General features: G+C 36.1%; 3 protein-coding genes across 4 annotated transcripts; 2 read left to right on the forward strand and 1 right to left on the reverse strand.

Moving 5' to 3' along the window:
* Positions 1–4,503: 4,503 nt before the first annotated feature.
* LOC140147527 (chymotrypsinogen A-like) lies at positions 4,504–9,657 on the forward strand. Its single transcript, XM_072169309.1, is given in 6 exon segments — positions 4,504–5,011; positions 6,191–6,248; positions 6,908–7,047; positions 7,050–7,117; positions 8,020–8,333; positions 9,063–9,657. Coding segments are annotated over 6 exon segments (1,068 nt in total). The 5' UTR covers positions 4,504–4,894; the 3' UTR covers positions 9,434–9,657.
* Positions 9,658–37,072: 27,415 nt separating this feature from the next.
* On the reverse strand, positions 37,073–82,560 carry LOC140147528 (uncharacterized). Its single transcript, XM_072169310.1, is given in 34 exon segments — positions 37,073–37,765; positions 38,198–38,304; positions 38,870–38,939; positions 42,023–42,348; positions 42,797–42,997; positions 43,047–43,142; positions 43,192–43,287; positions 43,337–43,376; positions 43,477–43,577; positions 45,668–45,796; positions 50,843–50,950; positions 51,482–51,721; positions 52,203–52,491; positions 53,095–53,249; positions 53,434–53,572; positions 53,770–53,964; positions 54,488–54,582; positions 54,998–55,052; positions 55,481–55,641; positions 56,730–56,912; positions 57,300–57,396; positions 57,740–57,939; positions 59,001–59,178; positions 59,464–59,849; positions 60,475–60,558; positions 60,561–60,725; positions 61,402–61,529; positions 62,074–62,227; positions 66,981–67,106; positions 74,789–74,856; positions 75,744–75,924; positions 76,524–76,591; positions 79,444–79,658; positions 82,243–82,560. Coding segments are annotated over 33 exon segments (5,451 nt in total). The 5' UTR covers positions 79,625–79,658; positions 82,243–82,560; the 3' UTR covers positions 37,073–37,116.
* Positions 82,561–94,482: 11,922 nt separating this feature from the next.
* On the forward strand, positions 94,483–126,348 carry LOC140149232 (uncharacterized). 2 transcript variants are annotated; one of them, XM_072171457.1, is made up of 2 exons: positions 94,483–94,858; positions 123,068–126,348. In XM_072171457.1, exon 2 carries the CDS (start codon positions 123,202–123,204, stop codon positions 125,284–125,286), a length of 2,085 nt encoding a protein of 694 aa, XP_072027558.1. In that variant the 5' UTR covers positions 94,483–94,858; positions 123,068–123,201; the 3' UTR covers positions 125,287–126,348. The 2 variants fall into 2 exon arrangements, with proteins under 2 accessions (XP_072027558.1, XP_072027559.1); XM_072171458.1 differs by lacking the exon at positions 94,483–94,858 and adding an exon at positions 103,895–104,172.
* The last annotated feature ends 17,831 nt before the right edge of the window (positions 126,349–144,179 follow it).

A 144,179-nucleotide genomic window follows, 5' to 3' on the forward strand; every position in this document is an offset into this window, starting at 1 on the left:
CGAATGACTTGCACATATAAATGCTGAAAAACACAGGTAACTCGAGAAGATCTATAGATATTATGCAATTTACATGTTTACTTGATTCTGATAAGGATAATGAACTGAGTGCAATGCATTCGTCAAGATAATCGCACGCGCCGTGGAGTTATTGCATTTAGCTTGAGAGCCGATAGGCTCGAAAGCTAAATGCAATAACTCCATGGCAAGTGCAATTATCTTGACGAATGCATTTGCACGAGTACATTATCCGTCATACACTTTGAGTGTAGGCCTATTAAAACAATAGGCAATATTAATTGCTGCATTCATTATATTAGTTTTAATATTAGGAAAATATCTTACATTTTAAAAACACCGTCAGGACATTGACCAGCTACGTAGCATTTAACTGGTAAAGAAAATCAATCCCTGTAATCAATGGTATCGATTGCGCCATACGTCATACTTAGGTAACTTATTCACGCATGGTTTAATTGACTTGACTTTATGTTGTGATCATTTAATATCGTGGTTTCGAACACAGAGAGCACTGAACCAGTTGGAAACGATCGATAATAGATGTCAGACTAGTACTACGGTGAATATCAACTGGACTTTATAGCTCTATAATTTGAACTACTTATATTAAAACACACGACATTGGGATTTAACAATTTGTTCAGTATTATCATAGGCCTTCAAACACATGTGTTTGAAGGCCTATGGTATTATAAAAGCATGATCATGATATTATGCGCTAGTGTGTGTTTCCTGGCCCGGCTATGTTATTTTAGATATAGGCCTACATGTATTTCATTTGTAAAATGCTGAATATTTTGCAATGGTGTCATCTTGTATAATTATGATCCACCTGTTTTTGGCCCTTTTTAATTAATAGAAGCTCGATTATTCTCATTTGATGTTTGATTTATTTGAGGTCATTAATCATAATTTATGACAATGATATTTGCAAGGGTGCAACTCTACTAGTCTTATTACAAGACTGCCCTATCCCAACCCTAAACCCTAATCCTAAACTCCGTAAACGAGGACTGGACTCAAGTCTAGCGAGTTGCACCTTATTCGGTAATTGTACACTATTATAGAACACCGTTTGTAACTATACCATTTTAACACCACAGAATGTATATTCGTACTTTTTTGTTGGTATATATATCGAACAGACAATTATATAGTTATGTGATCTCTGTGTCTAAAGCGCCACCTAACTCTACTTTATGGTTATGTGAAAGTAGTATTAGGGGTGGGCAAATGACAAAAAATTTTTAAGACAAGTGGATTCTATGGCCATTTTGGCTGCTGAAACCGAATCCGGAAAGCTTGTTTGCATAAAATGTATATCTATGTTGGTTCAGTGGACTTTTTCAAAATGGCCGCCAAAACCCCATTTTTTTCGACATTTCGCCCCCAAAATGCCAAAATTTGAACAACCATAGCTTGTAATAAGTCTTTTTATAGGTTTTTGAGGTCACTGAATTCAAATATAAACTAACCAGAGTGTTTTAAGCATTTGAATTGCCAGTAATCTACAAAAAATTCAAAATGGCCGCCAAAAACCACCTTTTTTCCGACATTTCGCCATAAAATTACCCCCAAAATAACAAATATAACATGTAATGTGTCATTTTATATGTTTTTGAGGTCTGTGAATTCAAATATAAATAATTTAGCCTGATTGGGGGCTCTGGTCTGCTGTTAGCTGCAATATATCGCCAAATAATAAGTAAAAATGCCAAAAAAATGAATAATAAATGTTAAAAATACACAGGATTGAAAATCATAAATGTTCAAAACATCATACAACAATAAATTCAAGAAGTTTTTAATTTGCAGATCAGCAAACCATTCATGATGATGCATGCATGGCAGTAATAGGGCCTAATGGAATGAATCAAGCTACAGTGGAACCGTTTACCTCTGATGTTTGAATTTATTGCAATAATGCGATACTTACAAGATGCCTCATATCTAAATTTGGAGTATGTTGCACAACAAATCCTTAACAAAGGAGACAATATTGTAACTGTTGGACTTGATGATACGACAAAGGCGGCAGGACATCATCTTTATGATGTAAAAGCAGACCATATCACTATTGCAGGACCTTCAGGCCAAAGAAAGTCGCTGACAACATGGTATGTGGACAAAGTAAGTCATACTGGTGAGGATGGAGCTAAAGCCTATTAGTTTAAACTAAACTGTTTAGCTATACTGCAAACTCAACTGTTGATGAACTGAAATCTGAAATAGACTTCTGGATGTCCGACCGTGCTGGAGACTGTGAAGTGCTCATGAGGAATCTCGGTATAGACCCAAGTAAGATACTGAAATGTTGTGCCCATATAATCCTTGGAGTAGATCATGCGATTGATAAAGTATTTAAGAATACAGAGCAGAAAATAGGTGTACACAGCCTACTTGAAGTCACAGCAGGGGAAAGAATCTTTACATCTCCGCGCTCTTCTATTCACACCCTGGGCTTGATTGCCATTGCTAAGCTGTTATCTCCTAGTCATGCACAACATTCTGCGTCATTGTATAATGACTTCAAGTCCTGGATGGCAAATAACGGGCTCAAAGCTGATGGCTTTAGAGGATTCGTGGCTAACAGATTTGGGTGAATAGCAGAACTAGCCCAGGAGTATTTGACCTGGCATGGGTCAATTCAAGCCTTCTTTAATGCAGTTGTAGAAATCAATAGGAACAAGCTTGTACTTGCTGTGTCTACATTTATCTAAAATGACTGGTTAACATGCTGTTCAGATATCTACTCAAAGATGGGTGAGCTGATGATATTTCCGATAATGGAGATACTAGGATTTGACAAGAGGGGTGACGAAAGAAATGCAGATAGAACATGGGCAGGAGTGAAAGGTTTCTTTGACAGCAACCTGGTGGACTTAAATGAGTTGATGGTTGAATGAAAAGAACATCCAAGATCAGAGAAAGATAGGCTTGAAGGTGCTGTAATTGAAGAAGTCATTGTTGCAGTGAAAAAAAAGTTGGATTTTCTAGCAACAGTACGTTCGGCGAAGAAGTTAGCGCTGCGCAAGAAGGAGAATCTAAAGAAGAGAGCAAGCAAAACTTTGGCTGTTCTGGAAAATGCAAAACGCATGGTGGTCCCATGACTCCCAACAACTTGGAAGCATTAGCTGAGCTGAATGAGAATCAGCTATTAGCTGAAATTTCTTATCTGCGACTGACAATTGCCCAAGACATTCGACAGATGAGACGTGTGAAAGCAGATGACAAGTTCAAAATGGAGAAGTTTAGTATGGATGAGCTGCGAGCTTCAATAAGAAATGCCCTGAGACCAGAGGATAATGCTTCCACTGACATTGACACTCTCTTGATGAATGCATTGTAACTGCTGTGATTTTCATTACACTGTACACTACATACTGTATATTGCCTTGTAGGTAAAAACACTTACCAAAAGAGCTTCTTAAATGCTAATTCCATTATGTGGCTCATGTAGGTCATCATTGTTCTTTTGGTAAATGTTTGCGAAAACCCTTGCTCATATTATTATATTCTGTTTATGTACATGCATATCAATGCTTTCTAAGTACGATTTTGAAGATTTTATTTTTAACGTTTTGCAGATTACTGGCAATTCAAATGCTTGCAACACTCTGGTTAGTTTATATTTGAATTCAGTGACCTCAAAAACCTATAAAAAGACTTATTACAAGCTATGGTTGTTCATATTTTGGTATTTTTGGGGCGAAATGTCGAAAAAAATGGGTTTTTGGCGGCCATTTTGAATTTTTTTGCAGATTACTGGAAATTTGAATGTTTGAAACACTCTGGTTAGTTAATATTTGAATTCAGTGACCTCAAAAACCTATAAAAAGACTTATTACAAGCTATGGTTGTTCATATTTTGGCATTTTTGGGGCGAAATGTCAAAAAAAATGGGGTTTTGGCGGCCATTTTGAAAAAGTCCACTGAACCAACATAGATATACATTTTACGCAAAAAAGCTTTCCGGATTCGGTTTCAGCAGCCAAAATGGCCATAGAATCCACTCGTCTTATAAAAGATTTCCACAAAATGTTCTCATTTGCCCACCCCTAGTAGTATTTCTGGTATTTGAGCGTGCACGTATTATCTAGAATCTATTGTTTAGCGTGCAGGTTTTAGATAATGCATTGTTTAGCGTGCAGGTTTATATAATTTGGGCTGTGAAGGGTAGTTCGCGAAAATAATGCACGGGAGAAGAATACATAACGATGAATAGAAACGGGCACTAGAAGTGTATGTATTGAAGAAAACAACACGAAGTCGCGCCTTGCGGAAATTATTCTCATCATGAACCTATTAACGGTGACCACTAACATGACAGTGAGATTTGTTGAACAAGTGAATAAATATGTTTTTGGTTTTTAGGATTTTTTTGTTCATTATTTTACAAATAAAGATTTTGTTATAATTTTAAATCACTTTCTTGTAATTTTGAACATAGCATCTCATCTGATCTAATAAACATACAATGTATTTTGTTCTTCGCTGAAGGGCGACAATAGCCTACTCATGACCTGCAATTCATTGGAAGAAACTGGCGATAGGCCAATGGTTTCACACTTTCTCTGTGCACCCGCAGTAGCAAAGGAAGGGTTCAAACAGTGGCAAATTAATACACACAAATAGCTTACAAAATGCCTCCGTAATGACACATTATTTTGATGCTGAAACCACAATATTTTGATAGGAGGATTATATTATAATTGACAGGTCATGATAAGTAATCACTTTGTGAACAATATAAGAAAAAAACACATTTTAGGTATCAAATTCGGCAAGTTACCATTGTTAATTGTTTTGTAGTGAACTTGTAAATTCATACCCCATTAATGCAAACTGTGGCACCAAGGATAACGCATTAACAATGGATACTAACCAATTTACTGTGATGTCTTTCTGTGGATTTTTATTACATCTTTATACCTGTTATTTGTATTTATTTGTGATGGTTGATTCTAATTTATTTACTGATCAATTAAAGGTAAGTAAGTGCAGATTAGTTTAATACATAAATCGTAGCTAAATAAAATTTTTTTTAAAGTATAGATGCCGTTGTGGATAGGGTAATAAATAAGGCCTAGTGTTTCATTTTTGTTCAAATAATTTTTGTTTAATTGGTAATAATTGGCTGGTCGAAATGGATTCATTGCATATAGAATAAATATGCATGATCTATTACTTTTGGCATAAATCATCTTAATTTTCCGTATGATGTCAAAACAATTTATAAAGTTTTATTCATTAATGTTTTTGAAGATTCCAGAATAATTTCCGCTATAATTTCAACTTGAAGCTACTTGATAGCGGTTGTTCGCATTTTAACGATACCGATATCTAACACATGCACATATCACAAAATTGAGATTTCATTAAAGCGCTCATGGAGCAAATATAGGGTCGCGGTAAGGGTTCCATGAGCGCTATGTGTTGATGATATCTCAATATTTTTAATTTTATTTTAATTTTCTATAGCAATTTTTTATGTTCATTTTAGATTAAAATAGTATGAAATTGATTTTTTTTCGCACGCTTCTCGCGCATATTAATTGTAAATTTTGAACAATATATGCTCGTCTTCATCTAAATTCAATTTAATTTTTCCGCCGCCCAAATCTTGGCCACTTGACATGCTTGAGTGCACAATTTGCACATATGCCTTCCTCATGGTGACTTTGGGGCTCCAAATTTTGGCCTGGCCCAACAGGGCCCCCAAAAAGGTAAATCAAGCCCTGATATTCATTCTTGTCAAGGAGGTTTTCTGACCAATAATGCCAATAAAATGAAAGAAAACCACTTACCCGCGCGTTAACTGTAGTGGGATCCCCCCGGTTTTGTTATGAAAACTCTACATTTTACTGTAAGCACTTCAGGCTTAGTCTTTTCACATGGCATTTTAGTAGGCCTACATCATTGGGCATTACAAATTCTGTACAAAAAAAGTAGAAATTCAAGAAAAATTGAGGGCGTCGCCGATGGCTTTAGGGACCGTTCACAAACACTTGTAAGGGGGGGCCTGATGCAAAAGAAAAATTGTGGTCATTTTTTCAGGCCCCCCTTAGGAGGGTGAAAAATTTCAGGGCCCCCTTTTGCATCAGGCCCCCCCTTACAAGTGTTTGTGAACGGTCCCTTAATTCCAAGTTTGTTTTCATTGCATTATCAGGTTGGTGATTACGATGAAATAAGAAATGAAACTACGGACATTCTGCTGGAAAACCTTCGTAAGTTTCATATTTAAAATATTATAATATAGGCCTAGGGAAACTTTCCTGACATGGCCGTCCGTAGTATCATATAAACAGGACCGGATTCACCACAGGGCCAGATGAGTACGAGTCCAGGGCCTAAGAGAACAGAAATGGAAAATGCTGTGAAGCATTGGTTTATATGATGAGGATGAGGTGGGGTGGGGTCAGACGAGGAACCGAATGACTATAATGCCCCATAATTTTATCCTGGTCCAGGCCCTGAAAAATTCGGGGCCTCATGTGTTAAAGTTTACCCGCATGTGATGTCCAATGCTGTCCTATGAATCCCCGTTTTAGTATTTTTACCCATAAGCTTGTTATGACATCAATTTTTTTAAATATATCGCAATAAGAACTTTCTGTATCAGGTACATTATTTTAGAAGTAAACAACAAACAAACAAAAAGTCATGCATTTTCGCACCGGCACAACACAAAATATGATGATACAACAAACTACTATTGAGCCGGGTATTGAGCCCGCTATTGCGTACCTATTTTTATCAAAATCGTTGCAGGAGATCTATAGATGCTGAGTAATACAACATGAACGTTTATTTTTAAACGTGCGTGGGGTTATTTTTTATTTTCTTTCTTTATTATTATTTTTTTTACATTATTTATTTATAACAGATAATGAAAGCATCTTAACGGAACTGGGCTCTTTGGGAGAGCAGGAAGCCAAAAAAAGAGTGGTCAGGGTGGTCGGAGGCGTGCAGAGCGCCAACACACGCTGGCCATGGTTAGTGGAATTACTTCTGACCAATAAAAGCACCGACACATCTGTGGTGGAACATTAATTGGTCCAAATTATGTGCTTACCGCTGCTCATTGCTTTGACAGGTAAGCTTTCCTCCACGTGGTATATAGGCAAAATGTGGTGTTTGGGTAGTTTGGAAAACTTTATTCTGGTTTAGAATGAAGAACAGTGTAATTATCAGGGGGTACAATTTCCACAAAAGAGGTAAAAACATTTGATATAGGCCAATAACCATGATAACCTATATATTATGTCTAAACCTTATTGTGAGATTTCACAACAAAATGTTTTTCATGCAATAGCTTAATTCAGCAACTTTTAGGTAAAAATTCATCACATTCATGGTTTTATTATAAAGTTCCGGACTCGGACTGTATTCCACAACAATACAGCTCAATAGCAGATCACGATGACCGTATAAAACGCTGCGCTAACACTGTGTCTCTTATTTTTAATTATTATGTTTTTGTCTTAAATGGCTGCTCGGTAGGCTGTTTGAGGCCATGTTTTCTTATTATATTTGTTCAGTTGCGAAACCTCTCAGAGTCCCTTCAAGTTATATCCTGCTTAAATTTTTTGGATGCCTGATATTAAAAGAATGAACACCATTGACACATTTAAACAGTGTTCAAGGTGGTGTTCCAAATATGAACGGTAGTGTTCAAGGTGGTGTTCCAAATATGAAGGGCAGTGTTCAATGTGGTGTTCTAATAGGTTTGTTCCACTATTGAACACTGGATGTTCAGAACATAATAATTCCTTGAACACTACCTGCCGTTCATATTTGGAACACCACATTGAACACTGTCGTTCATATTTGGAACACCAGTGTTAGAATATATGGAACATATTATGGTGTTCAAGAACTGTTACAAAAAAAGGTGTTTAAATGTGTGTAAATGGTGTTCATTCTTTTAACATCAGTCGTCCAAACATTTTACAGTATACCATATCTATATATTTTTTCCTCATTCCATCATTACAGATATAATACTTCAGAAGTAACAGTGAGACTTGGTGAATACGATCGCTCACGGTTTGAAGGATCAGAAATGGACTACAGAATCCAAGTACTCACAGTCCACCACCGCTACAACTCTCTCAAGTATGTTGGTGGCATTGGAAAAACATTTCGCTCTTTAGATCACGACATCGCCTTGCTTAAAATTACTCCGCTGGAGACAAATCAAAATGAAGTTGGAATTATAGCTCGTGATATTTGCCCGCTTCGTTTACCGGGACGATTGGATAAATTTCCTGATGGATTCAAATGTTATGTCATTGGATGGGGCTATACTCGTAAGTTGAACCGACATTACACATACTGTTAATTGATTGTTTAAAAAACTCACCGTGCTGTTTGTGAACCTAGCCACTGCTGTTACAAAAATCACACAACTGAAAGTTTACAATCTTACTCAACCAACATTTTATTTTTAGCAAACATTGAAAAGGATAGGACAAATTTGTAACAAGCTGTGCACCTTTTTAAACAACAGTTATCATGGTTCATAGGTTCATAACATACCTGTTTGGAGGTGTTTTTTTTAAACAACTGATAAATATTATAATTGTGCGTGTACTTAAGCTTATTCTTTTGGAACTTTTAGGATTAATTGATAGTGCCCCAAAATCGGCATGATTTTCACCGTCTCATATCACTGCACTACTGGCACTTAGCGGATATTTTTGACTCGAATCGTTCTAGCACTGACCCTGTAGTGTGGAAGGTTAACCATTTTTGATCAAATCCTTCCTCTAATATTGAAATATTATGATAGATGTTTTAAGTATCAATTTCACACAATGAATGTCATGTTCATTTGATCAAAATGATATATCGACGACATCACATGCTTCGCCGCGTTTCCATTGGCCAATGAACTTTGGTATGTTGCACCGTTTGTTTACACTTTGGTAGCGTTACTCCAGTAATGCATTATAGGACATGCCTGGCTATTATAGTGGCCACATAATACTATAACTTGATATTAAATCAAACAAAAATGTCCACTCTACTTGTTTCAGATTATAGTAACTTACTAAGTGATCTTCTCATGCCGGACGATTTACGACCGGGTCTCCCAAACATCGTACACGAAGCACAAATAGAACTTTTATCACGAAAAACGTGCAGAAAACACTACTACAAACGTTTCACGTCGAGGATGCTGTGTGCAGGACAGGAGAATGGAGGACGGGACACTTGTGATGGAGATAGTGGAGGACCATTGGTGTGCAGAAACAGTCTAAGAGATGGAAAGTGGACGCTGTGGGGTATAACATCATGGGGTGATAATAATTTATGCAACCCAGAGTCAGATAAACCAGGAGTGTATGTTAAAGTATCCAAATACGTGAGATGGGTTGAGAAAATGATATGGAAACTCGGTACTTGAATATAAATGGTCATATAAAATACGTGCACTTTTATGGCCAAGCGCGCGTATATCGCTGCCCGATTCGTTGTGGCTCGCTTTTTATGCGAAGTGTTCAGGTCCTAAATTGACCATTTCAAGATTTTTGAAATGAAAATCTCAAGGATAAAGAAAACTGGTCGACGTCCGCTTAACGTAGTCCGACGAATAGGACCTGGTTTTTTTCTCAGTTACCAACTATCACTGCTCAGGCTTTGATTGCTCAAGAAGATTGATCGCGAAAGTCCAGTGACCACGCCGCCCGTTCGGGCGGCGATGGTCACTGGACTTTCGCGATTCGTCTTTCTTGCGCCATAGATATGAGATAGTGGTCATAGTCTGAGGTGAATATTGTCTGGGAAATAAGAAAAAAAGGTCCTACACGTCGGACTAGCTTAACGTGAACTTAATTGATACGAAGATCTGATCCTAGCTGTGTTATCTTCTCGTGCTTCAGGATAATAGCATACTATGGAGTCAGTTTATCACGTGGGCTAATCATGTTGATGTAGAACTGGCTGATGTGTGAGTGCGGAGCCCAGGAGCCATTTTAACGTGCCTCCTGGCACGTTCGTGCAGTGAGAATAAAAATCCGTGCAGTGAGAATTAAAAATCCGTGCTTAAAATATTTCTTTATTGTTCAAGTTTTCAGCCACACTAAAGCAGTATTCAGACTTTTTATTGTACGTAAAATATTGTATGCAACATATCTACGTTGTTTAATCAATTGCCATTCTATTTCCAGTAATGTTTAAGTTCTAACGAATGTTTGATGACGTAAAATCGATAATATATTTCTACTAGATATTATATGTAACATATTATCGATTTTTCGTCATCAAACATTCGTTAGAACTTTTAAAAACATTACTGGAAATAGAATGGTAATAGATTAAATAACGTAGATATGTTGCATACAATACAATACTCGGAGTCTGTGGAGCGCTTTATGACCAGGAAATTCTTCCACAAAGTAAGACTGGTTGAGTCAAAAAAATCCTGTGCAAAAAGGTATAGTTTGTGGTAATCACATTCTCATCTCCTTTCTCCTCAATTTTTCGATCACTCGTACAGCCTCAGGATGAGCGGATGCGCAACAGGCGTGACTAAATTATATTGACATGAACCAAATGTGTACTTTCATCAAGCTGTAAAAACATACCCTTCTAAATAACTCTAAAAATGTTCTTTTCTGATTAAAATTTACAGAGATTTTAATTTTATGAAATTGTAGACACCTGTGTGCATGTTGTGCAACTTTGCAGACGTTTTATGCTTGTTGCATTCTGATTAACATTTTTTAAACATAATTAAAACTTTAATTTGACATTAGAGCCAGGTGTGTTTTAACCAAGCTATAGCTATGTAAAAATAATGACAAGTCAACTAAAAGGATTTACATTTTAAATGAAAACCTACCCTTCTAAATAACATTTCTTTTCTGATTAAAATTTTACAGATATTGTAATTTGAAAGTGTAGGCACCCTTTCGGAGTAATGAACCTTCGTAATGATCTTCGGAATAACGAACCTTTGGAACCTTTGCAATAAGGACCTTTCAGAATAACGGAATAACGGTCCTTTGGATTCGGGGTCGTGCCTTTTAATGAGCATCAGAGAGCACTGAGTCAAGTGCTAGCCAATATGTAAATCACCGTTGAAACAAATCTTACAAATTGCACAAAAAAAATCCCCACACGTCCCCGTATCAAAGTTTAGCTCAGTTCAGGACACATACCACTAAAACCTCGATAAAACTAGCTTGCAAATAAATTTTATAATGGGGAAGGTGCGGGAGAAGGGGTGAATAGCTCGATTTCTGAAGAGGTTTGTAAGATCATTTTCTGCATGAAGAAGATAAATACTTCAATGCATATTTTCATGACAAAATAGTTCTGATTTGTAACCAATTTGCAATAACCTATATGTTGTCAGCAACTCATATTATTGACCTGCATTTAAGGGATCTAGAATGAGCGTTTGGACAGTATTTTTTGTGGGACATGAGAGAACCTCAGACCTATCGAATTGCATTCTGAATACGAAGCATGTCTTTCTGATATCAAATAATTTTCATTTTTTGAAAATCACAATATAATACAAATTTTATGACAAATTATAAAAATTTGATATTTTTCAAATTTTTGATATATAACAGTCCTCGAAGTAAATTATATAAATCTAATGATATATTCTTAAAGTGTATGTAGCAGGAGGAAAAGCCGACGGGTCAATTGAAAATTTTGACCTTTCATATTGAAGATATGGATTTTTTTCCCAAAAGGACCAATTTTTTTTTTGGTGTTTTGGGAAAAAATCCATATCTTCAATACGAAAGGTCAAAATTTTCAATTGATCGTCGGCTTTTCATCCCACCTACATACACTTTTAAGTATAAATCATCAGATTTATAAAGTTTACTTCAAGTACTGTTAAATATCAAAATATCAATTTTAATGATTTGCCATAAAATGTGTATTAAATTGCGAATTTCAAAAAAATCACAATTATTTGATATCAGAATGACATTCTTCGTATTCAGAATGCAATTCGATATGTCTGATGTGCTCTAATGTCCCAAAATAAATACTGTCTAAACGTTCATACCCCAGCCCTTAATTGTATATCAGAAAGTTAATATGTTCATGCATGCTGGGATAAAATTAGTCAGACATTGTCTGTATAAAATGATTACAGTCAAGACGAAATTGTGATAGATATTACAAGTTTATATAGATTATGATGCTTTTGTATTGTTCACTGAATGTTAATTGTGTTAAATTAAATATTTCCCGACAGCTGGCCTTTCCCAAAACATATTTGTTATGTTGCCTATTTTATGTGTTGTGATGTATATCAAATTATTATCTCAAATTAAAATCTTGATAATAACTGTTTTTGATCCCTGCATCGTTCGTAGAATTTGATATTTCAAATCAACATGTTGTTTGATTGAGTTCAGTTTTCATAATTTATAATAATATTATACTAATCAGGGATTAAGGGATCTGGAATGAGCGTTTTAGCGTTTCGACAGTATTTTTTGAAAGTCACGATATAATACAAATTTTATGACAGATTATTAAAATTTGATATTTTTCAAATTTTTGATATATAACAGTCCTCGAAGTAAATTTTATAAATCTAATGATATATTCTTAAAGTGTATGTAGCTGGGAGGAAAAGCCGACGATCAATTGAAAATTTTGACCTTTCATATTGAAGATATGGATTTTTTTCCCAAAAGACCCATTTTTTTGGTGTTTTGGGAAAAAATCCATATCTTCAATACGAAAGGTCAAAATTTTCAATTGATCGTCGGCTTTTCATCCCACCTACGTACACTTTAAGTATAAATCATCAGATTTATAAAGTTTACTTCAGGTACTGTTAAATATCAAAAATATCAATTTTTAATGATTTGCCATAAAATGTGTATTACATTGTGTTAAATTATTTGATATCAGAAGGACATTCTTCGTATTCAGAATGCAATTCGATATGTCTGATGTGCTCTAATGTCCCACAATAAATACTGTCCAAACGTTCATACCCCAACCCTTAAGGGCAAATGACTGAGATTCTTTCAGTGCTGAAGCGGGACTGTGCAACGATGAGCTTGTAGGCCTACACTTATCTATTACGTCTGGTGAAATGTCGATCAATAATGCCCCATAAGTTACAGAATCACTCATCTTTGCAGAAATTAAATATAGGCATAGCATTTAGCATTCAGGGCACGCGATCTTAAAGATTAGTTTCAGTTTAAAGATAATAAGCCGGCTCGTAACCATGCAGCTTTAATTTCGCTATCTTCTGAAGATAGCTCGACAAGTATACCACTGACGCACACGTACTACACACCCCACACACCTAGTTGATTTATAAATAGCACCACAGCTATGGAATGTTATAGCACCTTGCAGCTCTCATTTGTGTCCATTAATATTTTCAGTCTGTAGGCATGGGTTAATAATTCAATTGTGATTTAATCAGCAACATGTAGACCTGTTATATTGGAAAACATAGACCTATATACTTTGAATGTCGCTCTCAAATAAGTAATATACTAGTAATAGGAGAAGGTTTTGCAAAAGATGTCTCCATTAATTTGACTATATGCATTAATACTTCGCGGGGAAGTTTCTGGTTGAATTTGCCTTACCACAGGAAATAATGCGATAATGCAATTAATTGTATAAAATTAACTCTTGTGTGCTTGTCATGATTTACATACAGTGTACCGGTATACAGCTAAAATATCATTTTCATAATATTTCATAATATTCAAACGAGCAAAATCACCATAAAGATGTATGTGAGATGTTAAGATGCAATGGTTCATTATTAATATAATGCGTATTTTATGTGGATGTACTCCAAAACAGGCAGTTGGTATTAAGTTACAGCCTATTTATATCACGCACAAAAACGGAAATCACAGAGGAAATGTTTAAACAGCCCTGGTATATTGGTATCACACCATCGTAAAGCCATCGGTGAACGAACTATCAATGTCTTTTGGTTATACGAAAAAGGAGAGCAGTATTCAGTATTTGTTCAGTATTTTTGTGGGAGCTGAAAGTACATCAGACATATCGAATTTAATTCTGAATACGAGGAATGTCCTTCTGATATCAAATAAATTTGATTTTTTTTTTAATTTTGAAATTCGCGATATAATATAAATTTTATGACAAATATTATCAAAATTTGATTAAAAATCAAAATAAAGTACCAATATTTCAGTTGAAAACCCCAAGGTAAATAAGAAATGAATGCAAACCAGCCCTTCAATCAAAATTCTGCAACATGTATTTCCATAAAATGGGCTGACACCAATTTTTTCAGAAATTTCTTGTTTGATCTAATTATGCATATTTTCATTGGTGTGAATATGTAATGGTAATCTGTGTGTACAAGAAGTCGCTGACGCACATTTTCGCTCTGTTAAGGGATCTAAAATGAGCGTTAATTGCGTTTCGACAGTATTTTTTGTGGGACATGAGAGCACCTCAGACCTATCGAATTGCATTCTGAATACGAAGCATGTCTTTCTGATATCAAATAATTTTCATTTTTGAAAATCACAATATAATATAAATTTTATGACAAATTATAAAAATTGATATTTTCAAATTTTTGATATATAACAGTCCTCGAAGTAAATTATATAAATCTAATGACATATTCTTAAAGTGTATGTAGCAGGGAGGAAAAGCCGACGGTCAATTGAAAATTTTGACCTTTCATATTGAAGATATGGATTTTTTTCCCAAAAAGACCTAATTTTTTGGGTGTTTTGGGAAAAAATCCATATCTTCAATACGAAAGGTCAAAATTTTCAATTGATCGTCGGCTTTTTATCCCACCTACATACACTTTTAAGTATAAATCATCAGATTTATAAAGTTTACTTCAAGTACTGTTAAATATCAAAATATCAATTTTTAATGATTTGCCATAAAATGTGTATTAAATTGCGAATTTCAAAAAATCAAAATTATTTGATATCAGAATGACATTTTTTTCGTATTCAGAATGCAATTCGATATGTCTGATGTGCTCTAATGTCCCACAATAAATACTGTCCAAACGTTCATACCCCAGCCCTTAATACATCAGCAGCGGGTTTATTCACTCATTTGTCACAAAGTGGTTTATCTTAAATGTCATCTTTCAAGTAATAAAAATTCCTTTAAAAAAGGAATGGGGCGCCCAAATTATGTGAGCTTGGACGTGATATGGTGAATTCCATGGCATGGTGTTTAGATTTGGTCCCGGGGATTTGGTATCATAATGATTTTTCTAGGGAAGAGTAGAAGATGATCAAATGCAAGACAAATGTGTTTGATTGGGGAAGGTGTATCACAGGACCGTTTTGGATGAAATAAATTGAATTGGAATGAAGCTGTCGTGTCAATTTGCGATTATGTGGGGTGGGGGAGTTCAATTTTGGGGCATATTGTAGTGATGATATTGCTTTGGATATTGAATATTGTTGAATTTCGTTATGCAGGGGGGGTATATGATGGATAGTATAGAAGAGGATCTACCCCTATGTTGACCAAAAGAAAAGTTTTTATGAATGTATAACGTCTGTGATACATATACATCATAACGTCTGTGATACATATACATCATCTACTTGCTAATACACTGAAAATCTAATAGAGATGAAGGATAAAAGACAATTACAGAACATTCATTCTTCAAAAGTAGCTATATGGGTATACAATGTTTACAAGATAAGAACGTTAATGTTTTGTACATGAACGTAACATCTTTGATACATAGTTGTTAACACACTGAAAATCTGACTAGAGATTTACAATTTGATGATATCCAAAAGAATACTTACTAACTTAGCATTGAAGAATTAAAATAATTACAGAACTTTCATTTGTTAACATACACGTAGCAATGATTAACAATGTTGAAAATACAAACGTAACGTTTTGTTCATAAACATAACATCCTCGACACATCTAGGATCCGCATAATTTGTTGATTAATGTCATAAACAGTCACAAAAGATTTATGGTCTGATCATTTTATCATTTTAAGGGGCACCCGATATTGCATTTGGAAGAACCAGGCTTTTCAATTACTATCAAAACTGCTGGGTACCAAACTTTTTGATACAGCTTGTATAGTAATTTGTTCTAATTTCCATGCAAAAGGAGCCAGTTGTTTCATCCTTAAAACAAATAGGCTACACCATAATTTCCAATTACCCCATGCAGATAGATAAGACCTTGGTAAGATAAGCGTGTTAATTGTTATGTCACTATCACTATCTTGATCTTGATAAGATGCCTGACTTTGAAACTTTGGGTACAAAAACTCATACTCTGCAAGTTAGGTCAAATTTTGCACTATGATTGTTTATTTGAGCTTATTGGACTATGCCATTCAGATTAGGCTATTGTAATCCATAGTGTTGGTCACCGTCTATCGGGTTCTAAGAGGCGGTAAACTGGTTACAAAGGTCAAAGTGGTTACAAAGGTCAAAGGTCTCGATTTATTTGGTGTTTTTACAAATCCATTAATTTTGTCTTTTAAACAAAGAATATACGCACACCATTTTATCCTGTGCATAACAGAAAACAATAATAAAATCAAATCCAAGCATATTGTGGATTTATTTCTGAGCAAGGGCATAATTTTAGCAAAATAGCACAACAATTGCGGAGTAAATCTAGTAAGACTGAAATTAGAAGCTACTCACAAGTACATGCCAATATTGTGGGACGCCTCCGTAGAGGGCGCCCCAAAAATAGAGTTTATCTTAATTTTATCTTAATGTCACCATCGCATTTTTCGTATAATACCCTATCTTAATTAAAACATGTTGTTTCATCGTCACTAATAACAAAGGAGACACGCCGGGCAATTGTATTTCCAATATTTATTAATTGTTGTACAAATGCAGTAACCACGGTAACACAACATAAAACAATCATAATTCCCATACATAAATAAAGCAAATTTTATGAAACACATCATTACAATTCAAATATAAATTTACCAGTTGGACATTAACCTTCAGTCCATTGGTATTCAGTATTCATATTAATTTAGCCATGCCTTTAAAGTGTCACGTAATTGTACGATTCTTGTCAATATAGTGTAAAGAAACGTACCCCACGCCATCCCGAACTGAACTTGAGGCTTGCATTTTACAATCTAACTGTGACTATATCCTGTAATAATTTATACAATACAACGAGCCACGGATATCCTGCTGTAAGAATATGTGTGGAGGTAGTTCAGAGTAGATTTGTTTGATCAGTTTTAAAAACTGTGTACCGTAATAATAATATGCCCTGCAAATGACGTGGCACCCTTACTAAACATGCCAAAGCCTTGTTCAGTAAAAAAATATTGCAATGATGAAATCAAGAGAGTTTGTCCACCATTTTTGCTAAACTGGGAAAATGGTCGGGAAAATTATCAGCACTTTGTCACAAGGTGTATAGAAAATCTTTATGATAAACTACCTTTTGGATCATCTCGGGCTTACAAGCTCTTACAGAACGGACAAGAGTTTCTCAGCTCGGTTTCTCAGGAACTTGTTTCTATTTCATCATGTTCATTGACACGAGAAATAAAAAGCATTGTGCCAAGCTCAGCTCTGGGCGTTATTTTTGCATATATACGCCCTATTTGCAACTGAATCTCCAGTTCGATGCGAAGTGCATTTGTGAGGAAATAAATTTAATTAATGCTGCGCAATTAAGTATGGGTATTTTAGTACTCAAATCAGCTGCCAAATACAAATATGCACTGCATTTTTAATAATATTATGCAGCAATGCTGACATTGAAAGCAGCTGTATTGAATTCGTCAGTTTTATTTAGGCCTACATTAAAACTCTACGTTTAATTCGTATCATTTTAGCAGGATCAAAATTATTTAAACATGTAGGACTTAGACGATAATACAGTACTTATTTGGTATTTTCGTATCAAATTAAAAATAGGTATAATAACATAAGGTCACAAAAAACAACGACATATATAATATGATCGCTATAAATTATATAAACTTATTTATAAGGAGACGCAGAGCCCCAGAGGCAGAGACCGATAAGAAATACGTGATAGATCATAATTTAGTATACATTACAATATAATACAAATTAAAGCAAAAACATTACATTATTTGGTACCAGTAACACGGTCAGCATGGTCAGTAGCATCTTAATAATAAGTTTTAGGGATCGTTCACATTTTTGCCATTTCCCCATAATACAAAACGTACATCCGTATGGGGGAGGAGGGAGGGGTAAAAACATATCTGGTGTATGTACGTATAAAATTGACGGATTTTTTTGGTGATGGAAACAATTAAAGCATGTTTTAACAAAAGCTACAAAAACGAACACATATATATAATAACAAATATTGTCAGAACTATCATCAACAAAATGAAAGATTTATGTGTTCATATTATAAGACTATGAGAACGTTTTATTTCATTCCAGTTTCCAGTTAACAATTATATTAACCAATTGTAACAAGCTTGAGAAGGTGATAAAGTACATCCCATAATAATGTATAGTGTCCTTTGAATACGTTGTAATTTATTTGATTAAATCAAATTGAAATCATATTTACAGTTCGTTTGACAAGTTTGAAACTTGCGTTATGTAAATATTCAAATATTTTTGATTGATCGAAATGTTTGATTACTCACGATACTTTCGAGTTAACTTAGAACTTGTAGCAATAATCATACGCTATTTAAAGGCCCATTCCAGAGATTTGCTCATCCGGACGATCGTAAAAATCATCAAAATTCAGATTTTGGTACCTTTGTCATTGTCATAGATGTTCTAACATAGCCTGCGAGTGGTTCAGCCGAAAGCTGTGTATTTAAGACAAAATAAGACATATTACACGAATCTGTAATTTAGATACTGACAGTATCTAAATTAGCTACATATATTTGAATGGGGCTTCAACTTCGTCAGGACTGCTGCTTTCTTTGTTTTTTGCCAAATTTGTCATTTCAAAAATACCAAATGACAATATGAATGACTTACCCTTCACTTTTAAGCAATTTATAAACAATTTTATCTGTTTACACTTGCGCTGGGATCACTGAATGGGTCTTTAACTCGAGGAAAGGGGGATGCCGGGAGTGAAAAGATAACGGACTAGTATTATGGCGACCCCTTCCTTACGTGGGTTATTCCAGTTGAAATCCATACATCCCCTATAAGACACAGGGAGTGTGAATTTCAAATGGGGTTACCTGAATAGATGACTTCATTTGAAATATACACCCCTATGAAAAACATGACCTTTAAAATCTCCCACACAGGAGGGAGTGTAGATTTCAAATGAATTTCAACTGGAGCAGCCCATTCACTCTGACCAAAGGACGACAAAACTCTTACATCTCATGAAAATTTAAATGCTGGGAATGTTACAATTTGTCCACATTAGGAAATGAATTTGGAGAAAACCTTTTGACAATAAAATACTATGCTGAGCCATCAGCCTGGGTGGCTCACGCTCCAGTAATTTCAGATGATTGAGCTCAGTAACACATCAAAGAATGTCTTCCAATTCATGAAAACAAATATATAATCAGCTTATCGGATTAAAAGCTTAGTCTTGCTGCTCAGCAAATTCAGAAGGTTCTCCAAATTCATTCTCTAATGAGAATAATTGTTGCTTGGCCTTTCAAATATAAATTGGCATTGGCGTGTACCGTCTATAGTGATCACGCTAAAACCAAAACACCTTCAAACATTAATTTATACACATGAAGTCACTTCGGTGTTTGTAACTCATCGAAATTTATAATTGCACTTCATTCAATAAAAGGCAATAATGCTATATATCATATAGTGCAACAAAATTTGACTACTTTTTGTAATTAGTAATTGTAGTATCTCCCCAATCATGCCAATGATTTGCTATTTGACAAGTGGTGTCTTTTATCATGTTTATATCCAAAAGAACCACCAGATGTGTAATGAATTCGTTAGTTATCGATCTTTAAATATATACTTGTTTTATAACAAATTTCAAAGTATTCACCCATTGCACGGTTCCGCCATATGCGAGGAGAGCCTCCATCTGGCAGCATGCATGAATGGGAATTGAACCCTTGATTGAACCAGTCATAACATTGCAAAAGTTAGGCAATACTTCCTTTCATGTCTATTGCCAGTTCGAGGCTCTCCTCGCATATGGCGGAACCGTGCAATAGGCGAATAGACCTTTGGAAAGGCAACCGTTACTCTAAGTTTCACGGCATACCCCCGGGGGCATACCCTCACTTTCAATCATTGGGTACCCGATCATCAGACGGATGTTTTTATATAATGTGGTATATAATAAATAACCCATTCTGTAGCCCATTTCTATATACTAATTAATACATCAGTAAATCAGCTACAAGCAAATGAGGTATTCAGAAATTGAATTGAATTTCTATCATTTGTTTCATTACACATGATGAGCAGACGTAGGCAATATACTGGCTCCTACACTTCAGTTTCTCTATCTTCAGGTATTATTCTCTTCTGATAGAGCTGATCGTAATACGGCTGACATATCTTTACCGCTTCCAAAACTTCATCAGGAAGATCAGAAACGTCTTCTTTCTTCTCAGCTTTCTCTTTATGAAAACTCGTACTTGTTAAAGCCCTGTCATAAATCCCGCCTAGAAATTGAAGAAGGCGTAACGTTCTAGACCAAGACTTTGTCAAATTTACACACGAGTCCCAGTCGAGCATTTCCAATTGAAACGGAATTCCAACAGCATCGCAATATCTGCGTATCATCTGTTCTGGGTATCGAACTAAATCATCAGCATCAATGATGGTCACATTCTGACCAAGTTTAGTCCGAACGTGAACTTCAAGATCGTAAAGGTCTTTGTAGGCTAAACCATCTGGTAAGATTGTGTGAATTGACCAGCTAAGGAGTTTGGGCTTATTGGCAATGCGATGAAAGGAAGACATTGTTTTCACGGGGTCCCGAATCAAGATAGTATGTGTGAATCCAGTTGCCATCATTTCATACCTTCCACCGAGAGAAAAGGCGTGGTCTTTACAGAAGATGATATTCTTTCCTGGATAATCCTCCTCTAGACGTGTCTTGACATTCTGGTACGAGTAATCATACTCAGTTGGTAGAAATGGTGCCAAGGAACGGTTATTGCTATCTGGACCAAAGAAATAGGCAGTGCAATAGGTTCGTGCTCTACATGAGCGTTATTCAAACCAACGAAACATCGCTCAAATGCTGTTGATATACTTCGTGGTATTGTCCAAAGATATATTCTTTTCGATTCAGGTGGTTTCGTATGGTTGGTTTTCCCGTTCGCCATCATTTTGCTAATTAATGATGTTCTATCAGACAGAACACGTTGTATCCGTAGATTATCTGCGAAGAAAAATGTGATATATGTCAAAAACGATGTTTTTAATAATTGCAGTATTCGCATCCAGTGCTTGCAACAGATACTAAATGAATATGCAGGTATTGATTTAATGGTTGTTTCGTCTTGCACGTGTGGTGTACTATTAATATTCTCAATATACTATATACATGCGTCAGAATAAATATACCGGGAAATATGCAAGGTCAATTTGACTTTCTACAAACGTATCATGCAAATATTTCTTGACATGCAAACAAACAAAGACAATGTTAAAGTTACAAAAATTAGGATCTTTCAAAAGTTTAGAATGGCATTTTCAGTAAAATAATAATTATCAAAATAATGAAATGTTGGCCCCGATGTTGACCCATTTTTTGAAGACAACAAATCACTGAATAATATAATTACGAGTAATGTATATAAGGTGTTCAAGTTCAATTAAAAGTATCATTCGTTTATAAAACGACATATTATTGAGAATGAATATTAATCACTGGTCATGTCGTTTTGATTTAGATAAGTGGTAATTGCCCGGGGTAATTGATAAGCAATTAGATTTTAACGCGTTAATTAAACTATACAAACGGTCAGCCATCGTGCAAAACGCGAATCAGTTAATCATGCCATCTTTAATAAATATATTTAAATTTTATTGTAATGCAAAAAAAGACCGCAAAAAAGGGAAGTCGAGTGTTTTAAACATGTTAAAGGTATAGTGTATATAGCCATGCCAGTACCAGGAGTTCGCACAAATTTGCTACACACACACGAGAGATGATAATGCGTGTGAAGATACAGATACATGAGATGATGCGTTAAGAAATGGTAGATGATGATGGGTATGGAACGAATCTTACAAATGAGGTCAGCCTCTGTAATTTGGTCATCATACTAAATCACGAGTGTTTCATGGCTGCACAGTCACATATACGATCAGTAGTATGGAGTATTACAACTCTTTATCAGCAATACGATTTGTTGCTAACCCCGATATTATTTAAAATAAGTAAGCCAATATGGGCCAATGTAAGATAACAGTCAATAATAAAATTCGATTACAATTTAGTATTCTTAAAAACAGACATACCTCTTCCTTGACGTCCCACTGCATCGGCAACCAGATACACCACATTGATCGGCTACGGTATATTCAAAGCAAATGGAGAAATGTGTTGCTAATGATGATGCTGTAACTGTCGTTCAAATAAATCTAGAAATGTGAGAATATCATGTATGGACCATCTCAGTTCGTGTGTGGTAGAGTCTTTGTCACTGCAACAAGGCAATAATTGTGCTAGGTTAATTAGACTGTCGAATCTGTAGTGAAAGCAATGCAGAGTGGTCAGTTAAGATGATATTCTTGATGACACGCACACATCCAGTGACCCTTAATAAATATATAGTTCGTGATAGCATCCGCCAATCGATGCTTAACAACAAGCTCCTGCTTGCTGATTTCTGAAAATGCAGTATTGACTTAAAATTATTTGATAAAAATATATATAAAAAATTGCCGCGTGAAAATTTATGTTGCCACTTGCCAGTGGAAAATGGCTATTAAGTTGGTGCGTTTCTATTGGTTGTCGTCTGTTCGCTTATTCATGCATCACCATCATACGACTCTCATCACATGATGCAGTCAGTGCCGGCAAACTCATTGACTCTCATCACATGATGCAGTCAGTGCCGGCAAACTCATTGATAAATATACTTACACATTTTAAAGAATTGTGATGTCAGATCTAAAAAAAATGGCCAAATATCGTAATTGAAATATATCTTTGAAAAGTAGTTTGTTACGTTCGACATTAAGGAATTATGTGTGGCAAAGGTGAAAATGCAATTCAATACATTAGAAACCTTAAGGAATTATGTGTGGCAAAGTTGAACATTCAATTCAATACATTAGAAACCTGGTGACAAATTTGTTTTGTTTCATACAAATAATACAATATATGTGATATAACACTGCATGTACCGCTCAAGTGAGCAATTCACCCATATAAATTCCTGTGATCAGCGAAACGTGTATTATATATATATATCATAGTTCAAAAATTTTCGAGTGTTTTCCACAAAAACGGGTTTGATTTTTGAACTTTGACTGATATATATTTTCCAGTGTTGAAGATTCATTTACCTTGAACATTATATATATATATAAAACTGAGAGTTTTGTCATTAAAAAATATATATAAACACGCTGTACTCTCTAAATTAACACCGATTGGAAAGAGTGGGAAAAAAGAGTGAAAGAGTGAAATGGAGGACAACCCCTTTTTGAGTGGAAAAATTTTACTCTAAAAGGATTGAAATGAGTGAATATTGCCTAAAGAAAATGTACTTTCTTTCATTTTCGAGTGTTTTCCACTCAAAACGGGTTGTCCTTCGTTTAACTCTTAGAGAGTAGCTATTTTCTATTCATCTATAATATTCCGTGAAACTATTAGTAACGGTTACCTTACCAGAGGTCTATACTTTAAATTTGCATCTATAATATATAAATAGAATGTAATGGTCTATATAGGCCTACGTCTTCCTTTAATATAGTGAAATTTATCAAATTTACCTAACAATGAAACGGTATTGATAACTCGATATAGCATCAATTTATGGATCGATCTGAGGAATATCTACTCCAGTTTATGTTTAGCAACATGTCTATACTATTTTTTGTATCTTATTTGAGGTTATGTTTTCCTGTCGTTTGAAGATCGTTTGAAGAAAAAAATGTCTGTTATGTTAAGGGGGTACTACACCCCTGGCCAATTTTGTGCCTATTTTTGCATTTTTCTCAAAAATTATAGCGCATTGGTGACAAGTAAGATATGTATATGATAGGGGCAACGACTACAACTACTGTACTGAAAATTCAGCAACTCAAGGCATGTAGTTATTGATTTATTGATCAAATATTGGGTTTCCCTCATTTTTGACTGTAACTCCACAACTGTTGTCTGTGCTGAAATAAAATTTCCAGTGCAGTAATTGTAGTCCTTGCCCCTATGATATACATATACTTGTCACCGATGCGCTATAATTGGTGAAAAAAATGCAAAAATAGGCACAAAATTGGGCAGGGGTATAGTACCCCCTTAAGCTATAGGCATAATCTTGAAAAGATAAGAATGAATTCAATTAGAAAGTTAAATTTTTATTTTTTCATTTTTACAGCAACAATAAAATTAAAGCAAAAACACTGCACCAGAATTTCCATTTAATGCAACCCTATATCAACAGGAAAACGTGGTTCAGTCGTCGATTTACAACTTTGGTCTGTTGAAAAGTAAACATGGTCTACCAACTGAAAAATGCCATAGGTCAGTATACAACTTCTGCAAACCATTATGTTCTTTATTTACAATCTGGTAAGAATTGTGTGCCAAATAGTGAAAAATCAATATTTTGAAATTCTTGCACATAATATGATTATGATTATGAATATGCGTTTAAATATGAATTTCAAAATTAATTGTTTTTGTCAAATTGAAACTCGTCATGACAAATTCCGCAAATTTGATGAACCTCTAGTCAGTAAACAAGTAGGCCCACTTCATTTAATATGTTTACACAACTAGCCCCATATCTAAACATTCACGACATCTTTCCATCTCTTTCCCTACTTAGGGACCGTTCACAAACACGTGTTAGGGAGGGGCCTGATGCAATAAATTTCATCGCGAATATTTTTCAGGGCCCCCTTTATAGATCTCAAAATTTCAGCCCCTCCCCCTTTTTGACATGACAATTATGGGTCAACTGATAGAAAGGCCTATAAACTCGATTTTCCCAGGAAAATTTGTGGTCGTTTTTTCAGCCCCCCTTAGGAGGGTCAAAAATTTCAGCCCACCCCTTTGCATCAGGCCCCCTAACAAGTGTTTGTGAACTGTCCCTTATGCTGTCGTTTGATCAACAAACAATTAATATCCCGTATGTCGAAATCGGAAGGTCCTAAGGATAAGTCTGATTATTCATTGAGACGAATCAGACAATCGAAGATCCGTCTCTACTAACGACAAGCATGTATATAGAGAGGCTATGCAGCCAAGGGACAAATGTGTTCAGAAATCTGGAGAATCTTTTCGGCTATGTTATCAAATTTGTAATTCGCGCATTTTATTTAGTTTCCATGGCAACGGTCACGCTATTTAAGGAAGTTTTTTCTCTTTTATTACGCCAAAATGTCACATTTTAAACTAGCCAATATATTTCTTTGAAACTAGACATGCTAAGTAGAAACTTCATATTTCGTGGGGGTGCAGAACACTTGACACATGAATATATGAACAAAATCATCACTTCATTCAATAGGCCTATATTTGATTTTTGGCTCAATACATTAATAAATATACTTTTCATGACTCATAAATCATTTGCATTGTTTTGTTAAAACTGGATTACTAAAAATGACATTTCCATGCACCCTTGAAAGAAATAGCTATAGTTAAAATGTGACATTTAACTAGTAGGGCCTACGCGAAACTGAGCGTCTATTTTTCTAACGGCATTTTGGCTGAAAGGTGTAGGCCTATTGAAGTAGGCATATTTCGTTGAATATAATCGACTTATCGCAAAGAAACCATTCGTTCGAATATAAAAATGACTTGAAACAGGTTGAATAACGAATGTCATTTTTGTTGCATCACATATTCGATGTTGAATTAAACATGAATCCGGCATAACGGAGCCTGATTTATCTCATTCATAGCGAAATGTGTGCGGCTGATTAATGGATCTGGCATAAAGAAGTTTACTATCACATTTGATGACGACCCCGCTAAAACTTTATAAACATGCCCTTTAATGTGAGATTTGTAAATGAAATTAATCACTCGCAGTTTAGTGCAAGGATATCGACATCTTCTTGTGGTCGAGATGCGAACAATAATGATATAATACTGAATAATAACACTAACAACAACAATAACAATAATATTTTATTGTTATCTTTAGCCCATTTTTGACCATTTCCGTCAAAGTTTGCCCTGAAAATTTGCCTTGTCCCCACCCCTTTCTGAAAACGTCCTGGCTACGCCACTGTATTCGAGACAGTTGAATGAAGAGAGCAACATAGAAATGATTGATACGGTCACATAGGTGTTTCGGAAAGTGGTAAAACTACATTGTACAGTAACTTGCTTGGGCCTCGCCTCGCTCGACCTATACACCATTGATCCTTACTTACAGATGTTTCTGCAAAGCCATGGCCTCATGCAACTGAACACTTTTAATTCAAAATTTGCATTAGTTCCAGACAGAGTATATAGCACTGAATAAAGATAGACCGAATGTCTCATAAGACTAGTATTTGTTGGCAAAATATATAATTTATCATTTGCTGTTATTGTTGTTATATTTCCTTTTCTAACTTTAAAAAAAACTTATCTCATTATAGATAAACAGTGTAGCAGCTTATCGGGACGAACAAAGTCAACCGACATGGTGATTAAAAAGAAAACAAATAGTAACATGAAAACGTTTATCAAAATTTTCTGCATATTTGCAACTTATTTATTTTGGACAATTGCTTTGTAAGTGCAATCTGAAATAAAGTAATTATTCTAAAATCAAATTTAATTTGGAAATAACTATCATTTTTTTTCATTGACAAAACATCTCGAGCTTATCCATAAAACATTTAAAGCAGGGAGTTAAATAATGGGTAAACCCAGTAAATTATATATATTATGCCTCCCAAAAAATGGGCACCCTGGTATATACCGCCCAACCCTATAATTAACATAATAATGATGTCTAAAATACATCTCGAATTTTTCTAACAAAGTTACAGAGCTTAAAACCAAGAAATCAACAAAAAAGCTATAACTGAGACGTCCGAACATTGGGATTATGTGCAATCATGACAATGGGTCTTTTCAAGTTCCTGGTGTTCGTTTTGGTTTTGGGCTCGTGGTTTTCACAGTGAACTAGTGAAACAAAAAAAACCTGAAATCGCACATAAAATGGATTAAACAGCCCCGATACGGACTGGAAATAAATAAAAGTATAGAAATATGGCCTTGAAAAGCCTGAATTCAGGCCAAAGCCAATAGGTCAATGGTCTCCTAATTTTCTGTATATATCTCTCCTTTAATTCACAGGAAAATAGGCTAGAAAATTATCATAACATGCCTTTGATAACCATCGGACCATAGACCCTATGATCGGACTATGAGGAAGGAGAAGATTAAAATAATGTGCAGCATTAAATCAACTAGTTCACTGACAGAAGGAATTCTGATAATCTCACTTAGAAACAAAAAGAGTCTTTCAAAAAGACACAGTTCACGAATCAGGGGTATAGTCATTTGTTGTAACTTTCCATTTTCATATCTAACCTGCACTGATCTTACAATAAATTAGTGATTTGAGGCATAATGATACCTACATCCTGACTCTTGACTTATATACTTATATAACTCTCCAGCAAACAAACTTTCCAAGTCAATTATACCATGCAAATAATAACCTTGGCCCACTAGAGCTCTAATTAAGCCCAGGGGGGGGGGGGCACTGGTCATTGACAAGGGGGTATCATGCGTGGCCACGAAGTTTCAAATAGCACCCTAAACAAGTATTTACGAGGTCTGAAAATGCACCCAAACAAGTATGACAAGTGCAATTTCATACCCTAAATAAGTATTGACATTATTTTTGCCCCCATTAGAAGCAAGTAAATCAGTCATATTTTGACTCTAAAACCCTTCATGATATTTGGGAAAACACAAATTCAAAAGTTCATAACTTTTAACCTTTATTACATACTACATTTGTCTCAAAGGACCCTAAACACTGATTTATTGTACAAGGTATACCCTTTTTCTCAAATTTCCTTGTTTTAGATACCCTATTCACGATACGTAAGTACAGTGCCTGATCATGAAAAAAGACCCTTTTTACTTGAATCTTTGGCCACGCATGATACCCCCTGGTCAATGACCAGTGGCCCCCCTGGGTAATTAAGATAAGCAAACATTACTGGGTAGATAACAGGAACTTAATTTCGTCAGTTGGAAGTATATAATTGAGTAAATCGCCTGTATCAAAATAGCAGTGTATTTTACATATACTGCGCCAATAAAGTATCCTTACATTTGGAAAAATAATCACAATTTCAAAACTGGACAATATTGGGTTAAATTTGTTTTTTTTAATAGATGCACTATCTAATCCTGCACATTATGACACCACATTGAATCCAATGTGACCTCAAGAAGTAAAGTTACAAGCAATTGAATAGACGAAGGTCCAGTTTTAAAAGTGACAAACTGGCCTATCCAAGGCGCAAAAAGATTCCAACAAGTGAAACAAAGAGACAACACAGTTTCTTCAATGAAGCGTTATTTAAAGCAGTTTTTATTTCTCTGTACTTTTCATAACTTTTATTTTATTTGTCAGTTCATTTGTTTCAGTTTTCTTTTGTTCCTTTTGTTTTAAATTAAAGCCAAACGCATAAATTAGCCATTCACCACTCTCAAACCAGATGTCTAGTCTGTGGAGTTTTGAATAGGCCAGTTTGTCACTTTCAAAACTGGACCTTCGTCTAATCAAATGCTTGTAACTTTGTTCTTGAAGTCACATTGATTCAATGTGGTGTCATAATGTGCAGGATTAGCTAGTGCATCTATTAAAAAAACAAATTTACCCCAATATTGTTCAGTTTGGGAATTCAGCATCGAAGTGGTTACGTAATTCTCTTGGTTACCGGATCACGCTACTTTGGTATGCCTTCGAGTGCCATATACTTTATGTGGTGATCATTTCGATCGTGGTTCATTACTCTAGCGCGTGATCCCGTTGACATAGTAACATTACGTAACTTCGATACTGAATTGTGATTATTTTTCCAAGTGTAAGGATACTTTATTGGCGCAGTATATATGCAGTAATATGCTCAGCCTTATCACAAAATAAACAATAGCATTGACCTTACCCACCAATCAGTAAAGCCTAAATCATGTGATGGCTCAATCCAATAGTAAACATGCTTAGAAAAGAGGCAAAATAATAGTCCTGTCTGCCATTGTCTCAATACAAGATAAGATGTGCTAAAAAGTCCATGTCATGTGGGGCAGGATTAAATAAAGGGATACAAACCTAGGTATGAGACATTAGAAATTATTTCCTAGCCTCTTAACCATAGGGTTGATAGGCTACAATATCTATTCATGACACAGTGTATGTAAGAGATAAACTGTGCATTATGAGATATGGGTTCAAGTGGGGAAATGTTCACTCCATGAACAAAAAACATTCCTGAAATAATATTATATTTGATCATTACTTACAATACATACACCCCCTGATAAATTTTGTGACTAATTTTGCATTTTCTCAAAAAATAACTACACACTGGTAACTTTTTCTCAAAAAATAACTACACACTGGTAACAAATGTTAAGTATATTATAGGGGCAAGGAATCCAATTACTTCCCTGAAATTTCAGTAATTCAAGACAAGTGGTTCATTATAATATGTTAAGAAATGAGGTACATTCTAGTGGTACCTCTTTTCTTATCATAGATAATGTACCGTTTGTCTTGAGTCACTGAAATTCCAGTAGTAACTGGATTCCTTGCCCCTATAATATACATAACTTTTGTTACCAGTGTGTTATTATTTTTTGAGAAAATGCAAAAATAGTCACAAATTTATCAAGGCGTGTACTACCACCTTAAGTCAATATTATCATTTTTCAATTTCATGTATGACATTCAGATTCCTTTTCCTCATTTGTCAAACAAAATCAATACACTCAAATTCACAACAAGATACTGGTTACAAACCGAGGTTTGATTCTTGGATATTTATTGACACATTGCACAATTAAACTTGGTCTCTTAAATATAATCTTGATATAAATCAACTGTTAAACAGAATCTCAAACATAAAATATAGAACTTCTTTCCACATACAAACTGGTATCATATAAATTATACTCCTAATATGACATTCTAAATGTTAATTATATAACACCATCTCAGTATTAAGCACCACACATTCAGATCACAGTCTACAACCAACGTCCTCTCCTTGCATGTGTCATGTAGTCCGTTCATTGGGCTATTCCATTTAAAATCCACACCACCCCTGTGGAAAATTTTGGAAATATCTGCCACAGAAGGAGTATGAATTTCAAATGGAATGAGCACATTAGCCAGCTCCATTTGAATTTCATACACCCTCTGAGAAAGATTCAGCCTGAATCTTCCCCTAAGGGAGGGCAACTTTCAAATGGAGCTGCTGATGTGTTAATTTCAAATTTATACTCCCTCTGTGGAAAATCTCCCACAGGGGTGGTGTGGATTTCAAATGGAATAGCCCATTATACTTTGTTCCACTTATAAATGGAAACATTCAGGTTTTCGCTGCGCCATGTGTCAGTAAAGTCTCAACTTACTCTTGCTCAATTCATCAGCCATTACGCAAAGTGATACTAGTGCAGGTGCTACGACCACTACAAGCACACCATTCTATACCAATGCCATTTATAAATCATAAATCAACCAAAGTACATCCCTGTCTCTCTGAAATGAATATCTAACAAGTAAAATAGCGCAAAAACTCAATAGTTGGCATATGTGCTTACTATCGAGCACTTTTGAAAACAAGAAATTGTGCCAAAGTCTGGCACTGCACTTTACCAACTGAGCTAATGGGGTTGAGACACACATTTGCAGGTTTACTTGTTCATATATAACTGTGTATTGATAATTTGCTCAAAACCTTTTACACTTTTGTGTATGGGGCTCTTCATGTTTGCATGTTTTAAAAGCGCTCAGTAAGCACATATGCTAATTATCGAGTTTTTACAGTAGCTCCAAACATAAACAATTCTTTACAGAAAGATATTCTCTGTAAATAACAATCCTATGAACTTTCAACTGTTTGATATTTCCCCCAGATGTCCCCAGCCTTTGTTTCTCGTTCACTGGTAATTGGCTTAATATTAGCAACCACATTGTGCCATATGCAAATATCACTTTATTGCTGCATTTGCATCTAGCATCCCATCAACCTAACATAGTATATATCATTTTAAGAGTGCATCAATCTAAGAACTTGTTTTTCCTGTTATTTCACTATAATTTATGGGTGTGCCATGAATAATGTTCTCTTAGTGATATTTTATGGCAAACAGCTTGAATTGTGAACAACTTGCTGCTGACCTATTAGATAGCACAGCGCCTTTAACATACATTTCCTTTAAATTCCAGGTCAGATGAACACCTTCACCCTTAATTGAGTTTCAAACCATGCTATTAAGCCATAATTCAGCCAAAAATAAATCAAGGTTTAGCATAAATACAAATAAAAATGTGTATCATTTTTACTGAGTATTTACATATTCTACTCAAAGATTACCACCCAAATATTTCACCATACGTAATGCTATGGTAAATCCATCAAGTAATAGATTTGGTCTTGAATAATTTCTTGGTCATTTGAGACAAACGGTCTCCTGTGTCAACTGAAGCTGATTGGGGAGAGATCAAAAACTGCAACATTTGCCTGTGTCAACTGTAGCTAATTGGGGAGAGATCAAATACTGCAACCATTACTATCATTGCTATATGAGATGTATGCTGTGATCTTTCTAGAGATATACCAAATAGGTGAATCCCAGGTTTCTCCATCGTAAGCCAGTTTTACCAAAATTCCTTCCCACAATACAATATGCAGGGTGCTAATAGCGTGTCCATTAACACCCTGCACCTTTTTTGGCCACTAGCCAGTCAGGCAGGTAACTCATAAATGTGAAAGTTACCAGCCCCCGGTACCAGCCGGATAGAAATGTTGCCAGCCCAAACATTTGCCCGAGTCTGAATATATTTAAAAGTATTGCATTTACATCACACACACACACAGAGGTACATGTTGTGCATGTGCATAATGCATCAAGTATTAGGCCGTCTGGCCAATGTCATGGAACTTGGTATTTGGAAACTCAATTCATTACACTGATTTGGGGATTTCCGTTTTTTCCCTGAGGCAACGGAGTGACAGAAAAGTTCAAATATCAAATCCCAGAGTTAGCTCGGGCTGCTCAGCTCAGGGTTGCGATATTACCAGTCGTCATCTTCAATTTCTTATCCACCAGGCGGGTGGGAACTTTTGAAATTTTACCTGCCTGACAGCAAAGTCACTCACCCCTGGCATTCGGGCGGGTGTTAAAGTACCTCCCTGCCCTGCACACCCAATCAGCAGAGCATACAGTGCAATGCATGTTACAAGTTGTTCCAGGATACACAATGACTGGGTAATTTGTGTCAAACTGACTTCCGGTAGAGAAACCCAGCACCACGTGTTGATCCCCATCCTGACAAACACAAATTGTTGCTAATGAATAACAATAACATGGTCAGTACAACATCTTTACAAGAGTCCATGCAGCTATGATCAAATCACTTGTTAAGCATAGAAAAATATATATCTTTATATCATTACTTCACATAATACACACAGATATGTAGGTGACATTGGACCTTATATATATAATACTTTTACGTCAAAACATGACAAATACACAATACATCATACATATCATGCACAAAATGGATTGGAAGAAGTTGTTATACAAGTAACTTCAAATTGTGTTTATACTGTGCTTTGCTTCAAGTTCGGTAGTGACATAGGTGCGTGTTTTGCTGGTCGCAGTCTTGATTTGTGCACGTAAATGTAATCATACAGAGGGTACACACAATGTACAAGTGCAGTTGGTTGGCATGCATACGGCGCAACCACAAAACTAATGTTGTGAAAATGAATTTATAATTGAGGCTACAGGTTAAATAAATTATCCATATCAGATCTTTGGAGTTCTTTAAAAAGTCTTGATTGTTCCGACAATTTGCATTTTCTTTTATTTACAGTTTTAAACAGCTACACATTAAAGCCAGTCGTCAAAAATATTTTTGCAGGCTTTTAAAATTCACTGTTCTAATATTAACTCTGAGAAATGAGAAATTAGAAACGTCACACAAATTTCACTCTATACCCTATTTTGAATGCGGTATGTTTGACATGTATGTCTTAAATTATTATCTTACCAACATTTGGAAAATTGCAAAATGTCTATGAGATCTAGGCTGGTAGTGGAGTTGTAAGATGCAACATTTGCCATCTAGGAAACAAATTACTGTAACAACTTCCTTACAAATTCAATCCAATATGAGTATAATCTGATATTGATAAATCTGACAAGATCCAATTACTGTAAAATAAGCATTTTAAGCTTAGAGACATGTTGGTTTTGAATAATAGTGAATACTGACACATATGCTTTGATCAGCTCGTAATCGGCGGGAATTGTTAGGCTTTTACTTCTATGCCAAAAAGTAGACCCACTTTAAGAGTGATATAGTTGACCTGTTTGGTCTATATTGTGTGTGTTAAATAAAGTACACAAAGTATAGGACTTCCAATTAATAATTTGTGATACTTCTGGTGAGATGTCACAAGACAATTCTCAAAATGAAATATATTGATATTAATCTGATGTTATATAAGGCCCCAATTACCAACTGATCAAAGTATAGTCTTCCTTTATAGGACACTTTTCATGGACATTACTTCCTATCACATTTACACAATCACACATCAGCACCTGTAACCATTGCCAACTTTGCCGAGTATGGCAAGCAGACAAGCTATATTTGACCTCACCTTGTCATGCTTTCATGCATATATTACTGTTATCACCAAATTTAATTGCATATTTGCAACAGCTGAACACAATACAGTTAAGTCACTTAAACATTACTCTATACATGTATATCCAAATGCAATATATATGTCATATTGTTGTAAGCACAGAAATGATTATATTTCTTTATGTATATTTTGTCCATAAATATATTCAGGGCTTTAAATAGGGTAGCCTTTGAGCACAATAATGTTAACAATATAAGGTGGTATATTTTCATTTCATTTTCATTTCAATTTTATTTATATGGCGTCATTATTTAATTTTATTTATACACGGAAAAGCCCAGATCAGCCCTTGAGCTGACCAGTCTTCCCTGGGGCCGTGTTGCAACTTTGTTTCAAATATTTAAGTGAACATATATTGGTCCTTCATATCTTTTGTTTTTGAATGTTTTTGCATTTCTGATTCCTATCAATGTATTTTTTAATCATCTTACATTTACACTCTTCGTGGTTAAAATCACAGAACTAAGCTGGGAATTAAGCTACCATAAAAACTTCATAGTTATTATATGTGCTTACTATCAAGCACTTTTGAAAACATGAAATTGTATAAAAGTCTGGCACTTTACCAACTGAGCTAATGGGGTTGAGACACACATTTGCAGGTTTTCTTGTTCATATATAACTATGTGTATCGATGATTTGGTCAAAACTCTTTACACTTTTGTGGATGGGGCTCTTCATGTTTGCATGTTTTAAAAGCACTTGATAGTAAGCACATATGCTAACTATCAAGGTTTTATGGTTCTGTGGATCTTGACCGTAAGTCAGTTAGTTTGCTGGGTCAATCCCTACTGCTTTCCATTCTCACTCTCAGGTTTCCTCCCAAATTATTTGCCATCCTGGCTTTTATCCACCATTGTCCACCCTTCGAGACTGAAGCATCTTGGTCACTTTATTTAATTCAAATATTTGACAAAATTAAGGATACATACGTATATTGATCACATATGAGGGAATTCTACTTCTAAGGAGTATCCATGTTTACTATGTATGCAAGTTGTATGTATAATAAGTGATTAGGCTTGGGTGGTTAAGGTGTCTCAAGTATTATAACACTCTTACAATATTGGTCTAACACACTTTGTTCTTGATTGGAATGAATGAACAATATTTTACTTGTCAATCATTGCAGTGTAATATACATAATATACAGTGATTGTGCAGTAAATACGATTACTGATATTTCAGTTTACATGAGGTAACTTCATATTTAAGACACACACAAATGTGCACGGAAACAATGACAAATTTAAAAATATATATTTTGTGACATTGGCTTTGTCATTGAGTAATGGGATAAATATGTGTTCAAACATCAAGGACACATGCCAACATATGATCAGAGGATCAGAGGAATAACTTTTCTATACTTGAATGATGACTTTGGATTACACATTGATGAAATAATAGTGCAATAATATCAGTCGTCGTTGGGCAGGGAAAACCTCCTATGTGTCATTGGCCCCTGAACATGTTTATAGCAAAACTTCCCATATAACTTGTTGGCAGTTTTGTATTAAACAAGTTCAGGGGCCACAAACATATAAGAGGTTTTTCCTGCCCAACAACTATACCGGTAGCTCAATTTTATAAAACAATTTGAAAAGTTGTACAGCAATATCACATCACACATGATACTGCACTGCTTTAACATCGATGAGAAACAATTGCACTGGGAAATAGCACTGGCTAATTAGGTCTGCTTAGGATGTACTTTACACAATGTGTCACAAAGTGGTATTAGACTGTGACAAGCTGCTGTACTAAATTGTTAACTATTGTTTGCATGTGTTGGCAAATTTGGCAGTGGAAATAAATAAACATACGATTTGTATTTTGATAATGTGGCTAAGATCAAACTGGCCAAAACAAAATAATGACACTATACATGTGTGATACTACTAATTGACATTACAGCTTATTAACAGTCTGGCAATTGAGTTGATATTTTCATAATGAGATGCATCATTTTTTACAACTAATCCAAATGCAATTTATATCTATGCCCAGTTCTTCAGCATCAGGTCACATCTATCATTCATTGGCAACAGAAATCACAGCAGTATCTTTCCTGTTGTTGATGTGCCTACTATTATACTATGAAATTATATATTAAGGAATTAAACATTATATATTTCCCTTATATCCTTCTGCAGCATACTGAGCACACAGAAAGAGACCTATAGTCTGTCTTTACTGAAGTTGAGATCAATGCCATGTTGGATTTTGCAGTGGCATTTTTGAATAGCGCACGCTATCTTAATCCTGCAGGGCATATGCGTATGCCTAGAAGGGTGATTTATCTGTATGCTGGCAATGTAACTGCATAAATGCACTGATTTGAATCTGCCGCTACAAAATCCAACATGGCGTTACTCTCAACATGAGACGAGACACACTATAGAACATAAAGGTAAAATAAGACATGCCATTTTGCTAGGTTAAACTGGCTTTATACCAAAATAAAAATACACTTTCTTAGCATGTTTATTCAAGGCAAGATATGGGAAGTTCATGGATGATGTATCATTTAAGCAACTCATCATACTGGATGGATCATCTTTAGCTTGAGATGATTGTCCAATGCATTTGTAAATAGTGTTCAGAATTAGTGAATTTCATTTAGAAGAAACGTGAAGCAGGGATGGAAATTAACTTTCCTTTTGCCACTTAGCAGCCGGGTGAGCAAGTTTTAAGTTACCGGCCCAAAAAGAATTTTACCCATCTTTTGGCGAAACAGACGATGATTTTTTGTTTCTTATAGTATTAAATTGTTTCCATAATTGGTACAGTAAAAATATCTATCCACTTCAGCTAATCTGTCGTTCAAATCCACTTCAGCAAATCTACAGCTCAAATACACTTCAGCTAATTTGTCACAGAACTAAGCAAGCCCTGTACAATCAGGATAACGATTACATTTTGTCACCTGATATACCTCCCCCCCCCCCAAAAAAAATAGAGCAAGTCATATTTGGAAGTTTGTATTCTACTGACAGATCATTCACAAACCAGGATTTCAGTTTAGCATGCTGTATTATGTTCAATTATGCTTATTAGCTTCTTGCTTTAGTTGCTCCTGATACAAACCATTGTGAACACAGCGGGGGCATGCCATAGGAAGGAATCCTTCCCCTTTGCTATACTGGGTAGAGAACACTTCGGCACTGGTTGGTAAAGGCACTGGTAGCTTTCCCATGATGCCTAGCCACTGAGGGATGGTAGTACTCTGGAATGTTTGTCTATCATAATGATGTCCACATGTGAATACTATACAATCCTTCCTCTTGTCACTTTTCTCCTGATCATCCCCATCCAGACCATTATTCACCAAATTAGCAACTTCACTTGCCGATAAACTGATGTATGCTCTTGAATGAAGATCTTTGCGTAGATTGTGCAAGATCTCCTCCCAGAGTTTTTCCTCAGGTACAGAGCTATCTTGATGACTTGTTAGTGAGATACCACCCTCTGGTGGGGTATCTGCAAGACCCATCTGTGCCACTGCTTGTGGACTGGTAGCGGCTCCTTTGACAATGTCAATGTACTCCTGGTGAGGCTTACCTTGAGTGATGTGTTGCATGACAACCTGTGTGATGTCAAGGCAGAGCTGAGAGCTGAATCTATCACAAATCTCTTGTGGTATTAACTGTGTTTCCTTGCCTGAGGTAGACTGGGTCATATCTGGTTTACTGGAGAAGAAATAAACACACATCATTAAGATTGCAATACTTTGCTACTTCCAGGTATGCAAGTAATAGAATATATTTGAATTAAGAAATATGCTGTACCGGCTGTATTATGCCTTGCAACTTTTATTGTATGCTTTTACAACTGTTATTTGGTCATATAATTTGTTTGTTTTATCCCTAGTACATGGTATTTATGCATAAGTTCTAATAGAGGAAGTTCTCAAAGCCATTAATCATATTATACAGAAAGATTAGTACTGTAAGAAACCTATATCAAATCACATTTTTGTATTATATTTTATGAAAGGATAGTTGCCAATCTGTCTCAGGGGACATGGGCAATGGCATGTTGAATCTAGCTATACATCTTGCTTTGTAGCCTTGGGTTGTTCATATAGTAAGATTTGTGTTAACTACTAGCATATTCCCTACCTGAATATCAGCAGACTCAGTGGATATGCCATGAGGGACAAATGCTGCCTGAAAATATCTTCTAATCTCTCCTGACTAAAACTATGTTGATTCCAGAAATTCAGCACCTTGAAAAAGAGAAAGAAATGGAAACATCTTACAAAATAATTACAAAACTGTGGCCTATAGTCAAATTTGAAAGAATGAGACTTTTTCACATGGCCATAAAGAATTCCCAAATTGTTAAATCACTGCTACCAATTACAAAGCAACATACCTGTTTCACAGGTGGTGGTATCTTACTTTCAGTAAGACACATGTGTAATGGTATCAGATGAATATTAGGCCACAATCATAGTCTATAGCCTATATCTACCTCAAGTTACCAGCACTAGCTTTGAAGTGCAGCATGTTCTGTGTTAGCTTAGCGTTACTTGGTGTGTGTACATGCTTTTACATGCGCGATCAACATGCCACATATGTACACACAAGAAAGGATGCTAAGCCAATGCAGCATACGCTGAACTTCAAAGCTAGTGCAGGTGACTCGAGGTAGATATATATAGACTATAGTATAACCATTGTTAGGGAATGATAAAGGAAGAAGTTGATCTCATCTTACCAGTATTATAATAAGTCTTGCTGCTTTCTGTAAGTCATTTTGAGTGATCAAGGAAGTTGATTACATCTTACCTGTATTATAATAAGTCTTGCTGCCTTCTGTAAGTCATTTTCACTCTCACCAAATCTCTCCTGTGTTAACCTGTTATGACACATGAGACAAACATTGCAGCCATCATGTACATTTTATATTATTGTGTAAATAAATGTTCGTAATTATACAGCGCCTTTTACATGTATCAAAGCACTTTACATTTATTCTGCTGTCGTAAAAATAAAATTTGTACCCAGAGTCGTTTAAAATTTGTATCTAGAGTTGAGGATCAGTCAACACACCAATACAGGTTACTGATAGTGTGACTAACTATCCTTATATATATATAATATCCCCAATCTTCCCTCTGCCATGAACACATGGCTGTCAAATGTTGGAATGTAATAATGCACTAATCCATTTTAATTGCTAAGTATGCCTTCCTAGCAAATGCAGGGCTGTACCTTACCATGTGTGGTACTAGTCAGTTGGGCAGGTAATTCTGAATTGACTGTCCCAACAACTAAATGTAGTGGAGGATATGGATATATGTGACACGATCTTGTCCATGGGGGCCAAAGGAGGCATTTTTGAAAATTGAGTTACTGTTATTATTGCATTACACATACAATAAGCTATCATTTACTGAAAACACCAAAGGTCTAGCATACTTGGTTCTAAATTTATGAAGTGTTTGATATCTATTTTCTTATGTATTTTTTTGTTTTTTACTTCACATTTTTACCTTTACCTCAGTTCATATTTGCCGCCTTTGGTCCCTATGGACCAGATTGTGTCACATATACTGTCTCATGCTTATCTAAAATTGTTACCAACCCCATAAGCTCATTGGCTACACAGCCTTGAGAACATGATACAAAAGTAGAATAGTTTGTAATTATAGGCTTCAGTACTGGCACTCAGCAGTTGTTGGTAATGCTAAGAAAGAACAGGGTCAGTCCATATCAAAACAGACTGAGTGTACACCCACCCTCTTGGATTTTGCTCTCCTTTGGCTCAGGGGTACCTTTCATGGATCCCTAGGTGAGGTCACAAGAAAAAAATTCAAATTCCATTTCGTTTGCGAATGGCGGGCAATCAAAGTTTGGCGACCTCGACCAAAATTGGGAATTTAAGGGGTCCAAATAACAAAGTGCTCTCTTTGAGGGCACTTTTTCTTAATTGAATCAGTTGTGATCCTCTTTTTGAATGTGGTCACTCACTGGCTGTGTCTGAAATACCTAATGCCAAAAAAGATAGATTTGAATTTCGTTGGGATTTCAGAGGGGTCAAAATCAGCACTTCGTACTGTTCAATCAAATTATCTTGATTTTGAAGGACCCATGATAATGTCACAGTGCACTTATAGGTCCTAATTATGTTCAGAATGGAATAACCATATGCCAATGTCTATGAGCAATTCAAAAAAGAGAAATTTCTAGACCCCACAGAATTTTAGGCCACCCCTAAAGTGGTTCAGCCACAAATGGCACTTAAAATCGGCAAATTTTGACCCCTAATAACTTTAGGTGTACACCAGATATGAATTTCTAGTCTTTTGCATCTGAAAGAATGTAGTTTAATGTTACTAGGAACATAAGATTTGTTTTGTATTTTTTGTGTTTTAGTATTAAGTTGACGCTTTCCAAAATAGTCATTTTTGCCTAACATACCATGCATACAGGATACGGTACAAAATGCCAATTTTAGTATGATATTTTTTTATATTTTTGATCACTTTATAGCCATTTGTATTATTTATCCTGATATTTCAAGTTGCTCTTGAGTCAAGTAATAAGAAAAACTACTTTCTAATCCTCTGTATGGATTTTTAAGGGGGTCAAAAATGCACTTCCTGGCAACGATGCACATGCAAAGTACAGGTTATGGGGGTCAAATTTTCAGAATGCTTCCAATTATGTCAAGTAATATATCAAATTACTCGTATGGTCATGAGGATTCCAAAAATGTATAGTTTGTTTGTGTCAGACCTTTCAGGAGGGCGCTATGATTTAAAAATGTTCATAGGTCAACGACCTTTTTGAATTCTGACCATAGTTAACAACGTCTGATTTTAGTAATTTTGGTGTCTAATTATATATGTTTTCTTGCATGAGAAATACAACTAAGCAAATTAAAAAACTATACAAGGAACCGATGACCCTCTTTTTGCAATATGTCTGCCAAAAGCGTCCATATTGTAATAAGGAGGTCATTGGTTCCTTGTACAGTTTTTTAAGTTATGTAGTTGTATTTCTCATGCAAGAAAACATAATTAGACACCAAAATCGGACGTTGTTAACTATGTAATAACAGGATAAATAAGACAATGATCAAAAATAGAAAAAGGGTATGTTGAAATTGACATTTTGTACCCATAACCTGTACATTATTACTCAAAAATTGGGATTTTTGGGACCATCAACTTAGTATCAAAACACAAATAATACAAAACAAATCTTATGTTCCTAGTAACATTAGACTACATTCTTTCAGATGCAAAAGACTAAAAATTCATATCTGGTGTACACCTAAAGTTATTAGGTGTCAAAATTTGCCAATTTTAAGCGCCATTTGTGGCTGAACCACTTTAGGGAGGCCTAAAATTCTGTAGGGGGTCTAGAAATTTCTCTTTTTGAATTGCTCATAGACATTGGCACATGGTTAATCCATTCTGAACATAATTAGGACCTATAAGTGCACTGTGACATTATCATGGGTCCTTCAAAATCAAAGATAATTTGATTGAACAGTACGAAGTGCTGATTTTGACCCCCTGAAATCCCAAATTCGAAATTCAAATCAATCTTTTTTGGCATTAGGCATTTCAGACACAGCCAGTGAGTGACCACATTCAAAAAGAGGGTCACAACTGATTTAATTAAGAAGAAAATGCCTCTCAAAGAGAGCGCTTTGTCATTTGGACACTTTAAATTCCCAATTTTGGTCAAGGTCGCCAAACTTAGATGGCCCGCCATTTGGAAACGAAATTGAATTTGAATTTTTTTCTTGTGACCTCACCTAGGGATCCATGAAAGGTACCCCTGAGCCAAAGGAGAGCAAAATCCAAGAGGGTGGGTGTACACTCAATCTGTTTTGATATGGACTGACCCAACAGTGTAAGGAGTGCACAAGACAAACTTTTTCTGGAGGAGTTAGATTAAATACAATGAAAAACAAATAACTCTTACTTGATGTAGTTGTTAATTAACACAGCAGCCTCTTCTGCACATTTCTCTTTGTCATCACTCACAGTAGAGGAAAACTCCCGTAACCGGTAATCAAGAGCTTGTGTGTAATCTAGATCCATTTCACACAGCTCTGCTGCAGCCCTCCAGTTGTTGTGATCAATACATAATTGCAGCACTTTTTGATGGTTGTAGTAGGTGTCTAGTGAGTGTAATGATAGTTGAATACTAGCGTGACTGTAAGGCCTCTTCTGCCCAGAGTCGGTGTTTGGCTGTGCTAGGTCTGGTAAGTTCCAATCAAATGGTATTTCAGCAATACCACCTGTAGTCTGATTATCAAATTTAAAAAACAAGTAAAAGAGGGTTCATATTGGTGATAATTTTTTGTTGCAGTTGTTACAGCAGAATAATTTTCTTATAGCAACACTTTTGATCATACACACATGTATTACTTTTGTTGTATTGTTTTTTCAGTTTTCTTGAAGTCAATACATTGTTTTAAAGGAGTATTTCATGATCCAAGCATCCTCTTTTTATGACATTTTAAAGTAGATATCCACGAAAAAAGCTTATTCCCCAAATTTCAGTTGATTCCGATTTTGCGTTTGCGTGTTATGTTATGGGAACAAAGCACACGCAGAACTATGCCCGGGGAATAGTTACTCTTGCGGGCATAGTCAAAACTATGCCAGCGCCAGGTATATAACACATCATAATTACTAGTACTTACTGATGAGTGTTACAGTCAATAGCACACCATAAATTACTAGTACTTACCGATGAGTCTTCTTGAGGATTGTTTTCCTCATCACTGTCATCAAATGTCAGATCACATATGACTGGTATCTGAGGTAAACCAGGAACCACAGCAGGTGATAATACCGGTCTACTGGATAGGTTGGGTTGTCCCATCTTACGCATCCTAGGGTTAGCATACATTGCACTATGATGACTGGTGTTACCCTTGTCTAATCCAAGCTGAAATGATCAGATTTGAAACAAGACACTAAGTTATTATGTGCAATACTGGTCTACTGGATAGGTTGGGTTGTCCCATCTTACGCATCCTTGGGTTAGCATACATTGCACTATGATGACTGGTGTTACCCTTGTCTAATCCAAGCTGAAATGATCATATATGAAACAAGACACTAAGTTATTATGTGCAATACTGGTCTACTGGATAGGTTGGGTTGTCCCATCTTACGCATCCTTGGGTTAGCATACATTGCACTATGATGACTGGTGTTACCCTTGTCTAATCCAAGCTGAAATGATCATATGTGAAACAAGACACTAAGTTATTATGTGCAATACTGGTCTACTGGATAGGTTGGGTTGTCCCATCTTACGCATCCTTGGGTTAGCATACATTGCACTATGATGACTGGTGTTACCCTTGTCTAATCCAAGCTGAAATGATCATATGTGAAACAAGACACTAAGTTATTATGTGCAATACTGGTCTACTGGATAGGTTGGGTTGTCCCATCTTACGCATCCTTGGGTTAGCATACATTGCACTATGATGACTGGTGTTACCCTTGTCTAATCCAAGCTGAAATGAATATATTTGAAACAAGACACTAATCAGTGAACCTCTATGTTATCCTTAAAGTGCAAACATGATTAAAATATCTAAGATCATGTCACGGTAATTTAATGAAAACATGATGTTTTTGTAAGTTACTATGTGCAATACAAAGATAAAAGAATAAAAGGCTTGTGGATGCAAGCCGCAGGCTACCACAGCTCTGAATATAATAGTCGTGAGACGTAAGTTAAAACTTTCTTATACTATAAAAATATAATATTATACAAGTTATAAGTAGGGTTCCAAAAAGAATATAGGACACATGCTGTAAAGACCATAAGGCCGATAAAATATAGACCCTAATGCCATGTTGGACATTAGTCCTTGAACATGGCAAATGTAAAAAAAAATCTATATCCAGCGATGCCAAGGTCTACTCTTACCTATAAGGTAGGAGTTCTCAAAAAAATATAATATAAATATAGAGATGGGCCACCATAAGAATGTTGACATGTGAATAGTATGCAGTTCTTCTTGTTACAAGTGTTTGCTTTTATTTATTCACTTATTTAATTGTATAAATATGTATGTACAGGGTGTCCCAAAAGTCTCGATACCTTTTTAAACCATTGTATCTTTAAGAAGAAATAGTATACAGAAAATATGAAAACATATTTAGAAAGAGGACATTTGGGCAATTGTTTTGGTACCAAACTTGCTAATACTTGCATGTTGTAGTATGAAGATACGAGCAAATGTTTATCATATTGGAAAATCGCTCTCTCAACCGGAGAAACAAAAACACTTAATTAAATGCAAACGAATTGTCAAATTAACACCCTCTTCTGCATTTGCTCACAATCCTAACAAAGTGACTTGGTAAAGTAATTTTCCTTATCTCAAGGATTTTATAATGTTTTGATTGAGTTGATACCCCTATCATATCTGAATTGTCACATTGAAACTCCCCTTTTCATGCTAAGTCAGAAGACATTATGCATGAATATAGTGCATATGCAAAAATGGTTAATGGGAACAAATCACCAGGAACATTGTCAAATTGAAACACTATTCCCAACAACTTCACATTATCTTTATTTTGTTCTTCCGTAGTTTGGACTTTTTTTTGTTTTGCAAGTAGTCTATTCGGAATATGTTCAAGATGTCCATCATATAAATTCACACACACGGTGAAGTACTGAATGACGCTTCTGCAAGTGTCTCTTTCTAGTTTTCTTATCTCACTCTTTATGTTTTCCTTCAAGTCGGGTATGCTGCGAGGTTTTGTGCTATACACTCGGTCTTTGAGATAACCTCACAGAAAAAAATCAGGTTGACTTAAATCCGGAGAATGAGGTGGCTAAGTTTGATCAGTTTTGAGGAACATGATCTTCTCATGGAAACGATTTTCAAGCCATTGGAGAGTCACTTTGGCTGTGTGTGGAGTCGCACCGTCCTGTTGAAACCATTGTTTTGCTCTGCACCCCCCCCCCCCATTGCATTCAAGCGGTTTGTTTTGCACAGTGCTGACATTTTGTATGCACGAATAAGTGATAAATGGCGTTGTATCAACATGACTTACAATATTCAACAACAAATTCACATTCTTTGGTTTTATGCCGAAACGAAATCGGTCAAACTTACTCAAAAGAAGTTCAATGAACATTATCAACTCACTGGACATGCTCGAGCACCATCAAAATGCTGCATAAAAACATTGTCAACAAATTCTTTAAGACAGGATCAGTACGTGATTCAGTGCGCTATGGACGAGGGAAGACAAGGCGATACACTAAACATTGATAAAGTAAGACGTGCTGTATCAGCAAGCCCAAGAAGATCTGTGAATGTTCAGAAAAGGAATGGCTGCTGTATGGTACTACGCGTTATGTGCCTATACATTCATCTAACATTATTTTTAAGTAGGAGGCACAAAAGGGTACCAAAACAATTGCCCAAGTGTCTTCTTTTCAAATTTTTTGTATACCATTTCTTCTTAAAGATACGAAGGTTTAAAAAGGTATCGAGACTTTTGGGACACCCTGTATTTGGAATATAATATACAAGTCATATGAATACTGCCACCCCTCCCTTATTGAGAGATATTTTGTTACCTGTCCAAACTCTGGTGATCCCCAGGTGAGCACCTGTCCTTGATATGTGACACCAACAGAGAACTCCATACCTGCTGATGCAAGAGCTACTGGCTGCTTAGCAGAATACGTTATTAAGGTTGCACTTTTCTGTCAAATAAAGAAATGATATATTGACAATATTTAACTACAACTCTGATGAATATATTCAATTAAATACATTATAAACAGAAACATCCCCTTAGAACTACAACACAAAATTTGTGCATCAAAAAGATTTTAAACAGAAATAGAAGAAGCAGCTAATTGTGTGCTGCATATATATGTTGATACCTTGTTGTTTCAACACACCAATAGTGCTTTTGTGGCAACCCTTTATGAAAGGAGATGCCATTTCCAAAGTTGCTCTTAAGATAATTCAGTATATAACATACACTACATAAGTGATTCTGGATGACTGTGCAAAACAAAATGAGTAACTTAGGGATCTGAATCTTTATCGTTCAAATGATCAGCCGAACTGCCAACTAATAAGGTATCACTTGTGAAGATCTGATGCATTTGAGATTTGTCATTTCAAAAATGTTTTTGTGCGCAATTTGTACCTATATTATACTTGTTTTTGACTTAATACTCAGTAGTCAGAGAGGAATTGTGAAAAACTGTGAAGTCATCACAAGAGTAGATATCGCCAGTGACCACAGAATGGTGAGAGCCTGCATTCACATCAGCAGAAAGTTAGCCAGACTTAAATTCATCAAGAGCCAGAAAAAGAAGAAATTTAACTTGCTTAAACTAAGAGAAAGGAAGGAAGAATTTCAAATCCAATTGCAAAATAGATTTCATATCTTGGAAGATGAACATCTCAACATAGATGACAGATGCAGCCTGATAACAAACATCATCTTAGAAGAGGCAGCATCTGTAGCACCTCCAAGTAAAAGCTCCAAACAGAAGACAGAGGAGGATATTGAAATCGATCAATTGAACTCAAAAAGAAAGCAACTCAGGGAAAAAGATAACAAGTCAGCAAGAGAGAAACAAGAGCTATATAGAAAGTCATGCGAAACATGACACACAAGCCGACCTGTTAATGGGTCAAGTTTGAGCAAGTTAGAAATTTGACCTTTGACCCCTAAACTTTGACCTTTGGGGTCATAAATATTTTAACATGTTTAGAATGTTGTAAGAATAATTCCTGTTGAATTTGAGCTCGATTGGACCAATTTCGAAATTTGACCTTTGACCCCTATAACTTGACCCCTGGGTCACGGATGGGGTCAACTGCTCTTGCATTGTGCTTAGGATGTCATAAGAAATATTCCTGGTGAATTTCAGCTTAATCGAACTTATACATGGATTTTGATTTTTTAAATTTTGATTGACCTTTTGACCCCCTTAATGACCTTTGACCTCAATGAAAAAAAAACCTTATGTACACCGACAAAATGCATTGTTCCAATTTTAATTTAAAAATTCTAACATGTTTAGTTCTCGAGATAAAAATTCTTGAAGTTATTCAGCTAAAAACAGGAAGTGACCCCTTAATGACCTTTTGACCCCCAAATAAAAATACCATGCATACATCAGGGAACACTGATTCATGTATGATGGTTATATTATTCTGGTCTGTTTATCTTTTGAGATAAAATTTTTTTGAACATTTTTGATAATTTTGGTTTTTGACCGGAAGTAATCCCTTAATGACCTTTGACCCCAAAACTGTAGGCATCCTAAAGACCCTGGCTAGTAGCGATGCATGTGTGCTAATGGCGACTCTCTGCTATGTAATTTGTAAAGACAGTGATTTTTTGAATATTTCTTAGACTTTGACCAGAAATCTGTTTACAAGTTTTGAGCACTGGTTAACATTGATTCATATGCATGAGTCACATGATCATTGCATGTAATTTGTAGAAGGAGTAGCATTTTTTGTGAAATCAACATTTTTGGCCATAAGGTCAAGGTCAAAGGTCAAAGCCAGGTCAAAGTCAAATGGATGGTTTGGTCTTACACCACATTTCGCCATAATATATTCTAGAAACGCTTGCTGTTGGAATAAGAAAAATTTTAATTGTAATTATTGCACAGGTCACGGCGACCCTGTGACCTTTCCGGAAAAAAGCCGAGTGGCAGGTTTTTCAAATAAATATTTTCTGTGTAAAAACTGTACCATCAGATAGGTAATGGATAATATGAATATTAACTGTACATCTATCACAACAATTTTTGATAACAACTTGCGTCACAATTGATCTAGTATAGAAGGTAGAGAATTTATTTCAATCTTATATACGCCATTTTTTGTGTGGAATTAAGTGAAAATTAATTCTGTAAAAACTGTAATTTTTTAATGTAATTTTCACATTAGACCCGACAAAAAGATTACCGCTTTTGTTGTTATGATAATCTAATCTTTTGATTTTGTAAATAAAATTAGGGTCTAATGTGGATTTAGGATGCAAACTGGAACAATCCAATGCCTTGTCAAAATCATTTGCTTCAAAATGGAGTTCGGATGCACTTCAGTAATACAACTTCCGCCACTCAAGGGAAACCACATGCACAGCAGAGCACATGGCCGATATCAAAATCGATTTTATGTATTGTGTATGTAGGCCTATTCATAGGACCTCGTATTAATTGTCTCTATGCGCTTGAGAATTCAACAATATAAATAATGGTAGCTTTATTATAATACACATTAATGTTTTAAGCAGATAAAATTCCAAAATATGATGCAGTAATGAAGTTGCGATTTATTAATATTATAGGTATACATTTTCACGATGACACTATCAAGTTCTTCGTGGTCGAGCGGTCTAAGGCGCTGGACGTATGGTATACGTGATACTAGCCAAAGCCGTGAGTTCGAATCCCGCCTCTGCCAAACTTTAAAAGAATTAAAATTAAAATTTTACTTTTTAAAAATGTCATATTGGGGAAATGTGACTGGGAGAATTTATGTATGGCGTGGAGTGGTGTGGTTTGGTCTAGCCCAGTGGTCATATGGCTCAAGTATGGTTGAAATCTGTCAAAGCATAAGAGAGCTAGGGCGAAACGTGGCAAGTCACGCAAAATGTCACGAGTTGCCAGAAGAAAGAATTGGAAGAAGACAGAACAAGCCGACGTTCGTTGTTGGCTTGTAAGTAGAATATGCTGAACTTGTTAAAACAACCAGAAAGAAACGAAGACAGAGAAATAGGAAGAGGAAGGAGAAACTAATTCAAAACATACTGGAAATGGGAAAAGGTCCCAAAGAAATAAATAAAAAAAGTTGAAAGAAGGTCAGAATCCAAAAACTGCGCAAAAAAGATGGTTCACCAACTTCAAATAGGGAGGAAATCCTCAAAATATGTTCAGACTTCTATCAAGAACTATACAATTCACACACAGAGGCCAAGAGCCAAGAAGCCAAAATAACATCACCAGAAAACTCAGAATTACCAGACATCACATTTCGTGAAGTAGAAACAGCAATCAAGGAGATGAAGAAAACAAGGCACCAGGACTAGATGAGATAACAAAGGATATTCTCGAGGAGGGAGGAAGTGAAGTAATAACCCATCTAGCAAAACTGTTTAACCAAATCATCATCAAAAATGCATCCCACAATCTTGGAAGGAAGCAAAAATCATTCTTCTTCACAAGAAGGGAGACAAAGCAGACATCAAGAATTACAGACCCATTAGTCTTCTCTCACATCTGTACAAAATTTTCACAAAAATTCTTCAAAATAGACTACAGAAAGAAAGAACTGGATGAACATCAACCACGAGAGCAGGCAGGTTTTAGAGAAGGTTTCTCAACCATGGACCACCTACTTGCAATAAACCAACTCATAGAAAAGTCAAACGAATACCAACTTGACTTATGTATTGGATTCATTGATTACGAGAAAGCATTTGATTGCGTAGAACATCAGGATCTCTTCCAAGCACTGAGAGAAATAGGAATAAATGAAGGGTATGTTTGTATTCTGGAGGATATATTCACAGATGCAACATCTCAAATCCATCTGGATACTGACGTTTCTAAAATTGTTAAGATATCCAGAGGAGTTAGACAAGGAGATACGTTGTCACCAAAGATATTCACTGCAGCTATGGAGGCTATCTTCAAAAACTACCTTTGGATGAAAGAGGAATCAATGTTGATGGAGAAAAATTAACAGACCTCCGATTTGCAGATGACGTTGCCCTTACTACCTCAACAGTGGAGGATATGGAAATACAACTTAATGACTTGAACAAAGAAAGCAAGAAGGTGGGATTGAAAATGCACAAAGGAAAAACAAAATATATGACAAATATGGCAACAGATAAAAAGATCGTTATTGAAGATCAGGAAATTGAAAGAGTTGAGGAGTATAAATATCTGGGCCAAACACTGAGGTTAAAGGATTGTTTGAAGGAATAAATATTGAGAAGGATAAAAGCAGGATGGAGTTGCTTTGGAAGACATAAAGAAATCTTATGCAACAAAAATATACCCATGTCACTCAGAAGGAAAGTATATAATCAATATGTCCTTCCAACAATGACGTATGGCTCTGAAACATGGTCATTAACTAAATACTTAGAAACTAAACTACAATCCGGTCAAAGAACAATGGAACGGCAAATGTTAAACATCTCACTGCGAGACAGAGTAAGGTGCTCGACCATCAGACAGCTGACCGGTGTTGCAGACATTTTGAGAAAAATCAAACAATCAAAATGGAGATGGGCTGGACATGTTGCCAGAAGAAATGATAACAGATGGACAAAGAGATTGTTACAATAGCAACCACGAATGGGCAAAAGAAGAAGAAGTAGACAGAAGAGGAGGTGGAGAGATGATATAACATCATATATTGGTACAACATGGGCAAGAGTAGCATTAGATAGAAAGGTATGGAGTGATCCTGAGGAGGGCTGCATCCAACAGTGGATTGACATAGCCTAGATAGATAGATATACTTATTTGTGTCAACTTTTAGTACATTTATTGACAGTAAGATGAAGACAGAGATAGTTTTACTGAGGGATTAACCAACAACACCCGCAGCATCAAGCAAGAAATCCTTTACTTGATTGACTGAGAATATGTATCACCTAATCAACTCTACTGAATATTCACTGTCATTTCTACCCCAGCTAAGCAGCTCACCCTTCACGGTTAACAGCATTTGATTATAACTACAAAACTACTCACTTGATCCACTCTATTTGAGTGTCCCAGTTGTCCACTGTCATTTCTACCCCAGCTAAACAGCTCTCCCTTCATGGTTAACAGCAAATGATGATTACATGAACAAATCACCTGCAAAAGATGTATTACAGAATTGGATGGTTACAGATACATAAAAACTATTGTATTGTAAACAAATAAAGAGTACTGTATATTGATATCAAAATATATGCCATATTCTAGATTACAGCTGATCACAGATCTTAGACAAGATCTTATAAAAGTTAGGGCAACTCCCATTACCCAATTATCAGGGACATAATAATTATGATCATCAAATTGATCATAGTCGGACAATGACCACACTCTATACCCTGGCCACATGCATGGATTATTCTGCACCCCGTTTCATATGATAGGATGCTAAACTATCGACTGGAATCTATGGAAGGCAACAAGTAGCTAATTAAGGTTCATATATTTAAAATTGCTTAATTATCTCAAAGATGTATGTGACCAATTGTCAATTATACAATGTTTTGTATACTTTTGGTGGCAATATTTTGTTTGTTGTTTTTGAATAATACTATGACAGAAAATAAATAAAAATGTAAACAAATGCCATGCAAATACTATGTGTAAATGAAATTATCTATGGCTCACCTGTTCTATAGTACAATATATTTCACAGTCCATCTCTGATGGTGATAGATACATTTTATCATCTCCAGGGAGTTCCCCAACGAATGTCCTACTCCTACCCCTGCCATGGAATTCCCTACCACCACTTGTGTTTGCTGTGTGACCAGCCCTTCTCTTGCGGGAGTTCTGCAGGGCCTGTCTTAGTTCTAGAGGACTGCGACCCCAGATATACACTCTCTGAGGAGAGGCTGTTACTGCTATCTGTTAGTAGATAAACGTTAAATACAAGATAATGTCAACAAACAGCGTAGATAGAATAATCAAAATCTGAAATATTTGTGTACTGTATTGAACATTTGTATTAGTTTTGGCAAAAATAGTTTAACTACAGGGTGTCCTCAAAGACTCTTTCCCATTTTAAACTGTCATATCTTTCACCAGGCTTGACATAGGGAAAATCAAGATACATATTTGGAAAGAAAACACTTGAACAATTATTCTGATACAGAATTGATATGAACTTCCTCTTCATTGAAAAGTATTGGCACCATTTCCAAATAACTGGATATTTGGTATTTCATAAAGTTTGGATGTCCTCTTGAAACCAAGGGGACAAACTTCCAGATATTCATGTCAACAATATTTGCAAGGAGGTTTACCAATTTTTCTTCTTAATTCTGAACTTTTAAAGTGCATGTTCTATTATGCATCTAAGAAGACACAACCCAAATGCTATACTTACACTATTGAAGTACCCACATCCAAATGTCACTACTCTCTCATGGCTAATCCCATTCACAAGTTGAGGTACTGAACTCTTGTTACTACTGCCTGAGCCAAGCTGACCAAATGCTGATGAGCCAAACATGTAGAGTTGTCCCTCGCTAGAAAGCGCCCCACTGTGGCAATACCCTGCGCTAATGAATGTTACTTTGACTGCATCTAGGCTGGTAATATGTCTTGGGTGTAACTGGTCTTCTATTGTACCAAGGCCTAGCTGACCATGAACACCCCAGCCCCAACTGTATACTCTGTTGGCAAGAAAAGTATGAAGAATAATGTACACAAATTTTTACTACAGTAACTCTATTTATAGATTCACAAGATAATGTATGGGGCTATCAACATTCAATTAAAAAAAGGCATCATGAAAAAAACAAAAAGCAATATAATAAATGTGCAGTGTTGGTTAAGAGTTGCATATCTTTACCTTATTTGGTCAAGTGTGAGTGCTACACACTGCACTATTTATGCAAAGACCTTTCGCACTGGCCGACTGATTGCGTAAAAAGAACTAGGTCAAGTCTGCATTACGCGATGCTACACAGATTGATCAGCAAACGAGGTACTGATGTGATTCAATAAGCCAATCAGAACCCGATTTCAGGTTTACGCCGTAAAAGGCGCCAAATCGGACCATGCAAAAGGTCTTTGCAAATAGGTGAACATGAATAGCAGCAGAAGTCTTGCCTATTGAGACTTCTACTACAATGGCTTGTCCTCACTGAGTCACGTATCTTAAATTCCATCTTATTTAAATGCAAATGTATGATCCCATGCACATGTTTTGTCAGTAGCAGTAAAGCCAAGAAAGCCTTAACCCAATAGCTGATATTGATCAGAGAGTGACTTACCTTTGATCCTGTGTGAGTGCTAGCGTATGATATTGTCCACATGCTATAGCAGCAGTAGACCTGCCTATCAAGCCTTCTACTATAACTGGTCTTGTTCTAGTCACAGTATCACCACAACCCAATTGACCACAATGGTTTGAACCCCAAGAATACACCTGCACAAAATGGGTAAGAACATTGATAGGTTATCCACAGCTCTAAGTCAAACAGCTTTACATTTAAATATCATTGCCAAATCTTCACACTGATTGTACTGGCATTTAAAAGTATTTGACAATGTACTTCCTACAGTCATCTGTTGAGGTTTTATAAACAATTCAATTTTGAAGATGACCCTACCTTTCCTTGATCTCCTAGGGCCACAGTATGTTCTTTGCCACATGCTACAGCTATAACACGTATCTTATGCATGTGTAATGTCTCTACTCTGAATGGTGCTGCTCTACCATCAGCCGGGATTATATCACCATGACCCAACCTGTATTCACAAAGGAAAAAACCAAGATAGAAACAAGAAGGAAATAAGTGAAAACATTGCATTGATCAATACATTACAGTTGTGATTGGGGCTGCTTTTTGACACTTGCCAGTCAGATCAACAATTCTAAAAAGTTGCTAACGTGACATGACAGCGAAATACTCCCATCGCAATATTCAAACAGTACATATACCAACCTTCCATTATGTGCTCTTCCCCATGTAAACACATCGCCACCAGCACCTATCACTGCTACATGGTTCTGTCCACAATCTACTACCTTCCTTTGTTGTGTCAATCTTGTACTTGCTATATCCTCACCATCAGATGAGTTGATATGACCTGATGCAGGCCAATCCAAGCCTGGAATGTCATGGGCTTGAGGATCATCACTGTAATTTAAAAAGTAACAACACACTTGTTATAAAATTGGTTTCAGCACTGCACTGCATAGAACTGAACCCTGGGCCACAGTGCTGAGAAGAGAGTGCATCAACCACCACACCAACCCATCCCAATTAGCAGATAGAATATCAATTTCCATTATGACTGCAGATGCAGATACTTGGCTATTCGCAACAGTTGGATATTCACACGTAAAATGATAACATTATTTAGATTCAGACTCCTACGCCACATGTGACTTGATCTAGATTCCAGTGTGTGAGAATGTCATGAAGTCAAACAAGACCATCTATGTTCAAATGAAGTCATTTTGTGTGATGTCATCCAAGTTGCCAACTAAACGATTCAAAGACATTTATATCACAAGAGCCAACCTGTTAATGTGGAAGCAGCTCCATTAAAGCACTCTCAGTCTGCATTGTTTCAATTGTAGTACAGAATCTTAAACAAAATATTCACTTTTTTTATGTTCAGTCTTGTGTCAGTTTAGAATTAGATTCTACAACTCACTTTTGGTTCTCTCCTAGTTTGTGGTTCAATATCAGTAGAACTTTCAAGAAGAATTCCACCAGTGCAGTTGGTTTGGGATACACTTGGTTTGGATCCTGTAATAATTAAGACATGAATGTTGTCATTTTTATTAGTTCAGAACAATGAGTTTTGCTATCATTTGTTACAGTATCTGACTCCCATTAGTACTCTAGTGTATTTGCAACTGTAATATCCTTGCACATTAATTAAGTTGTCAGTGTAATATCCAAAACTCCCAGGTACTTTAGCAATGGGTACTTTGAGTATTACATTGTTAAAGAACACTAAATTCAGTACAAACATTAGTGCTCTTATCATTCATTCATTTATATTTTATTTCATATGTATAATTACCATTATAAGGTAAATCTATTTAGCTCTTGTGACATTATCATAGAATCTGTGTTAATATATTTATAGTTTATGTGATTTACTGTTGACTGTAATGTAAAATAGTAAGAATAAAACATTGTAACCCTTCCTACTTACCAAGTTATCACTGCTGTAACTATCCACCGAAAAGAAAGAGCTTGACGAAAGTGTTCTGTATGTAAATAGAAGATTAATATTGTTACTTGTATCTTGAATATGAAATATAAATACACACAACATGACTGATGTATAGGCCCACTTGGTTATTATTCAACATCTTTCATACATCTCATGTACTGATCGTCATAATGAAATTACAAAATATTTCTGTAATAAACCGCTGATATGAAATGTTGATTTCTTACAAGACGACACTAAAACAAGTCAAATTGGATTACATTACAACACAATTCAGCATGTTGTTATTGTTACATAATATTGTTACACTGAAAAACTTCAATGAAAAACTTTGTGTGATAAGGAACACAATTGTTCAGTGGCAACTCTTGGTCCATGCTGTGTTTAAAAAGTATATAAAATGTAAGCTTCAAATTAATATCACAGCGAAGAAGAATTTAAGATATCCTGCTTGCTAATTACCTTGCCCTAGATTTACTGTAAGCTGATGCCACTTTACTCAATAAAGGTTTGATGATATCCTTGGATGGATCAAACAGCCAAGCTAATTTCATCAATGATTTGGGTTCCAGATCCTCCAGGCATCTGCTCATAGACTCCATATAACGAAAGGCAAGTTCAGGCTGTGGATATCAATATTAACAATTGTAATTGTTTTGAACTTGAACAAAACACCATCTACGTAACTTTAAACAATAGTAGTCCTTTAGGCGTTAGCTTTGACACAATCTGGTCCATGGGGGCCAAAGGAGGCATTTTTGAAAACTGAGTTACTATAATTATTACATTATACTTGCAATAGGCTTTCATTTACTGAAAACGCCAAAGGCCTAGCATACTTGGTTATAAAGTTATGAAGTTTTTTGATGTCCATTTTCTTATGTATTTTATTGTTTTTTACTCCATATTTTTACCTTTATCTCAGTTTCAAATTTGCCGCCTTTGGCCCCCATGGACCAGATCATGTCACATATGTAGTTGGCGCTGTATCAAGGTGTGTGCATATTTCGCAAAAGTTATGACCTTAATATTAGTAACATTGCGAAGCCTGAATAACTGCTTAATTTTTCAAAAATGTGCATAATTTACAATATCGTACACTTGTGCTACAAGCTCACTGATTTCACATGTAAATGTTATGTTCAAGAATGAAATATTATCTAGGCTTGATGAGATGGTTTACATATGTGACATGATCTGATCCAATTAGCTCAAAGTCGGTTATTTTGGAAATTGATTATTACTATTTATAACTTGCTTACTGATATTAAAATCCCCATATACCTGGTACACTTGTTGCAAACTAATGAGCTTTTTATATATTTTTTAAAAAGAAATACATGTTCCATTTTCCATTGTCTTATGCATTTTATTGTGATTTGCTCCTTCTTCTTGTCGTTATCTCAATTTTATTATTGAAAACTTTGGTCTGACGGATCAGATCATGTCATAATTTAAGGAACACAATGAGATGTGGGGAGAGCTCTTGTATCTTCTTGACGATGCAGTTTGTAAATTCATATTTAATATCGCAACAACATAGCATAAATACTTCAGTTGAAATTCTTATGCAATAATCAAAATATGCTGATGCCTCAATGTATCTTTCAAATACCATTCAATGTTATTATAAATATCATTTTTGGACAGTGTACTGCATGAATAAATCTGTTATATGAAAAGTCTAATTCTACCATGAAAGCTGACCTACCTTTTGTAGTAGAAACTCTATAGCATCATGAGATGTCATGCATCGTATAACTGCATTATCAGCTGCTCCTGCTATACTAGATATGAAGCCTTGATTAATCAATGTTTCTTGGATATCAGAAGGAAGCTCTGGGGAACCTTTGGATAACACAACCTCTAGTGCATGGACTACAAGGCCTCTGGCCTACAAAAAGGGGAAAACAAAATATTAAATTATTTGGTATTGAAGTATTATGTAATCGTAGACTTCTGTACCTGTAGGCTTTATGCTACTTTAATTCTCTACATGCATCAAGTTTCTCAATCTTTATGAATAAATCATAAAAATCCATGATTTTTTTTCCAAACGCTGCTTTCTAAAATGTTGTCAAACTGTATTATAGTCCCAAACTCCTTTATACAACATTGTTTATAGGATTACAGTAAGATCCATCTTTGTAATTCATATAATATGTAGTAACCTGAACATGAAGAATTGTCCTGATATATTAATCTTTATAGCTACTCATACTGCAACAAGAAATATATCATTTAATTAAGTTAGAAATCAAGTTTTCAAACATGTTCTTACCCTAGCAACATCAAAGAGTGTCTCATAGAGACCACATTCAGCAAACAAGTCCAAAGCCTTCACCTCATTGTAGTCAAAGTTGTCCTTTAGAAATTGACTGTAACAAAAGAAGACATTGATAAATTTTCTTGGGGTGCATGTTTGAGACTGAATAAACTCTATACATTTCTATTCAATATCTCTGATTTTTTACACAATATTTGTAACCTGATCTAACCATAATATGACAAGTTTCTGTTTTTACATGCAAATGTTTCTTATAATTATTTACAATTAATTTTGCAATCTTCATTCCCCTCAGGAGGACACATATAATTACAAAGATGGTAAGAGATTCACTGGAAGAGTACTGGTAATGAGGAATAAATAATTTCTTTAATCTGACAAAATTTCTTCCATCACAGCCATCAGAATTTCATGTGTCTCTGTGTACTACTTACTTAAAACTGTCACAAAGTTCTTGTTCAGCCTTTCCATGCAATATTTCTTGTACAAAGCAATTGACAGCGATATCTGCTATGTCACGCCTATCTCCAGAACTTAATTCAAGAGGTCTACTCAAAGCAATGTTGACTAGAGTCAAAACCTCCCGAATGCAGCCTTGCTCCAAAAACAGACGGGTCTGCTTCAAGTATGAACACTGTGCAAAAACAATGGCTTGTAAAAGTTATTATGGAAGTTCATCTGTGTTGGTATATTTTAAAAGTTTAAAACTTTTGATCCAAACACAAGAAACTATTCCTACCTCGGAATTTTCTGATGGCTACTCCATCTTTCATCAGCAAGAGTGAGACTGGGATGTGTATCATCAGATTGTGACCTTTTAAACCTTAGACGTGATCACAGTCTCATAGATTCCTGTACGTTTGTACCTGCCCCCTCCCCATCTTTTTTGAAGAATGTCACAACCTGATGATACACATCAGTCTCACTCTTGCTAATGAAAGATGGAGTAGCCATCTGAAAATTCTGAGATAAGAATAATTTCTTGTGTTTGGATCAAAAGTTTTGAAGTTTAATCATGCAAACATTTATGCTATAAAGTATTTCACATGTGGAGGGTTGACAAACAGAAGGCCTTAACTCACTTTTGGCCATTTTGAGATTTTGGTACCAAAATAATCTGTAATACCCACAGATTCTTAAAATTATAAAGCCTAACTCAATTCAACTTCCTATTGCATCTATAGCACAATAATACTTGGTCACATCTCAATGCAAAATATTATTTTACTCATTTTACTCAAAAGGGCACTTCTGTTTGTCAACCCTCGATGTTTGTACAGGTTATACCACAAGACATATATTTGACAAACAAATGCAACAAGCAAAATAGATTTGCCATCTTTGGGGACAAAAGTGAGATGAGCAACAGGACTTTCAAAATTCAATAAATATTATGTAATGTGTCGTGGTAAAATTTTGATCTTGCATGGGTTTGATGTAATCACAAGACAATTAATTTCAAATTTACAAACCAAATATAGTAGACCTTTTGAGTAACTGTGATTTGAGTAACCTTCAAATATTGCTAACTGGTAACTCTGTGTTTGGTAGGTTTGGGGATTTTAAAAAGTAACAAATATTGTACAAGGCTCTAAGAAATTAGAATCTCATTGATAACACTAAAAATGTTTGAAGATTTTAGAAATTTTTACTAATTTTTGCACAGATTATGAATTATCAGTTCAACTTAATTACCTCTGATCTGTTGAAGAGTTTCATAGCCTGTTGACATTGTCCTTCTTTGAGTTTCTGTACAGCAACCATTTCATATAAGTAGTTTATATCCAGCCCTAATGTAATTCCTACATAGTCAGCTGAAGTAGCATTATCATTGGTCAAAGCTAACTCTAAAAACAGCCCCTCAGGAGAACACCTACAAAACAAACAGAAACAAAGAACATTAAATTTGTTTATAAATGAAACAATGTATATTTCATTATGCTGTTACAAAGTACATCACATTGTATGGTAAATTAGACACATACTCTATGAAAACACTCAACTCAATTATCTTCTTCATTTGCCTGCTTTAATACATTCATAATGACTTTTTTCAATGCCTGAAATGTCCAGTATTAAATACCATTTACATGTACAAAATACAAATGCATGTATACAAAGCATTCACTTGCATGTATGTTGATGATTTTAATCTTACCTAGGCCTACACTGATAAATTGCAGCATCCGTAATTAGCACACATCCATCAAGCACAGAATGAGTCTCAATCTTTTCCATTAACTCCACAGGTACAAAGCTCCTCTCATTGCCTCCACTCTGTTCTCCTTCTATACTACTTCCTTCCCTTTTATCATCTCTGTGTTCAGTGTTATCTGTATCTGAGTCACTGGCTTTAGTCCTATCTACTCGACTACTTTGTGTAGTTCTTGATTTCAGATAGCCATCAGGGAATGTCATTTTATAGAGTCCAATAATATGTTCATCTGGAGGGAGGTCAAATAACTGAGTGAGGGCATCTTCATTAGCAGGTTGATCTTGGGACGATGTCTCTGATAGATGGTTGGAAAGCACACTTAATGTACACTGAAACAAATCAAGAAAAAGTATCATAGTTTTGTTAAGTCTCAGAATATAAGTAGTTTAAGTCATGTACACTGAATCAGTAGCTACTTTTTGAAGTTCAGGGTAAGGATCCAGCAAGTGGCCTCATCTACATTGGATCCAGGACCATGTGTACTAGAAACTGGTAATTAATCCTACTAATATGCAACAATATGACTTAAATACCTAATGTGATTACTGGAACATTTTTGCTTATAGATATGACTAAAATAAAACTTTCTTAATCTCACTACTTCTTAATCCAGACTAGTAAAGACTTGTTTACATGTTACAGTCAATTAGTGGGCATACAGTTTATCAGTAAAAAGCAAAACCAAACATATAGCCGTACATGAACATCTTGAATCCTAGAAATACACACATATATAGGGTGAATTGCGCCTTTAACTGCCGTAAGTCCTTTAACTCCTTTCATTGCACCTTCAAGTCCTTTAACCTATTGTAAGTCCAAACCCATTCTAATATATAAATCCTATGGAAGAATTACAATGGGTCTGGGACTTGGGATGAGTTTGGGACTTACAATGCATTTTAATTCTTTGTGACATGTATCCTCTACCAATTCTGCAAGACATGTTTGTTTTACCTTATCCTGCTCATTGGATGTAGCAAACATGAGTCTATCAGTGAGTACTACATGTGATGTGGCAGTGGGCAGACGGTATACATGAAATGACATGTATCCTCCACCAATTCTACAAGACATGTTTGTTTTACCTTATCCTGCTCATTGGATGTAGCAAACATGAGTCTATCAGTGAGTACTACATGTGATGTGGCAGTGGGCAGACGGTATACATGAAGTGGAAGCCAGTTGTCTATGCTACTATCAAACACCTGAAAAACAAAATAACAATTTGAAAAAACAGTTACTACTGCCAATAAATAATAAGAAATCTGTTGTGACAAAAACTACACAAGAAGAACCGTAAGCTCCAGCAGCTGTTTCCATGTAAAATTACCAATGGGACACACCACATCTACTAAAGGTCTACATACAAGCCATAGCAGGTTGATTGCCTGTATTAATTCAATGTTACTCCTTGATTGGTTTGCTTATTTCATTACATCATAGAAAAAGGTTTATAGCTGCAAGGAGAATGCACATCTTTTTTTAATTATGTCATCATTGATCCAAAGTTTTGTTGATTAATCCACTTTCAAGTTAACTGTCCTTATTCTGGGGTATTATATAAACTTACAAGTTTGGTACAAAGAGGGTATGAAAAAAAGGCCGTTTTGAAAGTTATGGTAGAAAAAAGCCCTTTTTACCAATTTAAATAACATTCCAATCATGGAAAAATAAACATCGCTTAAAATTTATGGAAAAATAAGTCTGTTTGTAAAAAAAGATATACACCTGAACGTATTATTTATCTTTTAGTTAAGCACACATAAACATGTTCCACATAAACATGTTCCAGAATTGTTAAAAATCAGACTGGTACTTAATTTGAGGCCAATATAGTTGATACATCATAGAGTTTAAAGATCATCATTGTTAACATTTTACCTTGAATATGCTGGAAGACCTATCATGAGCAGACACAAAGGTGTGACCAAGACACACTTGAGGGCCAAGAATCACATCACCTACAAACTGTTGAAATCGAACAGGACGGTAAGCTGTACTGTCTTCCTCTGAAAAATAATATTGAGATAACAATTTGCTGTTGAAGTTTGTTATGATCATTTTGATGTTGTTAATTGAATATGTTAGCCTATATCAATCAATCTTGATTTGGCATGTATCTCATGTTCAAGGTAAAGGAAAAAGGATTTTTTTGTTTTGTTTTATAGCTGAGACGAATATACCTACAGGTAGAGAAATACTCCAATTCACACTTATTTGGATTGTTTATTAAGCTAATGAGGCCTAAACATGTTTGGAAATGACCTTTAAAAATTTCAGACTGACAGACCCTACCTCGTGGAGGGGGTCTACGGACAATTAAACAATTTTTTGGCCTAATGATGTAACTTGCTATTTAGGTAAAATCAGGACAGAAAGAATGCCAAATCAGCCATTTGGGGATCAGATTTCCCTTCTGACCAGGGCAAAATTCTCCCTGACCAGGCTTTTGCCACATTGCAATAGCCAGGTTAGTTACACACCTAATATCAATGGTTTGAGGTCACATCACATGAACAGACAGGGATGGATAACATCAATTCCTACATGTACCTGCATGTAATACACTATGCCTTGGTATCTTGTCCGATTCTATGACCTCATAGCCTAAAGCAGCAGCAGACTCTCCTTCACTAAGCTGACGTTCTAAGTGAGCTCTAGTTTGCTCAAGAAGCAAACCCCATTGATTGCCTGATTTGGTGTGAATCTGTGTGATGGAAGATAACATAATATAATATAGTTTTAGTTACAAGCTGATTTCTCATCAGGAAAAGTTAGTTATACACAGTATCCTGCCCAATACATTTACTTCACCTAGCTCTTCCCAAACCCTTGCCCTAATCTTCTAGTTCTATATATCTATCTATGTCCTACAGCTTGGAGACTATTGAAGTGACATGTTGATGGCTCTTGAGACACATCATTTCCATAAGATCCTATGTTCTGCAGTTCTAAGAAGCTGGTCAAAGTTCATCCCTGTCCAATCTTTGAAAACGGATGCAACCAGCGCATATTAAACATTAAACAATAGTTTCATCATTATATTTAAAAAAAAGGAAGGTTTTATTTCAAATTCTAATGGTGACACACAGGTCAAATTGCTAGAATTGAACATTAAACACACCTAAACAGACACAATGCAATTTGCAGGCAGCAGCTTAATCAGCGCCAATATTGCAACATTGAAACAAACAACTATACAAACATGCAATCCAACCCCACCCCATCCCCCAGTAGGCAATGAGGATAAAGTGCCTTGCCCAAGGACACAACACGTTGGCACGAGCGGGGCTTGAACTCGCAATCTATGGATTATGAGTCGGGCGCCTTATCCACTCGGCCACACATGCTCCTCCCCTCCATGATTAGCACAAACAATTTCTGTCTGGGATACTTGCTATCACAGAAAACTATTAACTCTAACCATAACCAACTAGAAATTACTAGTACTCTCAAGCTACTTTTATGTGCAAAAGTTCACCTTGTAAGGAAATGAATATTTCCTTGGTTCACTACACAGGAAAAATGTGGAATTTTACGACCATTGACTAACTCCAATATGAATAAACCTGAATTTATACTTCATCACTCAGGGGCGAGCGAATGGTTTTTAGCCATTGAGGTAGTGCACTTTTTGTTTTGTTGGGAAAAGCGTGCTACCTTATTTGTTGAAAATTGTTTATGGAGTATAAATTCAGCTTAAGGCATTAATAAACCTACATGAACACTTGCATAAAAGGTTTCTTTACATTCTCAAAGCAACACATTAATAAGCCAAACAACCCAGAACTAATCACAAGGTTGCAAGTTGCAGCATGCTCTTTCAGTGGTCTGAGCTTTTGATCCTAGCAGCATCACTATTAATAGCCTTTGGATTTGGAGAAGCAATTTAATTAATGAATGCACAATAGTGTACACTCACTCACTTTAAATTTGCCTTCCATTACTATAACTGTAATTTTGTCTGCCGATTTTAATCTTTTTGACTAAGTTTTACATTTGTAAAGTTAACCTTACTTAAAATAAATGTTGCACAGCAATTACAACTTTTAAGTATCAGCTTTGACACAAATTTCACATTTATTGATGTTACAAATTATCCAGCAAATCAAACATCCTACTCTTCATTTTGGAACATGTACATGTATATTGATCACACACATACATATCACAATATTATACATTCATACACTCTCTGATATCGAGAACCAATCAGAGCAAGCGTTAGAAAAATCCGAAACATGCATTGATTGTGTCTAATGCACTCTGCGTACTACGCGAAGTGCTTTCGCACATGTTCGCATCGCGTAGGATTGATTCATTTTTCGGGCGGGTTGATGCATTTATATTTGGTTATATTTTCCAACATTTTAAATGATAATTTTGCAATAAAAACAGCAAAAATCACATGTTGCTTTTCTTCTCATGTATTTCTTCTTGCTTTTCTTCTCGCCGATGTTCAAGCGTCTATTGCACTCCCCCTTTGGGTCTCGTGCATTAGGCTCATCAACATCTCCGCGCGTGCATTATTTTGTCTAATTTCTCTCCCAACAAGTAATACGCGTTCATTAACCTATAAACATTATCTTATAAAACTGACTGATTTATCATTTAAAAGGGGGTTTTTATTGAAAAGATATGATACATCCTCAGCACATCAGTTGTGGTTTCTCACAAATGATCTCAATCTCAATATTTTAGGACATGGACTCACAAAACCAATTAACAACCATACATTGTAGCTTCTAGAGTATGATTTGACTTGTGTTTAGGGACAATTTACTCTAATGGAGCATTATGATTTCTTTAGACGGTTGACTTGATTTGCTTCAACTTCATGTTGATATATCCCCTAAGGTCAAAAACAGGTATGTTTCTTAACAAATAGCCTTGTAGCAGCCAAAAACAAGAAAAGGCGAAAAGTAGGCGAGAAACACAGCAAAAATATCATGCATTTTGTAAAACTTATATTTTACTACAGAAAAAAGCCTCATAGCTACATGTACTAGTATTTTGCAAAATATTTGAGAGACAACCCCTTTTTTGGCCTAACTAACAAAACAATAACCATGGTAACATAAAAAAGGAAAGTAGGAAAACATTTATACCATATAATATATGATAAGCTTGGCAAATATCATGATCCCCTATTTGATAGTACATGTATTATCATCTGTGAAAGAGTGAGCTGGGTGTTACTACTTTATTGTCATTACCAACTTACTAATTGATCTAAATTATAGTTACAACACCCAAGAATGTCTCACTGCTGAAAATATTTTGTAAAAAAAATGTTCTCAATCATGTCATGTCCCTTAAAAACTTGACAATTCTCTTGTAAGCTGCAACAGGTCCTGAGGCTGATAAGCTGGTTTACAAATTGATTTAAGGGTGCACGCAGGACCATAATTAGCAGGAAAGTTTGTGACAATTTTTTTCATTATAACTTCAAAGTAATAAAGACAGGTATATATTTTTATAAAGGAAATGATAAAAAGAATTCAACTATATGTTCAAAATTTTGGAAAAATGTACAGATAAAGAGTTTTCAACCCAAAAATTTTGAACCATCCTAACTAGTTACGTGTAGATTTCCAAATAATAATAGTTAACATTATTAATCTAGCAATAAAATTCTTGTTACCGCTCTCTCATTTTTCCAAATTTACTTATTGCTAAAAAATATCTCAAAAATTGGTACAAAATTGTGAATTTTGAACTGTAATAGATTTTGGTCCATAATTTGAAACTGTTTTCAAAATGTGTATTTTGTCAAAACTAATTTTGACCATATGGCACAATTCCATTAATCATTTCCTTACCAAAAATACATACTTTCTGATACTCGTCTATTTTACTTTAAAAGATATAGTAAAAATAAACTCAACTCGATCCTGCGTGTACCCTTAAAATCTTCTATAAAAGACTACCTTCACATTATTTGGCAGGTGGGTTTTGATAGGAAATTAGATTAAAAGTAATTCAGTGACAATATGCAGTATAATATACACATTGGGCATGTGATTTCAAAATACACACACAAAGGGTGCATAGGGTAAATTCACACATGCCAAGACCATTGTGTTTTCAGTGCCATGATAGTAAATATCTAAATTTCCCACTTCCTGGCTGAAATGAACGGGGAAATGAATAAATGTATTAAAATCTCAAGTTTAGATACATTTTCATCAAGGAAATGGAGGTTTTTTCAGTACCAACGGATGATAATAGAAATGACCAGAGGCAACACATACAAATAAAATTAAGATCCAATCACTTTCCTTATATGCAAGTCACAGCTGTAAAATCAGCGCAAAACCAACTCAAGATAAAATAAAGTTAATAAAACAAAATGCATTCCGGAACCTTGACCATGGTAATTCAACATTAGTGTTTATGTGCATGTTTTCACATTTCATTATTTTTTTTAAAAATTAAAAAAGAAGGAAAGGAAAAAAGACATTCTTAATTAAATCACTTTTGCAATATTTATGCATAATAAATTCCACCCTTGACTATGGAACTAACTGATTTGCACATAACACAAAATGGATGTAGTAAATTCACCAAAGTTTACAATGTGAACCACACAGTTATCTATCCAATCAAACTTTTGGCTTAATTTGTGATTGAAGTGAGCACATGAGTGATAAGATCAATAGGGTAACGTCACAACTGAAAGGTCAACAAGTTCAATTATATTGAAATAAAGATGACTATCATAATTGATTTTGGCAAGGAACCACTTCCCAAGCTGTCAAACGTATTTATATATTCTGCCCAGGGCAGGCCAGCCAGATATATAATCAGCCTGTCCTCTATCCTACTTGTATTAAATCAACTTATACAAAAATATTACCAATTCAAAAACTTGTCATTTGTCAAAGAAGCTCTTTTAATACAAGTGGAGCAACAACAACTTAAAAGTGTCAATTGAAGCTACTGTGTATTGATCGCTGTAAACTACAACTTTTAAATTCCAGTATTCTTGATTAAAAGCACTACTGTGTTGTTAATATTGAACGACATTTGACAAATGGGGTATCAAAATGCGCGTAAATAAATCACCCTTCTTTCTATGTTGAAATATTGTGAAAATAATTATTAGTTCTGAAGTTATATGCATATTTCTAACAGCTGCGTTACTTTTTGTGCAGACTTTAGGTGAACAAGTGTTAGTGTCCACCCTGCTTCATGAATACCTAGAGTCCTTGCTGCTCCTCACAAGTGTCATTTCCAGACATGTCTAATTTAAATTTAAGAGGAAGCAGTATCCAAGGGGTATGCCTAAACCTTTGTATTAATTGAATATGAGTGGCAGGGCAAGGCTCTGGCTGGGACTAGTGCATGTACCCTACCCTCACTTATGATGCAACAGACTTCCCTCAACAGTTGCTCTCTAACATTAATGAATAGTATAGCACATTTGTAGCTGCTACATAATGATATTAGAGACTTACAAGTAGATATGAAATAGCAGTGACATCATGGTAGACTACATCCAGGGATATTATCTCCTCATCTTTGATATACACCGTCCGTACGTCACGCAGTAAAGTTAAATCAACAAATACAATCTCACCATCCTGTAAAAGATAAAAGCATAGAGACCATAAAGTCAATTTGGATATCAAGTACTCAAACCCCTCATGCATCAATTTGATAAGTGATTCTTTCAATATTTGAAATATAGGTTGTATTTGAAATGTAAATTATAGCCACTTAATATCTATGCAATGTATCATTCTACATCGTGAGAAATGTTCTCTCCCTCTCCCCTCTCTCCTTCTTTTCTGTCTCTCTTTCTATCTCTCTCATACATGTACATGTACTCTTTCTGCCTCATCTACTTTCTCTTCTCTCTTTGGAAAAGAATTTGTAAGCCCATCGGTATCCAAATTGTTTGCCAAAAATTACAATACTTTAACAGACGTAATAAATGTAATTTCTGCTTCTGAAGTCTGAACTCTTGAACTTTCTCCTCTATCAGGATTTGTATTAAAGCAAACTACACCAATTTACAAAGACCTATTACGTACAGTACCCGATTTGGCGCAGATTACGGCATAAATATGATATCGGGTTCTGATTGGCTAATTGAATCATGTCATCATCACAGGAGCATTTCATTCGCTGATCAATCAGCTTAGCGTCGCGTCATGCAAGCGTGACCTACTTCTTTGTACATGAAAGATCTTTGCAAAAGCCTGTAGTAGTCAATTGTTTGTCAATTAGTTTATATTATAAGTATTAGAGTACATTTAAACATGTACAGTTGTAATCAATTCATCAATTGTAATTCCAATTATGACTCAATTCATTTAATTAGAACTTTTTGCTAATATAAATGACTGGGTAGGATTTATCACTTCAGGGGCCCTGACCGTCCTGATGACCTCATGTTGAATTGGCTAATTAAGCTGTATTATCAACTCAAAAGGGTGACAATTTTTGTTGCCATTTTTATTTTTTTACAGAAGACTTGACCTTTTGAGGTAATCTAGTAGATTTTCTTACCAATCGTTTTTGTTATCCTATAAACTACAGTTCAACCATTGAAAACTGAACTTTGACGAATGTGGTGCGAAAATCCTTGCCACCAGCAGTGATCGGTTTGTTTGGAAGTTCCTGTGCATATTACTATTATTATATATGGTTACATGGATGTTGCAAGTTTCAGCTATCAACATAATGGACTTTCCCAAATTACAAATTCAGGATCAAATTCAATGTGAACACTCGATCACTACGTAATAAGACATGCTATTAAAGCCATAATGATAAATTTTAATTTTGTTATTCTCTTTATTCAAAATGTTAAAACAATATTAGTAATAACTGCCAGGAAGAGTTGCTCACGGTCCAGTTTAAGCCGAAATAACAAGGTAAAGTGAAAGAAATGATGTAAAAAAAAAGGTGTAAATGCGAAACAAAGATATGTGTTAACTCGCAACATCAAAAATTGAAATTTACATAAGAAAACAAATAATTCTGATCAATATTGATCAATTAATACTTTATCTCATTTTTTAGAGATAAAATAATGTTTCAATGCTTTGAATGCTGAACAAAATATTGACAGTTTCATGCCATATCTCAACACGTTATTTTTTTACATTTTGTTTAATTAATATTTGCTTAAGATTTGAATTGATAAATGAAATATAAATGTAAGATATAATTAGATTTAAAGATGATCAGTTTGCATTGATAGATTCACACAAGGACAAAGTGTTGTAAAGATTCAGTCTGTGATATCTTGTTATCTGCACACTGATAAAGGTCACATAAATAATTTGAAATACTATAAATGATATAAAAATCTGATTGCATTGGAATGTCAATTGCTTTCTGAAGCTATGCATATCTACAGGTAGTTTATCTACAGATAGCACACAACATATAAAACATTTCAGCTACTGGTAACATATACAGCTCTTGATGTCAAATGTCAAATGAAGTCCCTTCATTTTAAATTTATTTTCTTGCATACGTGGGGTGATTGATAGGCAAGTTACTCAGCAAACAGGTTACATTATCATCATTATCAATTGGAAGTATAGCACTTGTTCAGTGCCTAGTTAATGGGACCATATCAACCCCTCTCTGACATTAAAAAATCCACCAGTCCTATGTGCGCCTCGCTGGCTGCTTCGCGCGCACCCCCCTCGAGGAACTAGATCTAGTTCTATTGAAGTAAAGTTACATCCAATAATCACACATCAAAAGAGATAAAATAGTGTACATTCTTCTCATTTCAATGTACCTATTTCAGTTCTGAATTAATAGGGAAATCATACATGTGCCAAACTATTAATAATGAAAGGAAGTACACCTGGATGTTGACATGCAGCACCTGTCCAAGCATACACACATGGTTTGATCTGCACTGCACATCTGTAAACTCTCTTGACTTTTACTTCAATAAATACAGGCATCTGCTATATTCAAGTACAGGAGTATCTGCGTACAAATGCTAATGGATTGCATTGTATTATAATTTTATGTCATTTTGCTTTTTGATAAAGGTTTCCAAATCATGCATGGATACCCTAGATTTATTAAATTAAAGAAATCATTGTTTCTGTTAATAATTACTGCACAATGCAAACAAACAAGTATAGACCCCCCAATACACCATCATATAAGGGGCTGTCAATAATTATGAGCCCTGGGGGAGGGTAAAATGGGGGGGGGGCAAGAAATTTTGGTGAGCGGGCCGGGGGGGAGGGGGAGTCAAGCGATTTTTGGCACAAATTCATGGGGTGCCTTTTTAATAAAACGCTTTAAAAAGGCTTAGGAAAACACTACGGAAACGCTTAAATATGAACATTTTCCTGCTTGCAGCACTCGCACCATACATCTAGACCATTTAAGGTTTGCAAATTGGGATCCCAAAAATTTGGCATGTTCAAAGGGGGCAAAGATTTTTTGGCGGGCCGAGAGGGAGGGCAAGCTATTTTTGGCGGGCCGAGGGGGGGGCGGGCAAGCGGTTTTGGCAAGCCATTTGGAAATTTTACCCCCGGGGGGCTCATAATTATTGCACAGCCCCTAAGAAAATAACACCAAACAGAGATATAAAATGTAAGCATGTACTGTGCTATCCAAATACATATAACTCCCCCACACCCACATGACCCCCTATACCCCCCCCCCCCTAAAAAACCCATGAGAGTTGTTGGCACCTACAGTAATTAGTCATGTTAGTAAATTAATTTCTTGGAGAAGATGGGTGAATTCAGACAACAAAATTCAGCAATAATATAAATGTAAACAAATGTCATGGTCATTCCACCTACACACTCTTACACTCTTCTATCCGTCTCATCGGACAAATTCTGTAGTTAATACTTATAGAACTGGCAAATATCAATGAAAAACACACTGACATTTTACCCCGGCATTTTACTTGCCAGACTTTGTCTTTAATCCAGCAGTTTACATTTTCAGAGTTCATAATAACATTGAACACATCATGCTTAATACAAGTAATACATGTACAAGTATAAAATATTGCATACTGGCTGTGGCACCACTATATGTACAGGGCTCAATTATTTATGTATTTATTTATCTATTTATTTATAGGTTTTTACATTTTTTTTAAACATGAATGATTGCTGATCAAATAGTACTTGTATGTTTGTGGCTATGTTTCAGAAACTTGACTCTTGTGGTTCTTGAATTAAGATACAAATCAGCCTAACAACCTCTTCGATGAAATGTGAGCTGATTTAAGGAACCACCCTTATGAAAAAACAATGATCAAATATTGATTGTAACAATTTACGATCAAAAAATAGTCACAGGTATCAAAATTTTGATGGGATAGGACAGCTGTGGTAGTTGAAATTATCGTAACACAAATGTTGATCGTATTTTTGGTTGTAATCCAATATATTGATCGTTAATTTGATCATATATTATGACTTTTTTATCACAATTTTGATGGTTTAGACGGTCACAATCATGATACTTATTTGATCGGAGAATTACTATCAAAAATTCAAAATCATCATTTGAAAATTACAAATCACAAAATTTTGAAAGGAACACCAAAATCTCAATCAAAATCATGAAAATTACCAAATATTATATTTAGATGAAATTGTCCTTTTTTATTGCCATTTCATTTTAATCAATTTTATTTTGATCGAAATAGAAGTAATCAAATGCAACGATCAAAAATAGCAATCATAAAAATGATCACATTACACAACGATAAAAATTATGATCATTATTGACAATAAAAAAAATCAGTAAATGGTTGCAAAAGGTGCATGCATGGTCACATTCAGTGATAAAAATTACGATAAATAATAACTATCAAAATAATGATCGCTGTGGTTTTTTACGCTTTTTCGGGACAAAAAAGGTTCAAATGTTGGAAAGAAAGTCAACTTTTCACAAAATTGCCCCTCCCCCCCTTGAAAAAAAATCAACTTTTTCAAAATCAGCACCATCCCAAATGAAATCCTGCATATGGGCCTGATGATGATGGTGATGATAAGAATGCTGCTGATAATAATACTTCTGATAACAAATAATAATGACAGCAACAACAGTAATTATTAAAACAATTCATCGGCTTCATTCGATGGTGGCGTAAGGAGATATTTGGTAATTTTTCTGAAAATGGGCACATATGTTTTTAATAAAGTTCTGTTTCATTTTGCCAAGTATCAGCAGGCAAAATTAGCTAACTAATTATTAATTACGGTAATTAATTCAATTTGGCATATGTGAAAAGTTAAATTTTAAGGTAAATGTTAAAGTTAAGAGGGTACTACACCCCTGTCCAATTTTGTGCCTATTTTTGCATTTTTCTCAAAAATTATAGCGCATTTTTGTGACAAGTAAGATAGGTAGGGCCTATAATAGGGGAAAGGACTACAACTACTGCACTGGAAATTTTATTTCGGCACAGATAGCAGTTGTGGAGTTGCAGTCAAAAATGAGGGAAAACCAGTTTTTGATCAATAAATCAATAACTACTTGCCTTGAGTTGCTGAATTTTCAGAGCAATAGTTGTAGTCCTTGCCTCTACAACATGCATATCTTAATTGTCACCAATGCGCTATAATTTTTGAGAAAAATTTGCAGAAATAGGCACGAAATTGGCCAGGGTTTAGTACCCCCTTAAATGTTTTCCATACAGGCGTATTCACCTTACGCTACATTTAATACACATTTTATTATAGTAAACAAACAATTAAATATCAGCACAATTAAAAACATTGCATGTCATACTGACGTATCACTTCGCTTCATTCCATAGTGGCATAAGGTCACCTGTATACACATGGCGACTGAGGTGATGTAAGGTTAGAGTATTGTGTTCTGGGTGTTTTCCATACCGAGGTGTGTATGGTTAGAGTATTGTGTGTTTTCCATACTGATATGAAGTACAAAATATAATGAGTATCTGGATTAATTACACAACTCGATTTTATATTCGCATTTCTTCAAACATGATTTTCTCAAAAATTTGTTTATTCACGGTGTCCCACCTTATGCCGCTATGGAATGAAACCAACAAATTATCATCATCTCGACTGTTGTCGTCTTCATCATTACCGTTGTCAGCATTCTCATCATCATCATTCTGATATCATCATCTTTACATTATCATCATCATCATCACTACCACCACCACCACCATCATCCATAGCAGCGCTAACATCATTAACAACATCAAAAAACAACACACATAATTTGCACAAAAATTAAATACAACAATACACAATAACCTAACCACTGACCAATGGAGACCTCCTACATAATCTATATGGCTCAAATATAAACCAAGCGACTGGAGATGTTGTTGAAACAACTCTCACAAAAAAAAGAAATTCTTATGAAGCATGCAATGTACTTCAGATGAGATTGTTTGATAACCATGATAATAACATGACCTATAGTCCCGGCCTATAGTACCCTGAAAGCAATTAATTTGCAAAAGTTCATGTTGTCATGGCTGGTGACAAGCCACTGTGTGTTTTTATACACCTATACAAATTGACATATTCTAAATTGCTATTCAAATTAATGATTGAAATGATTGGGACTCCATATCAAATATTTTCAAGTTCAATAGTTTGCAATTATATAAATCTTTGCACATAAACCATGAAGCATTGTCATCATTCTGCATGTGGATATGATCTTGGCACTTGTCCATCAGCAAGTACAAGGCCAGCACACTTGTGGTCAAGGGTTGATGACTTATCTTTTAGTAAACAGTACACAACTACACATGGTATTCATATCTATAAGCATACAGACTACACTTATAGATGTCAGGTTCATGGTTTTGTAAATTACATACACAGTTGAATGGATTGAAAGCTCAGGCCATAACTAAATTTCATTTTTTTTATACAGGCTTTTTTTTTATTGCAATTCTAATGTTTTTCATATCTAACAGGTTTTTTTAAAAACTTTAATGTGAAATGCCTAACAAAAATACTTCCATTCATAGACAGTGATATAAGAATTATGGTTAATAAATGTGTATCACTTGTTGGGAGTGAAATTGTACAAAAGAATGCATGCGTCTAACGAGGAGGTGAGACATGATCAATTCTGTTCAGGCATTGAAACCTAATGTAGGTCTTTTTTTGGAATTCTTAAATTTATGGTATTTGACTGTGGGACTAAGTAGACTTTCAAATCCTAAAAGTACTTTAGAGGTTTATTTAATCAATAAATATAATCCCTATTCAATCCTGTGTAAGGCAGGAAATTACTCAGAATAGCAATTTGGCAAAAATATCAAGGTATCATTTACAACATTATCCATATCTTGAAAAGTATTGACGCTATTTATATAATTTTGGTATCATAAAAGTTTGATTGTCTAGTGCTTACATTTGTATTCAAATCATAAAATGTCAAAAATGTGACTTGATCCTAGTTTTGTAAGAGCGGGTCACATATAGATATCTACAGATAATCTGCTCACAAGGTTATTTTGCTTCATATGGATACATAAATTATGCTAATTGGGTACTTAAGGGTAGACGAGGTATTATTGGTCGAAGCAACCTAAAAATCGATTTTCATTATCTAGATCAATATATTATTGAAAAATAACACCTTGATGTTTTGCAAAAGTTCATTCTACAAATCGTATACTTTGCAAACTTGCTTAATTTATTGTTGTTAATGAGTTATATACGGTTTACAAAAGTGTTGTTGTTTCAGCCCTCCTTACAACGTAACTCAAGAACCGCAGCACCTATAAAGGTATATCTGTGATATTTTAATTCTTCTACACACTCGCTATGAATTGAGCGATGCAGTTTTTGCCAAAGCTCACTACCATTCGTAAGATGCTGTGAACTACCAAATCACAACAGTTTAAAATAATTAATAACCTTAATTACAATATTTTGTGTTGAAAATCTACTCAGGTCGAGACCCTCTGGCCATGCTACCCCACCAAGTTTCATCATCACAGCCCTTGCAGTTCTAAAGATAACTTGCTCACAAGCTTTTAGCATACACCTGGAAACACTCCCACACAGACGAACACACCCCTACAGAAAATAGTGACCACTAAGTCTCCCTCTGAACATATAGTTCAGGTGAAACAAAAAAGTGGCTTATTTACAACAAATTTGCAGCTTATTTTGTACCAATTTTACTCTGAAAATATTTTTCCCGCACATGCACTACACATGATGTAGGACCCACCTAACTGATCTGTGGTTACAAAACTCCTGCAACTTACAAAAGTGTTCCCATCAATACATTTACTACTCACCTCAGTGCCAACTATTGCAACTCGTTTCCCATCTGAAGACTGCCACCAAGTAATTACTTTGGGTACACCTGACAACAAAACAGACAAACATTAATAATTGTATACCCTGATATACTTATTGGTTGACTGATTTCAACACACACACATTTGATGTACTTGAACATGGACAAAATATGCACTGAACAAACAAAATTAAGGTTTGTATTTCAAACTCATGCCAATTAGCTCTTTTAAGTCCTTGGCATGAGTTTGTACTTAAAGTACAATTTAGATAATTTGTTTGTATTGGTTAATTATGTATTGTTTAGAGGTTAATGAATGTACATCAGTTGTAAAATGTTTTGCTCTTAGAACTGAGGAATATCTTGTACATTCAAGGTCCAAATACATGACCATTACTGAGTATGAAAATTAACCTTCACATTCTATGATTCTCATAATCATGGTCGATTTTTGTGAAAAAGATCATTGTTTTTAATTTCTTTACATATGAAATTTGTACAAGTAAGTATGATGCATAAGTGCATGAATCAATGGTGGGTCACTATCACAGGAGTACATGTATGGTAAGATAAAAATATCAAATAGAAAAGATTCAAACCATAGCAAAAGTCAGCAAGTTAAATTACTTGCAAAATTCCCTTGCTTCCTACTTAATTTGGACAGTCTTTTGATCATACTGTATACTTCTTCCTCATCATTTGGGAACAGATTTTGAATGATTTATTATATATATGCCTAGTATACAGTGTACCTACAGGGCTTTCAATTAGTTTGTGTCTATCATGGAACACTCGGTACGTGTCCAGCTTCATGGGCAGCAATACAAATGCCTATGGTGCAGCGGAGCCGGAAACTTTGCAGAACTGATCAATCGCGCTACTAGATAACATTTTCGAGCAGATTTTTGACTTGCGCAGTGGGTTCTACATGTACATGTATGAGATAAACCTACCCCTTTTTGCAGTGAGTGTGATTTCAGTGAGATCATCTGTTTTCCATAGTTTGGTGAGTTGTGTTTTTGGAGTCATGAGTGGTCCAATAGGAATGATATGAAGACTAGTATCCATGCATGCAACCACGGCCCATGAGCTTGTTGGATCCAATGCTATGGCTTCAATTGTACGATGAGGGTTCTGAAAATAATCACATTTTTCAGTGGTGGTATTAAAAACTGTTTGCTTTTGTCAAAATAAAGAGTTATCAAATTCCACCTACATCTAATATTTAGAGCATAAACAATAGGAATTTTTGTTTTTACTATCCTCTACCATGTGGTGCATGACAAGCAGGTCCAATAGTGGGAACATATTGGACCTGCCTGTCGTCTATCACATCATAGAGGATAGTAAAAAAAGTCATAACATTTATTCTTATTCTCAGTCAGTTTTATTAATTTTTAAATAACTATAACTGTTTTATTTAGCAAAAATTATATTACCGTCATCAAAACTCTGGATCCCCTTATCCTAAATGGAACGAAACTTGTTTAGAAGCCTTCAGTTGTGCGTACTTCAATTGCATTCACGTATTATGCACTAGGCCTATGCCTACACCCCTTAAAAAGTGTGACACACATACTTGTAATGACATCGTCTAGTGTCGTCTACCCAAAATCATGCGATTGTCCAATCAGATTTTGTGTCTGCAAACTAGACCCCATCCACTGAATAAGAATGCTAACTAATATTCACATGGAGTGTTCACAACTTATGCAGATATTGACTGATCTTACCTCATACCACTGTAGCTGTTTTGTAATGGCTTCCTTGTTCCATTCTTCTTGCCTGATTAGGATGTAGTCTACATACATATGGGAGAAAATAAGCATCACATGGGCAATTTTATACCAATTAGGCCAGAACAAAGAGATGTTCAATGCAATAATTGAGAAAATTATTTGTATAAAATACATAGGAAATGTAACAGGTAATAAATTCAATCACTGTGCCATGCACTTTTCTAATACACACTTTATTTTACTTTATGTACTATCTACAGAGTAGAAAGGTCAAGAGCAAAATAAATTACATATATTTTATGTCTTCTTTCTCCAAGACCCTGTTCACATTCAGAAAGAGCTTAGTTCAATGAAAACATTTAAGTGAAGATTCCTTAGATAATGAAGTGGCCATTCACATTAAATCTTTAAATCTTTAAATCAAGATACAGCTGCATTAACTAGGTGAAAACTACTGAAGAATCGTGTGAAGATATGCAAATTATATTTTCTGGTAGTACAAAAACCATACCATACCCCCAGAAAACCACAGAAGGCGTAGAAATATTGATAAGAAAAGGTATATCTAGATATCTTTGATGATTTTTGAAGTCTTTTCTTCAGTATTTAGGCACATTTGATAAATGAGCTATGTATTACTATTAGTAGACCCTTCTCCCTCGGGTCCGTGAATAACAACTGGCTAAAGTTTACCAGTATTAATTAAGGGATGGGGTATGAACGTTTGGACAGTATTTATTGCGGGACATTAGAGCACATCAGACATATCGAATTGCATCCTGAATACGAAGAATGTCCTTCTGATATCAAATAATTTTGATTTTTTGAAATTCATAATGTAATACACATTTTATGGCAAATGATATTTTTGATATTTCACTCGAAGTAAACTTTATAAATCTGATGATTTAAAGTGTATGTAGGTGGGATGAAAAGCCGACGATCAATTGAAAATTTTGATCTTTTGTATTGAAGATATGGATTTTTTCCCCCAAAACACCAAAAAAAAATAGGTCTTTTTGGGAAAAAATCCATATCTTCAATATGAAAGGTCAAAATTTTCAATTGATCGTCGGCTTTTCCTCACAGCTACATACATGTACACTTTAATTTAAGAATATATCATTAGATTTATAAAATTTGTATTATATCGTGAATTTCAAAAATGAAAATTATTTGATATCAGAAAGACATTCTTCAGTATTCAGAATGCAATTCGATATGTCTGATGTGCTCTCATGTCCCACAAAAACACTGTCGAAACGCTCAACACGCTCATTCCAGATCCCTTAACCCAATAGACAATTTGCCTTCCACTTCCCCAGAGTTTATGGCAAGTTCTCTTTTACCAATCCTGGGTCAGGCAAGTTTTCTATATATCACATGCATGCATTAACAGCTTTGCCATTTGCGTAAGCGGCTACTTAATCTGACAAATCAATGCAGCTCTAAGCAAGCGAGGCGATATTTGAAAATACTTTCATTGATAGTCTATTTATAATAGCCACAGCATTGTGCAAATGTAAAAATAGAACTGGGCTATATGTATGTTTATTCGCTCCCATATTTGAATTGACAATGGGGAAGGACTAATAATAATAGCAACAAAGCACATATCCACTCAATTATAATGCTCAAGGCACTTAAAACAAACAAATGGAACAAAAGACAATGAAATAAGATTCAAAATCAAGAAAAATAATGGTAACTTAAGAATTACAGAATGCCTCTGACATAAGATAAGTTTTTAACATCTTTTTTAAAGACAGTTACATTTTTAGCAGTTCTTGTAAATATATAGGCAGTTCATTCCACAGATGCATTCTAATATATTCTAAATTATAGGCAGTTCATTCCATAGGCTTTTAATTGACACGAATGTCACTCATACATTTGACAATTATTTTGAAGAAAGAATGCTATCAAATTCAAACAGTCGAGAGGTCGGAGTGGCTTTAAAATATTTGCGTTCAATAAAAGAAATGGATTAATTGAGTTATTGTCAATACACAGTGCTTCAGGTGCACTGGGGTTCAGGTAGTGTTGATGATAATTCAATTTTGCTAGGTCTATATCATGCAATAGTGTGTGGGTATAGAGGAAAGTGGTTTTCGCACAGAGTATTTAGGAGCGCTGGATGGGGGGTCACATTACTTTAGTTTTGAGTAGGCCTATGTATTGCTCCATTACCCAGGGAACTATTAGTTGTTATTTTTCAATTAATTACTGAAATGTCTTCGATGTAACCACATGCTACATTCGATAAAGTGTGTGTCATACACACTATAGAAGATTGCTTAAAATCAAATTGAAAGCAAACACTTAATCAACAAGTGGATGAATCAATGACCCACACATTGCTCATTATAATCTAATTTTACAGTTGAATGAGGATATTTACTTTGTGTTGTTGCATTACTTGTGCAAGTAATAAGGAGCACCTCCTGTATCTAAAAAAAATTGGAACTCTATCTTGTTTCATTTCAAGGTATAAAAGACAATACCTTAAAAAAACAATTTGATTAAAAAATACCACATGAAGAATTCTAATGACTGGGGTACAAAAAATGGATACATGATTAAGTCTTACATTTATATCAGTATTTTGGTTTAATACTTCAATAGTCTTCACCATAGCAGGACACCAAACAATGTGATAAATAACTTTAGGTATACATTTGTACATCAGGAATGACACTAAGTTGATGACCACATATACATATGTAACACTGGACTATTATAAATAATACTACCGTACTCTGAAACTTATCAAAGCAGATTTCAAATTAATGTACCCAGTACACAAACATCTTGAAGTTGAATTCACACATGCGCATATAATAAAATATTTTGGCAGTGCACCTTGGTATAGCTCTATACATGTATAGCTCATGAATGAGACTACGGTACTTACCATTATTGCAGACAAGTACAGTTGTAGATATTTCTTCATGTTGATTCTGCACACATAATCTTACAGCCGGCCATTTTCTAGGTTGCTGCTGTTCCTCTGCGTCTGCCTCACTGGTTGGAGCAACTTGGGCTACTTCTCTCACACGAATCACAGGAACCAATTCAAACAATGGATATGCCATGCTCTCTTTTTCTTATTTGAATCCGCTTCTAAAGCTGAAAAGAAATGGTTTAATATTCCCCGCATCAAATATTTAACTAGATTTGTATTCAATGAGTTCCTGCACCTTGAATGTCAAAATTTCATTCACCCAGAGTTGGACAATCATCATCCTAAACTTCAATAAATAGTAAGTGAAGCAGGGCCTCAGATTCGATGAGAATCACTGAATCGATTCTGGTAATGATTCTTGTAACATTTGTTGCAAGAATCAATTTCTTTCATTGAATCATGCAGTAAGTGAAGCGACTCCGATAGTTTTGATTCTCGCAAACTGGCACGAAATCTAGGCCCTGTGAAGGATTGAGTAAGTTGATTTAGCAGTATGTAATTGGTTTTATTATAAAATAAAGCTTCTATATCTATCTGTGGTCTCATGGTATACCAATTTCTATTGTGTTCATTTCTGTTGTATTGTACATGTACATGCGACATTCAATTCTCTATCACCTGAATGAACATGATGAATAGAGGTCACATTGCCAAAGTCATGAAGAGACATTAGGCCTATGTAATGAAATTATTAGTTTCCCGTCACCCGCCCGCATCATCTTTTCAATTTGACCAAAACTCTCATTATTTTTATAAAAAAGTCAATTATCTCAAAATTGAGATGGAAATAATCAAAATTGAGACTCTCAAAATGTCTGACATCCCCTGCTGATCAAAATCTGCAGTTTTTCTTAGTTAATACATGTATAGGGGTAGAGGATGTGGTAAATATAATGAAAATCCAAGAATTTGCTCACCGATAGCTTCACATTCTAGGCTAGAGACCATTGCATTCAAAATCTAGTCTGATTCGCTGAAGCATGACACCGTGTAAGGCAATGGAAGTTCAGAAGTAAACACAGCCGATCACGACTGGCGATCGCATCAAAAATATTGCTAAAATTACACTTCAGCAAAATTTTAGACTGTCCAAAGTAGGCAAAAGATACAGTTGACTCATCGAAATAACTTTCATCCCAATTTCAACATTAACAGAATAAATAACCTCCGGTGCAAAACATTGCACCGCTGTTCAACCGCAAAATGATAGTAACGCACTCTAGCATCGAATGCGTAACTATCGTGTGCAAATTCGAAGCTAGAGTTCTCGAGTAACATGTTTCTAGTGATTACAAAAATTGCAAATTTCTTTTCATTTTAATAAAAACAAATTCAAATCTGTTCTCAATCTGTTGCAAAATGTCTGTAATGATGATCTAAGCATTAATACCTGTTTTGAGATGGTCTTTCATCAACAATAAAGGTAATAGCCATGTAAATGGAAGTTTTGACAATAATGAAATTTTCCAAAATAATGAATAATAAAATCATAACCTCATATTTCACTGAAAAAATGTGCTGGGAAACTAATCATTTCATTTCATCAGCCTTAGACATGTTATACAGTGGTTAATAATGCAATACAAACTGAAAATTGTTCCTTTTTGCCCCATGGTTTTTGACATACATGCATACATGTATGGACCATATGGAATGATAATATGGTGCTCAAGCTGAAAAACAATAAGAAAATGTCACATAGTGAATTAACCCTGTATTTAAGGTTTGAAGCATCTTAAGCTCTGCATCAGAATCAGATTTAAATTTCATGAATTTGTCACATCAATATATATGACTTAGGTGAAAATTCTCTTCCCTCCCAAAAAGTTCCTATGGTCAGGAATCCTTCAATAAGGTCCAGTTACATCACATGATTTACTTGTAGAATTTCTTCTCGCCCCCATACACTGCTTAGCATGTGCAGATATACATGTAGGTAATGTACATGTATGTGCGATGTCTGTGATTCAGAAGTCATGTTAAAGCCGTTGGTCCTGTGCACTGGAAGAGTCAAACTATGTGCAGGTTTTAAAGTGTCAGAGCTATTCGAAAAGAGAAGGGCGAGTTAGCGCAGCGGCAGTTCCCTCGCTTTGCACCACTGAGGTCCCGGGTTCAAGCCCCGGCGCGGCCCAAGGACTCATGTGTACTTGGTTTATCCCGATTCCATGCTCGTTCTCGCAGGTTTTCTCCGGGATCTCCGTTTTCCTCCTGCTTTCAAAAAAATCGGTGATTAGTTGTTTGGTTATCAAAAACTTCCTTCACCCAATGGAATTTGGGGAGCTGCACAGATAATTGGTGGATGTTACAATCTAAGTGCGGATAGGTCTGCGCCTGAGGTTCGGCTGCAACTGGCCTAGATGATACGATCTGATTGTGATGATTCACCATGGCAGCGAAATTACAGCGCTTTGAATCCTTCAAGATCTAGCTGGAAAAAGGCGCTATATAAATCCGAAATTTTTTTTTATTTTTATTTATCCCAGGTTTAGGTTCCAGGATCGCGCATAGGCAAAAGTGGCTGTGCACATAAAGCCCATGCGTTGATACTCAATCAGTTGAGGTAAGCATGTATGGAAGGAAGGAAGGTACAACAATTGACAATCACAGTTCACACTGACAGTGACAACAACAAACAATGACCATTATTTTGACTGACTGTTATAAAAACAAGCCATCACATTACAATCAATGCTGAACATGCTAAATAACAATGAAAAAAAAAAAGACACTGACATTTAATCCACGTACTGCTAGATATTGCACAAATGGCACTGGAACACACTGGCCTGCTCCGCTTTATATCAGCGCTCAGTCAGTAAATTTGAGTAAGCTTATAATTTTTACTCCATGTGTGATTCAATGGGAGTTGAGACGATCATGAGTGCAGCCTTCCTTTGCGGAGCCTCGAATGCATCTTCTGATTATTACACCTTATTCCCTGTCCATCCAGTCTCAGCATAGGAATTTAGAGTAACTGATTTTAGATCAACCAACTTCAGCAGCTCTTCCTGAGATTTGACAGACTTTGATCTATTTTTCACCTGAAGACACAAACATGACAAACAAAACTCAGGAACTTTAACTTGACCTTTGACCAGTTGGCCATCGCCGTCAAAATCACATGAGGGCGGCAGATTGTGGGAAATTTTATCGTCAGGCAGGTACAGGTCCAAAGCTTGTAAAGGAATATCCACCTACTGAAACTCCTTAATTTTTAATGAAAGGAAGAAGTAACCAGGTATAACAACCTGGAAGTAACAAGCCACAACCTAGGGGGCTATACTGTCTGGACATAATTCGACGGCATAATGTTTAGAGTATTTTTCCAATTGCTCAAGTTTAAGTTTTTTATTATAATTTTCATACGGGCGCTTCCGACAATAAATATTTTCAATGGCTTAAAACTATTAGAGGTTGTCAATAAGCATGATAGCAGATCATGCCAATATCCCCGCCAATATCTTAATGGTGTTATAGGGGGCCTATTTATTAACTTTTGTTCTTTTTGTGATTGATTATTATTCATCATAGGCTCGAGTTCTGGCATCATTAGTCCTACACTGTTGTTGGTTTTTTTTATTGTATGACATTTTTGATTTCAATCAGTCTAATACGATAGGCTCTGGAATCTGTGGGGAATCTGTGATCCTTTATATTGAAAGGACAACGGCTGATATCTAGTGTTAAGTCAGATGTCTTTGCTGGTACGGAATTCCCTGAAGGACACAAACCTCTCCATAATCCCTTGGAAACACTCCGGCGCCACGGGTGGGCTTGGGGGATGGCCACGTCAGAACCCTAGCGAACCCTGGTCCTCAGTTTCCCCCAGTAGGCCTAAAAAAGAAAATTGATTTTGCCATCCCCATCCCGAGGTGGTACCTTTGGAACAATCGCATTCTATGTAATCAAAAGGTTAGGGGCAGGGGCATCAAACTGACCCCGGTACCAATTATCGCGGCACTTGGAATGTTTAAATGGTGTCTCAGCTCCGGCAAACACAACATTATGCCGATAGCATTAATTATGATAGAAGAGTCAAGCACGAATCACATGGTTTTATTTGAACTCATATTGAAATTAATACAGCCGTCTCAGTCCACACGTGATATTCAAAATTCCCGGGCGCCGAAATCACTGGGGCGCAACACTAATTCAGCGTCCCATATAATAGGATAACGTGTGAATTCGGCCTACTTCAAGCGCCATTTCTGTCGTCCCAGCAATACTTGGCAAAATAAATTTGGTATCAAATTAAAGCTCTGTTTCTCTAGATTCCAAAGCTTTTGTCGGCATATATCGATGACCATTGACTTTTTTCGCTATTTTGCGGTGCAAAAAAAAGAGCTAAAAATATACTAAACTCACCACTCACATTTCAAAATCGGGTTTCTCTTAATCCGCCACAGAGAATTGCTTTTGAGATCAATTGTCCAGTTTTTTCTGTATGTTATCATTAAAGACACTTGTCGAATTCATATGAGCCGATATTAAGGGAGTGTTCAGAAATACTTTGGTGGGGGGGCTGGAAAATATGTAGGGGGTCATAAAATTTTAGGAGTTCTGAATAGGGGGTTAAAAAGTTTTGGGTGTATGAACAGGGGGGGTTAAAACAATTTCGGCACGTAGAGCGGGGGGGGGGTGTAAATTTTTTTTGCTCGCTGCGCGCGCAAATGTTCCCATATTAAACCAGAACAAAAGTACATTTGATCCGTTGTTACAAATTGTCGTCTATAACTTACTTTTGAGGTTTGTGTCAGTTCTTTCTGGTCAGCTCTAAAAGCTGCAATATCTTTGTTCTTCGTTAGTGTTGACAATGTTTACAATGTTTCATGTAGTACAGATTATTAATTTATTATCACTGATAATACATCTAAATCATGTTGCATTACAATTTATAGGCGGAGGAAGCTTGGAGAACCGGGGTACACGCCCCCCCCCCTAATTTTTTCCATGGGAGACATCCCCTAAAAATCCTTAAAGAAGAAAAAATAAAGCAATAATTGCCATGTGCAACTTTTTTTAGCACGTCGAAAAGCACCATGTTTTGGGCCCAAATAGGGTAAAATTGCAAAATTTTGCGCTTCGCGATCACGCGAACTGGCCCATCAATTTAATAGCAAAACACACCATTTCGGCAGTAGTGTAGACAGGGGGCGGAAGGGCCCCTGACAACAAATGAAAGAGAAAAGTGCCCCTCTGAAAAAAATGAAAGAGAAAATCTGGAGGGCAAAGAAAAGGAGCAAGGAGCTTTTCCATATAAATTCAACCCGATCATGGGCCAAAATAGTGTAAAATACAAAATGTTTGCACGCTGTGTGCGCACATTGTCACAATAAAGGCATTTTCCTCCCATCATGGGCGAAATACACAATTTTTGCACGCGTTTTGTCCCAATAAAGCCTTTTTTGGAAGCTCAAATACATCAGTCTCTCTAAAAACAAAACCGGTATAATGTATTTGCAACTGCAATTTCTTTTTTCGTCTGTGCCCCCGAAATTTTATTCACCCCTGACCAAGAAAACTGGCTACGCCCCTGTATTTTCTGCTAAAATAGTCTTGTTTTTGCACGCTTTGCCGCAACAAAAAGTCCCAGTAAACATAGGCGTAGATCCCGGGGGGATGGCCCATACAATCATCCCCCAATGTTGACGCCTGTATGTGTGTTTCTGACCAAATTAAGCTCATATTTGGCCATTTTAGCCCCAAAGTACAAATTTTACATCAAATTTCATTCGTTTAGCTTCCAAATGGCAAAATTTAAGCATGCTGCTTTAAAACATTTCCACATATTTTATATCAATGACATATGCGTACAATTTCATTGCACTTGAATACAAATTTTAGTATCATTAATGCCATTTGAATGGTAGTAGAATTGAATTAGTAGAATGGTATATTATGATGGTGGGGGGGGGTCAAAATAGTTTTGAACCTATATGAGGGGGGGTCAAAAAAGTTTAGGTCCATTAAGAGGGGGGGGGCAAAAAGTTTTGGGTTCGCGAAGAGGGGGGGTTAAAAAATTTTCGACAAAAATTTTTTTTCCAGCCCCCCCACCAAAGTATTTCTGAACACTCCCTAAGTGATTTAAAGTGAACATGTCGGTAGATATGGTCGGTACAGTACATTCTCATATTCACTATGGACTATATTAGCCGAATTTCGTTGTTACATAAAATGCAGAAATGCGGAGTGATTAAGTGTTGCGCCCTCTGCAATGATGAAGGCTGACAACATGATTGAGCACAAGTAACAATGACGTCATTGCACTAGACAGTTTTTAAACTAGACAACCTTAGAGTAATTCCTGGAGAGGGCACTCCATATTAGCATAGCATGATCAGCATTGTTATTCAAATGGCGTAGTTGTTATCAAATTTGCATCCTGACTTATAGCGGGCGGTAGTCATGTTATGCATAATCTGGCACCTGCATATCTTCAACTTCTACAACATTATACGCCTCCACGCAGTCTTCGTTCTTCTACACAGTTTCGATTAACCAGCCATACTGCAGTTACTGTCCGTTTTCCTATACACAATACACAGTGCTCTCACCATTGACGCGTGACCTCTACAAATGATGTATGTGCCCTGGTTGGAAGAATGGACACTTGCCTAGTTAACATCACTGTGTGAAAAATAACCAGCCAATATTTAATTTATTCTCCAAACTTCTAGCAAATATATTTCTCTAACATGACCTAAAATTACAGCTAGGTTAGATGTTCAGAAATGGTCGCACTTTTGTAAAATATGAGTGAGGGCAAAGCATAGCTAGCTCATAGCTAGCCAACTCCCCGTGTTAATTGAATGGAGATTTGACCGAAAATATTGAGCTATATTGGTAACGGACCGCTCCGTCCTGAAGGATGCCACAAAAAAACGGTACAAGCTACATTTAAACTATTCTAAATAGGTTCTAGAAAATATAGTTTTGTAACATGTCCTAAATTTTAGCTAATTTAGATGTTTGGAGAGGGTCGCACTTTTGTGTTTTAGGAAGGATATGTAAACGACAGATAACACCAAAAATATGAAGAAATTATTTCCAAACCGTGTTAAGTCAACAATCATTATGTTGCTCATTTTGAAGAATGCTGGTTAACAAAAAGCAGGTCATTGTCTCATTTCGTGAACAAAGGTACACATACCATTGTTTCCTTTCGTTTCCTTTATAATCGGTTACCCAACTGAAGCTATAATACCAGCTTTATTGCGATGTCGCACATGTAAAACAGACACTTGTGCACAACCAGAGAAGATCTGATTTAATCAGTTGAGCTGCTTCAATGAGTGTTATCTTGGTTTAATAGCTTTTAATGGGGTTTAAGTCCTGCAAAGGTCGAAATTCTACTGTAGACATGACTGCATCATGCTTATCTCCTTCTACTAAGTATGGTCCGCTCCGATTTAGTGCCGCTACTGAACAGCCCCCCGGTAGCAAGCACCAATATTTCCGATTATTGCAGAATGATATTTTTATCACACTAGGACACGAATACAAACACACAGACAAACACGGCGCCTTGCTGGAAGGTCAGATAATTTTTATTAATTTCAAATACTACTTGTATTCATACCTTCACCTGGCCCCATTTTCTACATGTTCCTAGCTAACAAACCAGCGGGATTTGTCATTGGTTTGCGTTGCTAATAGAACAACCGTGAATTTAGAGCAATTTTGTAAGGTTGCCAAGACATTGCCTGGAGCAGACATTGGTAGTGATCACCAAACATCTGTTAAAAGACAAAAGGGCTATTCGATTGAAAAAGAAGAAACCTTTGACCTCTTCACTCTGATTCTTCTTGATGTGGCATTTGAGTCTCTGTCCAATTTATTCTAGCCCCCTCCCAGTTGATAACATGATTTTCTTGCGCTACGTGATCTGTGATCGCGGATTTGTGTTGTTCGGATGTTGAAGCTTTCCTATTTGCCCTGGTTAAATTTGTGTCTTTTACTGTCAGAGCCTTTTTGGTGTTCTTTTAACCGGACGCCGAATGGTCTTCCTGTTTCACCGACATACGACTTAATCGCATCTCTGGTTTCAGATGTCTTTCTTGTCTATGGGATGAACAAGGATACTTAAGAGTCTTAGTTGGACGCATGGCTGTGTGGAGATTTTATGTTTTCGAAAAATCCTCTGAAGTTGTTCAGCCAGTGGAGTGTCAGTTAATTTTACAACTGGGAGGATCTTTATCGATCGAGAACAAACGCTATACAATAAGGTACAATGTTGCTAACGCTGTGGTTAGGCCGCCAAATTGCGCTAGGTCAGTTTATATATAACATATGATCGTTTACATCGTATATATTATGACTTTTTAACATTAGATCCCAGTTTTGAATTTGTTTGTGAGTTAATGGACCAACATAGTACATTAATATTGAATGGGTTTTCATCAAAACAGCAGAGACCTGTTCAGAGGAGTGTGTGAACTAACTGATCAGTGTAAAGCTGGCAGTCATCAAGGACGAGAAGGGTCAAGTTCTGAGAGAAGCGGAAGAGATTAAAGATAGATGGAAATCGAATTGATGTCAGCCAGCACCGTAAGTTGCTCTTGCGCCGAATTCCAGAATCTTCTATTATTTTTGCCGTATCCACTGCGTTTTATCCTTGAATATTTAACTGTGGACTATATAGATGTGTACAACGTCGAAATGTTTTGGTTTCCGAGAAATCGTGCTGCATTTTCCAAGTTTTGTTTTCATGATAGTAATTACCCCTTTATAAGGCATTTAAGAATCAGCTTCCTAATTTCCTAGAGCTCCATGAACAGTGACTCATATAGCTTGTGAATACGGCAGTAGCATAAATTGCTTGTATATTATGGGTAGTGGGAGAGAGGAGAGGCTCTTGTGGATACGGTAGTAGCAGATTTTTGGGTAGTGGCAGAGTACTAGAGCTAACATAAGAAACGATCGTGAAGTCGATGACAAGAGTCATCCATCACACCAATCAGCTTCTTACTCAACAGATCCGCATAGATAGCTTTGAAATCCACCACAACGCACCCAATGATCCTTCCAGCTGCATTCACTATTCTATCAATTGTTCTTTTAATTTGGCAACATTCCCCAACATAATAAACAATATCTCCAGACAGTTTCAATATTACACGGAGAGTCCGTGTACGTTCACTCGCACATGTACGATTAGTGTCTTTTAAAAGAGCGGTATTGCCTTTGATGAAACACTATACGAAGAACTACCCACAGAAATAGGAGGTAGTCCTAATGAGCAACTAACATACTTAGAGAACCATGTCTACAAAAGACTATTTTGGTGTCAAACCAGTCACATCTAAAATGTCTGGCAAAAAACAGCATGCCTCAAGACAACAAAGATAACTCTGACGCCTGATAAAGGAAGCTAAACACTAATACAAAATAGCCCTCAAAGACGGGGACAAGACAATAGCTGCATATCTCAATAAGGACTTTCTCAAGTTGGTCAGGTTACATAACAAGGTCAGAAAGTTGGAGCTAGAACTTCAAGAGAAGAAATAAACAAGCAAAGCACAACAACAATTCCGACAAAACCCTTACCAATATGCGAAAAGATTGCTTAATGACAAGCAACACAGAACTCCACCCAGCTGCTGAGAAATACTTCAAAGATGTCAACAACGACAAAAGGCGAGAATACAAATACCATCCTATGAAGGGCATGAAAAGACCACCAAAACCAACAACACAATTCAAGACCAAACCACCAAGACCAAAAAGCCTGTCAGAGTTTAATATCTCCAAAAGCGTAGAAATGCCAGTGCTCCTGGAACCAACCGTATTCCCCACATAGTATAGAAGAAATGTCCAAGAATAACTGCACTGCTTCATGAAGTTATCTGTGACATCTGGAGAAGCACATCAATACCCACTACATGGAGAATAAATGAAACCATCCTTATCTCCAAGTAAGAGAATACCAATGATCCATCATGCTTCAGACCTATCATTCTGAAGAATTCCAGTGGCAACCTTGGAATGGGTATTCTTGCTCAAAGGACAATAGAGTACCTGGCAGAGAACAAATATATTGACAATGCTGTTCAGAAAGGTTTTATGGAGAAGATATCAGGATGTGTAGAACATACAGAGACACTCACCGAAATGCTCCAAGATGCCAAAAGGAACGGCAAGCCAATTGTTACAACCTGGCTAGATTTGCAAATTGCATATGGCACTGTACCACACAATCTTATACAGTTTGCCTGGGAATGGTACCATGTACCAGAACACATTAGAAAAATCATCTTCAATTATTACGATGAGCTTGTCATCAGAGTGAAAACTGAAAATTGGACCACAGACTGGATTAAATGTTGTACTGGTGTCTACCAAGGATGCCCATTATCTTGCATCTTATTCCTAGCAGTCTTCAATCTGTGTCTGGATCTTCTTGACCAATCCAGCTACCTTGGATACCGCATGAGTAGCTCAGACCTTACATCGTCAGCCAAGGCATATGCAGATGATCTGACCCTTGAAGCAAGAAGCCCAGAAAGTTGCCAGAAACTTATTAACATTGTCAACAACGTCCTCAACTGGACAAGAACTATGAAGGCCAAACCATCCAAATGCAGATCTCATGCATGCGATGAAGAAAGTAATTCCAAACGCAGAACAGAAGTTGAATGGCCACAAAACCCAATATGTAGCTTACAATCCTCAGCTACAAATAGACGGACAAATGATCACCTACATTCACAACCAGGCCATGCGATTCCTAGGAAAGCTCATCTATGAAGATCTAAAGGATGATGGCATCAGACAAATGATTAATCAGAAACTGTCAGCCATGCTGAAAACTACTGATAAAAGTCAACTGAATAGAATCATGAAAATGTGGATATACAATCATATGATTATCCCCAAAATGACACGGGAGTTCACTATATACAATCTCCCAAAAACCTTCATCAAGAACCTGGAGGCAACCTGTACGAAGTACTTGAAGAGATGGGCCGGCATTAGCAGGTGTACCACCAATAGTGTATTTATACAGAAGTAAAGGAAAACATGGCCTACAGTTGAAAAAACTCACCACCGCTGTCAAATGCATGCAGGTCATCAAATACCATCTGAACAAATACTCCAGAGATGGAAAGACCCAAACACTATATAGAGATTGTTTGGAAAATAAGAAAACCAAGAAGAGGTGGAATGGAGTTAAAGAGCTCGAACAGAGAGAGCGCCAACCCATCTTAAATGAGATGAGCCGAAGTCAAACTGACCGGGCAGGACTGGGTTTCAAGAAAACCCAAAAGCTTATTAAGGACATGAGCCAGAAAGAGCACAGAAAATGCCTCACTAATCTGGTGAAAGAAGTGAATGTAGAAGATATGCTGGTTTACTTCTACGGATGTGCTTGAGAGTGGTTGAGATGGGACTCCGCGATGCAGACTGACACCTCATGGCAGAAGCTCCTATATGTCTGGACACCAGAGATCCTGTCTTTCCATATCAATGCCATCCATGACCAACTTCTTTCACTTGTAAATCTGAAACTGTGGGGGAAAACCAATCTTGGACTGTGCAAACTCTACAACTACCGTTAACTGTACTCTGCTCCACATCCTGAATTGTTGCAGCTACTCGCTTGAGAATGGAAGGTACAACTGGCGCCATGACCAAACAGTAAGAACAACAGCATCAGACTTGGCATCATATATTGATGAAGCTAACAACAGCAAAACAACAGAGTATACTCCAGACTTCATCCCTACCATTGCTTTCCGTACAGCTGATGGCACAACATACAGGAACCCAGCTCTACGTACTCCAAAGACAGAAGTAAAAAAACATCATGAAGAAGGCTAGAGACTGGATCTTCCTGATGGATGAGGAGCACAAGCCAAAAGTGTTCCTTCTAGAAATAGCAGAAACTGCCAAGCAGCCTGATATTACGATGATTATATTCAGCCACCACCAAACATGCAATCATCATAGAATTGACAGTACTATCGGAGGAGAACCTAGCCAATGCGTACGCCAGGAAAAAGTGTAAATATGAAGACCTGGTAGCCGAATGTGAAAACAGAGAATGACTGTGTTTTACTTCGCAGTAGAAGTGGGAAGCAGAAGTATTTATCATTTCCTTAGTTTTGGAAACTTTTAATTCCAGGTATATACAGGTAATTTGCATCACAGTATTTGACAAACTCATCAAGCTGTTGATGGTAGAGAGTATTCTAGTATCATCAGCACATTTAATTATGAGATATATTGATAAGAAAAAAACAGGGCCATTGCGCGTTTTGCGATCGTGTTTGGAAGCTTTTAGATCTTTCCGCCGCATTCGATACGGTTTCTGTTGAATCGGCTTCGTCTTACCTTCCTTTCAAGGCGCGGCTCTCAATTTGATCAGTACTTACCTTCAGAATCGACCATTTGGTGTCTGTGTAGGGAGCACATGATCCACTAATTAGGCTCTCCGTTTTGGCATCCCACAAGGCTCAGTTATTGGCTACTCCTCTTTACAATGCACACTTGTGAGATTGATGGCATTCTCGCGGACGAATCCAGGGTGCAATGAGGAATTCAGGAGACAACTGGCTGCAAGATCTGCAATGGCAAAACTGACATTCGGTGTCTGACAATCAAACATGTGTCTTCAATACTGTTTTAAATAAGCGCAGACATTTTGATTTTGTGTTCTATAACCAATTGATGAGGTCAATGATCTTTCAGATGCAAAACGTTTATAGATATATACGTACCTGTACAGTGTACGGGCTCTCACACAAATTGTTTAGTGTTAAATAGGTGATATATAAAATCATTACACATTACTCATAGTTCAAATTTTAAGGTCCTGGTAAAAGAAAAGTGACCGAGAATTTTTCCGTGATTACATATCAATCCTCAATATCATAACCTAGATTATTTGCTTTTACAATATTGTATTAAGGATTTACGTGTTAAGTGGCCACTTGTAGAGTGATATGAAAACCTTGTTAATTTGGCATAAATTGACGTGACTAATTTTGTGACTTGGAAATATGTAGGATAGAAGGCTTATAATGGCGGTTTCAAATAATCATGACAAAATCCGACAAATATAATAATGTAAAACAAGGGCAGCAAATTAGCTCATTAAACTTCACGAAATGTGATAAGCTATATTAATTATACGACTTATATTTTTAAACCCTTGTCAAATATGAGTTTTTAGAATAACAAGTTCAGTGCTCAGTCGGTAACAACTAATATTGTTGATAAAACATTGACCTTTCTGGTGCGCATGTCATTCATATAGCTATTCATTTTTGTCAACATAATCGCTTAAGCAATTTATGTAGTACTGAAAACATTCCAGTATAAAGTTTGAAATTTGGAATTAAATCAAAATACTGGACTTATTATTTTAGCAATACTTTATGTAGTACTGAAAACATTCCAGTATAAAGTTTGAAATTTGGAATTAAATCAAAATACTGGACTTACTATTTTAGCAATGCTACGTTGCGTGTAATACCCATCACACTTCCTCAGGCAAACTGACCCGCTGGACTGGTCATGTGACAGATGGCTAGGGATCGGCTAGATGGCTCTGTCCCATGCGTGAGATGGTTATATCGTAGGCCTCCCCTTTTATTGAGTGATGATAATTTTACTCTCTCCCATATAGCCTCTTTAAGGCTAATGAAAGTCAATTCCGAGTTTATCGTCCCTTTTTTTTCCCAGGTTGGTGAGGTGACTTTTTCATTTTTCATTTTTCATTTTCATTATTTCATCAGATTTCATTATTGACCTAAAGTGCGTGTTGATTTAAAGCCACACTCATACATGTTATTTATAAACATGTTTTTGTATGGGTAGGGACTAGAAAAGTTAGAAAAGAGCCTGGTTTTGGTTCCAAGTTATAAATTTATATATTTTACAAACAAAAATATATGTTTCCAATTGCTAAAACTGGTGAAAACACTGATACTTTGAAAATAATGAATTATTTTGGCATTTTTGAAAATTTGACGCGGGTGTTTTTGGTGTCCAAAAAGTGACGCGGCCGGGGGACGATAAACTCGGAATCGACTTTCACTCGCCTAATGCCTCACCGGTACCACTGTTCCTCCCTGTATAAAATGGTGGCATCCTCAATGTTTATGGAATGACCTGTTTCTTTGAGATGTAAATGAACATATGAGTTTTGGGCTTCGTTGGTGTTCGGCCGCCTATGTTGGTTTACTCTGAATTTAAGGGCTTGTTTGGTTTCACCCACATAGGATTCAGTGCAATCTTCACTGCACACACAAGCCGCGCCCATACTCAAGATAAGAGGATTGTTCTAATGTGTGCAGGCAAAGATTGCACCGAATCCTATGTAGGTGAAACCAAACAAGTCCTAAAATCCAGAGTAAACCAACATAGGCGGCCGAGCACCAACGAAGCCCAAAACACCGCTGTTTATTTACATCTCAAAGAAATTGGTCATTCTATAAACATTGAGGATGCAACTATTTTAGACAGAGAGGTACAGTGGCACCGGCGAGGCAAAAAAAGGCTATTTGTGAGAGTAGCATCACCAATTTTTGTATGATTCGGAATTTCAGCTTATTATTGTACTTTTCACATAATTCACTCAAAGTATACTAAAATCTCATATCTAAGCTATTTCAGCTTTGTGTTCTTCAATTGCACGTAACATGTGTAAGATAACAGATAACGTTGAAGCCATCCACAGCTGCATTGCAAGGCAGCTAATCCATCCAACCCTCAGCTTCTGAACCGTGCCTCCTGGTGAATCATCTCCTATCCTGGTCCCTGCGTTTCCTGTTCTATGTACTTTTTGCTTGTAGCTTTTTAGTGCAGCCATAACTTGTGACGTAAAAATACGTGTCTAAGGGATTCACTTAGCAACACAAGAATCAGAATTAGCAGGTTGGGAAACGAGGTGTTTGCACTCAAATTGTTACAACTTGGCCGCATAATTATTGCCGAAACTTCTTTTATCTTAGCTTAAGTGCAAATCGTATGTTTGAAAGCATATGTTTTGAAGCAGGTGTAAAACGACGACAGAGGACTAACCCATCAAGGCAATATAAAAAAGAATTGTCTGTAAATCAAATACACTTTCCCAATTGGAAGTTTTGAGCTGATCCATAATATAGTGCTCAGGGAAAACAAAACACGGACTGTCGCTCGCAATATTCCGTCTGGTTTACACGGTGTCGGTTCTAACAACTTGTGAGTTGGAATATTGGCAATATTGAATATGAGCTGCGTTCTCTTTTCCAGCTCGAGAATATTATCTGAAGACAATATCTTTTCGAAGTTGAATGTGGCATGGGTGTTCAGCAGAAGGTTCCTGTAAACTAAATGCTGAGACAACAGCCAGGAAGTATAACACGAGGAATTAAATAAGGTAAGCAATGATGTAGCAATCATATAGTAATCTGAAATCCAGTATCTAGCATAGTCGAGACAAGCCAAGTGCTAAAACTTAACATTCCAAATTTATTCTTAACTCTGGAATGTAGTTTGCATTTGCATAACTGCAGTAAAATGCACGTATTCACAAAATCATGCATTATGCTGCTTGATGATCATCTGAGATGTAAGTCGTATATAATTATGTTTCTGTATGCAACCTATTGCGCCCCAACTTAACAATCAAATGATATGACTAAAAGTTGCCACCTACACAAACAACCCTTTTTTTCACCTCCATCATGTCCATGTACGAAGGCAATGAATTGAAAGTGGTTTTCACATTTCACTGGGCTTATCAATAGGGACTGCTATTATAGTCACATATTGACACTTTATACTTGCTATTTCAATGATACGCCCCTCTGATCTCTCCAGTCAAATCTGGACTTTCATAGGATACACAAACTCAAATCGAACCAGAGAACCAGTAAATCACTTTTTGCCCAGTGAAGTAAACCAGCTACCACCAGAAATACGTAATTCTGAGCTGACTCTTTTTGGCTGTACCAAAAACTACGTCTTTCTGGTTGTCAACTCTGCCGGTACGAGTCAACTCGTAAATCGTATTTCTGGCAATGACTGGTTTGCTTTAATACCCAAACGTGAGTTACGTCTTTCTGGTTCTCAACCCTCGTAATATTTGCAGCATTAATGCCATATACATGAAAAATTAGAAACTTGACATAGACAATAGATAATGTTTTTTGTTATTATAATGACAAACACCCTCCGGCAATTTGTTCCTAACGAGGTTGTATTATTTAGCACATAACAATTCATACGGAAAATATAATTGGCGCTTCACTTCATGGATTACCTTGTAAACGAAAAAAAAGCTCAACAGTATAATCATAATGAACAATCATTGTCCATTGGATTACTGATGCGAGGCCCGGATGCTCATCACACGCCCGTTTTTCCTAATATGGTAAGAAACACCAAGGAATTGTAAAAGAGGCCTGCTATAAAGTAATACGGTATGAGTATAGTATGAAAGCATTTTTTTTAATTACAAAGAATACAGACACATACTGCTTTATAGAAGTAGCATGAATAATGTCACAAGGTTAGAGTTACAGGGCCAGATGCATGTCATGATATAGGATGTCCTGCTCCTGTTAACATGGTTAAAATATGTTAGGTTTAAAAAAATAGTCAATCATACTTATTCTTGCAGCAATGGCATACATGGAGCCTGAGTTTTTCCTATTGCATAACAATTCCTGTTTCCTAATTTCTTATCGTGTAGTGGTGAGATTATAAGAAATGTTAGCACGAGACTTATGGCATCATATTTATCCAATATAATTACATTATTCAGCATTTTGTAGACTGTTATCAAAATTAAAGAAAGTATTTTACATCTTATAGGAACCTGATGTCGGTACCTTTGTCATAATTTACTTCGGATTAGCAGTAGATTTTGTAGATTTAATCAATCGTGAAAAAGGAAACTGTTTCGTTTGTCAAATACCTAGGTGTTAAATGAATAAGCCCACCATATTAAAAATAGATCAGTCCTTCCTTCTCGAAAACGAAATAGATAATTAAGGTACCACTCTATGTGTCACAATTGTCAACTTGTGATGGTCGTCACAAAAAGCAGAAGAGCGACCTTGCACTTGCAGTACTACCAGAATTAGCCGAAGGTATGAAGGGATTTCAATATCGTCATCATATCGTACCAAACAGCTAGGGGCATACATGCTGTAGCAATAGGTCTTGTAAACATTATGAAAGAATTGTTTTCCTTTATAATTATTGTGTAGCCTAATCAACAATGAACATCAACAGTTTAGCACTACGGCAGGGCAATTGACATTAGTATGATTATTTCCTTCATCAATGCCAACGAAACTCAACAACTAAATCATGCGAAAGTCTTTGCCCTAGCCTTTCAGAGATAAACAATCATTTTATTTGTACCGAATCCAACTTTCTAAGGATTGCTAGAAAGTAAGTTAACCCTATCTGAAATGACCTTCTACTGTTTGCAAACGTGATATCTTTTGCCAACCGGCAATACGCCAGATGCACTCGTTTTTCATTCAGATCATGCATAGGGAAGACTTGGTAAGGCATTACGTCAAAACTTTACTTCCCAGAAGCAGATATCTGCAAATAACAAGTAATACCCTTACATTGTACTTTGCCCAAAATCGAGTTACATTATCCATTCCATTTCTAGCCTCTACTAATCTAACGTACCCCCAATTTAAAAGAGAGGAATTAGGTTTGTAACGCTTAATTGAGGTTAGATTTCTTGTGCTGAAGAACGATGTTCTAGCTCATCGAATTTACGTAGAAGCCCGTAGGTATGAACATCATTCGATAAAAACTGTCCAATTTAGATAAGAATTAAGCCATGTGACACTTATTAAACGCGATAAAACGGGCCTCTGCCTGCCTGTCTTGGAGCACGGTTAACGTGGTAAAGGGGAAATACATTTGACCAAATTCATTAATATATCTAGTGAACCGGTTTTGACTTAAGAGATAATCACCATAGCAGAGTTATCCTAAAATACTTTTGAAACACAATCATAACACGTAGAAATATGTGTAACTTTTATTGTGACTGCTTATGTTTTGATCAATTTGCTGATATTGCTTGACAGTTTGAGGCCCTGTGTTACAATGAAATTTGTTTCTGTTGCATGCAGATCTATTGAGAATTTATTAGACAAAGGAAACCATAAATTTATCATGTTTATAGCAATAAGACTGTAACCTACAGCTATAATATTTAGGACAAATATGATTCTATTTAAAGATATGACAAATCGATTTAGTGAATAAATTACCTCCTTGTGCATTATTTGGATAGCTTGCTTTGACACTGTATCATGACTTGTCGATGTTTGATTTTTACCAATAATTATTTTATTTTGTGTAATTATTGTTCACTACAACGTGTCTGTTGGATTTAACTCTATAGCTATTGCTTTCAGCCCAGCAAAATGTGGGGATAGGATTGATATTTAATTTGGATATTACTTGCGAAGAGAAAACAAACCAATGACCTTGAAATGGCAAGCTTTCCTATAGAATGATTAGACACTTATATGCTAGGTTGCAGAAACCATAAAAACCATTTGGCGACTATTTTGAAATGCATCTTGAAATTTTTTGGACTTCAGATTTCCGTCTTTCCGCCATGCATGTACATTGTAAACAGTGGAAAACACGCATGCTGTCACTATATAGGTGACATCTTCCCTCCAACTGATTAGTCTGGTCATATTATATCATTAAATGCCACTGTGTCCTTCCTTTATCGGCTCCTTCTGTAGATCTGTCAAGTTTCATATATTTTCATAACCTTTGAAGGATTTGCCGCTTCATAACCGGTGAAGATGGCCGGCCACAATGCTGTCATGTCAGGGGACTGGTCCTCTCTCGCATTAAATACACAAACTTTTTGTTGCTGGGCGCATGTTCGTGCAGCAAACCTTTTAAGCGTTTACAGGGTCTCCAAAACAAGGCTGCGCGGTTAGTTTTTAGTTCCCTGTTAATGAGCGAATTCAGAACAAGATCCAAATGTCCTCATGGTGAAGCTCCTTCTTATTTTGGAAGAGCTTATCTGTTTGCAAAAATGCAAAAAAAGTAATGATCCGCAAGGTGCTAGACACCGACTTCGTTCTCACCCCGACTGCACTGACCCGCCTGAGATCTCACAGATTGAAAGGCCGCTGATTCCTCCTTTGCCTATGGAGATCCGTGAAGCTGTGTCTTGTTTCAATCGTATCTTGCAAAGCGATTTGTTCACATTTTCTCAGTAGATTAATATTTGCATTACAAACATCTACCAAAAAGTAATTACCCCCTTTAAATAATGGCGATTATTCCTGAACGGTTGATTGTATGCCGAATTTGGAATATGCAGTCGAAGCAGAATTCATTTTTGCGCATTATGACACCTCATTTGTTGAAATGGTCTCAATATTGATGTCGCAGCGTACATTTGAGTGAAAGTAAATAAAGATTAGAAAGTTGCAGCAAAGTCTAGATGGTCTATTGCCTTGTATTCAGTGTCCATGGAAGGAAATGTTTTCTGCGCTCATTGGATTAATCTTCTTGTTTCGTGAAATTGAAGGGGTCAAAACATGTAATAGTCAATAACAAATGACATTATTCACATCAGTGGTCATTGTTTACTTAATCCCATATTAAAACATTACATGTTCAATGTTTTCCGTGACCAATAAGGTCACAAGAAGTGGAATACCAAGGGTTACATCTATTATGAACACCTCCTAAACAGTAAAGTTTGAAATTAACTTTACCACTGAAAGGACACCTTGCAATTGTAGGATATACGACCTTGTTAGTCAGAAAACAATTATATTGAAATATTCATGTTTCAATTTGACATTACGTGAATAATGATCATTGATTTGAACAATGACAATTGTTATTGATTATCACATCATGTTTGATCTCCTTCTAATGCATGAACCAAAAATAATAATCCAATTAGAGCTGCTGAATACTGAATATAAGGCAAAAGGATTTTGCTGCAACTTTCAAATCTTTATTTACTTTCACTTGTATGTTGCGATATCAATATTGAGACCATCACAACAAATGAGGTGTCATAATGCGCACAAATAAATTCTGCTTCGACTGCATATTCCATATTTGGCATACAATCAACCGTTCAGGAATAATGGCCATTATTTAAAGGGGGTAATTACTTTCGGTAGATGTTTAGAATACAGAATATAGTTACATGGACAGCACTTTACCTAAATGACTGACGGTAAGGACATAACTGCTATTTGTATTGGTTTACAGAACACTTGCATAGCTTAATGGTTAATTTGATAGACGTCTCAGCCTGATTAGGGTTCTGCGCTGCACCTATATAGAGCTGCGCCCCTGAATGGCGCTAAATGGCTTAATTAATATGTTGTTTCTTAGGCCATAGGGATCAGTGATTTATGTCAAGAATGCTGAGGCCTGTGTGTTATTGTATCCCCGGGAATGTATCACATTTTTCTTTCTTTTTAACATGATTAAATACCTAATGTTTTGTGGCTAACGTGATAATCAGATTATTTCATAGAATACAAGAAGACACGTGTACACGTGCTGGTGGCAGGCCTTTTATGTTATTTGTTTATGATATTGCGCAATTTATATCCATATGTAAAATTAAAGGGAAATTAGATTAAGCCATTATATTATTTCGGCCTGATGTGTTTCGCAGCAACGGACGGCCTGATGTCACATCACAGTCCCATACCAATCCATGGAAAACATACGGTGTCGCTGAAAGAACTTTTAAGTTCTTTCAGTGATGATTAAAATCGTCACCAGGAAACTGAATTGTTTTCGTATTTTAACGCCAAAACCAAATATACTAAGAATTTTACTACCCATTTTCAAGCCTTTCCACGGATTCAAATATCAATCATTATTATGCATTGAGAATCTTCCATCTTATATCTTTATACACCATGTACACATTAAAAACAATTATTCTGGATATTGTATCTGGCACCCGCTGGAGTCTTAAACGCGCTCAAATTGAAACTGGCGAAAAACACCGTTTAGCGACTCCACTTTAAACGGTTACAAATCGAGACTATATATTAGCGCGGCTCAAATGCTGACCTCAAAGCATTTTACAGACGGCAAATTTGTAAAAAAAAACTCGGTAAAGTCATGATGGCTTCGAACACTGGAAATCACTATTAAAAACCATAAATGAGGAGCAGCTTCAAGAATTAATTAACAGTAAAGACAATGCTGCAACCCGGAGAAGTACTGTCGGAGTCGGCCGTCGCGATCTTTTGAGAGTATGTAAAGACAAAAGGAGAGAATACTGACTTCGAAGAGTTCAGTAAAACATGAAAGAACGACTTGCTAACGCCGAGGCCTAACGTTAAGACGGGCCACCATACAAGACAGGATCATTTGATACAACCAAAGCTGAATTGAAACGTCAAGGCTTTGGTGATACAAAGTTTCCTATTTATGAAAATGATAATGGTGTTTTTAAAATGTGTATAAAGTATGGGATGGAAGATTCTCGAATAATAATAATGATACAACCGAATGGATCTTTTCGCATGATACACAAAGATATTTGTCTCGCTGTGAGTTTAAAAGATATCATGCTCAATCCATCCAATGTTATATCAATAATATGTATTAGGAGTGCCCATGAAAGTACCAATACTGCGCACGAGGCGTCTGTAATCATTGATTGTTCTTATATTTCAAGAACGGAGCGACAAATTGTCAAATTTCAAAGAATGTGATAGTATAGTTTTATTCCTTAACCCCATCAGCATGATTTAGTTTTGATTGGTTCGGGCACTAAAATAGTAAAATACCCAAAACTTTCGGACGACACAGTTCTTTCAGGGACACCCTGTATTTCAATGTGACATATATGCAACTCACCCTTCACCACGATTTATCGCAGTATTGAAGCATAATACGATATTTAATAGTATCAGGAGGGCCTGGATTTAAATGGACAAGCAGGAATCATCCACTAGGAAGTTATTAGTCATCATTTCGGCTACTGGTATTACGAATATCTTATTGAGGTCCTTACATAAATTGGACTTTACCGATGTGGCATTAAAGAGTCTGTTTTATGTACAATTGCATAAAAACTGTCGGTATTTTGTATACTATCTTGTGTAGAGTAAGATAAGTTTGACTGTCTGTAAAATCACGATGGTTTAACTATTGGGTTGATTGAACTGTTTAATTACATGTTATGATAGTATTTTTTTATTTATAACAGTCGGCTAAATTAAAATATAATTTAGAATATAATAAACAGAATGTTGATATTCATTTCATTTTATTAATTTTATTCATTTTTCTTTCCTTTTCTTTTCTTTTCTTTTCTTTTCTTTTCTTTTCTTTTCTTTTCTTTTCTTTTCTTTTCTTTTCTTTTCTTTTCTTTTCTTTTCTTTTCTTTTCTTTTCTTTTGGGAATCAAATCAAGGATAAAAAACACAGAAAAGAAAACATAAATGCACACTTATTTTCACTGTGGTCCTTGATGAGCCTAAGACATATTGGTACAAGAATAAAAGAAATATTTAGATTGCACTTTACATAATTATTAAACATATTGAAATCAACTTTTCAGCAAGCATAATGTGACCGGTCAATTTTGTTTTATTTCGTGTTCAGAAAATATATATCGTAAGCTTTAAAATGGTATATCATTTGACTTCAAACGATATCCAGAAGCGGGGTTATGGTTTGATGAACTCTGTTCCTTCAACAAAATTGTACCATTTTTCGGTTCTACATGTGTCTCTTTTTCCACATTTCTGGTAATAAATATCAAAGAGTCATAATTAGCTGTCATTGCATATTATCCCCAAGTCAACGAGGTTCAGGAATGTCCTCTCATTGTTGGTTATACATACCTAGACAAAATGCAATGCTTTGTTATCCACCACTTGAGCAGGATTTAGCCAAAGCAAACAAAGACAAGAACTATTTAAGGATTCTTATAGGTAGTAAGCTTATTATCCTCTTCAGCAATAGGATTATTGATTGGTTTACAGAGTGTTTGATGAGATACTTGTCGCACCGAATTGAGATACATATGAATAAGACCTTCACGCACATTTTACACTGTAACTCTAAATACAATTTGCCGAGTTTACGGCTCATTCGTAGTGTCCAGTCACATATAATATACAATATTACAAATACTGATACCATTATCTACAAATTTTGATACAAAATGAAATAAAAACACAATATATTACTGAAAATTTGATATAGCAAAAAATAAAAAAATAAAAAATAAAAACACCATACATCAGGTCCAGCCTGACTATTTAAAAAATATAAATTGCACGTTCATTTTTTTGAGATTTCTTTAAAAACAAAAAGTGATGCTTAACCTCTTTCCTGAAAATATCTTGACATTGCTGAGACTGCACAGAATTTGGGAGTGAGTTCCACATATTTATTGCACATGTTCCAGACCTGTTTGAATGTTTGTGAACGTTTTCAGAGCAAAGATTTCTTTATTTTGTAGCTAGTTTAATTATATGGAGATTAAGCGGTGATCTTATGTAATTGGAGTTTAATGCGATGACTTTCCGATTGCGTAATACCTTAAATGGTGAGGGAGTAATAAAGTTATGCAATCTAATGTTCAAATAATTTTAGAGAATAGATTGGTATAGTTATATATTTGTTGAGGGGGTGATAGAATTATGCAATCTGTCCTTATATACCGTATTATTTACAACCTGTCCTTAACTCATTAAAAAACGTACCAGAATTGGAGTTTATTGAACACAACATACAATGTAGCAATAAGATTGGACAAAAACAACACAACATACAATGTAGCAGCAATAACATTGGACAAAAAAACAACACCAACTGCTAGAAGCGCAACAAGCGCTCTTGAGTATCAGTAGTCTGCTACTGAAGGAATCATCCAACATTGTTGCCATTTTCAGAGCTAAGAATGCGTTTATATGCATTGTACATTTGTGGAAATGGCGACAATAATTAGGCCTAATGAACAATCCCTTTACTTACTATAGACTAGAAACTTATTCGGGAGCTACGCTCAGTTGGTGTACCTAGCGGTACAAATTGTAGGGGAATAATTATAAGAAAAGAAACTGTATATTTATAAATGAAAATCAAACTTAATAATGAAACCCAGCCAGCCACAGTCGGTAACAGTGCAACTTTCAGAGATTGAAATTCTAAACCGAGATCAATATCTTATCATTCTGATTTGCTTTCACAATTTGAAATATTTGCTTTATATTGCTTTGGGTACATGCTACACGTAGCTTGTTTAAGCATTAATAAACTTAATCTGTTTGGACTTATATATTAAGTCTATAATAACATGGCCAAGGGATTATTTCAATTTTGAAACCAATAAAAATGCATCCGTCACTTCCTTTAGTTGGTTCATACGCCAATTAAGGGGTACCGCCTATAATGAAGTGATCAGCAATGCCGGATTTTTTACGATGCTCAATTAAATGGGACATGACATTGGATTTAACATGGTTAACGTTGATCTTGGGTGACAATCCTGTGACAATCTATTTGACACATAACCTACACCCATCGTAACCAGCTCGGTCATGCTTCTTTATATACCTATGTATATACATGTACAATGTACATTGTACATTAGTGCTATACATATGTACGACGGATTTGTTTGGGAATATTAATTGTTTACGCAACTGATAGCAGTTGAAGAATTACATGGATTAAGGTATGGAACCACTCTGATAATATAGTATAATGTAATGCATGTGAACTGAAATTAAATACTAATAAACATGAATTCCGCGCACAGTGTCAACACCCTATATTATAAATATTTTTTCATACAGCTCCATACTCCGTTGGTGAAATCAATATTCTATTATTGACATAGATAAAGAAAGTTTACATATGCATTGTGATACACACATGTGATCGAATATTATAATACAAGCACCTGGATCTTAGGTGAATGGGCTAAATGTGTTCCTTTATATAATTGTAATTCTCAAAATTAAATATATCACAATTTTAACTTACGATTTAAAAATCGTTACGCCAAAAATGCAGTAAAAATGTATCCAGAGCAAACAGCAATGACCGCTAATTAGTGTATTTAATTTCAAGTTAGTGTATTAAAACAAAAGCTGGGTTTTACCTGAAAACAAATCGAATTTCCTTGTAATAGCTACACCATATGGGATACTAGAGCATGCGCAAATCGTAATAACGTGTAGAATAGAACTTGGTGGTATCTCATATGATAGTCGTACTATGCTTAGTCTGAGTCGCTCGGCCTATCTCGAACAAAATCGCCATGCGTAGCTATTGAAAAACGAGAGGATTCGCCGTACTATCACGGCAGTTTTTGACACGAAGATATAGGGATGATGACGCTGTGCCGCGCGTAGAACTCACCTTATAAAAAGGTAGTATTTCATTAAACCCAGTCTTGACATGTTGCCTTATGAATAAAAATCCCTTTAAAAGGGAATACCCAGGCCGTGGAGGTCACATGACTGCACAACCCCCCCCCCCCGGACTGCCCCACCTTAGCTCCACATAGCTGCAAAGAGGTAGGCAGTGTATGCAGTAAGCCTATATAAAACACAGGTCTTCTGATCAGTCAAGAAGGTGGTGATTCAACCAAAGAACTAGTACTCCACAACTGAGCTATAATTGCTGAATAGGCCTAAGTATATGAACTACCTGTATGGTACTAGCCATACTGGTACTGTTGCCCTCTGACTGCAGTCAGAGAACATCAGTCCCCATTATGCCAATATGTTTGTATATAAATGTATATATATGAATGCATGTGGCGTTACTATGCTATAGAACATTTGGCTCAGAGGTCACAGCTAGGATATCAATTTAAAGTAAATGATTTGGTACATGAAGATCAATCAAAACTAATTATGAACTTGTGACGGCCAGATTTAGTGACCTTCTCTGTCAAACATTGCACAGATTCTCATGTTGAGTATCTGTGATTTTTGTGAGTGAGAATGTTTCACTGGCAAATGCTTAATCAATACTTAATTATTTTGATAAAAGTAGGCCTATATCAAACAGTCTAAGTGGAATAACTTGCATGATGGGAGCAGGAGGATTTTTACAATTAATTTAGTGTCCGATTATAATAGGTTCCTTCTAATGGTTCCTTCTAATTCAGTCTGTGATGAGAACAACAATGCAATTCAAATCATAGATGTTTAATAAGTGTGACCTCAGACCAGCCAGCCAGCTAGCCAAGTTCATGAATTAGTGGCCATGGCCATTCACCGGTCAACTTTCATATTGCAATATCATCCCTATATGTCAAAAAATAACTTCATAGGCTACAGAACAGCTGTAGGAATAATTGTCATGGGGACTTGAATGAGGTTAATATTCCACCCATTCCCTGGGTAAAGTCAAGCCCAACTGAATATAGTTTTATGAATTTTGTCATGGGGAGTGAGGTTAGTTTTTTAGTAGCCTGCAGATCCATTAAATACTCTGCATTATCCTGTAAAATAATTTTAATGAGGACGAAGCAAATGCATTTGGCTACTTCGTTTCAAAATAGCCAATTTGGGTTCAAAGGACAAGGTCTAAACTGAATGTAATATCACCCAGGGCTGAAGCCTGGGTGAAAAAAGGGTGCAAATTACGACATTGTTTACAACGGGTTGTCATAACGTAATTGGCATTCGACATATGTACTATGTTGTTGAAGCTGTGGTTTATTATATAAATAGGTTCAACACCAAATCAAATTGTTAAGATATAGGTTTATTATTATAGCGTTTGTTTGGGAATCGTGTTGACAAACAGAAAACTGTTAAACCTATATCATGTAAAGTGGCGAATTTACTCGAAAAAGCCCGGCATACTGCAGTTACTGTCCGTTTTCCTATACACAATACACAGTGCTCTCACCATTGACGCGTGACCCCTACAAATGATGTATGTTGGGAGAATGGACACTTGCCTAGTTAACATCACTGTGTGAAAAATAACCAGCCAATATTTTATTTATTCTCCAAAACTTCTAGCAAATATATTTCTCTAACATGACCTAAAATTACAGCTAGGTTAGATGTTCAGAAATGGTCGTACTTTTGTAAAATATGAGTGAGGGCAAGGCATAGCTAGCCAACTCCCGTGTTATTTGAATGGAGATTTGACCGAAAATATTGGTATCGGACCGCTCACTTCTGAAGGATGCCACAAAAAAACCGGTAAAAGCTACATTTAAATTATTCTAAATAGGTTCTAGAAAATAAAGTTTTGTAACATGTCCTAAATTTTTAGCTAATTTAGGTGTTTGGAGAGGGTCGTACTTTTGTGTTTTAGGAAGGACATGTAAACGACAGATAACACCAAAAATATGAAGAAATTATTTCTAAACCGTGTTAAGTCAAAAATCATTATGTTGCTCATTTTCAAGAATGCTGGTTTACAAAAAGCACGACATTGTCTGATTTCGTGAACAAAGCCACACATAACATTGTTTCCTTTCGTTTCCTTTGTAATCGGTTACCCAACTGAAGCTATGAATACCAGCTTTATTGCGAGATCGCACATGAAAACAGTCACTTGTGCACAACCAGAGAAGATCCGATTTAATCAGTTGAGCTGTTTCAATGAGTGTTATCTTGGTTTAATAGCTTTTAATGGGGTTAAGTCCTGCAAAGGTCGAGATGAATTCTACTGTAGACATGACTGCATCATGGTTGCAAACCAAACCCTCGTTATTAAGGTCTAGCGGAATGAAGTTCGTGTCATCTTACTTTGTATCATTTCCCCAGAGTGTCTGTGTCTGAAGAAGTCACAAACATTCCTTTATAGTATTTCTTATTTTGCTTGACAAACCCAGAAAATATTACTCACGGGTTGAGCTTTCGCCATCTTGGCTGATGGCTTGATCACAAGTGTTTGTTGTGATCTGTTCAACTGCGTTTCCCGCCGTGTTTATCAACTGGGAAGAGGCAATCATTCTAGACAAAGACTCTTAACGCCGCATCACGTAGAATTAGGGAAGCAATACAAATATAATATGATTTACTGCAAAAACCAACCTTCAACCCTAGGAATGAGAGTGCATCCAACCTCCGCTTGAAACGCAGTGGACCAGATCGCAACAAACACCTGTGATCAAGCCATCAGCCAAGATGGCGAAAGCTCAAGCAGTGAGTAATATTTTCTGGATTTGTCAAGCAAAATAAGAAATACATGTAGTATGATCTACAGCCCTACTGATGCATCGATCTGTTTACGGATTTCAAGATAGATTGTTATTATGTTTAAACTAACAAAGAAATTATTATTGTTATTATTATAATGCTGCTAGCATATTACATACTAAAGCCATTTGCTAGTGAATGACTGGCGTGTCTTTTAGCATGCTAGGTGCAAATTGATAACGCGTAACACTCACTTTTCTTGTGCACGTAATGTTCAGTCAACAATTCAATTATATCTATTTTTTCTGTTGGTGACATTGATGTCATACGACAGATATAACAACTGTGGATTAATCAAGATAATCATAATACAATGCAAGCTTACTTTTCCTTAATGACTAGCAATAGTTTACAGGAAATCATAATTTTCTGGCCTTGCATAAAATATTAAACATGTAGAATAATAATTGAAATTGAACATGCAGGGGAATTCTTATAAATTTATATTCAATGACTTTTAAAAATATTTTGTCTAACTGTATCTCTGAATGATAATTATAAATAGGCAAATTTAATATCGTGTTTAAATTAATATCACCATAGTGTCGACTGGGCTGCCAGCGTACGTAGGTTAATGGCTGCAGAATTCGACAGCTTTACATATACACGATAATAAAAGTTCGGATTTTACTCGACCCTCATCTTTATCGTGTAGATCGCTTTCGCGTTTGCTTTATTAGCATATTCTGTGCTTGTGGCAAAATATGGGGAAAATAGGGTGTCCTGCTTTGGCAAAGCATCCCTTTAAGTCGCTTCACTTGTAACGTTATTTAATACAACATAATATATAAACCGATATTTTGCTGCAAAATATGTGCCACTTTGGAATTAGGTTTCATAAACGCGATAAGGAAAGGTTAATGCCTCAGCACATTATGCGTGGGTTGATGTTACCAAATGGTAAACTTGGCAAAGGGGCCGTATAAATGTTAAACAATCTTTTTTAGTCCAGTCTCAAGCAGGTAATACATTAGAACAAATAACCCCGACTTAGTAGATTGAGAATTCTACATTCTCCAATTCTTTAATGGTAGGTCTAGCTGTTTGAAAACCAAAATATTCGTTTGGGTTTTATTTTTATAATATGAACAACTAAACAAAAAAAAAGACTAAACCAATCATCAGGGTTTTTTTTAAAGAATGTTGGTGGCTCTGAAAAGAGCCGTTTCGACTTTGGGTAAAAATCTCGTTAACCTCAAGCAAAGCGGTTAGGGGTTTACTGCCGCTATGTTTTACTAGGGTTTCTTTATATAGATATATCTATAATTTATTTTATAACGGCAACAATGATTAATTATATTCTCTTTTTAGAAGCATTGGTGGCTCTGAAAAGAGCCGTTTGAATTAGAATCCTGACTATTATCCGGTTTCGAAGATGAATAGCTTGGGAAGCTTGAATTAAGCTTGCCGATCTTTATAGTTCTGGCACTTACAACAGAAACCCAAACCTATTGCATCTGAAGAGTAAAAGGCAACGAGATTTCTTCAAGTTGGCACTCTTTTATCGGGTGTTAAATTTCTGAATTAGCATTTTGATGCTTTTATTATGATTTATTGAACAGTAAGAACCTGATTATTGTACTTTTAGAGTTCAGCATTCTTCTGCTTTATAGTTTAAATCATATACCTACATGATTTGGTAAGTAATACCCATCACAATTCATCATCACTCTATCAACATGGTCAGATGATAAATAGTCAAGTTGTCACACTCTTACGCAATTGAATGTTTGCACCTTCATGTATGCCATAAAAGATGAGTGATCTCAGCGCTCATCATCATCATCATCATCAGTCGGCTGCGGAGCAGGCGATTACAAGCTTTCTCCAACTGTTGCGATCTTGGGCAAGCGAAACACTTTTGTTTGGCTGTAGCATCCCTTCAGTATCTCCCAGGAGGTGCTGTACATACTGTAAGTACAGTGTCCGCGGCCGTCCCGGTTTCCTCTTCCCATGTGGTGGAATATAAAGGGCATATTCTTTCACAGGCTCGTCATCTTCAAGACGCAGTATATGGCCGAGAAATTTGAGTTGATGAATCTTGACTCTGGCAACCAGTGGAGTGGTGTTGGTCAGATTGTAGATTGTTTCATTTGGGATCCGATCCACACGCTTGATGTTTAACATGACTCTGTAGCAAGATGTTGCAAAGGCATTGATCTTGTTTTCCATACCCATGACTCGCAGTCTCGCACCCGTACAGAAGGATAGTGACACAAGTTGTCTCAAACAGCTTGATTTTTGTTTCAATTGGCAGGGACGGGCTTCTCCAAAGGCGTTCCAGTTTCTCAGCGCTATACATTAATAACATTTAGCAAATTTAATAATGACGAAAACAACAATCTTTTGGACTTTGTCATCGACGCTTTCATAACGCAGTTACAGTTTCACGGGAAGATACTTTTCTATATGCATAGACTTACGTATGATTCTTTTAATCAAGTTCCTCCCTGTCCGGACCTTGCACATTATGGCATGTGAATATAACTGTTTCCATGTTAGCTAGTACTAGTTTCTAGGTTTTTATACCCCGATGAGTAATATTAATAAAAGATATTGGAAGTTTACTGTACTATTGCGGTAGGGTTGGTCATTACTTTTTCAAGCTTTATAGGTCTACTTATATTGCAAGTTATCAAGACAAACTGCTTCTGAGCTGAAAGAGGAAAATAGTTTGTGGAGTAACTCAGGTCTTGGAGCAAGCTATCGTCGGCGAATCTGCACAGCTTAGCATTTTCTGCACTTTTTGATCCCACACAAATGTGGCGCTTATGTTATCATCCAGATGCCTGCCTGATTCGCAGCCTGTCTGGTTGGCTGTCCGTCCGGGCGGAATCAAACCCACTGTGCAGCGTAACGCAATAACAGATCAACTTCAAACTTTGTATATGGTGATATGGTGGACTGATATGCTGTATTGTTTTGTGTCATTTTATTTGCATATTTATGAATATTAATGAGCTTATTTGCATATTTTGCCTACATTTAAATTAATCCACTCTGCAGCTTAAACGCAATACGGTAATGGATCAACTTGGTATTGTTATGGTCACTAAAGTTCACTCAACAGCAAGCACACAAGCACACTGTTTATGATATCAAACAATAATATGATTATTTATTAATTAGTGCAGTATGGCCTTCAATCAAATCACTATAGCATACAAGAATTAAACTTAAAAATTAATACAAATATCTCGTTTTGCTATGGCTGACTTTCTGATGAGATTTCTTTGGTGGTCTCAGTTCCTATCTACCCAAGGGAACCCCCTGGCCTACCACAGTCTCAATCCAAGTCCTGAAGACTATGTTTAACTATCCTAGCTGCTATGCTTAATGTTTTCTAAATGATCTTCTATGTTGACCGTAAGCTCCTCTCTCCTCCACATGACAGTAAGATAACACACTGTGTTTGTCCAGCAAAATACCACAGTTCATTGATGGAGATATTTCAGTATGTCGCTTCTTTGAGTTGACAAAACAATCAAGCACTACTGGCTTTCACTACCGCCTTTGGCGCATTTTAAATTTATTCTCTGCAACACATAAGAACCGCGAACCGAAGTTTGAAGATTTCGCAATTATGGTAACTTCACAGTGTTCCCTGTTCAACTCTAAACTGCTGCTCTTGTTGTTCAATTACTCTCCAGCCTTACAGTATTATTGCAGTAGTTCTAAATATAGCTCATTACATCACCATAAGCCAATCAGAATCATTAATCTGTATAGATGGTTACTCTTATAGCGACACCACTTAATCTTCCAGAAAATTTCACATATAACTAAATATGAATTTCTTGTTCACTTTACTGATTAGCATTTTCCATTGAATTTCTAGAACATACCATGTACAAGCCAATAGAGATAAATATCAAAATAAGTGAAAATTAATGTCTGATGACAAACTATATAACTTTTAGTAAGTATTATGGAATATTTTGTGGGCACATAATAGTATTGTGATTGAATATGGTGGTCTAATGGGCTGTATAGTTTTGTGTCATGTTATTTGCATATTTATGAATATTAATGAGCTTATTTGCATTTTTTGCCTACATTTTCATTAATTCACTCTGCAGCTTAAACGCAATGACCGACCAACTTAAAACCTGGAATGGTGGGAGTATGTGGCCTGATATGCTGTATAGTTTTATGTCATGTTATTTGCATATTTATGAATTTAGATAAGCTTATTATTTTGTATATTACATATTATTAGTATTTTCAGTTCTTACCTTATTAAACCTTGGGCGGCCATCTTAATTACGAACCGCGTAATTCTAGATCTACACTTTTGCACACTTAAGAAGTAGAGCTGTATATTTTGAAACTTGACCTTTCTGCTCTATTTATGAATTATTTTACTGCCCGGGTTTACTGAGCTGAGCTGACCGACTCTCTCATAAGATAATATTGCTCTTGACATAATATATATTCCTTTTTGGTTACTCAAATAAATCTACTTTATCAAAAATATCACAAACCAACTCCTTTTGAATATTAAATACTGGACTGGGAGTCTGTGAGTCATTTCAATGTTTTCGTATTTTCGTATTACATAACAATCATGACAATACTTGCGGTTTCTATATTTGACTGACCATCAGCCAAACAGAAATGTATGTGCATCGTATGTGCTGTTTTCTTAACTGCAAAGAGACTTCTTTCATTTGTATGACCAGAATGATTGTTACATTTTGTTGCTACTATACAGAAACGGAAACCAGTATGAAGTACAATTCAGTGACATTATTTTCATGCAGAATAGACAACGAGGTTGACATATACTTCCAAAGAGTGCACTTCCAAGAAGTAAAGAGCAGCATAAATGAGCAAGAGTGATTGAAGCTCAACAAGGGTCTTATAGATGTGTAGCCTCTTTCAAATGTTACACACGGACAAAGGTGACTAAAAGACCTGTACAAAGTGTAGTTACTTTAATGTTTATACTTTCTTTATTCAGATAGGTACGAGATCATCGAGCTAATATAATAATTTCATCACCTGATTTATAGGGTTACATGTACATGATGTAACATTACGATACGTGTGTATATGAGTCATGGATCGGCAATGCAGTGGGGCAACGGGTTAGCGTTGTCCTCGCTTTGCAACACTTAGGTCCAGGGTAAGGTTCTACCACAGGCCGCTCCTGATGACATTATGCGCATTTTGTTTCCACGCAGTCCATACTTGTTTCGGCAGGTTTTCTCTCTGAGAGTCCTCCAGCTTCTAAAACTGGACTTTCTTACACGATTGTAACGTTTGGACCAATTTACGTAATGATGTGATGTAGCTCCTAATGGCGCAAATAACCTGAGTAAACACAATCTAACGACATACACCCCTGGGGCTTAGCCTCCTCAATAATTTTGGTGCGGGGCTGGAATACCTTTCAGCCCCCCCCCCCCCCGATGATCCTAGGTGAAGTTAAAATAATAAAAAAAATTGTGATAAAATGAGGGAAACTGGTTGTTTGTGACCTATATTTTGCAAAATTTTCTGACTCCCAGGGAAAAACCCCCCTCGTGCACCTTTAGACGAATCCAACGAGCCAAGTCATGGTCAGGATTTGGTGGGCCATCTTTGGGTCCCCGCAACATCAAAAAGCCGCTTAAAAATCGATGTTAGATTCTTTTGTGTTGTAAACTGTCATCATTCATTTGTCTACGTGTAACACGGGTGATAGAATGCAGTTTAAAATACCCTCCAAGGCCGCATTATGTCACATTTTAGGTAAGATTGAGCCGACGGGAACCCAACTTTGGCAGCCATTAAGGTATTGGAATGCGTGAAATTGGATTCGTTACTCTTGTCAAGCTTTATAGGTCTTATATTATAAGTTATCGGGGTAAGCTGCTTCTGAGCTGAATGAGGAAAGTGTCTGGAGTGACTCAGGTTTTGGAACAACCTATCATCGGCGAATCTGCCCAGCTTAGCATTTTCTTCACTTTTTGCACAACCCAAGTACAAGTAGGACAGTATAGATGTACATGGGTTGTTTAATATTTTTTTGAAACCACGGTTTGAAACTCGATCTTTTACTCTATTTATGGATTATTTTCCTGATTTTACAGACCGACTCTCTTATAGTCATTTCAATATTTTTGCATAACAACCATGACAATACGTGCGGTTTCTGTATTTGACTGATCAGCCGATCGCCGTTTTCGTAAATGCAAAGCATTTCAAATGTATGACCAGAATGATTGTTACATTTTGTTGCTATACAGAAACGGAAACCAGTATAGGCCTAAGTACAATTTAGTGAGATGTACTTTGAAGCAGGACAATAGATAACGAGCTTGACATATAGGCCTATACTTCCAGAGAGTGCACTTCCAAGAAGTAAAGAGCAGCATAAAATGAGCGCCAGTGATTGAAGCTCAACAAGGGTCTTGGAGCCTTCTTCAAGCGTTACACACGGTGACTAAAATTCCCTGTACAAAATATAGTTACTTTAATTATCTGCCGTCTTTATTCATTGTTACATAATATCATAATTTCATCACTTGATTTATAGGCGTATGTAACATTACGATACGTGTGTATATGAATCATTGATCGTCAATGTATATAACAGACATATATATGGTCGAATCCAACCAAAAGTGTCCACGGGCCAAAAATAAAAGTCCGAAATAAAAATGTCTCCACAATTTTTTTCCTTTTGCCCATTGATTGATGACATATTAGCCTTATAGGAACCAAAAGTGCCATTACTAATCTTGAAAAATAAATCCAGGACGTGTGATAGTAAATGTGATATCAAAACCCAATGTTACCTACGAATACCACTAGGATGCTTTCACTATCGCAATACTAATCAACCTAAAACTGATGGAATATTCCCATTAACGCTTTTTTCGTGTAATGTAGACCACAGGGTGTCAGGAAAATGCTAGCTCAACCAGAAAATATGTGTTTTTATTTTTATAACGCGATCAATATGATCTTAGTCAATTTATGCTAGTTTATTTTTGAAAATGAAGTTTAGGTAAGTTTCTGTATTTTATTTATCAAATGAGTATGAATCAATTTACACATTGTATAAGAACGAGTAGGATATATGTTTTCAAGAATATTAGGAATTATACGCATACACCTAACGCTTTATACAATGAAAAGGTGAAGAAACCCGGGTATTCGTAGGTAACATGAGCGATTTAACAATATCTATATTGAGTTTAGAGGTTTAAATTTTGCTATTATGGTAATGAATTAATAAAATGGTAGTTTTTAGATCTCTTTCAGATGGTACGTCCAAATGAATAAATGCTATTACCTTAGATCAAATTTTTTTTGATACTTTAGACCCTATCATGTATTAATAATGTCGGTTCACAGCGGTTGAAAGAGGATTGAAGTAAGAAACAAAGGCACTAAAGTGACTTTAATTTGCTTAATTGCACACAAATCGCTTAAAACCGTTATTGCAGACTTGTGAAGTCCATCTTGGAGTCAGTTACGTCTTGTGGCCTTTCGTTTGAGGACAACTACAATTAGCTTTATACCAGGGTCCATCAATGTGTTGTCTAGATCATGAGACAATGAGAACAGTCGTTTTTTCCATGGTATTCGTAGGTAACCTTAGCGAAAACGTCAAAAGTTACCTTCGAATAAATCAATTTGGACACCAATTACTCAGAAACCAGAAGGTCGGTCAACATTTAAAATGAAGCACACATGACAGTTGATAAATCCAAGTATTTATCCCCTTCTAATCTTCTTTGAATCTGATTTTTCTTTCAAATGAGCAGACCGTCGTCTATTTCAGTACATATTTTTCAACAATTAAGTCGTATTCAGTTTTGTATGGTGGGCATGTATGTGAATTCACAACTTTCATTGACATATGATTTGATAGCAAACATACAGGCCTTCGTTATGTACCAATATGGGCATTGGCATGAATGGCGGTGTTTCACAATACTGTCATGATGTCAAATTGTATTCGTAGGTAACATTCGGTTACCGAAATTTACCTACGAATACTTGCTTTTATTGTTGACATCTCAGAAATATTTAAACGCAGGCTATTGAAACTTGGTAGAAATAAAAGTGTATTACCCTGCACCTATTGCTTAACTATTGTTTACTATTCTCTCACTTTGTGGAAATGGCATGTATTCGGAGGTAATGCATATTTTTTACCAAACCTACCTTTGTGCCATTTAGAATTTCTGGCAGCTAAACACAATAATAAAGATGTCCGAAGGCAATGCATTTCAGTATTGGACATATCAAAGCTTGTATCAATTGCGCATTTATTAGTGATTTCCATTTTTTAAAGATATATCTAGTGCTATGAAAAATTGTATTCGTAGGTAATGTAAAAAATACCACTCAACAAATTATCACAAAAAATTCATAATTATGTACAAATATGTGAAAAATTGAACAGGCAATCTTTGAATACACACCTTTCAGGAAATCAATTTAGATTCAATCCAATGACTTCTTTTCACAACTGATTTAGATGTTTTTAAAAATACTTTAAGAAATATTTTGAAAAAAATGGGTAAAAATAGCATGTTTTGGGGTCTCTGTGTCTAAGTTTTTCACAGAAGGGGGGTCTTATTATATATGGCGCGAAGCGTATGATCAAGGCAAATAAACACAATACAAAAACGAATGCCAATTGATTAAAACTTTTAAGTTATGGCCCTGAACATGCCGTGTACACTTTTCATTGGATTCGACCATATAAATAATATGCATCCGAATACAGTGTGACGGCTGGATAGCATAGCGGTTCTGTCCTCGCTTTGCAGCACTTAGGTCCAGGGTTCGACCACATGCCGTTCACGACGACTTTATGTGCATTTGATTTCCAGTCCAAACTCTCTTCCGTAAGTTTTCTCAGGGTCAGCTATTTCCTGCTAAAACTGGACTTTCTTACATGATTATAACGTTTGAACCAATTTCCGTAATGATACGATGTACCCAGCAAACACAAAACGTTTTCGACATCATTCGCAAAAGGTTATAAAAGGTTGTCAGAAAACGTTTAAATGTCGGGTTATATAAAGGGTATATTAAGAGTATAAAACGTTTTCATAACCTTACAAAACATTTTTTTGATAATCTACTGCTCAGCAAACAAAATGTTTTACAGAAAACGTTTAAATGTCGGGTTATATAAAGGGTATAAAACGTTTTAATAACATTCCAAAAACATTCTTGAAAACTTGATACAAAACATTCTAAACAGAATGTTATTTTGGGGTTGAAAAAATATTTTGCGAAAAATGTTTGTCCAAAATATTTTCAATAACGTTTTAAAAACGTTTTCATGACCTTTATATAACCCGACATTTAAATGTTATTAAAAGGTTTTGAAAAACGTTTTAAGAACATTTCTGTGTTTACTGGGTTCAAATATTTCAACATAATGTTATTTAAGTATTGACACAATATTTGGCAATAATGTTTGCAAAAATAGTTTACAATAACATTTTTTGAAAACATAAAAAAATATTGTTGTGGTGTGTTTTCATACAAAACGTTTTAAAACGCTTTCCTGACCTTTATATAACCCGACATTTTAATGTTATTAAAACGTTTTTACCTAAACCAAAAGCCAAAATATAACTTATTTAAAACGTTTTTAAAACGTTTTTGTGTTTGCTGGGTAGCTCCTAATGGCACAAATAGCTTGCGTAAACCTAATCCAACACCAAATACACCTACGAATACAATACTGGTACTGCTTGGCTAGAGCTTCAATGGTTGCTCTTGAAAGACACGCTCATTTTAACAACAAAACGTAATTTCCAAAGTGGTTACGTATTTTGGCTCGGAATTGTAACCTGAAAAAACGTCAAGTAAGAGCTTTTAGAACAGAACAAGAAAAATTTGCACCACCGGTTTAGGTTCACCTTATATTAATTCAAATTCACCCACGTACACCCAGGGTATTTGCAAACATTTTAATTAATGATGGTTATTATAATATTAAAGTAAATCAAATATTTTAAAGATTTCATCTGGACTTGCTATTTCTGATGGTTACAGTATCATCCAAGACGCAACGTCTGGCCTAATGGGTTGGCGCTGGAGAACAGACGAAGTCCAGATGAACAGTTGAAAAATATTTACTTTATTTACTTTATCTATTCATAGTCTATACCTCTGTGATTCAGAATATTTCACAAATATATACTTTATTATCATATTGTTGTCACATCTTTTGTTATGGTCACTTCTTACCTCGATGTTGACATCGGACATGTCGGAAGGTGTGTTAACTTGCAAAGATTTGGATCACTTCCGACTCCAATATTACACTCCGGTTGTGTCTCAAAGTTGACTAACCTGATTTCAAAACAAGAAGGTAAACCTGTACATATGTTGACTCTTCTATATTGTATTCCATTGAAGGAAATCTGTTCGGCTCTCATTAGATTATTCGGTTTGTTTCATGCATTTGGAGGCAATCAAAACATGTAATAATCAATAACAATTATATACATTACTCACTTAGCATCTTAATGTCAAATTGAAACATGAAGATTTCAATATTTTTTTCTGAACAACAATGTTCTAAATGGCCTACAATTGTAAGTTCAGTGGTAAAGTAAATTTCCTCATTGGAAGGTATTACCAAAAGATGTAACCATTGGGCTTCCACGTCTTGTGATATTTCATTATGGGATTAAGTAAATAATGGCAACTTTTTATTGATTATAACATGTTTTGACCTCTTCCAAATTTACGAAACAAAAAGAATAATCCAATGAGAGCCGGACACATTTCCTTCCATGGATACCGAATACAAACCAATATAATTTTGCTGCTACGTTCAACTCCTGGGTTACTTTAAGCACAATTTCTCGAAGGATCTGTGCTTTCATTTAAATGTACGCTTCTACTGGACCAAATGGGATTGGACTAGTGGGATTGGACCAAATGAGACTGGACCAAGTGGGAATAAACCAACAGTCCTCGTTGTTTGCCATTTTGTTCATTTCAAAAATACCTAATGACAATGTTAATGACTTGTCATTTACCTTTAGCAATTTATACACAATTTTTATTTGTTTACACTTTCGCTAGGATCACTGAATGGGCTTTGATCGCTTTCAAAGAAGTCCCTGGTCACAAGAATTAATTATAATTATAATTTTAATTATAATTATCTAACACTTCAGGTTGTGGTTACCGTAGAATAATTACGCCAATTAAAGTACATTTATCACGTCTTTGTTGTACAAAGTGTAGTTAACACCCGTAATTTTTTAAGCTCCTGTTACTGCAAAATCTCCAGTAACAGAAGCTTAGGTGAATATATTATATTACGCACGAAACACAAGCATATTTTGGATTTGTGAAGACTTAGTAGTGAATCCTCTCCAAGTTGTCAACGAGAGTTTCAGGGCAAAAGATATTTTTTCCGACGATCTATTTCTCTGAACACAGATGAGTAATTTCTTCGATAGGTTTAAAAAAGGGTTGCTTACTGGCTAGTTTGTATACGGTATGTTAAAGTGTGAAAGAGTTTTGCCACTCCCTTAAGGGATCTAAAATGAGCGTTTATTGCTTTTCGACAGTATTTTTTGTGGGACATGAGAGCACCTCAGACCTATCGAATTGCATTCTGAATACGAAGCATGTCTTTCTAATATCAAATAATTTTCATTTTTTGAAAATCATAATATAATACAAATTTTATGACAAATTATAAAATATTGATATTTTTCAAATTTTTGATATATAACAGTCCTCGAAGTAAATTATATAAATCTAATGATATATTCTTAAAGTGTATGTAGCAGGGAGGAAAAGCCGACAGTCAATTGAAAATTTTTACCTATCATATTGAAGTTATGGATTTTTTTCCCAAAAAGACCTAATTTTTTTTGGTGTTTTGGGAAAAAAAATCCATATCTTCTATACGAAAGGTCAAAATTTTCAATTGATCGTCGGCTTTTCATCCCACCTACATACACTTTAAGTATAAATCATCAGATTTATAAAGTTTACTTCAAGTACTGATAAATATCAAAAATATCAATTTTTAATGATTTGCCATAAAATGTGTATTAAATTGCGAATTTCAAAAATCAAAATTATTTGATATCAGAATGACATTCTTCGTATTCAGAATGCAATTCGATATGTCTGATGTGCTATAATGTCCCAAAATAAATACTGTCCAAACGTTCATACCCCAGCCCTTAACCCTTTGTATTAGTGTACCTCAAGCTAATGCAATTTATTAGCGCTAGCTGCATGCGTTTGGCACATCATTGTTCTTGTCAAAAAACTGTGCCGCGGTTAGGCACCAGAAACAAATTTGTTCGATCTTTGGATCGACCGTCAATGCTACTTCGGTGCTTGTTATTAATGAACTATCAACTAATAGTCTGAATTAACGCTAAATTTATATTGGCCATTATCATGCCACTAAGAGAAACATAAAAGAACACCGCTAACCTGATATATTTTCGTATCTAGTCAGTGAGTGCGTATTTTACGCTTTATATCTAGTCAGTGAGAGCGTATTTCGCAAGCCCGATACGCGTGTACGGCGAGGTACGCGTATAAAGGCGATTCGCGTAAACCGGGCGCGTAAAATGCACGCAATCTGTAATACGCGGAACAGTCATCTATTTTTTGTAATGTTTTTCCTATTTAGTAGCAATTAAAATGTTTAAAAACGTAATTATTTCAATATTTAGAATGACTTAGTGGTATGATAAATTCGTTATTAGGTTCAGCGTCGGTATGGTACGGGAAATTATCGTGCGCTCAGTGTCATACTGGGTTCAGCCTTCGGCTTCACCCAGTATGACACTTCGCGCACGATAATTTCCCGTACCATACCTCCGCTTCACCTAATAACTAATAATATCACTGCATGTACAAATTACTATGTTATCACAATTAACAATAGTAAATTAATTGATTTCATAAATAATAAGAATCGACCAAGCACCGATGGTCGATCGAAAGATCGAAGTAATTTGTTTCTATTGCCTAAGGGTCTTTTTATCTTTTCAGTTTCCGTAAGTCTTTTGTTCAGATACGAAAACGCAAGGGATTCAGTAAGTTACTGTAATCTGACTTCATTGTTAACTCTGAAGTACCCATCAGCTTATTTCAATAGAGGTGATTGCTTATGTCAATAAAATCGGGAGAGAACAGATTATGTTAACACCAGTGTCTATATTAATTTGACAAAATGCATGCCAATCCGAATGACAAAGTCCACTTTTTTCTGTAAAAACGTTGCAAATAAGCCCTAAAATCACAAAAGGTCCGCTTATGAGCCTGTCGAACCCCAAAGCACGTGTGCATGGCCACAGTGTCGCCCTTCCATCAATGTCTATCTCCCTATTTTGCTTCCTCTTGCCCCCCCATGATCAGTCTCCCACCTCCTCCCCAGTCCCTACTCTCTCCTCTCGAGTTCTTCTCTTTCTAGTCTTTCAGTCTCTCCCTCTCCTCTCTTTCTTCCTCAGCCCTCCCACTCTCACTTGTTCAGTCTCAAGTATTTCCCTCTCTCCTCCCTCCCTCCCTCCCTCCCTCCCTCTCCGTCCCTTGCGAAATTTATCAGTATGATCCATGACTGAAAATAAGCTCTGCAAAAATAAACATTTAAAATAAACCCGAGCCTTGCATATAGACCCAACCAATTATCAGATTAGCTTGCCAGTGATACGAATGAATAGAATACATTATCTTTGCTCCAATGCAATTCTTTTGTTGTATTTCAATATAAAACATTATTACCAAATCACCACTTGTACGCGCCTCATTGGGAGATATTTGACTATTTTAGACGCTCGTTTCATCGCCAATATGAAAAACTTTTGCTTATAACTTGGCAAATGGTTAGTATATATTTCAATGCAAGACAATTTTTACGAGCCACTTACGTCTAGGCGTAAGTGCATATACCTAAACACAAGTCAATTGAAGCCGTACAATTTACCGCGAATTTAGGACCGTAAAATTTAGACTCTTCTTTTGTCTAGATTAGCACCCAACCGCACATCTCAAGGTTTTATGTAAAAAATCTATATAACTTACCAAAACGAAAACTGAAATTCACGAGCTTCAAATTTTCAGTAACTAACAAAACGCTAGAATAAAAGATTGGCCACACCTGGGAGACTACCACTTCAGAATAACAATGACTTACAAAAACTATTACGGTTACGGAAACAGAAACTGAAAAGATAAAACGACGGTTAGTATGCTTTTATCATAATACAAGAACATAAACTTTGACTTCAATCGTCAAGTAGGCCCCTATTATCTAAATGTTTCATATAAAAGCCATTAAAATGTCTTTACAATGATGTCATTCTAATTTGTCACCAAACGATTTGACAACTATTGAAACATCCGGGTGAACCATCTCCTCATATATAAACTACAAACGCGGCCCTTTGCCTTTTCATACAAGCTTGATAATAATTATTGAAATTTTGTTGTTATTAGAAATAATTATGATGAAGGGCAATATAATGAAAATATATAAAACAATATAATAGGAAATCTATTTTTCTGCATATATTGCAGAAATCGCTCTATGTGTGTACATGACAATTCAACGTAAACTGAACGAACTGAGGGTGGTGATCCTGCCAAAGTTGCCGGAAACCGCCAATAAAAACTCATGTTGTTGATGGCAACTGTGTTTTGACATCCTTCCTGGTGCTTGTCTGGCTTACATTTTCATATTATTTGACATTGCATTATCTGTAATTGGTTCGTTTCAATCAAAGGAAGTTTAATTCTATGGAAAGTACTGTTATATGATCTGATTGAAAGTGATGTTGCCAAGTATCATGTGAAGACTGCATTTACTTACATATAGAAAGACAACGTATACCCTAGCAAGTATAATTTTACAATGCTCAGGGTTCAATGCCTGGATATCAGCGACCCAGATCCATGAAGTAAATTACCAGGCATAGACAACATACTTTGAATTGTGAATTTTGAAAGTCCCTATTCAAATTTAAATCCTAAATCTATAATTAGTACACTATCTATACTACTGCACATATCTAAACCAAAACAAAATTTGAAAGTGTGGCGGATCTTTATCTTGAAAATATGGTGTGAAGATGAAGTTGCACTTTACAATTACATCTGACATATCCACGCTGTTGGCAATTATCTTAGTCATTATCCCTGCAGCATAAGAAAACAATGTGCCTTCGATGTTACACAATATGATTGGTTGATTTGTGGCATGAAAATGCCAACTTCAATACTATAATACTGTGAGCTGTGGCAGCTGATATAGAATTAAACGCCCTTGGCAGAGACCCAGGAAAACACTGCTAATAAGGAGAAATTTTATTTTGTATGCTAATAATTTATTGCAACACAGTTGAATATTAAACTAACATTGTCTTCCTTCTTTCTGATTTTCAGGAGGATACAGGCAACCTGCTGTAACAGTTTATGATTGAAACCAAGATACCTGCCTGCGTGAGAATGGTTGAAGACATCTCAATGCGTGATCCGTTTATGATTTACCCGTGAATGCGATAATTGAAGCTTCTACAATGTATTCATATTTTCTAATATTCCAGCGACACCTGCTCTTCAGGACTCTTTGCTTTTATGTTATTTATTGTAACTTGTGTGAGGCTCAATGCCCTTCCGAATGCAATTGTATATCATGGAAAGGGAAAGTCAGCTGTGAGGGAGTAGGACTCTTTGAGATTCCAGTGGAAATACCATCAGACGCCAACGTTTTGTTACTTGGATCTAACTTCATTGATTCTATCAACGAGGAATATTTCCAGAATATGCAAGATATTCTAGAAATCGATTTGCAAGGAAATGTAGTTCACGAAATACCGCCAAATTCGTTTGCTTACTTAACCAGTTTACAAGTTCTCAATTTGCGTTTCAATAGGATCACTGCGTTGCCAGAAGAAGTTTTCACTGGTTTAACTAAACTACAAAGACTTGACCTAAGGGGAAACAACATCGATAGAATTGCGCAAAACGCATTTGCACCTTTATTCAGTTTGCAGTTTCTTGATTTGTACGGCAACAGTCTGAGGAATATACCCGAAGGAACTTTTTGGAGGCTTCGTACATTGGAGCTTTTAGATCTAGGCAAGACTATGTTGAGAACGATATCGTCAGCAAATGTGTTCCGTGGATTGAGTAATCTGACTACATTACGTCTCGGAGACAATTCAGAGCTCTCTAAGCTTCCGAGCAGGATGTCTAATGAATTGCCAGCCCTGAAAGTATTGGTGCTTCAAGGGTGTAATTTATATCCCCTTTCATCTGAAATGTTTGAAGGTTTTGCGTTTTTAGAAGAACTTCAGCTTCAAAATACTGGGCAGCAGAAAACATTACCTCTGGGAATATTTGATAATATACCAAATTTGAAAACATTAAGATTAGACAATAATAGGCTAACGTCTATACATGAAAGCGTGATTTCCCCTTTGGAACAAACCAATGGTAAACTTAATCTGCAAAAAAACAAATGGCAGTGTTCGTGTGGGTTATTAAGTATAAGGGCAAAATGGCCGTTAAGGGCGCCAAAACTATTAAAGATGGGAATATCTTGCCAAAATCCTTTCGCATGGCAACAACGGGATTTATGGAGCATTCCGTTATATGATCTTTTCGCACATTGTATGAGAGAGACCAGAAATGTCGAAGTGTTACATCTGCCGAATGATTCGCGGATGGAACTGCAGCTTCAGTGTCCGATCTCTAAGTTCGGATTTTCTTCTGTGCTTGAATGGATAACTCCAGAGGGGCATTATATATCGCAGTCAACAATATATCCAAACGGTAGATTTGTGAATGATCCAAGATACCAATTATTTCACAATGGCACTTTATTGGTGAACAACGCAGATCCGGGTAACTTTATGTGTATCGTGACAAACAAAGCCGGGAAATCAGAAACAATAGTATTCAAGGTAACCTTTAGTGACGGGCTCTTTGGTGAACCTCTGAGTCCAGCAGATAGTGATCACGAATCAAATACATCGGCTGTCTTGTTACCGACTGCCATTGTTGTGGCTATTGTTATAGTGATAACAGTCATAGTAGCTTGGCTACGCTGTCGTCATGCAAAGGGAGCTGACGATAAACCATTTGATAGTCCCTTAGTGCCAGTCAAAAATATGGATCATGCTTACGCGTATGCGTATGTGTCGGCTCGTGATGGTAATAACAAGAAGAAAAGAGATATAAGTGCATATGCAATTAATGCTCTCTTTGTTCAGCTGCATGAAAATGTATACAATGACAAGCCGAATAGTGTTTATGACCATGTCAAAGGCCAGCGTCCCAAATCTCATTCTTGCCGAGAGAGAGGAAGTAAATATCCCGCACCAGTTCCTGTGCCAAGACCATCTCATACACTTGGGTCGAGAGCGACGTCAAGGGCAGAATCATGCATATACGTTACACCTGCGAACAATAGTGACATGGAGATGTTAATGCCCACCCGAGTAGGTAACAGTGATCCTGAAATGAATATCCCGGTGTATGGGACTACTCAGATGGCTGAAGAAGAGCGAGGATATAATCGTCTTCGAGAACTGCAGTCAAAAAGCGTCAAAGAAACAAGTGGACGCAATTCGAATCCTTACTTGGAGCTTGTTGTTTAACTTTAATCAGACTACATTTTAAAATGTTTCGAACCGAATTTTAAAGAAACCATTAAAAAAAGGACTTCAAGCCATAATTTGTGATTTGCTCCACAGCGACGCCCACAATTTTTATCGAATTTCTACTTCTTGCATAATTGTAAGGCTCAACGGTGTACTAAAATACCACGTAAAGGGCTAAGCCTGAAGTGATTTAATGACAGTAAAATTTAAATTTAAGTTATAATATTAAATTCGGAATCTTTTTCGAGTTCCCCGATCAAATGATGGATAACACGTTCGTGCATACAAGCTCATGTGTACACTGATAGCCAGACTAGAGTCAAGTGACTCTCTAAGTGGAGTAAACTAGCACTGACTCTCAAAAGGAGTCACCTGAATCTACTTGTGGAGTCAATTGACTCTGCATTCAGAGTCGTCGACGGAGTCAAGAAATTTATGACTCTTCAAGAGAGTCAGACTCTGGAATAGTTTGGCTGTTGACACCATAGAATGTATAATTCTCCCATTCCTAAATGATTGTGGTTCAGCCTCTGAATTTTGATGTACGTCTATGTGTATCATTAATTTGTGCTATTTCCAAACTGTCGGAGTGACCCTGTTTATGGAGGCAGGGTGACTCTATAAATGGAGTCTGGGATACTCTAGATGCAGCGTCCAGCCACTACGCGACTCTATGTCTAAAATGACTCCATATTGGGGGTCGAATGACTCCTGTATAGAGTCATCAACGGTGACTCTTCCACGGATCCAATTCAGTTACATCAAAGATTAAATTATATACTGAAAGAACTGTACCATCGGCAATTCATTTTTTTAGATTTAAGACTTTTACGATAATTATTCATTTTCAATCCTTACCACTAATCTGTAACTGAATTATCAAGAACTGAATAATAGGCCTTGATGGTTCAATACAGCTCGTAATAGGCGGGAATTATTCGGTTTTTGTTAGTGCGGGTGTTTATTAAGTCCTAACTTACGCTCAAGTAAAACTGCGTGAATGCCATTCTACAGTGAGCCAAAAAATTAAAGTACCAGTTATGGTCACCCCCTGTATATCCTAAACAAAGACAGATATGTCATAATTGGAACCAGCAGCCAATAGATGCATCTTTTAGCTCGAATTTAAGACCTCATTTGTTAAAATTGTTCTAGAAATAAAAACACGACGATCCAAAAACCCAAGGAAGATGCCAATTTAAAAGTTGCAGTTTGCTGCATTGCATGCCCTATTGATATGTACACAAAGCGTTCGCGAACAAGAGAACTAGCGCCGTGCTTCCATTGATTAGCACGTTGAAACTAGCGTCGTGCTTTCATTGATTAGAACACAAAAGTGCAACTTTTGATTTCGTTTCTTTATTAGGTTTTAGATCAAAGTTTCTTTAATTCTTAACCAATTTCAACAAATAATGTCTTAAGAGCTAAAGAGTCAATGTAGTGGCTGTTTGTTTTAATTTTGACATACTTACCTGTGTGATGTGCCCTGAGTAATTTGATTTAATTTAATTATTTAACTTTGTTTACAAGCTGAAAGTATTTCATGAGATGGGAAACCCCTTGTACGTGCAAGATAATGGTGTGGAAAGTCGTTTTGGAATTCCCCCAAATTATTGTAAACAAAGTCAGAGCTATGTTTGGAACTTGGAAAGCCCCAGGTCATTATTGCACCATCAGGAAAACCCCCCGGAAGTGATGTAATGTGAAAGGTGAATGTGTATAATTAATATTGGGAAATCCCAAGATTGCAGCAATGTTGTGAAAATGTGATTGAAGTAATGGTTTATTAATAGATGATGGGATTTTTTGCATGAGTACTGATATAAAAAGCTGAAGGCTTTTGTTGGGACTTACAGAATGTCATGTGAGATTGAAAACTCCACATGTGTGTGATGGTCTTCGTGCTTCAAAAAAGAAGTACATTTAACCAGTTTATATAGCCAATAATTGAGCTAATTTTAATACAGCAACGAAGAAGACAGCGAGCACACAAAAGTGCTCTTCCTCATCAAAGGATTAAAAGTTCTTCTGTCAAATTGCTGGAGTTTGCTGGGTTTGTGAAGGCAACGCATCTGTCAAAAAACAGCGGAGCTGTGTTAAAGAAACCTGTTCCCTGAAAAAGAGTGGTTGGTGAAAGAAACACCATTTTTGGAGAAAGCAGCGCAAGGAGACATATTTTTGGAGAAAGCAGCGCAAGGAGATATATTTGTGGAGATAGCAGCGCAAAGGAGATTGGAGAAAGCATCATCATTTTCGTATGAGGATTTTATACGCAAGGATTATAAACGCAAGTGTACACTGAATTTCGCTGATTTTTGCAGGACAAGTGAATAAGGATATATTACGTCAGTCGTCCAGAACATTGCAAAAACTCTAGGATCACCAACAAGAAGACAGCTGGTTAAGTATCGATAGAATAAAACTGATATAGTAAAACTGTCATTGTGTGATTTTATTGTATATGCGATATTGTTATTATATGTACCAATCATACTCTGTTTTCAATTAAAGACTTAGATTTTGTTAGCTTAAACAAACAGTGTATTTGTGTTGTGCATTCGTGTGAGTTCGGGAAAAAGGTGATTTTGGCCTTGAGTCAAGTACGACTCGTAACAAAATTGGGGGCTCGTCCGGGAAATACACTGTAAAAAAGTTGACATTCATTTACTGAGTCTTGAAAGTGAAAGTACAGTATGACAGAGTTCAAAGCAGAAGAGTTTCTTGAAACTATAAATTGGGAGAAGTTTGATGAGTTGAAGAAGCCTGATTTATTAGCATTTGCCAAACATTATAACTTGAAAGTAAAGCAAGCTACAAGAAAGCAAATAATCAAAATGCATTGATTGATGTTTTGGTCGGGGAGGACATTTTGATGAATCCTATTTGGCAGAGAAACTTGACGTAGAAACTGAAATTGGTGGGGACTCAGCATTTAAATTGAAAGAGTTGGAAATTCAATTAGAACTGAGGAAAATGGAAATGGACCAAAAAGAAAAACTGGAAATGATCAAGTTAGAGAATGAAAATAAAGAAAAACAAGAACGGCTAGACATTGAAAAACAAAAACTAGCAATGGAAGAAAAAGCACGCCAAGAAAAGATGGCGCTTGAGCACCACAAATTAGAAATGGAAGAAAAGGAAAAACTAGCAAAAATTCAAATGGAAGCACATTTGAAAGAAAAAGAAATTGAGTTTGAACAAGAGAAGTTGGCTAAGCTAGGTGACAAATACTCATCAAGTTTCTCCTCAAAGTCAAAGTCAGGGTTTGATGTTACAAAGTATGTAAAGCTTGTGCCTAAATTCAAAGAGAAAGAAGTTGACGAGTACTTTCAACATTTTGAAAAGGTAGCTACAAATTTGAAATGGCCTCCAGAGCATTGGACCCTACTGTTACAAAGTAGTTTTGTGGGGAAGGCCAGGAAACTTACTCAGCTCTACCAATAGAGAAGTGTAATAATTATGAAGAAGTTAAACAGGCAGTCCTTAAGGCCTATGAATTGGTGCCTGAAGCATACAGACAAAAGTTCAGAGATTCAAGAAAGCAAGCAGATCAAACCCATGTAGAATTTGCCAGAGTAAAAGAACAAATGTTTGACAGGTGGCTTGGTTCAAAAGAAGTCAAAGATGATTTCGGCCAACTTAAGCAATTGGTTCTTATAGAAGAGTTCAAGAAATGTGTCCACGTTGACATTAAAACCCATTTGGATGAAAGCGCTAGCAAAATTAAGACGCTAAATGAGGCGGCGACAATGGCGGACGACTATGGCTTAACTCACAAATTGAATGGGAGTAGATTTGGTCATAACAGAAGTTATTCAAACAGGTTCAGCCATAATCAACCTAGAACAAATCAGGGTGGTACACAAGAAGTGAAACCTCAGTCTAATTCACAGCATAGTGCTGGTGGTAGAGGGACCCCAGGGAGTTCAGGTCACAGAGCAAAATTTGGGACTGAATTTAAAGCCAAAGTAACTTGTACTCATTGTAAGAGACCAGGGCATACGATGACCCAGTGTTATTTCTTAAAAGGCAGACAAGACGCACAAAAACAGCAGCAAACTGCTAGTAATACTGTAGGATGTGCAGTGTCACTTGTGTCAAAGAAACAAGTCAGTCAAATCAAGAAACAAGAATTCCCACAAAAGGGAAGTGAGACAGACAAGGTGTGTGAAGAATTTGAACCATTTGTGTTAGAGGGAGTGGTATCACTTGGTGATAATGGTAGTCCAAAGCCCATTAAGATTGTGCGAGATACGTGTTGTGCACGGTATATGATTCTGGAAGGAACTTTGCCCTTTAATGAGGATAGTTCAGCAGGTAATGCTTTGATCCAGGGTATTGGGATGGAAATAATTAGTGTACCTCTCCACAAAATTAACTTGACATCTGACTTAGTTTCTGGTCATGTAACCATAGGAGTTAGACATGAATTGCCAGTCAAAGGAGTGTCCATGTTGCTAGGAAATGATTTGGCAGGGGGAAGGTTTTTCCTGACCCAATAGTCACAGATAAGCCCTGTATACAGGATGATAATAGTGAGGAAGAGGAGATATTTCCTGCATGTGCAGTGACACGGGCAATGAGTAAGAAGGCCTCATTAGAAACAATTGAGGACAACCAAATTGATGACTTAGGCTACAATTTGGAAGACACATTTGTGTCAAAGTTGAATGAGAAAGAAGATAAACTTCCTTCTCCTGGGGATAAAAATACCCCTAAAAATGACACAGCCTCTGAGCATGAACAAATTGGGGAAACCATGAAAGACCCATTAAGTCATGACAAGCTGATTCTGGAGCAACAAAATGACCCAGAACTCAAAGAGATCAATCAAAGGGCATTGACCCTAGAAGAAGCAGAACAAAATTCTGTCTGTTTTACAAACAAGATGGTGTGCTAATGAGAAAATGGCGCCCACCTGATGTACCTGCCGATGAAGAGTGGAAGGTATTGCACCAAATTGTGGTACCAAAAGTATACCACACTGAAGTAATTAACATAGCACATGACAGTCCAATGGCAGGGCATTTGGGTGTTAAGAAAACTCATGAAAGAATTCTGAGACATTTCTGGTGGCCCACTCTCAGAAAAGATGTTTCTGAATATTGCAAAACATGTCACATATGCCAAGTAGTAGGGAAGCCAAATCAGAAAATACCTCCTGCTCCATTGAAGCCAATTCCAGCCTTTGATGAACCATTTAGTAGGGTTATTATTGATTGTGTAGGCCCCTACCAAAGACTAAGTCAGGTAATCAATACCTTCTGACAATTATGTGCGCGTCAACACGCTTTCCTGAAGCCATACCCTTGAGAAATATTAAAGCAGTGACAATAGTGAAAGCTTTAACCAAGTTCTTCACATTTGTGGGGCTCCCCAAGTCCATACAGTCAGACCAAGGATCAAACTTTACTTCTGGAGTATTTCAGCAGGTCATGTATCAATTAGGTATAGAACAGTATACCTCAAGTGCTTACCATCCAGAATCACAAGGTGCACTAGAAAGGTTCCACCAAACATTGAAAAACATGATCAGAACATACTGTTTGGAATTTCAGAGGGACTGGGATGAGGGAGTGCACTTGTTGTTGTTTGCTGCTAGGGAAGCTGTTCAGGAAACTTTGGGATTTAGTCCTTTTGAGTTAGTGTTTGGACACACAGTGCGCGGGCCCTTAAAGTTGTTGAAAGAAAAGTGGCTCAATGAGAAATCAGATATCAATTTGTTGGATTATGTCTCCAATTTTAAGCATAGGCTTAACAGAGTAACTGATATTGCCAAAGAAAACTTGAAACAGGGTCAGGCCAAAATGAAACAATGGTATGATAAACATGCCAACGAGAGAGTGTTCAAACCAGGTGACAAAGTTCTAGTACTGTTTCCAATTCCAGGACACCCATTACAAGCCAGATATCATGGCCCATGTGAAGTGGAGTCAAAAGTGGGTGAAGTAGATTATATTATCAAGACTCCTGGTAGACGCAAGAGCAGGCAGTTATGCCACATAAATATGCTCAAAGAGTATGTTGAAAGAAGTGACAGTGGCATTCCAAAACCTGTGTGTACAGTAAAACATGCTGATAATGTAGACAAACATGCCGATGTAGACAAAATCGCCAATGTAGACAAGAGTAAAGATGATAATTCTGATGTCACATTTGACCAGGATAAAGAGCTGGAGCACAAAGAGTATAATGTAAAATTGAACAATTCTGATGTGCTCACTAATTTGGACTCAAAGTTAGGTCATCTTTCTCAAGATCAACAAAAGTCAAATTGCAAATTTGATTCACAAATTTGACAATATATTTCCTGATACGCCAAGTAGAACAAATGCTGCATTTCATGATGTAGATGTTGGTGATACAAAACCAATCAAGCAGCATCCTTACAGAGTCAATCCATTGAAAATGGAACATCTCAAAAATGAGATCAATTACATGCTAGACAATGATATCATAGAACCAAGTAGTAGTGAGTGGAGTTCACCATGTATTCTTGTTCCCAAGCCTGATGGTTCATACCGATTGGTCGCAGACATGAGAGCTGCAAATGTTCATTCAAAGACAGACTCGTACCCGATTCCAAGAATTGATGATTGCATAGACAAAATTGGGAATGCAAAATTTGTTAGCAAATTTGATCTTTTGAAAGGGTACTGGCAGGTTCCACTCACAGACCGTGCCAAAGAGATTTCTGCTTTTTGTACACCATTTGGTCTTTACCAGTACAAAGTTATGCCATTTGGGTTGAAAAATGCACCCGCAACCTTTCAGAGAATGGTAAATCAAATTGTGGCAAACATAGAGGGATGTGAAGCGTATGTAGATGATTTGATTGTTTACAGTCAAACTTGGGAACAACACATGGAACAACTCCATCAATTGTTTGAGAAGCTGTCAGAAGTACAATTGACAGTCAACCTGGTAAAAAGTGAGTTTTGCCATGCCACAGTCACATACTTGGGATATGTTGTAGGTCAAGGTCAGGTGAAACCTATCAAAGCCAAAGATGAAGCAATTGAGCAATACCCCACACCTGTAAACAAGAAGGCACTCATGAGATTTCTAGGAATGGTTGGCTATTATAGAAAGTTCTGTCCAAACTTTTCAGAGATAGCAAGTCCTTTGACTGATTTGTTGAAGAAAGATGCAAAATTCATTTGGTCAGAACAATGTGAAAATGCTTTTCACAAAGTCAAATCAATACTCATGAATTCACCAGTGCTAACTGCACCTGATTTTCAGAAGCAGTTCAAGTTGACTGTTGATGCCAGTGACATAGGCTGTGGAGGTGTTGTGATGCAAGAGGGTGAAGATCAAATTGACCACCCCATATGTTACTTTTCAAGGAAGTTCAACAAGCACCAGAGAAATTACTCCACAATTGAGAAGGAGTGTCTAGCAATGCTATTAGCATTGCTACATTTTGATGTGTATTTGGGTACTACAGTATACCCTGTGCTTGTTTTCACAGATCACAAACCCCCCACCTTCATCAACAGGATGAAGAACAAAAACCAAAGACTGGTGAGGTGGAGTTTGACCTTGCAAGAGTACAATCTGGACATCAAACATATTAAGGGAAAAGACAATGTAATGGCTGATGCCCTGTCCAGAATTGCAGAAAAGGGCTGATAAACAAAAATTTCCTTTAAAAGGGAAGTTGTGTGTGACAAGTAGTCACTGTGTATGATGAGTTAAATACTCAAAGTTGATAATATGTTGAAGTTGATGTAAAAGAAGAAAACATTTAAGAAAGTTTTCATTACATTCGAACTGTCTTCTTTTAAGGGGGAGGGTGTGATGTGTCCTGAGTAATTTGATTTAATTTAATTATTTAACTTTGTTTACAAGCTGAAAGTATTTCATGAGATGGGAAACCCCTTGTACGTGCAAGATAATGGTGTGGAAAGTCGTTTTGGAATTCCCCCCAATTATTGTAAACAAAGTCAGAGCTATGTTTGGAACTTGGAAAGCCCCAGGTCATTATTGCACCATCAGGAAAACCCCCCAGGAAGTGATGTAATGTGAAAGGTGAATGTGTATAATTAATATTGGGAAATCCCAAGATTGCAGCAATGTTGTGAAAATGTGATTGAAGTAATGGTTTATTAATAGATGATGGGATTTTTGCATGAGTACTGATATAAAAAGCTGAAGGCTTTTGTTGGGACTTTACAGAATGTCATGTGAGATTGAAAACTCCACATGTGTGTGATGGTCTTCGTGCTTCAAAAAAGAAGTACATTTAACCAGTTTATATAGCCAATAATTGAGCTAATTTTAATACAGCAACGAAGAAGACAGCGAGCACACAAAAGTGCTCTTCCTCATCAAAGGATTAAAAGTTCTTCTGTCAAATTGCTGGAGTTTGCTGGGTTTGTGAAGGCAACGCATCTGTCAAAAACAGCGGAGCTGTGTTAAAGAAACCTGTTCCCTGGAAAAGAGTGGTTGGTGAAAGAAACACCATTTTTGGAGAAAGCAGCGCAAGGAGACATATTTTTGGAGAAAGCAGCGCAAGGAGATATATTTGTGGAGATAGCAGCGCAAAGGAGATTGGAGAAAGCATCATCATTTTCGTATGAGGATTTTATACGCAAGGATTATAAACGCAAGTGTACACTGGATTTCGCTGATTTTTGCAGGACAAGTGAATAAGGATATATTACGTCAGTCGTCCAGAACATTGCAAAAACTCTAGGATCACCAACAAGAAGACAGCTGGTTAAGTATCGATAGAATAAAACTGATATAGTAAAACTGTCATTGTGTGATTTTATTGTATATGCGATATTGTTATTATATGTACCAATCATACTCTGTTTTCAATTAAAGACTTAGATTTTGTTAGCTTAAACAAACAGTGTATTTGTGTTGTGCATTCGTGTGAGTTCGGGAAAAAGGTGATTTTGGCCTTGAGTCAAGTACGACTCGTAACACCTGTATGTCCTGCCTGTTACGAGCTGATCAACGTATACCTTTTTTGACCCGTGAAATTAATTAAAAATGAGGTGTGATTTTCACATTGCTATAATTCAAGAATGGAGGGATCAATTTTCGAAATTCAAAAATATGCGATAACTGTTTATTACTCAATGGCAAACAATGTTCGTTATGTTTCCTGGCGGTATAAAAATACTCAAAAACAAAAGTTTTCTATTTCATGGTTCTTTCGGAGATTACCTGTAGCTCCTACGTATCAATATGTTTCCCTGCATAACCTATAATCAATAATACATGTATAAAAGGCTTCTTTGAATTGATGTATAATAGCATATGTAAATATTTTTTAATGTTAGTTATTTTTATAAGTACTATCATAGTGTTTTTGTTCTTCAATTCAGCTTCTCTGTAACAGCATTGTACATAAACTATGTAAACTGTAGAAATTTGTGCTTCAATATTGATTAAAATTTGATACTACACTTTGTTAGAAAAACTGAATGATACGAGTATGATTGAACTGTTTCGTGTTTGTAATTATGAAAGAGTTTTATTTTAACTTTTGCGAGGACAGCTGCCGTTTGTTTTAATATGGATAACATAATAATTTAAGACATAATTTTAAAAAAAAGCTAGTTTGCGTCTGACGTCAGTGTCAATAAAACTCCCTACGACCCTTGACTATTGGTTAATAGCGCGTAAAAGGAAGGTCGATTCGTTTGGTGCCGATCAGAGGAAAGGAATCGCAGGAAATGGATACAAATTACATACTTTTACAACACTCCACCCTACGCCATACATTCGCCTAGCCCCATTTCTCTAAAATGAAATTTTCAAAACATTAAACTTGGCAGAGGTGGGCCTAGAACGCATGCCGAACATTTATATATATTTCCATTTATATATAAAATCCACACGTAATTTTCACTAAAATCTTAAATATTTCGGCGTATATAAAATAAATATAAAATTCTCTGCCTCCTAAACCGCATGAACTGTAGCACGCTTGCATATCAAGAATCGTTATATATTATGTACAGTTAATATTCATATATTCTTTTATACATAGGATGTTTCAGTTTTTACACAAAAATTATTTCATTGAAAACCCTTCCACTCAACTATTTTTAAAAAGATAATCAGGCTTCCTTAGCATATATAAATTAGCATTATCATTTTTCTTATTCTAACAAAATTTTAGAAACACTTAGAGTATGGCGCAGTGAGGAGTGCTTTTACAAGGCAAACAACAACTTTTCTGGGCATTGTTGTGTTTTTCATGACCAAATATCAAAAGAATCAAGGCCCAGGAACCAAGGCATGTTTGTTTGCATTTGCAGTGCATTGTTTAATATTGCGATGACGTACAGTTGCATGGGATGGCTCTGTTTGGTTATTATGGGAACCGTAATCTTCCCTTTGTCAACCATTTTTCACGATTCTAAACAATGTGCATGAAACAAAAATTAGAGCAACGCACAGCGTCATCATCCCTATATCTTCGTGTCAAAAATTGCCGTGATAGTACGGCGAATCCTCTCGTTTTTCAACAGCTACGCATGGCGATTTTGTTCGAGATAGGCCGAGCGACTCAGGCTAAGCATACCATTTACACAATATGACTATCATATGAGATACCACTGAGTTTCTATTCTACACATTATTAAGATTTGCGCATGCTCAGTATTCCATATGATGTTGCTATTACAAGAAAATTCGATTTGTTGTCAGGTAAAACCCAGGTTTTGTTTCCAATACACTAACTTGAACTGCAATACACTAATTAGCGGCGATTGCTGTTTGCTGTCGATATATTTTACTGCATTTTATCCGTAACGATTTTTAAATCGTTCATCAATTTTGTGATATATTTAACTGTTTGAGAATTACAATTATATAAAGGAACACGTTTAGCCCATTCAGCTAAGATCCAGGTGCTTGTATAGAATATTAAATCACAAGTCTATGACACAATGCGTATGTAAACTTTCTTTATCTGTGTCAATAATAGAATATTGATTTCAATAGAATTGAATACATTTTGAGATTTTGATTTAGACTTTTGATCCAAACACAAGGAAATAATTCCTACCTCGGAATTTTCAGATGGTACTCCATCTTTCATCAGCGAGTGAGTGACTGTATCAGGTCGAGATTTTCTTGACCTTTGACCTGATAACTGCTTCTTTGACTCCACGTTGGAACCACCTGCAGTGCTGTCTCTGTCGAGTATGCGGACTTTGTCTAAGTCCACAAAATGTCCCGGAGACTCGATGTGAATGTGGTTAGAGACCTCTGATGCTGTACTGCTGGGTCTCCTATGTTCATTGAAACGTGTTTTCAGTGAACGTTCAGTTTCGCCAATATAGGCTTCTTTGCACTGTCCGGTACCGGTAACAGCTATGCCCTGGCATGGGATGTTTAGCAACTATGGTGTCAGCGTATTCTTCAAACCCACTCGCACGCTAAGACAGATCCTTGTGTCTCCCAAGGACAAGACAGATATAAGAAAGACATTACAGGTCCGGTATACTATATCCAACGTGGAGTCCATCAAAGCCAACCAACCATCGCTCAACAAAGACGGGGCCGGTTCAAACTTTCAGGAGTCTACGAGTCTGTTATCAGGTCAAAGGTCAAGAAAATCTCGACCTGATACAGTCACTCACTCGCTGATGAAAGATGGAGTACCATCTGAAAATTCCGAGGTAGGAATTATTTCCTTGTGTTTGGATCAAAAGTTTAAATCAAAATCAAAAGTTTGTACTTTACCACTGAGCGATCTAGCGATCGATTTCTAGCCAATCAGATAGGACTCCTTTTCTTGCGTTCGGTGAAATACCAATCGCCCGTCGCTCACCAACACTGCTCTTTAGAAGACATAACTTGCAGACAAAGTTGCTCTTACTTGCTTTTGATACAAAAGGGCTTGTAAAAGGGCTTGCAAAATAATACTTGGCAAGAAATACAACTCATATACTGATGCAATTGAAGAATGTGGAATTCAGACTCTTTCTGACCGTAGGAAAAATCACAGTGTTAAATTTGCTCAGTCTCTGCCAAAATGTGATCGTACGAGCAATCTCATTCCCCCTACAAGGCGTTCTATGCATGGCAGAGAATTGCTCAATTCAAATTCCATCACTCTTTTACCTTGTAGAACTGAGCGGTTCAGAAAGAGTCCAATTCCACACTTCATCAACTTACTTAATGCTTAAAAATTGATGTTTTGTTTCACCCAATGATGCAGTTTAACAATTTGATGCAATTTAATTAATTTTTTTTTGATGTGACAATTTTTATGGTATGGGTATGACAGTGAATATGTGTGTATTGAGTGACTTGGTGTGTATGCATATTATTTAGGGTGACTGTGTTTGGAAGTACATGTAAGAAGTGCGCTCAAGAGTGAGTGAGGGGGGTGTTTGTGTGGATAAGTGTGGAGATTAGTTAAGGGGTTTGCTTTCATAATTATGTGCAATATAATTTTGTGTTTCTCTTATGCTTTTTGATGCTTATTTGATTTGGTGTGTGGTGCGTATTATTTGTGGTCACTGTGTTTGGGAGTAAGAGGTGTGCTTAGGTGTCAAGTGGGTATGGGTGATGGGGTGAGTGTGGAGATAAGCTTTTATAATTATGTGCAATATAATTCTGAATATTATATGTTTTTCTTATACTTATTTCTTGTAATATTGTATTTTAATAACTTTTATGTGTAATAATAGTAAATAATTTTTTGATGTTTTAAGATTGTAAAAAGTAACGCAATTTGGCTATTTGCCACGATGTTATTTTTAATAAATATGAAATGAAATTAAAACAAGATCTGGTGCCAGAACTATTAGCATTGTTTCGCCAGATGCAGATGTTTTCATTCTCTCCATGAGATGCTACCCTCAATATAAACGACCATGTACACAGTTTAGACTAGAGTTGGCCCCTGTTTTACATGCGGTCATTTTTTTGGTCAAGAACTGTGTGACAACTATGTACAAACTACCTCAGGAAGTCATCAACGCCCAACCCACAAACATGAGAAACGGCTTAGATTTAAATTGAGAGCCAATCTACCCAAGGCTTCTTCGTCAGACTTCCTGGAGTAGTATTCAAGAGGACAACCACCAAGTACCAAATAAAAATAAGTACAGTACCGGCCCTTCCTGATTGTAGTGGAGTTTGGAGGTATTTTTGAACCCCTGTCTTAACTGGAGTAGACGACATGTAGCACAGGGTCATCATCCCTATATCTCCGTGTCCGAAATTGCCATAATAATAGGGTAAATCCACTAGTTCTTCAACAGCCACGCATGGCGAGTTTGTTCGAGATCGACTCAAGCTAAGTACACCACCGCTTACGATAAAAATACATGTTTCTTCCCCATTACGAATACGGCGTTGCCATTTTCAGCTGAAATGACTCATGTTTACGATGTTTACTTTAACGTTGTCAACTCAAGAAAATTCGATTTTTTTTTTCATTTTTTGTTTTCAAGACGCAAGCTGGGTTTTCAATACGCACAGTAACGCTTATCCCAGCAAACACAAAAACGTTTTTAAAACGTTTTAAATAAGTTATATTTTGGCTTTTGGTTTAGGTAAAAACGTTTTAATAACAATAAAATGTCGGGTTATATAAAGGTCATGAAAACGTTTTAAAACGTTTTGTATGAAAACACACTACAACAATATTTCTAAAATGTTTTCAAAAATGTTATTGTAAACTATTTTTGCAAACATTTTTGCCAAATATTTTGTCAACATACAAATAACATCAAGTTAAACTCTCTTAACTCAGAAAACACACAAACGTTCTGAATATAAGTGTTACAAAACGTTTTAATAACATTTATATGTCGGGTTATATAAAGGTCATAAAAACGTATTTAAAACGTTATTGCAAATATTTTGGGCAAACATTTTTCGCAAAATATTTTTTCAAGCCAAAAATAACATTCTGTTTAAAATGTTTTGTATCAGGTTTTCAAAAATGTTTTTGGAATGTTATTAAAACGTTTTTATACCCTTTATATAACCCGACATTTAAACGTTTTCTGTAAAACATTTTGTGTTTGCTGGGCAGTATGTTTTTCAATGTTATATAAACGTTTTACACCCTTAATATACCCTTTATATAACCCGACATTTAAACGTTTTCTGACAACATTTTATAACCTTTTGCGAATGATGTCGAAAACGTTTTGTGTTTGCTGGGATCATTATTCTTTCAACACATATTCAACTGCAAGTCTTACAAAAGGTTTTGTTCAAATACCAGAAATAACGGGAAAATTCAAGGGTTTGAGAATACAATCATTTTTCATCTTAATATGCAACGGAGGTATGAGATCTTATTGTCCCTGAGTTTTACTGTTCTATGCAGTTCATTAAGGCAGCTGTGTACTCTCAGACATGCATGTAGTAAAAATGCCATAACTTTGTAATTATTCACGCAAGACATATAAAAGTATACATTTTTATAAAGGCAATACATCAATGAATCTTAATATAAATACAGATTTGGTGTAAAAACAACAATTATGAAGAAAATCACAAAAAAGTGAGTTTTTGGCAATTTTTGTTCGGTACATCATAACAAAAAAACACTCTTTCCAAAAAGTTTTGTTTTGGTTTTTTCTTAATCTTGAGACACCATTCCAAAAACTGTTTTTTTAGTTTTTTGATATTGGCCTTATTTTTTGAGTTATTGGCCATATAAGGCATCAAAATGGACTTTTAAAATTCACAAACGCCTATTTGCACAAAATGATGCCTAAAATCGGAAATAGACCAAAATATAAAAAAATGAGAAAACCGTTTCTTAAGTCGATCATGCTTTTTATGATGAGCATAATTGCTTACCTATAGATGCTGTATTTATTGAGTTATCGTGTACCTAAATCGTCATTTTACCGAGAAAATGAACATTGAAATAAAGGCTGTTGAAGTTTAAAGTGGTCACATTTTGCACTTTGATCGAAGCTCACAGGAGAATGCGGCAGTTCTCGTTTTTCTACCTTACATTACGTGAACATCGGGTAAATCCACAGCCCCTTGAGAAGTTTGGGCGAAATCTATTCATATCTTGATGTTTAAATTCGGGGAAAGATCTTGAAAAAATTCACATTTTATCAGCTAAAACGGAGCCATTTGACCGCTAGGTTTTTATGAAATCAGTGCTTCCGTGGTGCTTCCATAACATGCGCCGCGCATGCAGATAAGCGTTGCGTATGTGTAGCGTATCTGTGCGTTAACAAATTGCGCGTCTACAAAACGCGATGCGTTGTTGCGCGAGTATACCCCGATGGTACAACAAAGATTTTCTTTCCTTTAAAATTGCGGAAACAGTGAAATAGTGATATAAAATCCATAAAATAGAGCAGTTGGAGTTAACAAATCTGGATTTTCTTTCCTTGTATTTATAAAAAACATAACAAAGTAAATGCATTTCAAAAAAGCTCAATTTCGCGAAAGAAACAATGTCTAGAGTACACAGCCGCGTTAAGAGACTCGACCTTCAACATTACAGTGACAATAGGTTTAGCCTGTATATTTTGAAAGAAACCTCACAGCTGAATCAATTACATCGCTGAGCTATTAGCGATTGGTTTTTAGCCAATGATTGGTTTTAACCAATCGCTCACCGAGCGTGGAGTAAAATTATAAGCTTATTTTGTAATTCGCCGTTGAAGTAATGTAATAATCGGATTAACTACCATAGCAATAGGGTAAGTTCGAATCCTGTTGTTCTTCAACAGCCACGCATGGCCATTTTGTTCCATATCAATTTGTAAGCGCTCTTTTTTTTAAAGTCATAGTTCATTGAATTTACAACCGTATGACAAAACAGGCGCAAAACATTTTGTACAAGATTTGCAATTTAAAGAGAATTGACCATTACTCATTCTAGTGCCTCTACTGATTATGCTTGAATGAACTCCATACGATCAGTACACTGTCCGATACCTTATTGTGTTGAGGCGGGAGTTTTAAAAACACGGCACCTGAACACAACATAGTGCACGAACATATTTCCGGACAAGGATCAAAAGCTATAGTGCGATCAGAACATAATAGTCTGGTGATCGTCTACAGTATTATCAGTACGAAAAGTCCAGAGCGATATTCAGCGGGGATTTTTACAGTTACACAGCTGAAGTTGTGAAAGGGTTGAAAGACTACAATATTATGGCACAAACAAGAATATGTTCGTTTGGTTTTTATTCCTCAGTACCCTTAAAGTAGCTACCTGGATCAGGAAGTGGCGACATATTCTCGATAGAGAGGTTGTGATGTTCGAGTCTAACGGCCGTACATTTGTAACGGGTACTCGTACATACATTAGAAGCTGTACATACTCAACCAAGGATTGTGTGCCACATCGTCTACACCAGGTAAATAATTATTTTGTATAGTCAGTGAAACGAACCGGTCTATAAATGCTCCACCAGTTGTCATAACTCAATGACAATAGTCCGAATCGACTCGCATTCCTGAATCACATATGGCTGGATTGATATGAATTGTGTGACCCGACCACTTCCTAGCTACAAAGGCCTATGCTGGTGTATTTACTATTGATATGATAAAATCCCAAATCCTTGAATATATTTCGTTATTTTTGCTATTTGAAAAAACTTTTGTAAGGCTTGCACATGAATAAATGTGTTTAAAGAACAGTATAACCTTTACTCTGCGTATTGAATTCCCCGCCTGCGTCTTGAAACAAAAACTAGTAAAAAATTAAACCCGAATTTTCTTGGGTTAGTAACGTTACAGAGGATAATGAGCATGCGCAGATCGTGATTTCAGCAGCGGAGCATGCATATATGCGGCGTGGCGCACAGGTGGTGTTCGTACAGGTACAGGTGGTATGTATACTTTGCCTGGAGTGATCGGCCTTTCATAATGTATGATTTGCTTCACAGCGACGCCCTCAATTTTACTCGGATTTCTACTTTTTGCATAATTATAATGCCCAGTGGTGTACTTCAATACCGCGTAAAAGACTAAGCCTGAAATGCTTTAATAACAGAAATATTTAACTTTTTATATTAAAACCGGGGAGACCCGGTTTTATTCAGAGTTCACCGATCGAATGCTAACATGTCCCGTGGATGTCAGCTTATATATTAAGCCAGAAAAATGCTCCATAAACTCTATTAAATATTGAAAGGCAGAAATTACAGACACTCACAATGAGGCCGTCAGGCCTTCGGCACGCCTGCTTAAGAAATAGTGACAGTGGTACTGCGGCCGTGAATGAAGCCGTGAATGACATGCGTGCCTACGGCACTATTGGATTTTTGCCTAGAATCTCCTCCGACTATATATGTAAGAAAATGAGCCAATAGACGTGATGAATAAAGATCGGATTTTTGGATTGTTAGCGGCGGTATAGAAATGAAATGTCAAAAGTACGGTGCTATTCTTCTAGTACTTTTAAACAATAATTCATACTGGCAGGCTACGTACACCAATAAGTGTATTAGTGCAGATTGATATTTTTCGGGATATTTTTTCACAGGAGGAAGCACATGGCAAATACTATTGCGGCGGGCGCCATTCGGGAAGGTCACGTGAGGTGTCAAATGATTTTTGTGACTTCAACTACTCACTGTATTTCATATCTTATACTTTCGTATATTTCCTTCGTATTATTGATAGTAAGTCCTAATTTCGACATTATAATATCCACAAGACATTCCCTTATCAAATTAAAAGATTTTCTTGAAAAAAAAAACAAATCACTGTGGCCTGATGGGATCATAGTAGTTGACCCACTTCCGCCCGGTCTGACCTTGATTGAGGGCGCTTTTTACTATCTTCAACAGGTTCGATTCGCTGAACTTACGACACTTTTATGTGGTGACCTCAATCACATGGGCTGAGTAAGAGTTGATGTAAATTATTCATAACCGATCGATACCTTGCCTCACTTTGTTGAGAGCTAGCCAGCAAAATTCGCCATAGGTTTGCGTGGCTAATATAAAAACCGTGAATTTAGTGTCACCCACCGGCAGTGTCCATTAGATACTCCCCATCGATAGCTCACAGTAATGCTTTGCACTCCCAGCCTCTTGACTTGTAATGAGTACTCCTGAAAGGTGTGAAAAAATACATGCAGCTTTCCTTTGCCCGCCCTATTCCTTTTAAAGGAATTTTTATTTATTTAATTTTTCGGATTAACCACTAGCAGAATATATAGCACATCCATTCACTAACAAAAGTGCCAAAATATGAATTTTGAGGATTTGTACGATCCTCCGGATGAGCAATTCACTGAATGGGCCTTTAATGCACACATGTTAATGACCATTTGGCTTGAATAGGAGCTAAGTGCAACTTTCAAAATCCGACTTGAAGCCACTCAACCGCCCATAACTCGACCAATTGATATCGTAGAGCCACAAAAGAGGTATCAAAATACTCAGGAGAAAGCTGCGCTTTATATACATTAAATAAGTTGTTGCAATTTCAGTTCCCGATATAATCTGACCATCTATAATCGTTTCGACACTTTCTGGGTTGAGTTTATTTACAAAGTAAACATAAGCTGAATGGTGATATGATTAATTATGTTCATCAAGGTAAAAACACCGTACAGCGGCGGGCGTTAACATTGACAAATCTCAAAGAAATTGTCAAAGAATAAACACTTCCTGGAATTAGTGAAGTGGAGGCGCTATCAGATATGCTGGTAAGTTGAAATGGGCGATGGACGTGGAAAAAGTGTCTAAAAGAGCTTAAAAGTGGTAAAACATGCGAGTTTCAAACACATAAATGCAGAAGTAGGCCAGGCCAAAATGTTACTCGTTCTTATTTCTCAAAGATTCCTAGAATGAGCATAGTCTAAAATAATGTCATGTGCCTCGTGAAACTAAGTGAAGTATTACTCTGATATTGATGGCTTAACGAACGACTCAAACATTTCACCTCAGTGCCAGTTT

Source organism: Amphiura filiformis, chromosome 3, assembly GCF_039555335.1.
Source record: "Amphiura filiformis chromosome 3, Afil_fr2py, whole genome shotgun sequence".
Classification (NCBI taxonomy): Eukaryota; Metazoa; Echinodermata; class Ophiuroidea; order Amphilepidida; family Amphiuridae; genus Amphiura; species Amphiura filiformis.

What these genes read in the sequence shown, in the direction of transcription:
- LOC140149232 (XM_072171457.1), top strand. Translation starts at nt 123,202, where the DNA reads ATGTATTCATATTTTCTAATATTCCAGCGACACCTGCTCTTCAGGACT.